This window comes from Dicentrarchus labrax, unplaced genomic scaffold (assembly GCF_905237075.1).
Source record: "Dicentrarchus labrax unplaced genomic scaffold, dlabrax2021, whole genome shotgun sequence".
Classification (NCBI taxonomy): Eukaryota; Metazoa; Chordata; class Actinopteri; family Moronidae; genus Dicentrarchus; species Dicentrarchus labrax.
The window spans coordinates 26466474-26597958 of NW_026136715.1; the positions used below are offsets into that span (position 1 = coordinate 26466474).

Below are 131485 nucleotides of genomic sequence, written 5' to 3' on the forward strand. Positions count from 1 at the left end.
ATAGACTTCTGCAGCGTGAAAGAGAAGCTATTTTTCTTACTTTGAAGTTTTCCCTATCTTTGAAGTTTTCACTTGCAGTTGGAGTCTTTACTTGCTGAGTGCATGTAAAGTACTGTGCCGTGTTGTTTCCTGAAGCATGCGTGTGTTGTCTTGTCATCATCAGAACATCTGCTAGACAACAAAAAGCTTGTCTTCCCTCTGGTCCTTGAAGCTGTCTGATGTTGTGCAAGGTCTGTTTATTAGCCAGGTCACACATTACTCACAAATCTCTAATACTTTGAGAAAAAATTGTCTGTATGGAAGCCCAGAGAGGCCAGTGAGAAAATAGATCACCATCAAGATTTCTTTTTTTTAAGTCTGATCTAAATTTCTCTAAAAAGTTTATTTTAACCTTTCAAATTTGGTCATCATTTCAACATAGAGAAGCCCAGCACATAGCATATCTAAGTAGGCTAAAGGAAAGAAAGAGGATGACCAGTTTCTGACCAGGGCTTGCTGAACTGTTATCGGGGGGCGGGACTTAGGAAGGCTAAATTCTAACAAGCTCTTATTGTTCTTCTAAATACGACATGTCTGTACCTCTGTTGTGAATATAAATGAATAAAGTTAAGTAAAGATTTTACATTTTGCTAACTCTTACAGTTTAATACAACTTTTTGTGTAGTTAGCATTAGCAAGAAAGAGACGTTGACCCCTGGGAAGTGTAGTGTCAAACATTGTAATAAAATACAGTAATCCTCAGAGTGCAACTTCAGAAAACAAAAACACATAGAACAAAACACATGAAAATGTCCCTAATTTTACAACAGCTATATGCAGCATAATGTTACAAATAGAAAAAAAAAAAACAACCAAATACAGAAATGTGAAATGTGCTGAAAATTCACAAAATACAATCAAATATATATATATATATATATAAAAAAAACAACAACAACCAGAAGACTAAAGAAGTCAACCAAATGCATCTGTACATTCTGACATATTACAGTTTTCCACGAATGGCTCAGAGTTCAGATGACACACATTTGTCTTGACAGACTCTCTCATACTTGAGCATCATTGTTGGAGCTCATATAAACAGCTTCTGCAGGACAGTCTCTCAATAGCTCAATCATCCTTCACTCTGCCCCCCCGCTGCCCAAAAAAAAAAATTGCGTGTCATTAATTTCCATTTCTCTGCTACTCTTTCCTCAACCTCTAAATTTTTCTGTCCTTCCCATTCCTGCCTGCTCCAAACCCTCAATTTTCATCACAGTTTTTGTCCTTTCACATACTATTTTTTCAAACATATTTTTTTTTTGGACCACTCGTTTTCCCTCATAACCATCAAGCTCTCCTTCTCTTCTGCCACTCTTAGTCTCGTTTTAGTGTGGCCGGAATACCAAATTATCCCACTCAGACAGAGCTGGTGTTGCTTTGCTGAATAGCAAAATTACTTTGAACTTCAATTTGGTAGCAAGTTGATTACTAGTGGTTGAATAGCATTGCAAGGGAAAGGTGAACACTGGAACTGTCCAAACTGAAGAAAAATAGGAGAAAAGAAGAAGTAGAGATAGAACTAGTGACACTGAAATAAAGAATAGAAGAAAAGGTTCAACTTGTTTTTGAACCTCTGTCGTGTTTTCTTGTTTATCTAACTGTTGTCCGCTTCTGTTTGTACGTCGATGTAATTACGAGGTTTGCAATCATTCGTCAGTTGAGTGCTTCCACCTGGCTGTCAGCACTGGTTAGCTGAATAATGAGCAGACTGACAGGTTTCTCTGCTCGTTCCTTCTCGCTCTTGAGAGACCTTTGTTTCTCATCCCCTCTGGTTTCTAGTTGGTGCCTCGATGCTGTGTCCCCTACACATTTAGTTGCCAGGTATGAAAAGTATCTCTGGTGTTTACATGACAGCTGGAGCACAGAATAAATTAAGGAACAGGCAGGCTCATAGACTCATAAATGTTATGAGTGAGAACTTAACCTGTCCGTGATCATCCAATTTCATGGTTCAGAATTTGTTTGAATTGGTGTGTGGCATCAACTATCAGTATACCAAGAGGTGGTAAAGACCCTGTGATTACCCTCCAGGCAGATTTGATAGTTTTTCTCGATTTACAAAAGGTGAAAGACAATAGACAGAAATGATACGAAGTAGTGAAAATGACAAGAGAAATGGGTTTAAATGTGGATCGAAGCACTCAGGATCCTTCTTGCCTCTTACCATTCCCACCTCTGGATGAACTAAAGGACACAACACCACATTAGCCCACTGTGCTTTTACACACGTTTCTATAGTAATACTCAGTACTACTACTCAGCCATGTAATAAAAGGCTGTGTAAACAATGTAGGCGTTCAAATAACCACAGATGTCAGTGCGATGGGTCTGTAAGTCCTGTGGAAGTCTTGAAGCAGGCTGGTGCAAGGCATGTCTTAAACAATGAGGTGTTAAATATGTTGCATTAGCTGATGCTTTTATCCAAAGCAACTTACAATAAGTGCATTCAACAATTCAGTTCAGTTTTATTTGTACAGTGCCAATTCATAACAAAAGTTTACTTTTTAAATAGAGCAGGTCTAGACTGTACTTTTCTTTACAGAGACCCAACAGTTCCCACCATGAGCAAGCACTTGGCGACAGTGGCAAGAAAATACTCCCTTTTAAGAGACTGAAACCTCAGACAGACCCCGGCTCTAGGTGGTCTGCCTCGGCCAGTTGGGGTTAGAGAGAGAGGGAAAGAGACAAAGGTGCACAGCAACAACAAAAGGGAATACACCTGGCAGAGATAATATAAATACAAAACATTTCTAATTATTTTCACACAAATCGTAACCCAGGTGGCACTGCAGAATTACATCCTGGGTGTATACGTGTATTTATATATGTATATAAACAACTGTACATTGGTTTATGTTATTTTATTTTATTTTATTTTATTTTATGTTATTTTTCCTTTAGTTCTATGAGGTTTGATGCACAAGCCCATTTCCTTAGAGCGGTTTAATTTCATGCAAAATAAGCAAGTGCTGTGCCCTTTATCCCTCGATACTCGCAAAATAACTTTAATTATAAGTGTTTAAAAGGGCTTATTAGCAAAAATACAGAGGGTCAACTTTGAGGTGATGTGTTAGGGAAATATAATATTTGGCTAATGATGTCTCATCGGCCACAGGGAGCTACCTGCCAGGTTATGACAAATCAAACATTTGCAGCAAACTCTCTAAAAGCATTTTCCTTTTTCTACTGCTTAATTTGATAAGGGGATTATTTGCGTTATTAATTGGAAGGAGAGCAGCATTTTGTTCCTTTGAACTTTCGTTCTTTGAGCAGCAGGGTTGTAATTATTTTCTCTTTTTTTACTGCACTCAGGTGTGAACATTGCCCTTCAGCCTGGCCTGCAATGCTCTGTGAAAGTCGTGATAAGCCTTGTAGTAGTGTCCTCTTGGAGAGGCCTTCCTGTGTGCCACTTTAAGTAATTTCACCAGCTGCTAGGAAGAAATAAAAATAAATAACATTCATTTTTGTTGACTGACCAAAGCTGGAAGAAGCACAAAATCAACTAAATGTTTGTGAATTTGTTTCTCCCTCACAGCTCTTACATCCCACTCATTTTTAACAACAACAACAACAACAACAACAACAACAACTTCATGACAGTTCAGCACAGATACATAAATGGTTAGAACCCTATTGATCAGGTAGTGAGTAGTTTCATTGAAAAGAGTCATTAATTTAAATGCAAACCTACTTTGAGGCCTTTTTTCTTTTTATGAGTATAGTTGGACAATGATGACACTGGGGACTCAATATTAAAGTCAGAATCTAAAGACCTTGATTGTATTGTTTAAGTTGTATTGGTTATTTATTTCTCATAGTTCATTTTAGTTGACCCACTTTGACCCAATATTGTTTTAGGATTGTGGGTCTTTGTTGATGCTGGAAAGTGGATGATACTGGAAAATCGAAATAAAGTCATTTTTTAAAAAAAAGGAAGTGTCATTAAGAGGTTTGTGTGCGGCAGTATTGATTTCACAGGTTTCAGCTCAGGGGAATGGAGCCTGACAACCAGTTCCCAACCACATAATAAAAGAATATCCACTTGGAGAGCAAAACTAACAAGTACTTTAACAATGAAAATTGTGCCTTCTTAAAGTGTAAAAAATGGGTAAGGGGTTTCATACAAAGTAAACCAATAAAAAAAAGTAAGCCTGCAGGCAGCAGGTAGGGAAAGGAAACTCTTGCCCAAATGACACTAAAGTCAGGCATGGTTCAAGTACTAAGGCGTTCTATATCCATTCAAGAATCATTTCCAGAATACTTAATCACTTTCAAACTGAATCCAAAAAGAGCAACAGCAAAAAAATCTAAACTGAAGAATTGAAGAAAAGAAAGACAAGAGTTTCTAGCTGGCTTACATCTGCTTAAGTGAGTTCTGGACACCCTGATGGGCTGAGAAGGGAATCACCAAGCTGCTCTCAATCACTGTTAAAGCTCAATGATCCTCTAATCAACCCAGAGGAACGCTGACATTGAGCTAAATCAAGACAAAATTACAAGCACAAGGAGACAGTGAATGCATTTGTTTTTCCCCTAGAAACACTTTGTTTTGTGGATAAGGTTATTCGGTGGTGGTCTGGAGGGGGCTCATAACACAGAGTGGAAGAGAGAATTTTAAAAGGTCACAAGCTGCTGTGTGCAGTGAATCTTCAGAATATAGTAATCCACGCTTCTGCATTCTTGATGATTTGCTCCATGGATTGAACTGGAATTTGAACAGTCATGGCTGGTCACTGTGGTATGCACAGGTGAAGAATTTCCACCATGTGTGGTAGTATCTGTCTGTTAGCCCTATTTATATTTACCAACAAAGATTCTGAATTCAGTCTGAATTAATCCATATAAGACCAAATATTTTTGTCTATCTTGTCTTCATCAGTACAGTACAGGTGTGTCCATCTGAGATAATCACCATGGCATTCTTAGCAGACAAACATTTGCATATGAACTAATAACCTAGTAGGTTGTCAGGTTTAAAAGAGTACTGCACCAACTTAGCATTGTATGGAAGCCCTAAAGGGCCATGCATTCATGCATTTTATTTCCTCCGTTTTAATTTTCTCGAGATCTCGAGATAACAAAACTTTGTTTTCCGGAGATAACGATATAATTAATTCGAAATCTCGAGATAATGACTGTGATATGATAACTGCGGTCAAGCCAGCTGTTACTCCGATCTCCATGGTCAAATCAGCCACACTTAAATTTACAGCGTATTCACTTCCGGTTTTCAAAATAAAGGTATTAAGAACAGTAAGCTATAATTATATATATATAATAAAAGAACCTACATTTAAAATAAAATATGTTACATTAAAGTGTTTCATGCGCCCATGATGAATAAAAAACATACTTAATATCAAGCATTTCTACTGTACCAATGTGAAGAAATGCCAAAACAAAAGTTCCATATTTGTACCTCCAAGTGGCATCTTTTCATGTATTTGAGGTACAGTAAAAACATATTGCTCAATATTTCCTGGCTATGGAAGGTATATTTGACTTCTACACATATAAGAATACAAGTATACCTAATATCAAGCATTTTTACTGCAACAATTTGGAGAATTTCAACAATAAAATTCCATATTTGTACCTGCTTTTACTGTACCTCAAATATATGAAACGATGCCACTTGGAGGTACAAATATGGAACTTTTGTTTTTGTATTTCTTCACATTGGTGCAGTAGAAATGCTTGATATGAAGTATGTTTTTTATTCATCATGGGCGCATGAAACACTTTAATGTAACATATTTTATTTTAAATGTAGCGGAATGGTGGGTACCACATAGTACCTTTTATTTTGGCATTTTGGCATGTAGTCAATATTTAGATATGATGCACAGTTTCATAGTGATGTAGTTAAGTGCTCCCTTGAATCTATGCATTACATACACACATCTCTTGTATCTAGCACATTGCAAATATCCTTTATACTTCATAGTTTGGACTTTCCCTAATACTGTCTCTTTTTATTGTCTTTATTTATATTGTTCTTGTACAATGTTTACTGTTCTGCACCAATACACCAAGGCACACTGCTTGCATGTGAAAACCTGCTTGGCAATAAACCTGATTCTGGTCTTGGTGTACTGTAAACCCCACACGTATTCTTTTATGCAGTGTCTCTACCTTTCTCCTTGGTAAAAAGGTGATGGTTATATGCAAATTGTTGATGGTTTTCTGGAGTGCGGTACCTATTATCTAACCAAGATGCACCTGTGCTCCTGTGTTATTTAAGTCTCCATTGCATAGATTTGATAGTGATGAAGGGGGTTATTTGTTTTTTGTTGTACGGCTGCCTACAAATTTGAGAAAATAGCACAAGAAGAGTCTTGCACCATGTGCCTCTGGACTCAGCAGGTGGGTGATTCAAGGGCAGATCCTTGCAGTTCAATCAGAGCGCCCTCATCGAGATATTAACCTTTTGCTGCATAAACAACACACATTTGAGTTGGCCAGTGTGGCTCTACAGGGGAATCAGAACAATCTGTATCGTCAGACGTGACTGTCTGCAGTTCTTTCTAGCTGTGGCTGCAGCGTCACAGTTTTGATGTTCTGGTGTTTCTGAATTGCTCATTTGCCTTTGTTTTAATATTGTGTAAAGAAAGGAAGATAAATGATTGTGTTTTCACTGATATTAGTGGGTAATAAAATCCTGTTTGCAACTGTAAATGTTGCCTGTTTGTTTAACGGTGTCAATCAATAAGCTAGGTTATGTGTTGATTTATACGACGGTTCAGTGTCTGGATCAATTTTCAATATTGACTGCTAGGTGGGGGTTTTAGGGCAGCCTTCTTATTGACAAGTTTTTAATGCAACAGCAGGATTTTAATATGGACTGGCGGTTCTTCTCAAAAATCACTTTGCTCCATTGCTGATTGATTTACGGTCTCTGCAGTTTGCCTGAAAAGGTTTCTGAAAATAAATGCGTACTCCATCTTTGCTTCACCTGCCAGGAGAAAGCAGAATGTCTCTCAACTGCTTAAGGGGCACCACTTACTGCTTTTTAACTGTGTTGGTCTCATTGTGAGTATTGCCACCCTGTGGGGATTTGTTAGATCTCTCACTTATGTTAGAACATAAAATACCACCTGTAGCATATGCACATCATGACCACCCAGGGTTTCTTAATTTTCTGATGGGACCAGTAGTCTTGTTTTTGTGGTATTATTTCTGTTGGTTAGGTATACATATACATAGTAAATCATGAATATAAACTAAGAAAAGGGTCATTGTTATTTAAATAAAGTATAAGAAAAAATGTGTTTGATGATGCCCATGCCAGAGGGCCTGGAAGGAAATCGGTGTAGTGTCTTTGGGGATCATGGAACTTGTCCCACCAGCTGAGGATGACAAGTTAATTTCCCTGTCCTAAAGAGCCATGATAACCTAAAGTGCCAATAAAGTTTCTATAGGCACCAGAACAGTGCTCCCTGTTCCCCAGGCTCCCTAATGTGGCCTTATACCGTAATGTGGTCCCGTTGCTGCCTGTGAATCCGTATGAAACCTGGGTAGTAGTAGGCTCACACAGTCAGCAGGTTCCTGGCCACCGCATTTCCTCTCCCGGTCTGTAGACATGCCCCTACAAGGACTCCTGGCACTCCAGCAAAAGGTGGGGCACCATGCCTGCGCTGAAGCATCCTGATGGGTGATGAACTCCCTGTGGTCCTCCAGGCTCATCTCTTCTAGAAGCCGCTGAAGAAAGAAAACACAGGAAAAACAAAGGATAGGCTTTATAAGTAGCATGATCTGATATGGCCCAGATAGACATTACAGTAACATTGCTGTACAGTGTTGGTCCTATTATGTAGACCAGAGAGGAACATAATAACGTTACTATTTTATAAATACAAACCTCAGTTACTGCTCATCAGCCTCTTTGGAGGACTTCCATTCTCTCCTCCTCTTCTCTCTCTTCTCTCTTTTTTTATAAATGAATACACAACATGTTGTGCGTCAGGCAAAACAAATGATAATTAATCATCATAATTATAATGTTTTATATACAGAGCGCAGTGCATTTACCATGTTTTGCTGTCATTTATGGGTCCGCTTCTCTGTTTCTCTCCTCCGCAGCACAGAGAGCAGGACACACACAAACACACACACACACACACACCACACACACACACACACACACACACACACACACACACACACACACACACACACACACACACACACACACACAGCAGACAGGCTGTGATGTTGATGACAACTCAGGTACAAAGCAGAAAAAGAATATCTCCACCTGCTTTGTTTGTAGTTGTTGTTACAACCACAATGCACTTGTTAAACTAATAATGACTTAGGAACAAGCTAAAAGAAAAGCTGTATTTAGTCTGTTATATTAATTTGCAACAAATATGACAGGACAAGAGGAAGGACTAATACCTTCACACCATACCAACAGACTGCTCTGCACTGTGTGTTCTGACCCCTTTCTATCAGAACCAGCATTAACTGTTTCAGCAGTTTGAGCTACAGTAGCTCGTCTGTTGGAGCCATGATAACCAGATAATCAGTGTTATTCACTTCACCTGTCAGTGCTTACAGTGTTACGGCTGATCAGTGTATAAATACATTCTAATACATATTTCTTGCTAATGTCTGAGTGTTATGTAGAAAACTACAATCTGTGTGGGTTTTTAAATAAATACTGTAATGATAATAGTCTAAACTTATGTGAAAATGCATAGTTTTTAGTCAAATAAACATTAAGATAGGCCAGCAGCTGCCCTGCGTATTAAATACAATCCAGAAACGTCTCACTTAAGTGCTAGTAACAGCCTGTTGCACAGTCACCAACATACAAAAGAGTTATAATATAATATATAAATAAAATGTAGGCTACATGTGTAATCATGATTGATGCTTTTACATTATTTAAGGTTTTTATACCACACAATGTAAACTTTTAGGTTTAGTATGATTATGTTGACTTATTTAAATTATATATTTGTCCACATACCAATCATAGGTCAAAATATTACAAAATGTGGCTGAATTATAAAAGCCAGAAATGAAGAGCCACTTGAGAGCCAAAGGAGCAGCTGTCATTGCTGATTCCGGATCACTAAAAAGAGCTGGAATTCCCATCACTATTGGCTGCTGTCCCTCATCCAGCCCTGACAGCTCCCCCACTTTTGCCTCTTCCTCTTCCTTTAACCTCAGTTACATTACCAGCTTTTCTGGCTTCCGCAACGATAGTTTAATGCTATCTCTTCACTCAACGTCTACAATAAAATATCTTTTTAATTAACCTCCTGTCATTTGAAAGGCAACTCGTTACAGTTTGGACATTTTCCAGCTTATTCTCTATCTGGTCCTTGGAATCTCTGCAAACAGAGGAAAAACTTCCTGTTAAAAGGCAGAAACCTAGGACAGATCCTTCAGCTCTAGGTAGATGGTCGTCTGCCTCGACCAGTTGGGGTGACAGAGAGAGAGAGAGAGAGAGAGAGAGAGAGAGAGAGAGAGACAGACAGACAGACAGTTGCACAGCAACAACAGTAGCAACAACTACACTAATAGTAGTGACTGATGATGATGAACATGAAATAAATCTGGCACACCGGTCCTTTTAAAGAAGGTCAGGCTGTACATGTGTACCTGGATATCATATCATCTCATCAACTGCTGAGTTTCCCCACCTGACCTCATCACCTGCCTGCACAGCTACTCCCTATTAGTAATCCGCCCCAGTATAAGTAGCAGCCTACTTCCTATTTTGTAGAGGCGTTGGATAATAAAGTGGACGACCCCCATGTCTGCATTAGTTACGGGATATCAGGAACTGCAACGTCTTTTGTTTTACAGAAATCCTGGAATACCGGACAGCGTAATCCAACCAGATGACTCTTTTACCGATCTGACAGGACAGAGGACTGCGTGTGCTTTATGGTGAATACGGATTGGGGTGACAGTGGGGAATGTATAACAAGGCAATGTTCTACCCTTCCCAGTGGATACACCAGGTGGTTCAAGAGTAAGATATGGCTAGCTCAACTACACAGATAACAACCTTTTCTCCTGGCTGTGGTTGCAAAGAAGGCACTGGATACACCAGCCAGCATTGATAGTGTTTTTCCACCAAATAGGTTCTTGGAATCTGTAGTGAACTAGTCTGTAGTGATGGGAATTCCGGCTCTTTTTAGAGAACCGGTTCCTTTGGCTCGGCTCACTAAAAAGAGCCGGCTCTTTCGGCTCCCAAGTGGCTCCTCAGATTTTTTGTTGCTTAAATTAATTTATTACCAAATTATGTGTAAAATGAATATCTAATGCAAATACTTGCATTATATCAAATATTTATTATTTATATGGATTTATTAATTCAAAAAAACAGGTGGCTCTGGCTCAGAGGCAGAGTGGGTCATTCCTTAATCGGAAGGTTGTGGGTTCAATCCCCGGCTCCTGGTGCCACATGTCAAAGTATCCATGAGCAAGATACTGAACCCCAAATTGCTCCTGATGCCATGCATTGGTGTGTGAGTGTGTATGAATTTTAGTTTCTGTTCGATGGACTTTGCCATCTCTGAGTGAATGTGTGTGAAAGGGTGAATGTGGCACGTAGTGTAAAAGCGCTTTGAGTGGTCAGAAGACTAGAAAGGCGCTATACAAGTACAGGTCCATTTACCAATTCAATTAAATTTTATTTGTATAGTGCCAATTCATAACAGAAGTTATCTCATGACACTTTTCAAATAGAGCAGGTCTAGACCGAACTCAGAGACCCAACAGTACCACCATGAGCAAATATATACTTAATATACTCAACATGGAACAGAGTGCTACAAAAATAAATTATAAAATACGAAAACAAAGACCCATCTCAATTAGACAAAAATCTGCTCGATATGAAATGTTTAACTTTGCACAGTCTACACTCTGCCTGTGAACTGTCTATCACATTAAAATGTGTCCAAACTTTACTACATTTTCTGTCACTCATTTTCCTCACCTTTCCAGTGTGTAGTCTCTGTCTATGTAGTGCCTAGTTCTCTCTCTCTCACACAGGTCTCCCTCCCACCTGTTTGTGTGCTCACTGTGCCTGTGTGTCTGTAACCCCTCCCTCCCCCCTCCTGCTCAGTGTAGATACACAGACGCCACCACACATCTTGACCAATCACGCAGCTTTAACAGAAAAAACAGGGGAAAAAAATGTAAAAAAAACAGATCCCTCTCGTCGTTCACTTCAAAGAGCCGGCTCTTAGAGCCGGATCGTTCGCGACCGACCCATCACTACTAGTCCGTGTTTCCACCAGTTTTGAGTGAGCGGAAGCACTTCTACCCTCAGGCCACTATGATCCAAAAGGAGGTCACTGCCTAAGACCTCCTTTGGCAAGGGTACATGTGACAAATGAATTTGAATGTTTCCTCTGTCTCCATTTGAGTCCTACTTCCTCAACCAATATTCAGTTATTACAATATAAATGAATGACAACCTGTTGTTTCCACTCCACTGCCAAAATAAACACACAACAATTATACACCAAGCTGAGAGCAGGCTGTCAGGCACAGTTCGGCTGTTGTGAAGTGTCTGTGGCTGACCTTTGTCGTCAGCTTATACGTTGACAGTAATCGGTCTTTGTAAGTGGACTGGCTGATTTCCTCATAGACAAAAGCTGCTTTTTGGTGTGTTCAAGTGCAGCTTTAACAAAAGAAACCATTTGCTTGCACTAGTTCTTACTAGTCAATCAGTGGTTTTGCTTGCAGGTAGCAGACAAAGTAAATCCAGATAAATAAACTTTGTTGTGAAAAAGGCCAATTGGTCAATGGTGTTAATATGCCAGACATATTGAGTTGGTATTGCAGGAAATAAACACACCAATGAATGTTAATAATTACAGCTGTCCTTTGACACGTCAAAAAGTTTGCTATGAAAAAGACACGTCAAACACCAGTGGCCTGAATTGAACTTAAGTCGCCTGTGATGTGTTTGTAATGGTTTCACTATTTTGTCCTCACACATTCACACATTCACACACTCAGTACATGCATATGTTTTTACATTGTGTAAGTTGCGCACTATACATTTCACAATGTGCACATTTAACTCTTTTTGAGCTCTGTACCCCCTCTAACTTGTCTTAGATGAGTTTTTTTAACTAATATATTTTATTACTAGGCCAGGAAAAATAACAAACAGAAGATTGAAAGAAAGTAGAGCTGTTGATCCTCCCCTAACCTGTACATAGTCCGAAGAAAGCGGCAGCCAGAGATCGAATAACAAGCATAGGCTTCAGCCTCTCTCGCCTCCTTGCTCTTTTTCTCTCTGTGTCCCCTTTAACACTTTGTTTTCCAGATGAATGGAGACCAGCTCATTAACATTTTCTATGCCATGATACACACACATACAGGCATTGTCTACCCTGTATAATTACCTGTGGTTTATACTGCTATAACCTCCTTGCTCCTCTCTGAAATCATCACATTCACCTCGACTGGTTTTGTAATATGAAACTAATGAAAATCTCTATCCTCATTATTACATTATAGATTCATATGACTGTTGCTTTCCATGCTGAATTTTATTGTTGTGACTCTGTGTGTCATGGTCTGGGCGCCAGACGACCCTGCCATGTTGGGCAGAATGTAAACAGACTCATGTTGAATTCAGAGTGTGCAGGCTGACTAATGAAAGGTCAAACACTATATGCCAGAGGAATGATGGAGTGCTGATGGAGTACTGCGTGTGTCTGTGTGTCTGTGTGTGAGTGAAAGAGGGAGATATTCACAGGGAGAGCAACCTAAGGAAATTTGTGACCATGTACAGACTCAGTGAGTGCTCAGCCCAGCTGTGGAGAGAGGCCGCCACAGGCAGACCTGGCTCTCAGAACAAAACTTCTATATCTGCTGGGTGAAATACAGCCATGTGCAAATACGGCAGCAAGGTGTGTGAGAGGTTGTTACCAGAGAAAGGCGTCAAATGGAATACGATCACGATGAAGACGTTCAGTATCCGCTGTACAAATAAAAAAAAGAATTGAAAATTGAATACACCTGCACAGACCACTGCACTGTGCTGATCTTTGTACATAGACACATTCTACGTATAAAAGATGAATGAAGCCAAAATATCCTGGATACCATCTTGTGCTGGTGACATCACAGAGTCTGCACAGTAGTGATCATGGTTATCAAAGTCTCACCCAAGTCTCATCCTCTTTAGGACTCACCTGTCAATCATGACATGAACCTCCTCTTTTTATAGCTTCAAATAAGTCATTAAAACCAAACGTATTATAAATTAAAAATATTATAAATTAACGAAATTAATGAACATACATCAGCATGATAAGAAATACTTCAAGAGACAGAAACCATCTTTGGGAAAAATTTATTTGACGTGATTTTTTTAGTTTGTCCTATGTGTTAACATTTAAGTAGCAGGCTTTATGACCTATACTGCAGTCTGTCACCACAGATGAGATGTTATGTCATCCATCGGTTTACATGTCAATGTACAGAACAAATATCTTTAAATACATTTATTTACATTTATTAACATTTACACAAATAAATGTATACGTGTATATAGTTCTCACAGATTTATATTTATATATTTTTTTATGTTTTACTTATCAGTGTATATACATATATTTATTCTGTTTATGTACTTTTTTTATTTTGCACTTGCTTTGGCAATGTCAACGTGTGTATCCCATGCCAATAAAGCCCCTATGAACTGAGTATTTACTCTCACACTTCTGAGTGAACATGACACTTCTAGTGGTTACTCAACCTCTGACTGAGTCTCTCTACTGCCTTTATGCTCACACACACTCACACATCACACACACACACACACACACACACACACACACACACACACACACACACACACACACACACACACACACACATACACGGGTACAGGCTCCACCATGTCTCACTGGGGTTGCTAGATGCATGGCTCCAGGTGTGGCAAACTGTCAGTCAGTCCACCACTTTGGTCCAGATTGAATTATCTCGACTACTACAAGATGTGTTGACACGTAATTTGGTTCAGTCATTCGTGGATATCTGTGTACCATCAGTTTGGTTTAACCTTGCGGACTAATGACATACTGTGGTGTCTGCAGCTGTCTGTGTGAGCATATGTTTGGGAGTATATTCAGGCCTTTAGTCATTCCTCTTTCATTTGGACATCAGTCATCAAAAGGCACTGTAGCACCTTGAGGATCAAGCTTACAGCCTCAAAATGATCTTTTAATAACAGCAACTCCAAATTAGTTTTTGTGGGCTTTGAAGAGAGCATAGATGAATGTAACCACTTCAGTTCCTCATCAGTAAATCCCCAGAGCAGTCGGTGCGAGACACCATCCCAAGTCAAATTGTCTTTATAATTTGTCCGTTGTCATATAGGACAGGGTGGTGAGACTATGAGTTGTGACGTGACTTCTGTTCTGCACAGTTTAATTACTTGATGCCTTTATTCATGGTGCGAAAGCTCCAAAAAAATCAACCTCGATCTAAAAAAAATGACATTCTGTGTGAAAGCACTGTAAAAACATTTCAAAAAATATTTTGACATGTGAATGGATCGCCTGAATATTAAAACTATTGCACTGTATTTATCAAAGGTAAACTCACTTTAGACAGATGGGGCTGGCAGCAGCAGCATGCGTCTGTTTGGACACCACAGGTTGTGTGAGCTTCAGCAGGTCAGGTCAGCGTGGTCACCATCAAACACAGGTAGAGGTAAACAACGTAGCCCAACTAAGCCCCACTCCTAACCTGGCTGTCTTCATCACCAGCAGCTCTAAGCAGCTGCCAACAACGACTGCAGCGTCTCTAAAACCCAGAGTCTCTCAGACACACTTGTGGTTGGTTCAGTCCATTAGTACCGCAGCCCATTGACATCACACTAGTGTTCAAATTAAGCAGCTTTAAGTGAACTTGTGCTGTATTTAAATGAAATGTTTAAAGAAAAACTCAAATGAAACCATCTCAGGAAAGAAATCTGAGGCACTCAGGAGGGTAGTGATTTAAAAAGCTTTTAATGAAACCATGTTGCCCTTCACATTACTCTAGTTGTTAATGTTTCCAACAAAGAAGTCTGTTTCTTACAGCTTCTAGGAAGAAATAACAGCTTGTGGTCAAAATCCACATACCATGGAAAGAAACTCAGAATTAACAACATGCTGTCTGTGTTTTAAGACTGTCTGGGAAACCATGGCGTATGGTGGAGTATGATTTAGATAGACCTTTTTCCTTTTTGACATGAAATAGTGATACCAATGATGAATGCTCTCTTAGATTTTGCACAATAGCAGCACCCAGACTCTGTTTGACCTGAATGTTTACCCTACTATTGCATTCTATGTTACACTTGTAGAAGTTGCAAACTGCAACAGTATGAAAATCTCATTCTCCCAGTTACACAAAATTTCATGTCTACATGTAATATTCCTGCTAGTATTGCAGTGAAATTCTAGTGTAAATCTGAAACTGTTATTAGTAACTATTTAAAACTAATTAGTTTGACTGATTAAATGGTGATGCTGATGCTGTGGTGTCAGTCTTTCACACTTCCATATATTTATCTGATGCTGCCATCTGGGGCTCTTATAGTGGTATTACTAACTGTCTGTGGTATTACTATGAGAGGGACAGAGTTGCAGTATTATTGAGGGATGACATTTTAAATCTGGAGATGTTTAGGTAAAGTCTTCTAGTACTCTTTCCACTCCTGAGAAAGACAACATTGATGCTGTTTAGGGCAATGTAAATTTGGCTGCGTGTGGTGAATTTTATTAACAGGCAAACATATTGAAAACTATCAGTTTGGTTTTTTAAAGGATCAAGACCAAAGCCAACAACACGTTTGTCCACCTCTCCATCTTGTGTATTTCAGCCTGTGTGTGTGTGTGTGTGTGTGTGTGTGTGTGTGTGTGTGTGTGTGTGTGTGTGTGTGTATAAAAAAAAGAGTGAGAAGAACAATTTCCCCTAGGGGATTAATAAAGTATATATTTTTCTTCTTCTTCTTAAAGCTATAGTTTCTAACATTTTAACTCTAGATTTGAACCGGATGAAGGACATTTTGTCATCGGACATCTGAATCTTAAGATATCAGAGAAACAAGCTGAGCTTACGTTAGCAGCAGCTCAGCTCTTTGTCTGCCCAACAGCGTGGGAGAAGCAGTGATTTTTAAGGTGGAACTGCTTTATTCAGTGTTTTTAGTGGTTTTAATCAGCAGGTCTGTTTGTTTTGGAGAGGAGGAGACCTCTGTGGATCATTGGGCTCCCGGTAGAAACCTCCTGAACCATGAACACTGAAGGAATCCTAACCGGGAGAAGCTGACTGCAATGACGGCAATGACGGTGAAGGAAACATGATCCCATGCTACTTCTGAATGTCATTAAATTTCATCTTTTGTTATTGTTTTGATGTGAGAGACCTCCTAGCAGCAGAAATGACATATTGTACGCTTAAACATCGACAACATAATCCCAGAATGTGTGATTACTGCATATTTCTATTTTGGGACTCTTGCCCTCCCAATAACACATTATGTGTCTCTGTAAGTCAGAGAAAATAAGTATAGACATCAAAGGCATGATATCTAGAAAGGTATAAAGTAAGCAATAGGCATTTATTTATGATAAAATGTTGCAGCCAGAGACTCGGCCACTTGGAAGTGGTTGAACTTATTTTATTTCTTCTTTCAACAATAAAAACAAAGGAGCACATGTCTGTCCTCCAGCTTTCTCTCTGTATTACTAGTGCAAAGAGTAACCACTGAAAAGGAATTGCTCTTACTAATACCACTGCTTTCTCACTACTACTTCTTCTAAACTGGCCAGACTCACTCAAAGGCACCACCTGGTGGCGGATGCCATGCAGCACATTTACAAACACTGTATAAAGTGCTAAATTGTATTGTATTGTAATTGAATTGTAACAAATGAATAATTGCAGCCTAGAAAAACATATTAGACCTGAACATCTGGAATATAAACAAAGACCTACATATAAATAACAAATAATAACAAGGATGTAATTGCAAATTGACCTGTTTGCAAAATAAATTGAATTATACTAAAAACATTGTGTGGTCTCTTGATAAACAATATAAAAATGAAATTTTCATAAAGTTAATCCACCATTCACCATGTTCCTACTGCATCATGAGGCAGTGTTTTATTATTTCTTTATTATTTTTCCTCAGTTAATATTAGGTAGCGCTATACTGACGTGTTTTGTGGTTACTTTGTTTAAATGGTTATGTCTTAGACCCTGTGTGTCTGAATGGCCTAATCTGATCAGCCACTGTATAAATTTGTCCCATGTCTCAGTTAGTAAGCTCAAAGCCTGCAACAGAGCTGTTGTGTGATTGTTGAGAATATTCAAAACAATGAAAATGTAAACCTTGACTTCGTGAGGTGGTGCAGGTCCAACCATCTGCAGCTGAACACCTCCAAGACCAAGGAGATGGTGGTGGACTTCAGCAGGAAGAAACCACATCTCCAACCCGTGTCCATCGAGGGGGTCGATGTGGAGTTGGTCATCACATCTGGTGACAGTGGCAGAGAGAAAGACCCTGGACAAACTGCTGTCCATACTGGACAACGCCCACCACCCTCTGCACCTTCACCAGGCAGAGGAGTGTGTTCAGTGGCAGACTGCTGTCCCAGTCCAGCTCCACCAACAGACTCAAAAACTCTTTCGTCCCCCATCAGACTGTACAACAGCTCCCAGTAAAGGCAGGGAGGACAATAGACAATAGACAATTTCTACCTCCATTTGCACTGTTTTACTTCCATTTGCACTCCATTCCATTTGCACTGTTTAGTGTTTGCACTGTTTACTGTAGCTACTGTGTTATAAGTTAATTTTATTTTATATTATTTTAAATTTTAGTTTAATGTATGTTTAATGTATGTTATGTATGTTTTGTATGCTACTGGATACTTGAATTTCCCTCAGGATAAATAAAGTATCTATCTATCTATCTATCTATCTATCTATCTATCTATCTATCTATGAGGATTTGGTTGGAATATTAAAACAGTAGCAGAACACTGTGGTTTAAATAGGTAATGTTCCTCCATGGATATTTCCAGTACCAAATGTGGATTTGCAACTTGCGGAGCAGAAGAGAGAATAGGTTAAAAATAATGTGGATACTAGGTATTTGTTTCAAGATTATGAGATGAAAAATTTATTATTATTATTATTATTATTATTATTATTATTATTATTATATGGCAATATTGATAAAGATCCAGAAAATGGACTATACGGCTATACATACCTAGGTCTGACATAGTCATATGCAAAAGACTTAATGGTAGATTATTGGTGTTTACAGCAGTAATGACTACAATCATTTTAGGATTACAATGGATAGAAGAGATAAGGCTGGAGAGAGTTGTCATTTGCTCAGACTCTACTGCAGCTCCTAATATTCGGAATTCAAAACAAACAATAAGAGATGACTTATTGATGGAAATAAATACAATAATGCTGAGAATACAAAGAGGGGAACTGATGTACAGGTGTGTTGTGTTCTTGCTAATGTTGGTGTGGAGGGTAATGAGAAAGGAAAAAGTTCATCATTAATAAGGTTTGGAAGGGATTCAAGGGAAGAGCGGAAGATATAGTTTAGGTTTATTTTGTTTGCAGGTTTTTTTATTCTTTTTTTTTCTTTTTTCTTTAATATAATGTAGCCTGAGGTATGTAAAGCCCTGATGTTACACACAGTACAGTATAAATCGAAGAAGAGGTCAGTTTAGTTTTGTAATTTGGTTGTTTCATTTTTTGGTAAATAAAACTCTTCACCTCTGACTCCTCGTGCCTGCCAGCTCGGTCCCTCACACTCCTACTTCACTGTAAAGTCCATTCTCAGTGGATGTGCACTGGTGGCTTCAAGTTTCTACATCACACTGTACAAGTTGATACTGGACCAGCACTGACTTCCAGACTATTTGTGATGTGGCATATCATGCTGGTAGGCCCCGCCCCTTAAAATCTGATTTTCAATGAGCACAGAGAAACTTTCCTCTTTCAGCAGATGAATGTGAAAACGTCCTTCTAGAGTCAAACTGCACAGACAGCATTCAGACAGCACACTGTAGGAACCAGAATAAGACCAAACACTGATTTTAGACTGGAAGGGGACTTTAAGTAAAAGAGGAACAAAAGAATGTAAGTAAACTTTATTTGTACTCCACATTTAGGACACAGTGCTTCACAGTGACAAAAAGGAAACAAAATATATACATATAAATATACAAACATAAATACATACATAACACAGAAAAAACACTACAGCCATGAAGTCAGATCAGCTTTAAGATCACATGACTCCATTTTTTAATTCTGAAAAACAATTTTAATAGTTTTTCCAACTTTAATGTTTCACAATCCAGAAAGCAGATGAGCATTTGCATTGGACTATTCCCTAAAGGTGACAAGTGATACAGTGACACTATACAGGTATTACACCATCTACTACATACTAATCTGTCATTCTGCTAGGTTGATAGACGTTCCCATGGTAACCGACATCCTGAGCTGGTTACATGTGGTGATTGGAGCCAGGCAGCGGGTCAGGGTTGTTGTCCACTGCTGCTCTAAAGCTGGCTGGGTAGAGGGCTGTCGTCTCCTCGCTGGGGCCCGACCCCCAGTCATGGCTGCTGCTCCATCTGAGCTGCTATGCTCAGGCCAGGCACGTCTGTCTCAGGTCGCTGTGGGGTTTGGTTCAGCACTGAGGAGGGGAGGGAGACTGGGGTGGTGGCATTCTCACTGAGGCTCTGAACTGTCACTGATGACTGGCACAGAGAATACATATGAATGTAGATTTATGACATATATATAGGTCACATTAAAGCTGCAGTTTTATAAAATAACCTTTTGTCATATTTGCTAGAACTTTCACTATATCCTGACAGTATTACATGAGACAGATAATCTGTGGAAAAAAATCAGGGTTCTCTGGCTCCTTCTAGTGCTCCTAATGGCATTTCTAAGAATCCACCGGACCTGAACAAAAACAACCAATCAGAGCAGAGAAAGATAAAAAGCTTTGTGTTGGAGGCTTAAGTCTCATTCTCAAGATCTCAAAATGTGCTTCCCTGGTAAAAAGACTCACAATCAACTGTCTTTCTTGGCTCCGATTGGTTGTTTTCGTCCAGGCCCAGTGGATTCTTGTAAATGCCATAAGAGCAACCTGATTGTTTCACAGATTATCTGTTTCATATTCTACTATCAGGATATAGTAAAACTGTCAGCAAATATGCCAAAAAGTTATTTTTTATAAAAATGACCAACTGCAGCTTTAAATTAAACAACACAGTATTTAACTGGTTATGAAGCAGTCTCAATGTAATACTGATGGAATTGTAAAATGTCCAGGTTCCAGGAGATGGCGATCAAGGATCAGGATCAGTGCTAACCTGAAGGCTATACTGTCCCACTCTTTTAGGAGCTAATTTTCCAGGACATGTGGAACCCTGTACTGCAGGTAAACAGTGACAGTAAATAGAGGGAAGAGAGACTGAAGGTAATGGTTTGTTGGCATTAAGATCATAATTATACATAGTCCAAAACACAAAACATATAAATGAAACTTCAAAGTATTTAGAAATTTGAGAATTACAGGGACATAATAAATGAATGTATATATTATATAATGTTATGGACCAGAGTAGTCACAGACATACAGTTGGAAAAATTATGAATATGCAATATGAGGAAGAATAAAGGAAGCCAAAACCAGCTGACAGTGGGGTAATTTCATGCACAGAAAGCGAACAAATTCTAAAATATGGAGAGCAACAGCTATCAGACAGGGACAGTATGACTCCTCTAATGGCAAACACTTGAACCAGTTCAACTCACATTGCCCACAGAGACCTCACTGCCTGCCACCGTCTTCTTCTTCCTGGCCATGTTGGGATTCCAGTGGCAAACCAGACTGTCGTTCTGCACACTGTAGTTCTTATGGCCGATCAGCCAGTATGTGTTCATTTTGCCTTTACCCTGGCAGGGAAGGGAAAGACACGAGAGAGTGACAGTGACTAGCAATCAGAGAGAGTAATGATAATGAGAAATCCAACTAGAATGTTCTGTTCACCTAAAATACAAACAATACCAACAGAACTACAGGTAAGCCATCCAGATAGTTTTGGTTTTATATGTTGAGGTCTCAGAGAAACGCCACCCAATATCATATCTCAAAACCTGGAAGCATAAAACCGTAAGAAGATTACACAGTACTTAGGCAGTGTGGGAAGAGATATTTATGATGATTTGGGAGAACTGACCCCTAAGTTGAAAACCATGACTGAACTTAGTGATTTTACATTCACAGTACGAAGTTTTAGTCTTTTTGTTTTTCTGAGGTTTTCAAAGTAGCAGGCGAGCCTCCCCACGGCGGTTCCAAACTGTTTCAGGTGAGGCTCAGTGAATGGAAGTGAAAAATATGACATTAGTTATCAAAAGGAAATCACAGAGAATAGCAAAAAATTCTGTGATTTGATTAAAGATTTAGTTCACAGATACATACATGTAAAGGATGAACATTACCCAACATAGTTTTGGGGAATGTTATTGTTTTTCCCCTAGTCAGAAACTAATAAATGCCTAATGACATTTTTTATGTATGGTGTACCCTTTATTATGTCAAACAGCAATATTAGACTATCTTGTCTGAATTCTTGAGTGTCTTCTCATGGGCATCCAGGAATTGAGTGAAACTAAATGAAAAAGGGGGGGGGGGCATTTTCCAACCTTACCTGAGGGGAGTCTCACAGTGTCAGAGTTTAAAATCATATTTAAAAACATAATTGGCTTCCACAATATAAAAACAATCTTAACATTTGATTTTCTTTAGAAATCACAACACAGAAAATAAAAGCCATGGCTCTTTTTTACCTTAACCTCAATCTCTCCACGAAGCTGCAGCTCGTAGGCGTTGTCTTTGATCAGAGCCAAGTAGGATTCTGAACTGGTGTGGATTCTCTGAGCTGACACATAAACAACAATAAATACCTTCAAAGTCGAGCTGAGCATGGATCTCAGCACTATCCCTGCTTTATAGATTGAAAGAGGGGTCTGCACTCAACAAGGCTTCAGTATTTAGTTTTAGCCTTTACGTGTATAACGGATGACCAGGCGTCTCTTTTTATGTGGGACTGCACAACATCTTTATCCCTTGACCCACATCTTAAGACGATGTCTCACATTGGCTGTAGTTTTTAAAAGTCAAACAACTGCAGGACATGTGCTTTTTTTATCTAATGGCTGTGAAGAAAGCAGGGAAGGCTGTTCATCACTGTGTTTAGTGTCAGTCAAACTGTGCACATGTGGGTAAGTGCAGGGTAACACCAAAGAGGGAAAGTTGCAAGTCACCAGCCTGGCAGATTTAGGCAGAATATGATGGAAACTACTACAAAGAAAAGGAAATACAGCTACAACAAAGACTGGGAAACCTTCTACCAAGTGAAGCCAGTGGAAGGTAACTATCAATAAGACCATAAGAACTGTAAAGCTTCATTTAATGCTTACTATATTTATTGGGCATGGGTGTTGGGAATGTTGCATTCAAATAAAATATATTTAAGTCTTTCACTTGTAAAGGTCTAACCTGTAACCTAATTGTCTATTGTGCATTGGTAACATGTCCCACATTATCCCACACAAATGCACTCTTTGTCCCACATTTGGTTTTTGGGCTCTGGTCACCCTTTGTGTATAAGTTGTAGAAATGCACTGCCCCAGTATCTTTTCTGGATTCAACTACTGGGAGGCACCACAGTCTGACATTTTCAAAATCTACAAATACAGGCTTAAATACAGTTTGCACTAGAACTGTATTGGTGTGAGCTGCGTAGAAATGCATGCACACAGGTCAATGTGTTCTAGTACTGTGTGTCCAGGTACACATACGCAGGCTGGTGGACTCCATTCTAGAGGCCGTGTTGACTGTATCTCCAAACAGACAGTATCTTGGCATCTTGTAGCCCACTATTCCCGCCACACACGGACCTAGAGAGCGAGGAGTTCAGAACTTAAAATACATCCCACAATGCAACAGGGCTAGATAAAAAGAACAACATGCTGACTATTGGGTTGTTTTGAAAGGCCTACCTGTAAAGTCATTCAAATGTATAGAGTCACACTAGCAGCTCTATGAGGCTGCACAAAGGCACTGCGGTGCTTTGAGCTGAAAGCTAACATCAGCATGCTAACATGTTTTGTTTTTTTAAATATATTTTTTGGGGCTTTTTGCCTTTGGAGAGTGACAGGAAAGGGTTAGGGTTAGAAAGAGAGAAAGAGAGAGGGGATGACATGCGGCAAAGGGCCACAGGTCGGACTCGAACCTATCCACTCAGTCTCTGTACATGGAGCAACATGTTTACGATGACATGCTAACATGCTGATGTTTATTATTGCCATCTTACTTTAGCATGCTAACCATAGCTTATTAGCAGAATATACAATAGTTTTGCAGTAATTTGGTCATAAAAACAAAATTTGAGCAATTTTAACCTGATAAATGGTTAAAGATAAAATGTTAAGAATTCATCAAAGGGTGGTACTTGTGGTACTTGGGCCTAGGCATCCAACTAAGGTATCACTGAACCACATCTCTTGACCGGACCGGCTGCACCTGAGAGCGAGCGCCTCTCACCTGTGTGGATGCCGGCTCGGAGCTGCAGCCTGTGGTTGGGCATGTGAGGGACGGAGACCTGTCTGACAGCCGCCACCAGATCCAGCGCCATCTTGGCGATCTCGTCTGCATGTCTGTCCCCGTTTCTCTCAGGCAGACCGCTCACCACCATGTATGCATCCCCAATCGTCTCCACCTGGTTTGACAGTTTGATAAAAATATTGTTCAAACAAAATTCAAGACCGCAACCAAACACTGAGATCTGATTCATCCCAGGAAGATATGTAGAATGACTTTGATGATGCGTGATAGCTCAGTGGGTAGAGCTGGTGACCCATGTACTGAGGCTGAGTCTTTGCTGCAGCGGCCCAGGGTTCGAATCTGACCTGCAGCCCTTTGCCTCCTGTCTGTCTTCAGCTGTCACTATAATAAAGGCAATAAAAAAATAAAAAATACTACACACTGGACCTTTAAGAACAAAAACAGCACAGTAGGTTTGTCTATTCAGGAGTCAAAAGGGTTCACATTGTTGTCTGAGCAGAGAGAAATGCCAATATTCTACAGCACCTTTCACAAGCTAATTCATTCATGGCTTTTCTTAAGAGCACATTATTAGAAAAAAAGAAATGGGATTCCTTTATAAGGCTTAAAACTGTTTGAAAGTAGATTGAAATTGCTCCCTCTTTCAGCACAGTGTTTTGTTCTATTGTTACACTATGTACTGCGTGCAACTGGGTAAAAAGTGAAACTAATTAGCGTCAATGGTAATAATCCCATGGACAGACGTTCAGATATATCAGGCTGCAGATCAACTCAACAGACTTTCATTTATGTTAATGTGTGCTCCCTATAACAATAAATGCAGTTCTTCAGTGTGGCAGAGAGGAGTGGTTTCAGTGCTGCAGGTGGAGAACCAGGGAGGCTCAGCTGCAGCTTATCAGACTAATTAGCAGTCTGGGAAACGCGCCACTTTGTCTGTGCTGCAGGTTCTGCAGGTTTTAGTAACGCTACAGGCATACACACAACAACGGACACAAAGTTGAACTGGGGACTGAGCTGCACCTTATTCCTGAAATGTTTGCATGAGAATGCTGACTGTTAAAGTCAAGTCAAGAATTTTTTATTTTTTTGTGTTTTCGTGTGTGTTCCATTCTAAAGTTACCTTGTAGACATCATAGGAGTCGATGCGTGTGTCAAAGCACATGTAGAGGTTGTTGAGCATCTCCACCACTTGCAGAGGAGTACAGGACGCAGAGATAGAAGTGAAACCCACAATGTCTGAGAAAAAAATGGTCACCTGGAACAAAATGGATTGTGTAAAATGATCGGTTGTACTGGACCAAACTGGGCAAGATAAAGTTTATGAGGACAACTAAAATGAATGCAGTCTAATGCAGCCGTCCTACTGTATAATGCATACAGTTCAAGATCACCACAAACTACATCCTGTGAAATGATCAGAATTACATTATGACATAATGAGCTGTTGTATTATAGTGCATTGGCACTAGCCCTCTTTCCCCAGTCTTTGTCCAGATCGTCTTTGGGTCAAGTTTTGGGGCGTCATTGGGCAAAAAATCTATTTGAATCTTTCAGCAAATTGTAATCAAGTTTTCTGCATGTGACAGGAGGCTCTGGCCAATCAGGTCATTTTAGAGAGAGCGGGAGTGTTCCCACTGGCTGTTACAAATGCAGATGCACGTACGCGTCCGTTTATATGCTGAAGCGTGATTCAAAGGCGGAAAATCCTGCAACTTGTGATAAAATTCCAATTCCTCCTTAATAATCATATAAATAAAAGTTACAATTGAATACACTTAATAACAAACATTAATGCACAGTCCAAGTTAAACATCAGAGCTCATGAATTGTTTTATGATAGAATAATTTCTGCTACAACACAAAGTAATGCTCTGGTTAATCCTTTTTAACCTGGTATCTACAGTACATGTGGCAGTGTCAGGTCTCCTCATAAATGTGGACCTGGGTTCCAAAGACTTGAGTTTAAGTGTTATTATGTATAATTAATTCCCAGATACAAGAATTTAAGAGACAAAAGCATCAGTGGAACAAGCAAAAAATTGGGCAGGACTCATAAGGTCAAAAAGAAATTTTTTTATCTTTAATTATCTTTTCTTTTTTAAATGATAGAATCCAACATATCTAAATAAATCACTGCATGGAGTCCCAGCCTCAAGTATTTCTCGTCACTTTGTCTTTAACATACAGCTCTCGCCATATTAATTGGCGCGGTTGATAATGAGGATTTTTAGTGATCTGAAGCTCAAAGTCCAGGAACACCTCTGATTTCACATATGGTCAGCCCACAACAGGTGTTACATTTGCTGCCTCAGACAAGCAGTCTTTACCTGACAGCATCTTTCAGGCCTCAGTAAGTCATGTTTTACTTTCCTGTTAGTTTGGGAAAAAGAGAATAATCTGTGGGTCTTACATTTTCTTTCCAGAATACTCCAGACCTCCAAATCAGTTAAAAAATGAGACAACAGTGCTATTCATCCCCACCCCCTGTGCAGAGTGCTTTTGGTACAGCTGCTTCAACCCTCTTCAATAAGCCAGACGCAATTTTCACCCGTATAACTTGTTTTATCTCCTGATGAATATGAAACAGGGCAATTATAGGCAATTACGCCGACAATAGCAACAAAGGCAGCAAACACACAAATTCATTCATTATGTTTGCAGATCTTGCAGAGGTAGCCTCCTCGCAGCAGCGGCCCACAACCCTCGCAATATTATAAGCTCTGAATTTGTTTGGTTTGGTTAAATGTTAAAAGTGAATGGGGAGGAGCACGGAGCTCTGTCTTCCACAGTGTTGTCTGTTTTTACCGTTTGCCTTTAAGGTTTGTAAGTTTTAACACTGACCAGAAGAGACAAACCTCAGACTGAGAATGCTTCAGACTGTTGTCCAACCTGTATTACCAGCAGCTGTTGCCTTTCTGTTGTCTTTTCAAATACTGGCTTTAACAAAAATCATCAACACTAAATAAAGTACCCTTTGGAACTGGACTTTAACTGGACTTAACTACATTATGTTTCATGCTTCTGGGTTCTAGTCTGTCCCTGGTCATTACAGTTAGAAGTAAAATTTGGGTTCTGAGATTGGTCTGAACATTTTTATAGTATAGTACCTCAGTAAAAATGATAAATGGCCACATTTATATAATGCTTTACAATTTGTGCAATTTGGTGTTTATTGAGAGCATCAGGTTCAGTGTCTTGAACATGTTGGGGATCGAATCTCCAACCCTGTGATTAGCAAACTAGTTTGGCTGTCTTTTGGATAACTATTAAACTTTGAAACTTCAATTTTTAAACTGGTTTAGGTATATAGTTGCTGCCTTTTTTGCCAAGGCAAAGACCAATGACAGGGTAATCTGGTGTAAAACCTTTCCTCAACAAATGCCTTCATGAGCCATACTAAACCACAATGATGGAAGCATAAACACACTCTTTGCAATACCACCAACCTTCTCATAGCTCTCAGCCTCGACATGTTTACACTGACGGAGCTGCTTGGCTACTGACTTGGGAAGCATTTGGTGCAGCAGATCCTCAGCCAGTTGTCTCTGGCGCCTCAGGTCCTCGGTTTTCTCCTTCAAGCTCTGAGCGTAGTTCTGTATCCACTCAGTCATCTGCTTGAAAGAGAGCATCACCACCGGGTAGATGAGGCAGGCTATAGCCAGCAGGCAGACCCTCATACTGAGGCCCGAAGACACGGAACGAGACGCCAACCTGAGAGCCGGTACCGCACGATCAAACAAGCACTGTTTAGTGTTTATCAGAGCTTGAACTCCTGTGTGAGACCCAGACAGAAGCTCTGTTCCTGCTCCAGATATCTGCCACAGACTTGTATTAAAAATATAGGACTGTTTTACATGCTGGCTTGAGTTTAACTTGAGGTCTATGTTCTCTAAACAGCAGTCATTCAGTCGTTCTGTCATAATCCTGGCGAAGCCAAGGTAGCTTAGTACGTAACTCCATTTGTATTGGAAGTCAGCTTGAGTTGCAATGTGGTGGAAGTCCATCAACTGATGGTTGAGCTCTATGAATGCTACCAGAAGTCTTGCCGACAGTACATCTCTCCAGTTAAAGTTCTGTCTGACTTTGACCAAAGTCTCTTCGACTGTACCCCAGATGTCAAGAAGTCTTCCGATGACCAGGGAGTAAGCAGAGTAAGTAACATTTTCACTCATGCCGTTTGTATCCAATGAAGCGTTTAGAAATCCTTGAACGCTCCTCCTCAGCTCTTGGCAAAATCCAGCCAGCTCAATGCTACAAGGGAGCCCATGGCCGTTACTGTGACCTGCCATGTCGCCACAGAGATGACCAAACACAGGAAACACAACCTCTGAAAAACTTGCCTCCAATGTCTCATTGCCCATGTCTTTCGTAAATAAATGTCTCATCTTTTGAAGCTTACTGACGAGTTGCAGGATTGCTATAGTCCTGCATGAAGTCAGCTCATCGTAAGCAGCCTCTGTAGTGTGCAGCAAGTCAAAGTTGGAGCTGAGGTCGATGGATACAGAGCCAAGCAGTGCCAGGAAAGAGAGGAGGCAGGCTGTCAGAATCCGACGAACAGTGCGACTACTGCCAGACAGGGAAAATATGGAACACCTGGAAAAACAGGAATACAACTTTACTGAAATTTCTGAAGGAGGCTTAAGGGGTCTGTAACCTTCAGACAAACTACTTGATACAAAGTGTCGTCCAAATATGGCTAAAGGAAAACTGCACACTTCCTCACCTGGCAATCGGCAGAAAGAAGTGTGTATGTTTGTCTCATTACTGGTTTTGGAAAGTTACAAAAGAAAATGTCATATACAGCGCCTCCAATGCCAACAGGGAAAATATGTGTGGGGAGGGGGATTCAGTCACTGTCCGACAAGTACTTAGTTTGAAGCGTATTCGCCAGTATACTGACACCCTTAGTCCAGCAGTATAATACAAACAAAAACGTTTTTTAGAAGTCATCATTATGAAATGAACTGATACAAGAATTACTCATCATTATGCATTTAAGTGAGAATCATATTTTATTAATCAATATTGATATGGTTTCAGATTTAAGTACTTCACTTACATGACACTTTTGGCTCTTATTGACAAAATCACATAAAAAACACAGTCGATCCTAAATTAATTTCAGAGTAAACTAACAATAAAGTTGTATCGTATCATATCGTAAATGTGTGTTTGACACAGTTAATCATGATATTTTGTCAGCCAAATTCAAACACTCAGAAATTAATCTGTTTATAAGGAATAAAGCCAGACTCTACACAACAGTGGTTACAGATGTCTGTGCTTGACAAACAATTATCCAAAGGTTTTATTGTACCCAAGAAAACTAGACTACAAAGAGTGGCATTGGCTCTTTCTTGTCTTCTCTAAACACCAAAATCATGTTAGTTACCAAAAACAAGCATTTCTCTATAAGAAGATACCCAAGGTCTTATAATCTCTCTGTCTGGAGTCTCTAGACAGTCTTAAACCACTCTTACATCATAGAGGGTAATGATCATTCAATCAGTGGAAAGAAATTATGACTTAATTGGAAATGTGATAGCTGATTAATGGTATTATTAGCTTCTCAAATATAAGGATCTGCGGCTCTTTGGAACATTTTTCACTACTTTCTTACCTTTATGTGACTAAACCATAAAACAAAAGGTAATTCACTGCAGCCTGAAATGATAGGCTACATTTGGAAGAAACACACTTTCTCATCCTATTCTAACAGAGTGAAACTAAGTGGGCAAACTGTGATCCGTAAATCGAACATTACAATTAAAATGAATAATTATTAATTAACCCAGTCAGTCATAAAGAACACAGAAGGGGACCCTGACATGAAGGGTCTGTATGAAGCATCCTAACTTTCTGGTAGAGTTCAGTGTGTCTCACCTGCACAGCGGACAGTCACTGTCCGCATCCTGCTGCGCCCTCGGAGCGACCCTCCTCTTCTTTATGAATCTTCTTTTGAGAGAGGCTGAGGACAGGGTCCCAGATGCCAAACACTCTTTTTTCATCAAGTCCAGCGATGACATGAGACTCGAGCTGAAGTCAGGGTTCACTCTCAGACTGCGGCCCCGCAGGACAGAGGCACTGCAGAGGGAGCGCCGCACTGAAGAGATGTCCCGTTATCTGGAGCCATAAGGACCAAGGCGGCAGCAGCATCTTCTCAACTTCCGGTGCATATTTAAAAATAAAAGTTTTATTGTTAATGATTGAAATGAATACATTTCCACACTTCTTTATAAAAATACATGTTTTTGTTTCTTTATGGAACATTATAAAAGGTCATTGTATTTGTGACTGATCCTTGCATAAAAACTCAATAAAAAAGAAAATAATACATGTATTTAGTTTTAAAGGGACAGAGTACCCAGTCAACAGGTGTCCCTCAGGGTACGTTCCCTAAAGGTTTCTGTTTGGTTATATTTTTGCAAATAAGCAGAGAGGGTTATTTTAACCCTGAAGGTTATTCTCTGAACAATCTTATGTTTTATATTTCTATTTTGTGAAGCTTATTTAAGTGTTCAGTGTGGTTAAGATTGAAATGTTTATACACCGATCTGCCATAACACTGTGAGCACTGACAGGTTAGGTGAATAACACTGATTATCTGGTTATCATGGCACCTCTCAGTGGGTGGGAAATATCAGGCAGCAAGTGAACATTTTGTCCTCAAAGTTGATGTTAGAAGGAAAAATGGGCACCGTGAGGATCTGAGTGACTTTGACAAGGGCCACATTGTGATGACTAGACGACTGGGTCAGAGCATCTCCAAACCTGCAGCTCTTGTGGGGTGTTCCCGGTCTGCAGTGGTCAGTACCTATCAAAAGTGCTCCAAGGAAGGAAAAGAACCGGAGACAGGGTCATGGGTGGCCAAGGCTCATTGATGCAGGTGGGGAGAGAAGGCTGACCTGTGTGGTCCGATCCAACAGACGAGCTACTGTAGCTCAAACTGCTGAAACAGTTAATGCTGGTTCTGATAGAAAGGGGTCAGAACACACAGTGTAGAGCAGTCTGTTGATATGGGACTGCAGAACATTGTGACCACCAGGGTGCCCAGACCTTCAGTCTTAAGGAACGATCCAATAATCGTCTTTTTACCAAAAAAGAACATTCTTGCTTGCTGACAGTTTTGCATGGAATAAAACAAATCAATGTTAGATCATTAAACAATTTGTATTAGGGTCCCAACCTCTAATTACAGTGAAGCTGGCAATATTTGTTCTACATTTGTGTGTATTTATTATAAAAGATAGAAAACATAAATGACTGCACACTGTCTAATTCGCAAAATCTTTATTAACAACGCTTCGGTCCTAGACCTTCATCAGGCAAGGGCAAGTGTATTTATTTTGAAAGTAAATTTGCTAGGCAGGAAGTGATTCTTTTCTTTCCCCCCTTTTTTTTTAATAGATTCAAGCACCGGCCCTTGTTGACACTGTATCAGAGATGTGTTGATTCATCTCTAAAATTCATATAGAATGTGAATACATACAACACAAAATTATTTATGCAGTGGAACATCTTCATATGGGTTCACAACATCACATATAATGTATACATTTGACAGCTGTGCCTCAGGTGGTTTTTGTCTGTTCAAAGCTCACTGGCTTTTCTCGTAGCATGTATCATCTTTAAAACACACACACACACACACACACACACACACACACACTATTAAATACTGTTGATTTCTACTTCTACATATATTGGTCAAGTGTTTCATTTGGAAGCTATGCTGAACAGTGTCCTCAGCCTGGATTCCTGGCCTCAGTTCCCACACAGTAGGGTGGCAGTATTAACACTCAATCAGACATGGAGCTGTGTTCAAACTCTGCTGTGACTGGACTGCTGGAAAGTCCACATGCTTCTATTTCCCATTCACTACTATTACTACAAACAGTGTAAAGCCAGCCAGCATGGTGATACCAGAACACGGGGTTCCTTCAGAATAAATGCGTGAATATGGAGGAGCAGGACCTGGCTGCATGGACCAGAGTAAGATGAATAGAGCAAATTTGGGAAATAAACTCAAGGTCCACTTACTACCTTTTCCCGGGGCTTTCAATCACATCTCACAATCTTCCACAGTGGATTGAGTTTGCATGGACCCAGCAAACATTTTTTATCTGAAGGTTAGGGGAATGTTTTCTTAACATTCCTGGATCAATCATTTTGTGGCAAAAAATACACTGGTCACGATCGTTCGGCAAGACTGTAGGTAACCTAACCCGACCAGTTCCCTGAGTGTTCCGCTGTGGTTGTCATGTTTAATGCTTTCTTTGCTACAAAAGTCACTGTTTATTTATAAATAGCCTACTTCCTATATTGAGAACATAATCTGAAGGTTTTTTAAACAGCATTCTGAGAATGATCCAAGAAAGTTCTTTAAAGGTTGCAAAATTATAACGAAACAGTAACCTTTAGGGAACATTCCCTGAAAGTTTACTTGTTTGCTGGACAGTGGGTCTTTTTTGGTCAAACTGTTATTAAGGTCAAAAATAAATGTTTATGCTGAGCAATACCAACATGACGCTCTTAATGATTATAAGATGCTGTATCACATTTTGCAAGAAAAAAACAAATATTCGTAGATTAAATAAATGACATTATATAAATAGATATAGGCTTTAATTTTGAAGGTTGTTGCCGGAAGTCCTTCACGTGAGTCTCCCAGGCTTGGTCACTGGTCGCACACGCACACACCGAGTGGATGGTAGTGTCTGCAGCTCGAGTAAGGAGAAAGTGGAGACATAGCGAGGACATGAATCCGTCGTTAACTTTGCCCGTCCTCCTCGTGTAAGGCGGTGGCTCCGTCCGCGGCTCGGCTGTCCGGTTAAACGTTCGTCGGTGTTACAAGTGGCGGGCGGACGGGCTCCTCGCCGTTGTGGCGGGGGAGTGTGAGTAAATGAAAGCGTTGTTTGGAGCCGTTGAACAAAGAGCTTTTCTTCCCTCTACCATTGTTACTGAGCGGAGCGCCTGTTTTCTAACTCATTTAGAGGAGCTTTCGGGCTGTTCAAGTAAGTTCTGGTAACTCTGAAGTGGTTCTGTTTTTAAAAGAGGGCATGGAAACGTGGGTTTTAATGTTGTGTAGTTTCATTCATTCACATACACAACTAGCAAATCCCTGGGACCACTGGGCTAAATGAAGGCTAGCTATAAGTTTACGCAATATTGATATTGGCACAAAACTAATGCGTTGGAAGGGTTTGCTGTCCATAACCTCCGCTTACACTTTATTTCTGCACTTTAGACAGAAACAATGAAACTGGGGGAAAGCGTCCTTTCGTTGGCGAGTTTAAATGTAACTGCCTTATTAACCCTCTATAAGTTATAAAGCCAGCCAAATCGCTAATAAGCAACTTTTTTAACAGTCAACGTCACCATATAATGTGTATGACAATTATTGAATGAGTTGTTTCTACTTTAATAATCAGAAACTGATATAAAGCCAGTGGGTTTTCACAACAACAATACAACACACAAGTCCACGTTAGCCTAACGGACTGCCCCTGTGTGTAGAGATTGTCACACCAGACTCCATTCAGAAATCTGGCAATTTAAGGTTGTGTCGCTTATCGCAACAAAAATACAATTCATGAAATACCACTCAAAACGGAATTTGGCACATTGGGAGCCACTGTTACATCGGCACAAAGGATATTGATAGTAACACTGTCAACCTTCGTCCAAATATTGGGCAACATTAGACTGCTGTTCCAATGATTTCAGCCTCGCATTCATTTGAACAGCAGCTAGGTCCGAGCTATGGGTGGCCAGCACTTGTTGAGTTTGCTGCTTGTGTTGACAGGTGAGGGGCGGCCATTGCTCCAGTCATGACCTCTGGGAATGGGAACACTGCCAGCAGCCAACACAATGGAGAGAGCAAACCAGCTCAGGCCCTACTCAAGTCCCACATCCTCACCCATCTGATAGAAGGCTTCGTTATCCAGGAGGGGGCTGAGCCTTTCCCTGTGAGTGCTGGAGCTCTGCATGTGTCTGTAAAGTCACTAACACAGAGAATAGAATCAGTATATGTCAGCAACAGAAGGCAGAGACTTGTGAGTCGACTGCCCATAATGGCGAGTTGCTGCCATCATGACAGCTTAAATCTTGAGATGTTACGATACCGACCCCAATACCGGAACTGTGCGTATCAAACAATACCAAGTACAGATTCAATATATATATTATTATTTTTAACAAGCGTATACGACTAAGCCTGTATGATTTCTATCATTGTCCCCAGAGTCAGACTAGGGTGGGCCATTTATTGTGTACTCTGATGTTGGAGTGGATCGGATAAAAGAGCAAATGAGACTCAACACTGCTGAGCGCCTGTCTCCAAAGTGGTTAACCTGCAGAGTGTTAGGTCGTTAGCTTTAGAATATAACCATGGCGAAACAATAATTGAGTCACTGACAATTACAAGAAATGTCCAGCCCACATCTTAACATTGATTGTAGTGGCACCCAGGTGCTTCCTGTCATTCTCTACTGTCATCTATCAGAAAATAAACAACCATCCTACCACCTGTCTATTTTCCATTCTCTAATTCACACAAGGAGTCAGAGCATATTCTGTTCTTCTAATGTTCTGTGATTGATTGCAGTCCTTTGAAGCAGTTTCTGCTGCAGTAATTGAGTACATTTTTCTGTCTGCAGGTGGAACGCCCATCTTTCTCAATTGAGAGCCTAAGGAGACACACAAAGATGGACGGCCTCTCACTAAAGGGTAACGTTCTTTCACAGCATCATTATTTCTTTCTCACAGTGTGGGGAGCTGATGTTTCTCTTCTCCATGTACCAATAGGATACTGTACACAACATTATGTTGTCACACAGCTGCACCTTCTTCCAGTGTCGGCATATTTCACAGTGTCTGGTTGGTTCATCATATGGAATTGCATAATAATAATGTTATAAGGAGTTCAGTCTAGACCTGCTCTATTTGAAAAGTGTCCTGAGATAACTTCTGTTATGAATTGGCGCTAAACAAATAAAATTGAATTGAATTAATATACAGTAGTAACAATGAAGGCTGTCACATTGAACTGCATGACGCATTTCAGGATTCATTCTTGAAGAAATCTCAGCTCATACACAGATCATGTGTAGAGAGCCTGAGATTGTGGCAGAGGGTTTGGAACCAACATCAATCCATCCATACAGTACATTTTCCACTAGATATTTCTGCTTCTACAAACTAGGACCAACCAGGAGCCAGCAGCCACCTCACTGCTTTCCCACCATTAAAGCTAGCTAACAGGGATTATCACTTCCTTTAGCACACCAGCTAAATAGATACAGCCGACAAACTGTTTCCAAATTACCCCAAACCTGGCAGCAGGTCACAAGGCAGCTTCTCTTGGTGATCCTCCTCCTGCAAGGAGTCATAAAATCCATTTTCCAGCAAGACCTCGATTCAAGGGGCGTCTTCCCCGGATTTTAAAGGCTTTCCCTGGCCCGACTGCGTCATCTAGAGGCCACCAAACCGACCTTCCAAAGCCAACCGTTTCCACCATCACAGACAGGGCTTACAATACGGCAGCACTGATGGATGTCAGGTCCAGCACGCACGTTGGTGCTGCATGAGACCTGCAACCTGACCAACTTATCGGATAAAGAGGACAGACGTCTTGGACATCCCACTTGTTCCTGGGGGCATATTCGGCTTTGCTCTCGCATCAATGCAAAAGAGGTGTGTGGCGAAGTAGAAGGCGAATGAAGCTTTACAGCTCTGCCTCCCGGTAGTAAACATAGCTGCAGTGATGACTTCCACCCAGGTGCCCTCAAGAAATGCCCCTTCCCCCCTTAAAATCATCATTATATCAACATTCTTTTTAACATTCATTATTAAACAAAGATAGCGTGCTAGCGTTTACTTTCATATCTCTTAAGGCAAAACAGTTTATACTTGTTCTGACTTGAAGGCCAGGCAAGAAGAGAGACCCAGTGAATATTATAAATGGGGATAAGAGAGCACACTTTCTGTCTCTCCTTGAAAGCATTCATTGCACTCGCCTGTACACGTACAAAGTGACAGAAGCAGTTGTTTGTGGAATGAAAAGATAGCTGAGAGAGAAGTTCAAACCCCACACACTTTTACACCCCCTCAAACCGGTTTCATCACTGTGTGAAGTGGGCCTGACCCAAATGAGAAGCACTTTGTTTGAAGCATATTGGTTCCCTGAGGGTGATCCCAGACACCCTGAGAAGGAAACTCATGTTGGCATCATGATCATTGGTGTGGGTTTGGTCATAAATCAACCAGTACATTTTCCACGACAGTCCTGTGCGATGCCAGCGGAGTGCTACAGGTGGCACTATGTAAGGGTGACAGATTGGATACTGTGTGCCATGTCTCGCACTACTTAGTCCTCGTGTTTTGTGCGGATGTTGTTGGTGATTGTATCTCTGCTGTATTTTCGATGTGTCCAGCTGACTGTGTGCTCACTGTGTCCCTCAGAGTTAAAGACCCAGCAGGAGCCCATGCTGACCTGTGAGCTGTGTGGCAGGGTGGACTTTGCCTTCGTCTTCAAAAGGTCCAAGAGGTTCTGTTCCACAGTGTGTGCCAAACGGTAAGACAAGGCAGAGAAGACTATTCATTTTCTTTATTTCTCCAGTTTACCCTGTGGTAGAAGTTGTTGTGGTCCTGATTAAGTTTTTTGGCCCTGAAGTCATATAGTATACCTGATACTTATATTTAACTGAACGTTGAATATGTATCTGACACATTAACAACTGTGGACTACTAAATCGCGCATAGTTTGTTTCACAGGATATTTAATCCTGTGGTTTCCAACTTTTTTCCTTAAGAGACAACTGTATTATTTTTTTTTCACCAATCATACTTAAAAGGCTTATTACTACTCCACTAGATGCCACTAAACCCCACAAACCTGACCTTTAAGGTTAATTCACAGAAAACATACAAACCTGTGGTTTTGCACTGACAGAGACCCTTCAGAGGCACTGACCTGTGCATAATGTACAATTATGGAGCTTGCAATGTTCCGACTAGAACAAATTATCGAAAATAAAAAATTACCCAGCTAAGATTCATTATCAGGCTGTGCTCATTAAGATTACGTTTCAACTAACCATGTTAACTTTGTTTGTAGCTACAATGTGGGCTGCACAAAGAGAATGGGTCTCTTCCCAAACCGCAAAACCACCCTGGAGAACATGAAGAAACAAAAAGCACTGAATGGAAATCTCAAAAACAGTTTAGAGTCTAAAAAGAAGGTGAGACTGTTGTCAGCTTTTGACTTTTAATGTGTTATTCACCTTAACTGCCTTCTGTGTGTAAATCTATCCAGTATGTCTGACTTATAGCTATCTCTGTTCTACATTAGATCCTCATTAGAGGCAAATATAATTAAAGTCTGATTTTGTTGTTGTATTTAAACCCCTGTGACAGACGGCTCCCTCCGTGCAGAAGCCCGCCGCTGCTGCTCTGTCCACCGGTCACTCTGTCCTCCCGGCGCAGGGAGAGTCCAGCCAATGTTCAGACTTGTCTGGCTACAAAAGATCCTCACCCCCCATGTCGGCCACCCAGCGGGTGCCTGCGGTGCAAGACTCTGAGCTGCCCCTGCTGCCCTACAGCTTCCTACCCAGTGACCCTGGCCAGTGGAACATAGAGGACGTCTACGAGTTCATCTCCTCTCTGCCAGGTGGGTGCTGCTTCAACTGTTTCACTCTTACGTTTGTTTACATCCAAATTTTGTGTAGATTCTTGCTGGCACCTTGATGACTTTAGGTTATCAATTATTATGTGAGATTTCTGGATTTCTCGCTGGTTGGTTGGAAGTGGGACTGAAAAAGGTGATGTTACATACTTCCATGCATGAGTTAGGATTAGAATTTTTGTAAAGGAGAGTTTCTGCAAACAGCCTGTAAAAATACATACACTTGTGATTGTTAGTTGGACTTACAAACAGATGCATGTTATTCTAATACCAACCTTGTAAAGAAAAGTCTGGTGACAAATGAATGTAGTTAAGGTGTCGAGAGAGGTTCGCAGCACTGTGGTGTCAGCTGACTGTTGGTGGTGTGTGGCTGCAGGCTGTCTGGAGATCGCCGAGGAGTTCCGTTCTCAGGAGATCGATGGACAGGCCCTGCTACTGCTGAAGGAGGACCATCTCATGGCAACCATGAACATCAAACTGGGCCCCGCGCTCAAGATCTTTGCCCAGATTAGCATGCTCAAAGACTCGTAGCCCATCTCACCCCTCACACACACAAACAAACACACACAGCTCTCAAAAGCAGTTCTGCTGTGACTGGACAAACACTCAGGATCCCACATGTAGACTGACTGAACTGAGTTCAGGCACCGGGCCAAAATAATTGGGATGTTTAGTCACGGCCTGCTGAACAGGAGGACATCAGCTGGGACTGTTCGACTCAGCTTTTACACTGACAGCTTCACTATGGCACTGCTTCAGGAAGGCTTCACCCCACTGTTTGACAAGAATCATGTGTTAGGTAGGCTCATGGAGAACTTGTTGTTGTTTTCATAATCTATTACTGTACCTTGGTTCACCCCAAAATCCAAATCCATATTTTTCTTTGTACCTGTAGTGCTATTTATCCTTCTAAGATCAAATGTTAAGATTTCCAGGAGAGGGCGATGCAGGACTGTGATATGTAGTATGATAGGACTGGAGGCACTGCTTGCCCAACTCTGTCAGCAGTTGGGAGAAAAGCCGTCCAGCAACTCCAAAGACTGTTTGACTTACCGACCTGTTTTATCTCTGCTTCCAGTCTTTGTGCTGAGCTAGACTAAAGATGTCCTGGATCTGTCTCCACTGGGAACACAAAGAGGAACCCCAGGAAACATCACACATGTTCATTTCCCTAAATGTCAGACTAGTCAGAAAACACCTTGATTGCATGGCCACTTGCTTAATATTAAGAATTTAAGAAACATTGGGCTGAAAACAGATATTGATAGTTTTTACACTCATGTTGCAGAAACACGGTTGTTTCTTCTGTGTCATAGTGTCTCTGTACAGGATACATTAGTCAGCTGACAACTACTAAAATAATCACCAACTATTCTAATGAATGAATTATTTAGTCATTTTTTAAGAAAAAATGCCCAAATTCTGATTTCAGTTTCTCAAATGTGAATATGTTCTGTTTTCTGTGGTCCCCTATGACTGTAAACTGAATGTATTTGGGTTGTGGACAGTATTAGACATTTGAGCCCTCGGGAAACAGTGATCCAAATTTTCTGACATTTAGCAAATCAGTTAACGAAGAAAAAGAACAATAATGAAAATAGCGGTTAGTTGCAGTCCTACTGGACATGACAACGTTCAATTATTTAAATGCAATGTGATCCAGCGTAATTGCATTGATTCAACCCTTCAGTCCTGTTTGAATAGTTTGCGAGGATGTGCTCTGTCAGTATCTGCTTTGTATTTTCTCCTACAGGTTTCTGGTGCTTGTTGATCATGAACAAATTAGCTTTTTTTCATGTAGCCATTTTAATGCAGACACTCTGTTCACCCCCCACTGGTACTGGTATAAGTGAATGAGAATGAATGCAAAACATGAATTTTCTCATGTTCCACACTACCTAATCACTGTAATATCACTGCTGCAACACTACATGGCACAGTCTATGCACACAGGGAATTACTGCCATAAGTGCCCATGGTGACAAGGTGCAGAAGTATAATGGAAGCTGTGGATGGGTTTTTATTTCATTATACTTTTACCAAAGCGAGTATCTCTGCTGAACTGCTGTCACTAGAAATGTGTTAGAGGTACCCAATTGAGCAACAGTAATGATGTTCTGGTTTCTTACTACAGATGCCATAAAATGACCACGCCCTGTTTGTAGGGAAAACAATTACTGATCAGCATTCAAAGGCAGCTTACGATCGTCTTTACAATCCTGTTGTGAGCTATGGTGTCATTTGTTTACTGTATCTTATTCTGGAACAAACCTGGGTTCTTTAGTGGCATTGAAATGCAGTGGTGATTGGGTCATGTGTGTGACATTACAAATCTTTCCTAGCATCCTGAAAAGCATCTGTCACAGTAATGACAGATGGTTAGTGTTACTGGCCTCTGAATGAAAGTATTAATTATTTTTGTCCTTCAAAGTTGTTTTTTAAAAAACCCCAAAATAAAACCATTAGATGTGATCATTTGTGCTGTATTTGTTCATCTATGTTGGATCAATAGATACAGGTGCAGTACACCCTGAGCTTGCATATGATGGATCTATTGGCAGAGATTGAATATGATATTGTTTCATTAGTGTATCACCTGAAAATAACTGTTACCTTAGAATGAGCTGTTTTTATCTACAGAGGGAGCGGGTCCTCTTCTACAGAGTCCGCCATGTTGAACCACCATGTTTCTACAGTAGCCCAGAACGGACAAACCAAACACTGCCTCTAGATAGGGCCTTCTGCAAGTTTTGTAGCCACTGTAGTTTCTCCTTCACACTTAGAAGGTGAGTAGTATCCAAATGGTTGCAATCTGCAACTTCACTTCTAGATGCCACTAAATCGTACACACTGGTCCTTAAGAATGGCTTTTATCTGTTTTTGCAAATGAACTCTCGGTTGTTCCAGTGGTACATCCCAGACTCCATATGCTTCAATGACAAAAACATAATGCTGTTCTAAGAAAATAATAGAAATATATGGAACAAACAGCACAATTCTCAGACAATTTTTCAGTGATTTATTCTCCCCAATGTAAGACAAGATCAAACCTTTAGCTTTTAACTTCCATTTTATATCATCACAAACCATTCAAGTACAATCCAATCCCATTATGGCTATAGCCATTAGCTCAATAAATTAACTTCTTCATTAAGGCACACACAGTAGTTGACATGAAAGAAAGATCGAATACAACCCACAAACAGAATGAAATAGAACAATCCTTAAATACGCTGAGTCACAAAGAATACGTAACTTATACCTATTCCGATTTAATAAAGATCTTAAAATTAGGTTCAAATAAAGTTGATCGACATAAAAAGTTGCATATTTTTTCAAATCTGAGAACTATGAGGAACAGCCAATAAGAACCTCTACACAGAAAGGCTGCCATTAACAATCATTTACCTGTGTGATGTATACATTTAGATGAGTTCACAGTGGCCAGAGTGATCAGGATAGTAAAAGCATGTTATGAAGCACAGTTGTGTATTAAAGGTATGCTGGGCACTGCAGTCCCTACTCAGAAAGTGTATCTTTAAAAATAAAGAAGCATGCACTGACTCATGGGTTAAAACCTTCCAGCGAGTTTTTTCAGTATGCTGTCAGGGGCTAATACCCACTGTGACATCACTGATTAGGGTGTGGTCACAAATGCAGAAATGTGTAGTTTTATTGGTGATCTAATGTTGATTTAGTATTTAAAGAAATACAGATTTTTATGAATGGGTTAGTTTAGTAGCTCTGGTCATCGGCTCCATACCCAGCAAACCGGTAACCTTCAGGAAATGTTCCCAGAAGGTAGTTTAAACGCCCTTTACAGAACCTTTAGAAGGTTCTTCTTTTAAAAGCTTCTATTTTATATTTTGTCAAGCTGAAATGTGAATTCAAACAATAACATTAATAGCAATCAAGGCACAATGGTTAGGTCAGGAGAAGATTCCGCACACTGTATTTTTACCAGAAATGGATGTTCCAAGAATATTAAGAAAACGTTGCTCTATCCTACAGGCAAAATAGTTTCCTCGGTAGGTTACGAGAACGAGAGCACAACATCAAGAAAAACTGTTCCAATGGGGCAAGAAACAGGAGCAGTCAGACAGGTTATGAACAAACCAACAGATCAGCAATACTCGTAATGTAGGCTGCTAGGTCAAAGCTGAACAGTGAGTGGGTCTGTGAACTGTGATGGATGTTTACAACAGATAGTTCAAATTGTATTGTTCGCGTTTGTTTCCAACCTGTCTCTCGCATTGTCCACATATCGAAGAAATGACTAGTGTGCTAAAGTTAAGGCAATCGATAAAACCAATGGCCGACTGTAAGGAGATGAAACCAAAGTTGTAATGAACCATAGTTTTTATTTAAAAACATGGCTGACTGAGCATGTTTGGGCCCAGAACTGCAGCTCTAGGTCAGGCTTGGACAGACATTTCAGAAAAATATATATATTTAATATTTTATTAATAATGCATGCAACTGTAATTGAGCCAATTATTAATGTATTAGTTGTGATGATAACTTATTGTAAAATGTAGTTTACTTTAGCTTGTAATAAACTATTTAAATTATTTGGATTTCAAGCTGAAATCATCTTGGGTGGGGTTAAGATTTATTGATGAATGAAGCAATAGCAGCGAGCAAATTAACAGTAAATATTATACGGTAAACAGGCATGAGAAAAGTACAAAGAATGTGGATGTAAGTAAACAGATGTAAAGAGAAAAAGCTTCAACAGAAAATCAAAAATTCGGAAACATCGAGAGCAGCACAGGAAACGCTTAAATACACTTAAGGAGCAACTGAAGATACAGATGGTGATAAATGAAAGAAAAAACCTGATCTCAACTGAACATCCTGTGCAACTCACATTAAAGCTGCAGTAGGTAATGTTTATAAAATAACTTTACATAAGACAGATAATCCATGAAACGATCAGGTTCCAGGAGCGCTAGGAGGAGCCAGAGGAACCTGATCGTTTCACAGTTTATCTGTCTCATGTACTACTGTCAGGATATAGTGAAAGTTTCAGCAAATAAGACAAAAGAAGGACCGACTGCAGCTTGAAAGCCTTCTGTGTAGGAATTGTTTTTCCTCTACCACCTGGGACCTCTTAAGTCTTCAGTGTGCTTTAAACATGTACTTGTCAGATCAGTTAACAACATTCACAACCTCCTGTCCAATGACTGAATTAGAGGATGCCCGACAATCACAGCCACTTTATGCAGCGATTAGTTCAGTGTGCAGAGGAAAGAAATTAGTAAGGAGGATTTGACCTCAATTCTCTCAACCTCTCTTTGCATTTGAACAACCAACTGCAGCACTATCAAAGCCTTGAAACTGTATCCCCATTGGTATAACTCATCACGCATCGAACCCTCTCTACGATGGCTGGCTGAGTGTGCAGCTAGAGACACTTTTGCCTTCAGCCACTGAAGAAATCCTTTGTCTCAAACCTAACCCTTACGATAAATGGACTGAAAGCAACACACAGACTGCACCAACTGTCGCTCAGATTGTTTATCTGCAAACAAAGAATCGCAAACAAAACTTCCACACAGAGGCTTTCCTCTCAGACCATATCTATCAGTTTAACTGAGCCTTGTTCAGCCAGCCAGAGCTCGAGCCCAAAAGCCACAGTCTGTATCTATGAAATATGACAATGTGGTTTTTACCCTTTCCAGCCACGCTGCCCTGCAGACAGCCCTGTCTGCAGGTTTTTTTTTGTTATTTATTTGCCCTTTTGTGTCATTGAAATAAAGAAATCTACAAAGAGACTGCCTTGTTGCCACTCAGTCAGTCAGTCATCCAAGATGTGAGCTGAATGGCTGCTCACCGTCCGTGCTGCTGCATGGAGCACGTCGCTGTTTGCGTACAATGTGTCAAAATATCCAAGTTGGAAATAATCAACACACCGTTTAGCTAGCACAAAACTGTCTGTCACACCTGTTTAGTTTAGTCAGATTGAAATGTTTTGTTTGAAGATACAGTATACAGGGGGTCCTATAACAGGCTGAGGCTGTCTGGCAAGATTAGTTAAAGGCAAACTCTTTCCAGGTGCTGGGGAGTATTACTGCATATGTGAGTCTTGGAGAACCTTTAGTGTCTCCAGAGGAAGCTGTGTGAAAGCTGATCAATATCCTCAAGTGATGTCACTTGAGGCAGTGCCAGGTGGGGTTGAAGGCTACATGTTTAAAAATGAAAAAAAAATCTGTTTGGGTGCAGTTTCCAGACCACTGTAACCCACGTTGCATTGTGGGTAATTTAGGCGCATGGAATAAAAAAGACGATATCTCTGGTTCTGCTGCATAGAGTTGGATCCTTTTTATAAAAAACAAAACAGCAGCCCATTGTGAGTGAATGTGTTCAGTTTCACTGGTTTTAGTAGGAAAAACCCTCCGTTCATAGTGTTTGGTACATGTTTCCAGTTTGATCAGATTCAAAGTGTAGCCAGTTTAATAGAGAATTATGCTACATGTGAAAACATCTAGTTCAAATTCTTCCTTAAAGGAATTTTTAAGTAAAAGTGAATACTTGTGATATTAAACAGAGTATATTTGAGTTTTGTACTGTTGGTCGGACAAAATGAGATTTAAATATGTAAACTGTGAAAACCTTTTCTAGACCAATCGATTAGAAAAATGAGCAGTTTAATTAATGACAATAATTTTTCAAGCCCAGTTTTACCCTACATGCTTCATCAGCTTCTCACAGCAGGCCTGTGGGTGCTGTCACTCCACAGTAGATGCCATTCAGCACCAGCGCACCCATGCTAATACCTCCCATGTTACCAAAGCTCAAGCAGAACCACTAGCACATGTTGAATGTGGACATAGCACTGTAGTGTTCAAGCAGCATTCCCGTTGTCGCGGCAGCCATCCTCACTTTTGCTGGCAACCTAGTGAAGTCAGAGCGGAAGGTTAGAACGGCTGGGAAACAAACTGCCACCACCCAACCCATCCACACCTACTCCGAGGAGAAATGGAGAGAACAGAGACATGCTGAGGGTGAGAGGTGTGTGACTGAGGCACAGGTCAGTAGTAAAGAGCCAAAGCCAACCCATAGATTTCTTGTTAATTTAATTGAGTAATTCAATATAAAACATCATCAAAATGGAGAGAAAAAAAGGAAAAGCAAGATAAAGACTTCTGGCAAAGTGAGCACACAGTCCATGCTGATCAGAGACGAACATTTAGCCTGCAGCACCACCTTCTCTAAATCCGGCAGGTCGACAACTCTTTTTGTAAAGACATCTGTAAACAGGTAGCCGTTTTACATGACAGCAGACATAATGGACTTTTAGCACCACCGCACCACGCTGTGTTCTAATTTTTAAGCTTCTGTTGTTTGCCCGATAATTTTGTTTTGACAATCATCTCACTTATAGGAGAAACTTGGGTTTTAACTTTCGTGGCTCTGGACACGAGCTGTTGGACGATCAGACAGGTTGGAGGCAAACTGAAAGTGTGCACGCCTGAAATATTGGCAATCATTCCTCATTGAACAGGAAAACTGGGTGCGCACAATTACAACAGACAGTTTGGGTCTTACAGATCCGGTTTGCCTTTGGTCTTTTAGCTTTGTTTACAGCCTGTCCGATCCTCTGTCTTGGAGCTATTTTTCACGATCCTGCTTTGTTCCCATATCTCAGAAATTCATTTGGTGAGTACAATGTTATCCCAGCTGATGACCAGAGCTATGAAAATTAAATTCAAGCTGCAATAATGTTTTATTTTGAAGGGCAATACCAGTGTTATAGCTCATTTACTACAAATCATGTACATGTGACTTAACTGTAAAGCAGTAATGTTTTCTTGGCATGATGGAGTATTTTAGGTTGAGGTTTCTGAATTGTGTATTTTCCCTCCCCTTAAAAAAAGCAATGTGTAGGATTTAGTGGCAGAAACTACAGTGGCCGCCAAATCAGTGAAAAAAACAACTCTAGAACCAGTGTTTGGTTTGTCCTCTCTGGGCTACTGTAGAAACATGGCAGTTCAACATGGCAGACTCGGTAGAAAGCTGCTATTATGTTTGTGAAAGTTAAAGGTTCCCCTATGGGGGTTTCTAGTAAACAACAAAAGTTGTGTTTTACATTCAGTTTCTTAACAAAGCACACTGCATGTATCCTAGAGGTTTTGTTTGTTGGTGCATGACCGCCACTGACTGTGGACCAGTGGAGCGGTGGGAACCATAAGCACGGAGGTGTTGCATCACCGCCGTCTTGCAAACACATCGAGTAGCTGCTCTAAAAAACTAAAAAGATTACTCCACAGCGCTACTAGTGGTCAAATACTCCACAGAGTATCTTTTAATGTTGTGAGTGCAGACAATAACGTAACTTTTACAAAAATAAAAGCAGACATGATGTCCACTGGGATGGATTACTGAACTCAAAGAAGTCTCTGTAAACTGTCTTTTACGCTATGATGAAATGAATGAAGTCTAATGGCTTCCTCAAAGACAGACAAAAAACACAAAGTATACGTGATTTATGATAAATGCAAAAACACTGGTACAGTCCCTTAAGAACAATGTGAATGCCTTATAAATAAAGTAAAAGAAGAATTTGAGAGAAAATAATGACTCTTGTGCTTGTTCTTTTTCAATTTTGATCAACAAATGCTTTACATTCCACAAAGAACATGAAGTGCAGTCGAGCTAAAATGACGCCATAGACCAAATGGTTAATTGTAACTTTAAGGTCTGATCTTTGATGAAGGCTACTCTGAGATCAGATTTTCCATCGCTTATCGTCTCTCAGAGGAAACGGCTGCAGTACAAATTTCATCAACTCCTTCAACACGGATCAAAAACTGTGCAATCAACTTTTGTGAGAGGGGAAAGGGAAGGTGTGTAAGGCTATTATGCCGGCCCACTCCAAACATGTACCACGTGAGGCAGGAAAATAAAGTTCACTCACAGAGAAGGTGAAAGTCACAACTGAGGAACCAACCCACAGAGAGAGAGAGCATCGATAAAGAGAGAGAGATAGGTAATCTTTGCCACCACACACACAAGTCAAAAAAAAATAAACGGAGCAGAGCAGATCAGTTTGCAGTTTGTTTGTTTCCTGTTGTTTTCTTACTACTGTTTATACCTTACTCCGGAAGAGGGGCTTAGCGCCGGGGCCACAGTACTCATTGTATATGAGCTTGAAGAGGAAGAGGTGGAAGAGCGTTATGAGCGAGGCCACGCTGAACCAGAAGAGGAAGGGCAGGCCTGGGTACCTGTTGGCCATGTGCTCCTCATGAGCCAGAATGGCCTTGAGGTGCAGGGTGTGGCGGAGGTCCTGCAGGTGGCGCAGGTCTGTGGAGATGTACAGCAGCGGCGTGATGGGCTGGGTCACCATCACCGGGAAGATGTGACCTTTGATCTCTGATGTCAACTCCACGGGCTCGTTGAGGCAGCCGGCCTCGCATGCGTACAGCTTCACCGGCTTCTCCTGCGGCTTCACCGACACGTGGAGAAAAGGCTTCCCCTCCACGTCCAGCAGCACCGCCAGGTTAATGAGGTCCTGGTTGTAGTGGATCCCTCTCAGGGCGTAGCTGTTGTGCAGCACGTCCGGATCGGCCTGGAACTGAAGGTGGTTCTCGGTGAACTGCAGGCCGCCAAAGCTGAGAACCATACCCTGCATGGCTCCGTGGGCTCCGGCCGCCACCAGCACCTTGCAGCCTCTCTTCTGCAGGGTCAGGGTCCACAGCGTGACCAGCTGCAGGATCTGAGCGGCGCTGCTCACCCGCTCGGGCCACAGGTTCTCTGCGTGCATGGTGGCGTGGCCGCTGAAGCAGTGGTCGGCGTAGTTGAGGCTGGACTCGAGACGAGCTCGCTCCTCGCCACTCAGCCTTCGATCCAGCAGGGGAGCCGTGGTGGAGGACAGGATGTAGTAGAGGGTGGTGTTCACTGTGCGGCTCGACGGCGTGTGGGAGTCTGTGATCTTCCTCATTTCAACACCTGAATGAACAAAGACACACAAGTTCACAAGTTCCACATTATTCCTCACCTTGTCCACCTACTAGCTTTTCCAGAGCTTCAGACTACGATTACTTTATCACAGACTAGGGTTGGGCAATATAAGGCCATATACAAGGTTCAACATGAACTTTTTGGTCTATCTGCCAATGGCTCGCAAACTGAAAAAAATGTAGCCCGACAAAATATTTCTCAGCTGGCCATAAAACTGAACAATGTCTTTAAGAGTTGATGAAAAACAAACCTTAGTTAATGAACTCATGTGTTGTGGTGATGATGTGAAGTAGGCCTATTTCAGCAACCCACCAATGGTGACTGACCCCTTTTATTTTATTTGCTCATGTAGAGTTTTATTCACATTTGGCAAGTACTCATTTTGGACCCTGGTATATATGGTGCAACAGTAGAAATATGTCCACCGGTAGAGATTTGGTAATACCGTCTCCCCTGCAGGAGCTATCCCTTAGTGCAGTGGTTCCTAACCCTTTTCTTTAAAGGGACCCTTTTTCTATCACTGAGTAAACCGATTACCCCTGACTGTGACATATTTTATGGATATTTCATCTAATATAAAATAACAATAACAGTAGAGAACAACTGATTAACTGTACAGTGAACCCAAACAGGGAACACAATAACTGCAGGAAGTTTGTGTAAAACGAGATTATTTCCTGTGAATGAGAGATGAGTTTTCCTGATATTTTTATATTATATTTATATTTACTTCTTTTTTGACAAATGTACTGTTTCCTTCTCATTGTTCTATTAGCTCTTTGGTTATTTTAACTGTGTATTGTTCTCTCTGAATACAGCTTGTGTTCACGTCTGAAAGTTTAAATCTTTGAACTTTAAAAGTAACAATTTCAATCGGTTTTCTTCACAAACAAGAACGAAATGTTGAGATATAGGCCTCCTTTATATACTTTAATATATAATATTTCTTACACCCCTTAAAATCAAGACAGCTGAAGCTTTGGTAACCCCTAGTGGTGGTCCAGACCCCCAGGTTGGGAACCACTGCCTTAGTGTCTCTGCTTATATATATATATATATATATATATATTCGGGGCAGGCAATGAAACAAATAATGTCTGGATTCTCATGTGACTGCAGTAACCTCTAAGCTGGTTGCCAACTGCTGCAGAAGAAGAGAGTGACAAGAAAACAAGGAGGAGGAGGGTGAAAGAGTGAATACAGAGCAGGAGGCATCCCAACCAGCTCAGAATTAGGGAGAAGAAAAAGGGGTGCGAAGTTCTAAATAAAGAAGAAAATAATCCATTGTGATAAGGTACGGTGTGGTGTACCATTTTCATATTTGACTTTACAGACCAATTACTGCATCATGATATATACCGTTACTGTGACATTATAAAATGAATTCTGTGCGTAGCATTTCCACCCAAAAATCCAGAGCTTTTGCTTTTAACTACATTTCAGTCATGTTTCACGTGAAAGGAAATGCACTGCATGTTAAATAAGGTTCAAATTAGTAGCCTATAGTATGCAGCCGGGACCCAGTTTGTGGAAACGTCTGTTAGGAGACTTCCATTCAATGAGTGCAGGGAGTGAAGTAAAAGGACTTGAGAGTTGACCTTCCAGTTTGGCACTGATATGAGGCATTCACAGGGCAGACAGATCAACCAGAGTTCAAGGGATGGTCCATTATCTGAAACACGCTGCATCAGATAATAGCCTGTCACATAAACCGCAGAGTAAGTGGCTAGCTGGGAGACGTGGAGTGATGCTGAAGCTGTTTGTTTCCACACAATAATGTTGTTTTAACCGTCCACTTTATCTAGCCTGTGGCCGCTTTGTAGCTCATTTATCAGCTTGAGTTCAAACTCCATAGTGCATACATTGCCACAGCAAATGACTATATGTTGTTCATTCATAAATGCTGCAATATATACAGTATATATTAGTATATATGAGGATAATATGAGGAAGTAAAGCAAGGGATGGGGAGAGAGGAGACATAGTGGAGGGGAGAAATGGAGAATGCAACAGTGGAGACATATGACAGAAATATGGTGAGAGTGAGTGAGCTCAGGAGTCAGTCTGGAAAGTAGGTTGTTAGTTCTGTCTCGATGAAGTACTGCTCCTAAACGATTTTAAAGGCCCAGTGTGTAATCCTTTTAATTATATGTTTTCTGAAGCTGTTCAAACGTCATTTGCATCAGTTATGTTTGCAGCCAGAATGGTAAAACTGGCAGATCATTTCAGTTCAAAAACTATTTAGTCATGTGGCTTCAAGTCTAAAAACATGGTCTGTTTTGTTGTTTCAGTAGGGGATTGACTGATAATAATCAGTAATAATAATCAGTAATAATCAGTATCTGTAGCAGCCCTGAAAAAGGTACAGTATAGTAATCAAGGCTTAGAATATTTGGAACCGATATACATTTGCAAAAAACGAAAATCTTTGTGTCAAAATTTAGAATAACCAGTGGTGGAGTGTAGACTTACTCAAGTACTGTACGTGAGTACAATTTGGGGTATTTCCATTGAATAACTTTATACTTCTACTCCATTACATTTTGGAGGCAAATATTGCGCATTTTATTGCATTGCATTAGATTAGATTTATTTGATGAGTTTAGTTACTTTGCAGATTCACATTATCAACACAAGATATAAATCATAGATAATCCACCTTTACCAGCTGCAATGTTACAGCGATGAACACATTAATGCATCAACCATTACAATCCAGTAATATATATTATTCTGAACTTTTTACTCTTGGTACTTTAAGTATATTTTGATGCCAATACAGTATTTTTACACGGTGGCACTGCTACTTTCACTTACGCAAAAGTACTTTAGGCATATGTTTTTAAATATAAATGAAATGCTGTGCATAAGGCTGCTTGTGATTAAACATTTTACATTTGAGAATCTTGGCTTTTTTTTCTTAATGGAATCTGGCACCCTGTGGAAAAGCGGAAAACTACCAAAGTAAGGTATGTGCCGTCTAACTATATTTATGTCTTGTGGCTCTATTTAGCTCCTAACAGAGGATATGCACCTAACCTGCTGACAGAACATGTGACCTACAGTAAAATCCCTTCAGAGCTGATGTCTACAGCGCTCAGCTGTTTCACAATATGTGAAGTGATTCAACACAGTTATATCACCGCCTTTGGAATCAATATATCAATCTGAATATTTCAGGCAGCTGTTGGTTTCCCTTCCATAAACAGATTAACCCTAGTGTGTCCCTTTAAAACCCAGAGCCTGCTCCAACCTGAGCTCACCTGAAATAAAGAGGTCCATCCAGGCCTGCTGGTGATCTACAACCAGCTCATCCACGCTGGCCCTCAGCAGCTCCCCCAGCTCCTTTTTGGCTCCATCTCTGAGGGTGCTGAAGGTCTCCTCCAGCTTGGAGGACTCGATGGGCTCCGAGGTCCACACCACTGACAGGATGTTGTCAGTGTACTCGGATTTAGCGGAGACCTGGAACCTGCTGTTCACCTTCTTGGTGACCACCACCACCAGCACCATCCGGTTATTCTCCACAGGCACTCTGCCGGAGAAGAGCACTATCTCTCTGTCCTCCAGTTTCTCCACGCTGGTGGAGAACTTGCTACCGAAGGAGGGATTTTCAGAGGAAACGTCCAAGGAGGCGGCTCTGTCGGACGGGTTGTTGACGTGGATCCGCTGGAGATAGACGTTAGGTCTGCTCCTGTGTGCGATGAACTCCTCTCTGATGGTGACACAGTCCCGGGCTGACTGCAGAGCGGCTGGTGAGGCACAGCGGACTGACAGCACGGCTCCTTTCCGGAACCACAGCATGGCAGCCTGCGCTTCGGCCCGATTCCCCTCGAGATGGACGCCCAGTCTCGGTGAGTATTCAGTCTGGTGGACCGGAGCCGAGCCGGGCTGTGAGGAGGACGCTACCCACAGTTTGTTAGAGTCAATGTCAACCAGAATATGGCCGTTACCTGATACAAAGGGTGTATCCAGTTGTTCCTGAGGTGTGCTGTATATCCCCTCTCCTCGCTCTACGAGAGAGTTCCACCTGTGGATCTCAGCCTGTAGGCACTGTCCCGCCGCCCCGCCGGGCATAGCCGAGCCGCCGAAGAACCTCCATCTGCGCTCCGCTCCCAGGTACCAGTAGAAGATGAGGAAGAGGAGCAGCCCTATGAGGAGTCTTCTCGCCCAGCTGCTCGATAACAAGCCTGGTAGCCCCTTTAGTCTCTGCTGTAGCCACATTGCGTGTGGAAATGACGGAAGCCCAGCGAGGAGTCGGTGTGTGAACACTGCACCCAGGGTGCTTGAGGCTGGAAATGTGAGGCCGTCACATCGAACAGGGCTCGAACTGGCGTCGTTAGCTTCCGGCTCAGTTAGCTTAGCTAGGTGGCTAGCGTTGTGGACGGAGGCTGTGGGAAATGTGCCGTTGTTTCTTGCATCGTGCTTGTTGTCATATCCTCCGACGGGTGTGTATGGCAGCCGTCAGGTGGTCGAGCCTCGGGTCATTTGGTTGTTTGACTGCTTTCAGGTTGAAAACATCAGCTGTCACTAACTGCAGCCAGCGGCTCACACTTCTGGTCTGTCACAACGGTCGGAAAGCAAAACGACACAGCAACGACCGGAAATGTCGTAAAACCAGTGACTGTGTGTATCGATGGTGTGTATTTATTTATTTATTTATTTATTTATTTAGATAAAACTTTAATAAAGTTAAATACATTTTCAGGAAAGATAATGGAAAATAATATAGGATTAAAAACGGATTAATTAATTTAATTAAATGGTATTGGTTACAGTGAAAACATGAGATACATGTAAAATAAATAAATAACAGGTAAATTAAACTAAAATTAAAAAGAATACAAAATAGAAATGATACAAGCATTTGGGGACAAAATAATAATATGTATATAAAAGTGACAGTGGTGCTATTAATAGCAGCAGAGTCAACAACTCTATGTACTGTAAACACCAGGCAAGTAATATATGCTATGAATAAGTAATTGAACCTTGCTTTTGTCTTTATGTATGGCACATTAACAAGGTATAGTATAATATAATATGGTATATATTGATATGGTATGGGATATGAGATGAAGTATAACGTGAAATGTAATAATAATAGTAATAATAATAATACATTATATTTATAGAGCACGTTTCACACAACAATTAATCACACATTAAAAGCAGTTGTGAAAAGATGGATTTTTATTAGTAACGTGGACAGATCAGTACAGTCTCGGATGTGTTTGGGGAGAGAGGTCTAGAGGGAGGGGGCAGTTCTGGAGATATAGTATAGCTATGTAGTGACATAGCATAATACAATATAGTACAGCAAAATAACATTGCTATAACATAATATATAATAAACATAATATGAAGTATAGTGCAGCAATACAACATCAGTTGGAATATAATATGGTAGGCCTATAGTATATTGTAAAATATAACAAAATATATCAACAAATACAGCAAAGTGTATCAATCAGTCCAGCAAACACTGTGGGAAAATGGGTCTGTAAGTGCTGTGTAGTGCTATAGACTGTGTGTGTGCTGTTGTCTGGTGGCAGCGGGTTACAAATGAGTGCCTGAAGCGCCCATTTGCACCTGGGTGGGAGGATTTGGTGGCTGAATGAGCTGCCCGTCTGCCACAGCTCTTCGTAGAGAGGGTGAGAGGTTTTTTTCCAGGGTGGCTTTGATTTTGTCCTTCGTCCTCCTCTCTGCCACTGACTCCAGGTTGTCCAGTTCCTTCCTGACCACACTGCTGGCTTCCCTCACCAGATTGTTGAGTCTGCTGGCCTCACCAGCCCTGAAGCCCCCATCCCAGCCCATCACAGCAAGGAACAGTGCACTGGCTACTACAGACTGATAGAAGATCAGCAGGAGCCTGTGGCACACGCTGACAGATCTAGTCCCTTCCTGAAGAGGGCGTTGGTGTTATGAGACCAGTCCAGTAGTGATGGGAATTCCGGCTCTTTTTAGAGAACCGGTTCCTTTGGCTCGGCTCACTAAAATGAGCCGGCTCTTTCGGCTCCCAAGTGGCTCCTCAGATTTTTTGTTGCTTAAATTAATTTATTACCAAAATGAATATCTAATGTAAATACATACATTATATCAAATGTTTATTATTTTTATGGATTTATTAATATACTCAACATGGAATTTTAAAATACAAAAACAAAGACCCATCTCAATTAGACAAAAAGCTGCTCAATATGAAATTTTTAACTATGCAGTCTACACTCTGCCTTTGAACTGTCTATCACATATATACATATATGTCCAAACTTTACTACATTTTCTGTCACTCATTTTCCTCACCTTTCCAGTGTGTAGTGTCTGTCTATGTAGCAAGTTCTCTCGCTCTGTCACGTCTCCCTCCCACCTGTTCACATGCTCACTGTGCCGTGTGTGTCTGTAACCCCTCCCGCCACCCTCCTGCTCAGTGTAGATACACAGACGCCGCCGCACATCTTGACCAATCACGCAGCTTTAACAGAAAAAAACGAGGAAAAACGGGGAAAAAATCCAGATCTGGCTCCCAATCAGGAGCCGGCTCCCGTCGTTCACTTCAAAGAGCCGGCTCTTAGAGCCGGATCGTTCGGGACCGACCCATCACTACAGTCCAGTTTATTGTTGGCAAAAAATATCATGGCAATGGCAGTGCTTGTAGATGCTCCCTAGAACTTGAATTTGCTGTTTTTTCACCTTCACTGAATTACTGAAGCACGTATTTCTTATGATAAAAAATAAATACATTCTTTTTTTGGGGGGGCTTTTATTGCCTTTAATTGACAGTACAGCTAAAGAGTGACAGGAAGGGGGGGGGGGGAGTCCATGATCCAGGATGCAGCGTCAGTGTACCGTTGCATTGCTGGAAGCCAGAGGAGAGCTTGTGAGTCAGGAAGAGGATGGCATCCTCCAGTCAGATGTTTGGTTGGGATGCAAACTGCAGTGGCTCCAGGTAATCAGTTAGAAGGACCTGAGCTTGAGAAGAGCTACAGGTCTGTTAGTCATTGAGAGCACTGGGGCGTCCTTTCTTTGGCACTGGAACAATGCAGGAGAGCTTCCATAGGTTAAGCGCCTTCCTCAACCTCAGGGAAAGATTGACGAGGTGCTGGACGGCTGCTGCAAGCTGACGAGTGCACACATTGTTAACCCAGGGATAACCTAAGCCTAGGGCTATACAATTGACACTGCACGTCTACCAGCCCTGAGTTAATTATCAGTTGGAATGCATGACTAATGTTTACATCTATGTGTACATTCTGTTTGCTTAAGCCCCGTTTCACACTGGCACCTTTCAGCCCAGCGTTTAGTTGATTTTCAGAGGATAATCCCACAAACTCAGGGCTATCCCTGCAGGGCAAGCTAGCTCTAGGCTAAAGTCGGGGTTAGCCTGCTTTGGAATGAGCCCGGATTGTGTCATTGAAAGCTTTCTTAGCCTGGGCAAAGTGCAGTGTGAAAAGTTATTATTATCTTTTCTTTTGGACAGCGCAGAGCTCCTCGGGTTCCCTTGCCACGAAAGCAGTCTTCTTCCTGTTGAGAAGATGTTTGATCTCCTTATTAGTTTGTTGTTTGGGAAGCCTGTTTGGATGGTACATTGCTGCCCCATAGTCCCCCTGGAACAGTTCCCAATCCATAGACCAAACCTTTATAGTCCCAGTGCTGGCCACCTGTTGCGTCACCAGTCGCTTGTAGGTGGCTACAAGGTGTGTGGATTGTGGTCTGAGGAGCTGTATGCCCACTTTACATACAAGGATTTTATTTTCTCCTATTTCAAACATATTGTTTGGAGTTTGTCAGGGTGGAAGAGAGGAAGACATGACTGAAATGCCCACTGATCCATTATGAGGGTGCTGGGGTGTTGTGTTTGAAGTCCCACCATGATGTTATCTGTGCTCACCACCGCAGCAGCTGGTGGAATTCAAACAATCACAGCAGACTGTATCTGCGAGTGGCAGATACAGTCTCAGTCTCAATCCAACCACCATAAGTTCAAGTTAAGTTAACCTTACTATTTCATATAACAATTGCTTAAATGGACATGATTTTTGTTGACAAAAATCACATTTATTTATGTCTTTATGGTAAAAAGGGATTAAATAGTGGAGGACATCCTATTGTTGGAGACCAAAATATTGACTTAATATCTCAAAATAATGACTTTGTGATACTAAGTCAAAATTATTTCTATGGATTTTACTGAATATTATCAGGGCAAGAACATTTACAAACTGTAACCATTTTTTAACCATTCTCAGTGCTAGAAGATAAGAATACATAAGGTTAAAGTTTATTAGGTACAGACAGGTAAAACTACTGCTCTTCATGGAGGTTTTTCAGTTTTTGTTCAGACTGTTTTAGAACAGTGTTGATTCAGCTGTACGCTCCTTCTGGAGGACGTAGCAGAGTCACTCATTTGAGAAGAGTTTGTGCTGGTGTTGCATTGCATTATACAGTACTTCCAGTGGTGCCTGGAGAAGTGGTAGTATATTTTTAATTTATGCCCAATTTCTTTTTCTTTCTAAAGTGGCTGTCCAGCAAAGGATAAACACCCTGTGTTATAAGCAGTGGCATGTAAGACTGCTTTTGCACATTGTCACTCAACTTCTGCTGCTTGACTTCAGTAAGGATCATAAATGAAGTTAACATTAGCCACAGAGGAGGGGCAGATATTGCAATGAATACTGGCTCACAGATGGGTGAGACAACATTATTATGCATTTTAGTGAAGTATTCTTCATTCCAACTCCAACTGTGTCATACTTTTGCAGTCCTCAATAAAAAAAAACGTCAACTTGCAGAACACTACTGAATAACAGGCATCAGAGGGGATTTATTAGTTGTTATACCCAATGCTGACTTAAATAAGTGGGTATACTCTGTATACCTGCGTATATCCTGCACAACACCATTGAGTATTTCTAATGTTTCATCTAATTTTATATATATATATCCACATTTATTTCACAAATTTGCTCCCCGGGGGCTTCTACTGTAATAAGATATTCAATTTTACGGTCATACACTGAATTTTGACATTTTATAACGACTTCATAAACACAAAGGTTCATTGGTATGGGAAGCACAGGCTACGTGCAACTGCTCATGTCCACAGAACAGCTGGGTCATCACTTTCAAACAGCCTTTTTTTCCCATTTTGGAAGTGGGCGTTCCGAAAGCATGCAGCCTAACGTTAGTTTAACTCAAATCTGAACATGAAATCTGAATGACACAAACATTACACAGGAAAATCCAAACTACTACTGTTTTACTACTCTTTTTCAGATTAAGTACAAGCAGCAGAAGAATACGTTCATCTTCCACTGCAACTCTGTAAATCACAGTCTGTTGTATTGAAAGAGAGAGAGAAAGTGGGAGAGGGAAGAGGGGGGAGAGAGACATAGGCAGACACAGAGGGAGAGAGAGGAGGGGGGGCAGCAGGCGGTGCTGGCGGAGTTAACGCAGTCCTGCGAAGTTCGCTTTCTCGAACCGACTGGAAAAGTTTGCACTTCGGTTTAAACCGGGAGCCGTGAAGAGACTGCAGCTTTAACTTAGCAAAAATGAGACTGTGGTCCTTGCTGTTGTTCCCAGGGCTTTTAGTCTGTGTACTTTTCCCTCTAACAGACTGTGAAGAGCAGCGACTCCCCGACGGTAAGTCAGGAATGTTGTGTGTATTTGCACCCTCAGTATACACTGTGCTGTCTCTACATTTTAAAGCTAATAGCGGCGTTTGAAGGTAAACTGTCTCCCTGTATCAGTGCAGCTTAGGACACCCAGGCTTGGTGTGGGCTGGCGGAGACTCCCCAGCTCATGTGGCGTCCAAAGGAAAACCTCCAAGTTAACAATAAACGGTCGTACCTAACGACACAAAAATGTCCGTTAGAGCATTCTAGAAGTCTGTAGTCCATACACCGTTGTGCTCGAGCCCTCCTTCCTCTGTGAATCAGGTGTTAACTGACGTTAGCTAACTAGCTACCATATAAAGCTACAATATAAATGAAGCTAACCGGTTGGAAAAGCTGATTTTGTTGATACACGCGCTGCTCATGGCGCTTGGTGCATGCCGAATAGTTTAAAACTCACAAAAGACACCAACTACGTTGTCTTATAACTTATCTGTACGTTTTTTCCCATTTAATAATGCAGTTTTAAGAAAGAAATGAATGGAGTTTAACAGTATTTGCCTCCGTTACATGAGAGAGAAAGCTGCACGTAACGTTAGTTAGTGAGGCGCTGACGTGGACGGGGCTGCTGTCAGCGCTGCTATTAATATATGAACGTTAGCTATGGCCCATAGGTATGCTGTAGGTACGAGTCTAGTTTAAAAGTGATGTTAATTAAAGACAGATATGGATCAATAAAGAATAAAAAAAATAATTTTGAAACTTTCTTTCAGTCTTAGCGAGGTATAACAAAATCCACCCCGGTTAAAGGAGGCTGCACTGTCTCATAAGTAGCAAGTATTGAATAATTCATAAAAAATAAACAGTTTTCATAAATAATAGAATTTGTTTCCAGTGCAGTCTCCCTCGGGACTTTCCAGAATTGAATGCAGGGACATTGAATCAGGGCACAATAAAGAGGAAACAGGGCTGCAACAACGCAAAAGACACTTGATAAAAGAAAACTTTGAAACAAGATCCTTTCTCTTGAAAACTGGTGAAACTTTATTTTATTGAAATAATTCTTCAGGACTAAATGAATGGGTGAAGTGTAGATATAGTTTTGTGCCATGTGATTCAACTTCTTTCATCAACAAATCTGACTTCAGTCTCAGCAGTATGTGTGTGGTTTATGGTATACTGATGGTGGTAGACTGTCCTCATACTATAGAAAGGTGCTGTCCTTAACTTCTGAGCTGTAGTTTTATTATGGATAGGGAAAGTTAAGACAGAAAATATCCAGAAATATATTTACAAACCACATCTTTAGAAACCCTCTAACATTATACTTGTAAGGTGACATTTCACAAATGATTTCTTATTACATTGACCAAAAATATTGTAGTGTGTTTGTCACTGCAGTTAATAACCCATGTATTACAACAAGCAAATGATAAAATAAAATAAAATGTTACAGTATTTTTGGGGCCCTGAACAAAAGCTCCATATGTAAGTGCAAATATGAAAGCAATAAAATGTTTGTATTATTACTTAAATAAATGAAATAAAGGCAAAACTGAACAGAGACCTTAACATTTAGTTCCCTCATTTGTGCCCCATGTAGCCTTCGGGGCACAAAGCAATGGGGCCCTATGGCAGTGGTTCTCAAACCTTTTTCCTTAAGGGACCCCTTTTCTATCATTCAGTAAACTGACAACCCCTGACTAAGTGGCCTCTTTTATGGAGATTTCATATTATATTAAGAACTGTACAGTTAAGCCAAATAGTGAACTCACTGCAAGAAGTTTTTGTAAAAGGAGTGATGCATTAATGGATTAATTATAAGCAGATTATTTCCTGTTTAGGAAACTTTATACAATTTTCTGTATTATGTATGTTTTTATCATTCTTAACAAGCACACATATTTAATAGGCTTCTTTTTGGACAAAATCAGAGTCATTGTTCTCTCAGACAATTTACTTTACAGTTACTTTTCTTCACTCAAGTGAACCAAATGCTGAGATAAATTGTATATTTAAGTTTTCTAGAACGCCTTAAAATCAAGAAAGCCTCACGATCCTCAATGAAGCTTTAGCAGCCCCTAGTGGGGGTCCTGACCCCCAGGTTGGGAACCATTGCCCTATGGTGACAATCAGGCTGCAAAATTAGCCTTTTACCTCCAGCCAAATGGTTAGTGAATGTTTCACTGACTTTACCTGTCACTCAACGGAACACCATTATTCATTTTGGCTTGTGAGTGAAGCAAATCTACCAGCCACTGGCATATTTTACCAGCTTTTGGCTTGTGGCTGGAGCTAATTTTGTGCCCTTGTAACAATGTCAAATTCATTTTTAGAAATATATGTATTGGGCCATTTGTTGGATAACGACAATCTAGACATGATAACAGAAATTATTTTACCACTTGTCAATAATCATTTAGCAGCCTGTTGCTTTGCTTTTGGTAATTTGATTAGTTACTTTTCACTCAAGTGAACCAAATGCTGAGATAAATTGTATTACAGGACTTTGTGCTTCTCATGTACAGCACAATATCAACAAAGGTGAACCTGCATTATTATTTCATTTTGTGGGCCTGTCTTTTATTGTGCAGCTGTGGACAATCCAGTTGTGTGATGGGTGTTAAATGAGATGAAGGAACTGATGCTTATGATTTGATGAGTTAAAGCTCACTCTTTATTTCTTCTTGGTTTCTGTATGGTAAGACTCCCATCAATCATGCAGACTCATCAAGACATATATCACAGAAACTGTCAGTAACAGCAGTACCACTGGGTTGCTTCATGCTTAAGGCACAAAAAAGAAAGACGTCTACAGTATCATCTTTCTGAATTCCTCTATAATTTTGTGTCTTCCAGAGAAGCTTCTAGTTGTGACAGTTGCAACCAAAGAGACTGATGGCTTCAGGCGCTTCATGCGGTCGGCCAAACACTTCAACTACACTGTCAAGGTAGGAACCCCTGCGGCAAGATCACAGTTGATTTCCTGCCATCTAGCCATGAAAGCCTCTCTGTCAGTTCTTTAAAAGATAACAAATCCCTATTTTCACATCATAGTTTTGCCTCTGATGCAATATTTTTTACATGTAAGACTTTTTCAGTGCATTTGAGTTTCTGAAATAAACCATTGTAAAAGTGTCAGAGAAGATGAGTATTTGAGGATGAATGTGCATTGATGAATTCCTTTGAATGCAGTAAATGGATGTATGCCTGTTTTAAGGTACTTGGTCGAGGTCAGAAATGGAACGGAGGTGACTACATGTCAGCTCCAGGAGGGGGCCAGAAAGTACGACTCCTTAAAGCAGCTCTGGAGAAGATGAAGACTCAGGACAAAATCATCCTTTTTATTGACAGGTAGAGTTTCCTCCAGGCAGTCGATGGTCTCCATTCACTTCACTTTGCACAAACCTGTCTGCTTTTACTAGTTGTCAGTGTTATTGTACAGCTATGCACTTATATACACAGGTTAAGTCAGCAAGTCTTTGCTGCATTGCAGTAACAACAGAACAGTAAGTGCTTAATTAAACTGGTAGTATCATACGATGCAGCACAAACCTCTCTGAATGTTGACTCTGCTTACATTACAAGGCTAGCTTTTCTGTGTCTCGAGACTGAAATGTGTTGAACTGTTATTAGTTCACTCAGTTCCAGACTGTCTCATGTTTCATTTCACTAGGCTCATAGTCCAGCACAAGCTCCACCTCTACATCTAACTCACAGAGTTCTGGAAGACAACAAAATATGGGGACTACTGGATATCTTTGTTGAACTGTTTAATGAATAATTATTTAGTTATAGCATAAACTCTGGAAGCAGGGGGAAACAGCTAGCCTGGCTTTCACACTAATACCTCTAAAGCTCACTGATTAGTGTGTTTAATCTGTAAACGAGAAGAAATGTAAAAACGATAATATGTTTTATGTTTTAGGGGAGTTATGTGCTGGAACTATTATTTCTATTGTGAGCACAGGTTTTAGTTTTGGTCTCTGTGCAGATGGTACCAAACCTCACAACCTCACTGTAATGCAGTCACTGAACTGTTGTTCACTGAGCTACTGATTTTGTCAGTGCTAGTATGATTCAGTATTGTTGAAAGATGTGTTAAAGATGAATTTGTACATGGACAAAATGAAAGCATATTTCCCAAATTGTTGCACTAAAGCTTTAATGCAGAGTTCAAAGTACTGTAATAATGGTAGTATATGGGAGATGCAGTAAAAAGGCTGAAGTATGCAAACCCAAAATCAACAGAGAGCAAATGTTTTTTTTATTCAAGCAGTTCCTTTTATGCTAGTAAACACAACCACTGGCAGCTTAACTCTCCAAATAAAGAACGCTGGCATCTCATAAAAGCAACCCATTCATTTGTTTTAACTATGTCACTGGCTTCACACACCCCTGAGCCACACAGTAAAGGTTTCTATTTTCACCCCCCGTTTAACACAGCTACGATGTGATTTTCACCTCGGGTCCTGAAGAGCTGTTGAAGAAGTTCCAGCAGGCCAGACACAAGGTGGTGTTCTCCTCTGAGAGCCTGATCTGGCCCGACAGACACCTGGAGGACAAACACCCCCATGTGAGGGAGGGCAACAGGTTCCTAGGCTCAGGGGGTATGTCCTCCTCTCCTCTGCCAGTCTGTGTAAAACCTCCCTCTTTAAATCAAATAGCTTCTTGAAGCTTTGATTAGGGATCAACTTAAAACAGCCAACCACAGATAGTGTGTAACATTCAGGAGGATCTATTAGCATACATGCAATATAATATTCATAGATATGTTTTTATTAGTGTATAATCACCTGAATGTAGGAATCAAGCCAGCACAGACAGTAAAAAGAAGACTGCAAGCTGGTAAACATGGATGTAAACAATATATTATTTACAGTTATCAATACACAGTAAAATTTGCAGTATTTAAAACACTAAATGAATACAAAAAAGTTTTATGAGGAAGAAAATGGAGACCTGAAGGATGCAGACATAGAGTAACACTGAATGTAAACAGAATGTTTGTTTACAAGTAAACTCCACCAGACAGTTTTAACAGGAAGCTCTATCTTGTGCTATCAGAAACAGTTTATGTTGGCCTCTCAGTTGTAATCTCCAAGCATGAGATATCTTTGCATTGATGAACACAGTGATGATGTTAAAATTCAACAGGAAAAATAATTGTTTGGCATCTCTTAACACTGTTGTGTTCACAAGCAGCAGCTGTGGCTGTAGACTTTCAGTCTCGTTTTAATAACAAGCTAGATGTTTGAAGAAAGCAGTATGGTCGTTTCTTTTAATAGCAGAAACAGCAGGTCTTTAGTCAGCAGTCAGCTCCGGTTGAGGCCATTAAAGCTGGCAGTAGTCATTAGTCACGGCAATTTAAAACAGAGGATTTCAGTGTGGACGCTATGTGACAGCGTTCATATACATGAATACAGAAATAACAACAAGTCTAAATTCTGCCATATCTTCTCACTTCCTGTGTGTTTCCTCTGGGTTGGATTCTCTCCTCAGGTTTCGTTGGCTACCTTCCCAACATCAAAGAAATGGTTGCCGACTGGACAGGAGAAGACAATGACAGTGACCAACTGTTCTTCACCAAGATTTACATTGATCCAGCCAAAAGAGTAAGATTTGTTTCACTGCAGTGTTCACTTTATCCATCTGGATTAAACAGTAATAATTGTTTAATTATTTATAATAATAAATAAAGTATAAATGCTTTATTTTTGGATAGGGACAGTGCACATTAATGAACATCGATATTTAAACATCTCTGTAAACATGCCGGATTATAGCAAAGCAGCTAATTTGCATCTGTAGTCCCTAATAAATAAATAGAAAAAATACCAATAGAAGAGACAACACACACAGCACAATACATTACACAATCAGAAGGACACCAGACCCAGACAGGATATAACAATGCACTAAAAAGTATTTTTCATATATTTTAGTTTTCTGATCTGCTCCGGTTTTTATTTGCTGTTAATGCAAACTCAACACTTTCATATTTACCTGTTGTCTTGATACATTCAATATTATGTATATTTTTACAACACTAATTCTGACAATAATTCCTACTGTCAGTAGCTGTGTGTCCATTAACATATTTTGAAGTATCACATTAACAAAGTTTTATAAAAACTGCAAAATAAAAATAAAAACTCCTCAATTTATCCAAAAAGCTTTTACACTCACTTGAGGTGGCGTTATCGTGCTTAATGGGACATGGAAACACTTTCTTAGTGAATATTTAACTGCCATGACTGATGAGCTGTTTCCGCTGTGCCGCTCTCATGGCTCTATAATACGTCCATGATCTCACTCTCCAACACAATTCACTCAAAATTCGTTTGAAATTTGCAAAACATTTGGCTGGAATCACGGCTATTGAGACTCAGCACTTTAAGCACAGATGTTTCCGATTAAAAACCTTCCAGTAGCTCAGTATGCATAATCCCTCCTGTTCAGCCCATTGTTTGTCCTTTCCACATCTGAGGCTGTTGTTTTAGAATCACTATTTTCAAACTGGCTTTTATTTGCAAATGTATGCTATTACATATGATTACAGCAAATACACTGAAAACAATGTATTTCTGTGTTTCAGAAAGCCATAAATATCACACTGGACAGCAAATGCAGATTGTTCCAGAACCTTCATGGAGCCCTCGGTGAGTGCCTTGAATTTAGTTTCTTAGTCCAACCAGTGAATTCATGAAGTAAAAACGTTCCTCCCACACATGCCGCCTGTTTGACTGGCCACAGAGGTCCCTGCTCTGCTAGAAATGTTACCGTGCAGCCTTCCAATAACCCCTTTAAGAAATGTTATGTTTCTCATCATCCAGAAGGCAACAGTCCTTCATGCCATCCACAACATGTGACACTAACCAGCCACTGTCAGTGAACATCCGGCGATCGCCGACATATTCGCTCACACATTTGTGCCGTCCCTGCCATGCTGTGGAGGTAGACCATTAAATTTGCAAAATGAAATGACAAAAATCGGACCAAGAAAAATCAGTGATAGACTCGCCAATAGCCAATAGCTGATAAATCTGTCCACTTGCCCAAACCTAACAAGCACATAAATGTGTTTTCACTGTGGCCACACTAAGCTGTTTGTTTTAAATGTGACAGATAGCCAATCTTGAAAAGTTAAACTCATTCACTGTTTGCTTTTCATTACTTCAGAATTCCCTCGTTTTATATTCAAAATATGTGACCCTATTGCCATAGAGGTAACAGCACTTACAGGAAAGTGGAAGAGGCATTCTAATGATGCAGAATCACAGACATAGTGTAATCTGATTTACATTTACATTGTGTAAGCAAATATCGATACACTTGAGTATCAGAAACACTCAAAACATATAGATTTTTGTGTTTCAAGGTAAAAGTAAACTGAAGGCTATGATGTTGGCTATTACAGCGAAAAACTTTATTGACGTGTTCTTAACACTATGACAGTTTTCCTAAAAGAGATACACTTCATGGGCGCTGGTTTGCCTAGTGAACTAGTGGGTACACAGCCCTGTACTTAAGCAGCAGTAACAGTATTATTGTAGCTGCTTATGTAATGGTATGTCCTCGCATTGCTATGGATGGACAATGACACTAGCTACAACTCTTTCAGAAAACTGTCTGCTTACTGTGTTTCTGCCTCTGTCTGGCCAGAAATGTGGTTAATATACTACCACACTGGTCTACCTTAAAGGTTTGAGGGGTTTACAGTTTCTGTGATTTAGGCGGGGCTGCGTGTTTAGACATGAACTCTTGGCAGTGTGCAGGTTTTTATTTTTTCCCTCTGAGGCTGTGGAAGGAATTTGTGAGTTCTCTGTGAGGCGGATGTGTCAGAGTTCACATAGACGACATCAGGAGTCGAGGGGCAAAAATCCTTACTCTGTAAAGCTCTTATATATTCACTGCTGCTTGCCTCGTCTCTTTACAACTGTGACAGTCATACTGCACATTTTACATTATACAGAAAGATCTATGATTAAATTAAGAACATGATGCAATCAAAGTAGAACCATGTCTTAAATATTAATGTTGGCAATTGTATTACTAAGAAAAATACTTATTGAAACTTGTATTTACACACAGCAAATATATAATCATAAACAAAGATCATAAATGATGAAGCAGTTGTTAGCATTATTAAATAAATTCCTGTCTCTTCCATCCTGATTGACAGGCTTTTTACTGCCCTCCCCCCACCCCTGATATTAATCTGCCCTACAGGGCCATGGCCGGATTAACCTGCTCACTGACCACCCACTCTCACACACAGACACACTTGTTAAAGAATATTCACCAAGTGAGATTTTGACAGAGGAATACAAGATTAGCCAATAAAAAACCCACCTGGTCCGATATTGTACTCAAATTAAAATAAAACCAAATTACCAAAAGTCAAGGGACACACAGCTTGAAAGATACCCATTGTGTCTAAAACAGCAGGAAGCACAGGAATATTACACAGTTAAATTTGCTTGTGGGTGTGTGTGTGTGTGTGTGTGTGTGTGTATTTCCAGATGAGGTGGTGCTGAAGTTTGAGGATAGACGGGTTCGAGCCAGAAATTTGCTGTATGATACCCTGCCTGTCATCATCCATGGGAACGGACCAACCAAGGTACTGACCTATCAAACCATACCAGCCAATGGCACGCTTAAACACAGCAGCCTGATAAATCTAACCACCAGAGTCACTGCAGCTGTCTAAATAATTCCATTACTTCAGTCAGCAGGTCTGTTCACACTGAAAACAATACGACACTTTGATTTTCCTGCATGTGCGTGATTCAAACTAGCAAAATATATGTGAAAAGGCATTCTCAACATCATCATCATCCGGCAGCTGAATCAGGCACTTCTCAGTTTGAGGACTACAAACTCCAGAGAGGAAATAATGAAGGCTTTTAAAGCACAAACAGACTGTCAGTGCGCTTCTGGCCTCTCTGTAAAATATGTTCCAATAACAAGTAAACTCAGCGTTATTACTGTTGTCCTGTGAAAACTTCCAGCAACTGAAATCAGATTGCATATTCTTTCTGCTACATGTCCTGTGCTTTTCTGAGGGAGACATTTTCATTCAGTTAATGTTGTTATGTTGAAATGTTGAAAATCAGTCATTCTCTTCCTTAATTAATATTAGATTGAGATGTGATATTCTACAAGAACACACATTTGTTTTACAGCTCCAGATCAACTACCTGGGTAACTACATTCCCAACACATGGACATTTGAGAATGGATGTACACTGTGTCATGAGGAACTCCGCCCACTCACAGCTCTTAAGGTCTGTTCACAGGCTCTTGGCGATCACACAATTTAATTGTTCAGTCTAAATTAATATAAGCCCTTCCTCCTTGAACTGGAATATGATGCTTGTGTTTTTCCAACAGGAGAGTGAATACCCACTGGTGGTGATTGGTATCTTCATTCAGCAGCCCACCCCCTTTGTCACAGTGTTCTTTGAACGCCTACTGAAGCTCCAGTATCCCAAGAACCGGCTCAAACTGTTTATTTACAACCAGGTAACAGGAGGACATTTAATACATCATCTTTATCCTAAAATCCTTGGAGGCAAGTGTTAATTCATATGAAATCAAGCCTTTATAAAAAAATAGGTACATTTAATGAGACAGTCATAATGTAGTGTAGGAAACAGAAACACTGATTACAAATTAAGAAGACACCAAAATACTTTACAAGGCTGAAAATGAGCTGCACCAAAGAATAATGTTTTGGGTTTTTAGTTTGATTCACAACACAAACCAATAAAGGTTTAAAAAAAGGATGAATAGAAAAAGACAATGAAAAGAGAAGTTAATTAACATATTTAAGCAAATTTTTAATGGCTCCATTTTGCCACATAAAAACACTCAAGAGCTTGTCATGTCAAAAGCTCTTGTTATCTCGCCCAAAAAAAAAAAAACAGTTGACTGTCATCTATAGAAACAGCTACGGGGTGTACAAATATGCACCATAATAATGTGTTAAAAAATCCACCTCAGTAATGCAGATTTGGTGGTGCTCTATGTGTCTGTAGTAACTCAGACTCTATCTGTCCGTGCAGGAAACTCATCACGAGCGTCAGGTCAGCTCTTTCCTAAAGGATCATGGAAGCCTTTATCAGGATGTCAAGTTCATCGGGCCTGAAGAGGAGATGGATGGAGTTGCCTCCCGAAACCTGGGATTGTGAGTTCCACATAACCAGTGGTCGACTGGATGACGTGTCTTTGGGTTAAAATATACGTGGTGTCCTTAGAATACATGATTTAATGTTTAAGGTATTAACATCAGGCCATACGACACACTATTTCCCATACAAAAAACGAGCAGTCTGTAGTGTATTTTTTAGATACAGGGTACGTACAGGGTTGACTGTGCAAATCTTTTAGTATTGTTTGTTTCCTAAAGAAAAAAAAAATTTGAGATGCTAACAAGAAGCGGCCTGCCGCAATTCACTTTAAGTTCATTTTAAGAAGTCATTTAGTAATTGAACAACATCCCTGGAGGAGATCTTTTAATTGAAGTGAAACTGAAATATCTATATAAATGAGAATTACAGGACTAAGCAACAGGTAACAATGTGTTAAAAGAAAGGGAACAAATTCAACTCACACAGAAACTTGTTTTTATTGCTCGCCCACATCAATATTACACCAATCAAATTACAGCACTAACATCCACTGTGGTACCATCAATTCACACCCACTGGAGAACAAATAATTAAAATTCAAATTTCTTCTTTTTTGTAATTACAATTTTGATGAAAATAGGTAAACTAATGAAAACAAAATAATAGATTTTAATTTCAGTTAAAAAATGGTTTGCATTATTAAAATAGCAGCTTTGTACACACAGCAGTGTGACTTCATTTTCAGACCAGTGGTAACCACATCTTCTTCTGTTCACTGAACTGTTTATGAGAATGTGCCAGTGTTGCTCTTTAGCTTCACACAACTGATCTTTCAATGTCTTTGCTTCCTTTCAGTGACATGTGCCGGAAGGACAAGGACTGTGAATATTTCTTCAGCTTGGACATTGAAGTGGTCTTAAAGAACGAGAACACACTCAAAATTCTCATTGAACAAAACCTGCAAGTATTTTTATCTTTTGCTAGCTGATATCTTCGAACTACGAACCGTACATAGAACATCTCTTCATTTCTGTTACACTCATTTATTTGCATTACGTTACAGGTTACGGTTTAACTGACAGCCGGATGGAGAAATATAATAACATTCCTTTGATTGTTTCTCAGCCCTATAGTGGCACCCATGATAACTCGAGCTGGTCGACTGTGGAGCAACTTCTGGGGAGCCCTCAGTGTGGACGGCTACTACGCCAGGTCTGAGGACTATGTGGACATAGTTCAAGGACGCAGAGTGTAAGTTGCTTCAGAGGGACGTTTAGTGACAGAACACTTTTATTGACAGACTAGACTGATGAACCGTGTTGTGTATGTAAGTATGTGTTTCAAATTAAAAGCCCAAAAGGAATGGGAGGCTTTTACTCTTTGAGGCACTGGAACACATTTAAGGTGAACATCTGTACAGGAAGTGTTAACTTTCACTGAACAATTGAAAAAAGGAAAGTAGAAGAAAATAATAATTAGAACAATAATTAGTGAATAAAAACACTATTTGTGTTTAAAACAGAAGAGTTAGAGCAGCAGAGTGTGAGTATGATCTGATATGATACTGATGCAAATATTGCTGTAGAAATGTATCAATCCTACTTATACTATACAGCAGGTGAAGACTGAGAAAGTGATGAAACAGCAAATAAAAACAGAAGATCTGAAAACAGAGAGGCGTCTTACGGGGGATATTAGGAACAAAGTCCTGTCTCTAATAAAGGCCTGGTTCTCTTTAACACTGTCTGTTCCTTACAGTAGATCCTAGCGTTGGTATGTAAATTGTCTAAGACTGTCTTGTTTCTTAGGGGTGTGTGGAATGTCCCATATGTGTCCAGTGTGTACCTGGTGAAGGCGGACCTCCTTCGATCGGAACTCACAGAATACGAGCTCTTTAACTCGCACATCTTAGACCCTGACATGGCATACTGCCACAACATCCGCAGCAAGGTCAGTAAGAGAAGAAAGAGGGATTCCACGTTGGAATGGACTTGCATTAGTATGAGTATATGTATGTACTGCATAGAAACGATGATAAAATAACTACAGCATGTAAAGGATAGTTTCAGTTAGTTTTGACTTTGATTTTATTTGCTCCCTGTGGTTCTTTGTGTCATAAGTGTCTATTTTGTGTAAGCTCTGATGAAAATATATTTATAACTGTAAATAAGATTTTGTCTATAATATCTGACCTGTTGTGAATCTTTCACTCAGGGAATCTTCATGTATGTGACCAACATGCACACATTCGGCCGCATCCTGTCGACAGAAAACTATCAGACCGGCCATCTTCATAATGATCTGTGGCAGATCTTTGAAAACCCAGTGGTGAGACTGAAAAAATGAACTGTGCACGGTTAACATTACTCGCTGTTGTAGCAGGGTCAGTGAGTGGTGCAGGCTTCCTGCCTTGTGGTGATTGTCATTGTCATTGGAAATATGCTGGGGGAGGTGTGTATCAGACCTTCTGAAATGATCCTAAGCTTTGACTTGAAGAGTCAGAGGGAAAAGTAGGACTCAGGAGCTCTGTATACTGGGATTTTTAGTGGCTGCTATAAATCAAGGACTACAATTATGTCTACCCACAATTCCCTCTCTCAAGCACTGGATCAGCCAATAGCCTGCCTCTAAAGGTTACATGTCAGAACTACATCAATCATCCCAGCTTTGTACGCACCATGTCATGATTAAGATTACCCATCATGCATTGTGTCAACAATATAAATGCTTCAATATAGTGATGCATGCAAGAAGAAAGCTTGAATAGAATATTTCCCTTACAGTTATGCTGACAATATCAGATTAGCCATTTGGCGTAATAGCCATATACATAATGTTTGTATGTTAACCACACACACGTTTAAATGTTCAGTGCAAAGTATTTCCTTTAATTGGTTTCTTATTTATTGTTGCTCTTTCACACTCACTAATATTCTTGTATTTTACAACCCAGCAGTAGCAGCAGGACTGGTCACAGTTGTGGTGGTAGTAAAAGCAGTGGTACTGCTAATAGCAGTGTTATAGTGATAGCATTGTAAACATTTGCTGTATGGTGTGTGTTTCTTTCAGGATTGGCAGGACCGCTATATTCATGAGAACTACACTTACATCATGAAAGACAAACTGATAGAAACTGTGAGTTGACCTACAGACAGATGTCATGAGTTGTTTGCATTGTAATGGAGTAAAATGTGGACTAATGTTTTTGAATTGTAAGAAGTGAACTAATTTCAACTTGTGTGTTTCTTATAAATGTTGTCACTGCAGTAGACAGCAGAGTACAGACTAAAAAGTCACTTGTTAAGACTTTATTTTAGAGATTAAGATTATTAATAGAAAGAACAATCCTGACGGTGGATTTGAATAAATGTGTGATTGTATGGAATATTTTATTTCAGTGGTTTAATTGTCTTCTGTCCCCCAGCCTTGTCCTGATGTGTACTGGTTCCCATTGTTCTCTGATGTTGCTAGTAACCATATTGTTGAAGAAATGGAGCACTATGGGAAGTGGTCAGGAGGAGGCAATGTGGTATGTTATCATATGGGTTTGTAATTTTTCCATCTTGTGATTTGCAATAAACATTTCTCCTCATCTGTACTCATTTTAGAATTCAGTATTCATCAGTATCTGTCATAATGATTTGCTGTTGGGTATTTGGCCAGCAGTACCTGGCAAAATTCACAAACTAAGTTAACTAAGTTTTGTCCCTGTTGAGTTGTAGTTTTTTTTTTTCTAAACTGATTTATTATCTTGTTTGTCAGGACAACAGAATCCAAGGTGGCTATGAGAACGTTCCCACAGTCGATATCCACATGAATCAGATCAACTTTGAAAAGGAGTGGCACAAAATGTTACTGGAGTACATAGCACCGATAACAGAGAAAATGTATCCGGGTTACTACACCAAGGTAAGAACCATGAAGTCCAACATTGGTACACATTCTTATGAGATGAAAACCAGTCTGTGTTGAGATGAAATTCAAATAATCTGCTCCCCTTGGTTGAACATGATTAAGAAATGATTGATGTTTGACTGTCCTCATTTATCCTACTTTGTCTCCAGCTTTGTTGCAGAGTGGACATTGCTGTAGTGAGTAGCTGTCAGTCCAATAGAGTAGCAAAGTGGGAGGGCTTTTTTTGGGTACTTGGGTATAAAAGAGCAACATCCTTCTAACACACAAGACATCTGATAAATAAGATGTCCATAACATAAACTTAAAGTGTTATAAATGACCCAGGACACTTCCATCATTCTATTCTCAGACTGCTGAAGAGCCAAGAAAGATAGTTAAATGTTGAGTCTCATTCCCAGGTGGTCAAATATCTATGCTGAGACTCAACAATCAGCTGTCTCCAAGCCACCAACCTAAAGAGTCTTTATATCTTTCTCAGCTCTGATTGGTTGTTTTTGTTCAGCCCTGGTGGAGTCCTATAAATACCATTAGGACCACTAGGAGGAGCCAGAGGAACCTGATTTTTTTTTTTTACAGATCATCTGTCTCGTGTACTACTGTCAGAACAATGAACAGTTCAGCAGTAATGACAAAAGTTGTTTTTATAAAAGTTACCTACTGCAGCTTTATTGTTATAATTAAGATACTGTAAGCTGTGGCCGTACCACACCACCACTATGCTGCTCCATAAGGTCAAACGGGGATAACTGTCCTTGGATTATCTGTTGATGAATGTTTGGACTTTGTGGACCTATGTCTGTTAAGCCATGGTGGCGATCACTGCTAATGCACACTAACCCACGTCTTCTTTGGGGTGGTGTGTCAGAAATTGTGTGTCCCAAGGAATTGTGTTGAAAGGAGTAAATGCTCTTTCCATAAATTCTCAAATAAAAGGTTCAAAGTTGAGCAAGTCTTACATGATAAACCATGGACAACACAAAGTCCAGTTGCAGATAAAGGGTTTATAAAAACTTTGAGGAGGGGTGGAATTAATAGCTCACGTGGTAAATTCAGCATAATTACTAATTACATCCAGTCGGCTCTTGATTGCTAAACTATTGTCAACCATACTGAACACTTAATGATGTTTCAAATTAAAACCCTAAAGCAAAAGGAAAGGGAGGAATTATGCCCTTTGTGGCACTTGAAACATCTGTGTAGAAAGTTTTATGTCATTGACAGTAGCTTAACAACGGTCAAGAAAATGGCAAAGTGAAAGTGACTGGAAACAGTGTATCTGTTGAGAAAGAGGTGAGAAATATACATCATACTGAATGTATCAAGACAACAGGTAAACATGGAGGAGGTGCTGAGTTCAACAGCAAATGAAACAGGAGCAGACTAGTTATGATGTTATGACTTACAGAGCAGGGGGAATTAGAAATAAAGGCTGTCTCTAATGTAAGCCTGTGTCAAGCCGTGGCCTGCTGGAATGGAGACAGATTCCAGTGACTGAAGACAGTGGGTCACTGTGGGTGAGAAAATGTTGGTAAGAGAACATTTACGAACCTGTTTGAAAGACGTGAGGAAGAGGGGGACACATTTTGTTAAGAGGAAAAACATTTGATTGACGTATAAATAGCTAATGATACTTGGTGTTAAATAGGGCTGTGTTGGCAAGAATCTGGCAATACGATACATATCATGGTACAGTCGATATATTGATATACTGTAAGCAAGGCGATATATTACGATTTGTAAAAAAAATAACAAATTTTAGGAAAATCCCCTTTTCATCTTTGAGTTCATTTTACAGAAACCACGAGGACAAAAATATCAAATTATGTTATTTGATAGCCTACTTTTTTCAGGTAATATTCATTAAATAAACAGTTTGATAGTAATTTCCATCTTTGCTAAGCTAGAGTTTTGTGCCAAAGGAATTAAAGGCCTGTTCCAAATAAAGGCAGGTTAAGTTCAAGTTTTACGCTAATCATTTATCAAGTAAATAAATGTGCGGAACAAAGACTGTTTAGTTTAAAGACTGTTAACAGACGATGCATTATATAAATGACTTTAATGGACTAACTGAATAATGTATAATTTGATGTGAAGTCTAATTGAAAATAACCATAACCATCAGTTGCAGCCGCCTCGTTGGTTCTTGTGCTGCTGCTGCTTCCTGTGTACTCTGCTGATCAACATGTCTTCTCTCATCAGTGTGCCAGTCCCTTGAACTTTGTGGTGAGGTACAAACCCGACGAGCAGCCCCTGCTCGCCCCTCACCATGACGCCTCCACATTCACTATTAACATAGCTCTCAACAGCAAAGGCATTGACTACCAGGTAAATGAGGAGGAGCAGCCAGGTAGTAGAAGCTACAGGACATGACGATGCGGGTGATCTTCACCTTTCTAGCGTCTCTGCTACTCTGTTCCAACTCTGGAAGTGAATGCTGGACCGGGGAAACAAGCTGAGGCTTTTCTTTATTGAGCAGAAGGTTGCGAGGGCCGTACACACACTCTGTGTAGCAGTTTCTGTGCGAATGCTTGCATGACTCCTTTCTGTCTGTGTGTTTGCAGGCTCAGTTTGACTTGGCCTTTGTAGTTAGATATAAGCCAGATGAGCAGCCCTCTTTGAGACCACACCATGACGCCTCCACATTCACTATAAACATTGCACTCAATCAAGTGGGCCTTGATTACCAGGTGAGTGTGTTTGGACGTCTGACATTTCCAACAGGTAGCTCATGGTTACTACATGGAAGAACAGTTGGTATAGTAAGCACGAAAACGTATTTACCCAACATCCCATTCCCCACGCAGCTGTTCATATTAAACAACACCTGGCAACCTGAGCTGGTTATGTGCAGTGGTGTAACAATCTGTCAATCTGGACTGACGTATCGACTCAACGATCAAAGATAAAATATCGTCGATGTAAAGTGAAAGATCCACATCAATCATCATCTTTACGATACACCTTTAATTTGAAAGTCTCACTCAGTCTCAGTCTATGTCACCGTTTGCGTCCGAGCACCTCCTTCCTAAACATTCCATCAGTGCAAAGACGATGAGGATGTTTACTCCCCTCTGTGGAATAGATAGAAAGGATGGGTTGACTGACAAAAGTACTACGTATACAACACTGTCACGGGATAAAACACTAAGGAAACACAACCATTTCATATATGCAAATTAAATTAAATGTAATTGTGGGCGTATGATATCGTCTCACATTGATCGCAACCCCCGAATCAGATGGAAATCATATTGTGGCAGACTTTCTGATATCAGCACATATCATATCGTTGTCCAAAGAATGAAAAAAACATATTGTGATGAAGCTGTGCATCAGTTAGTATAAACACAGGAAGCTTTGTCCATAAACTTAGAAATTAAGCATCAGTTCTTGAAGAACTACAGGGGGCGACTGTAGCTCAGGAGGTTGGCGGTTTGATCCCTGGCCCCTCTCGCTGCACGTTGAAGTGTGCTTGAGCAAGATACTGAACCCAACAGCTCCTCATGTATGAATGGATTGGTGTCTGATTGTGGGTATGAATATGGGTGAATGTGGCATGTAGTGTGAAAGCGCTTTGAGACTAGAAAGGTGTTATACAGGTACAGTCCATGTACAATATTATAGAAATATGGTGAATTTGATTTTAAGGTGGGGGTAAAATCTGTTTATGGTTGAAAATACCAACTTTCACATGAACACAGAGGAGGTTTGACAGAGCATGAAATCAGAACCATATCATTGAACATGGAATGCCATCATATTTCTGGCATGTACATCCACACCCTGGTGTTTCAAACTTTTCATTTGTGTCATCTGTGTTTGTGAGTCTTTCTTCTTTGCATGACTCATAAAGCTGAAACTAGGACCCTTGTTTTGTTTGAATTGTTGCATCCATGTTGTTTCCCTGCATCTCCAATGAACTAAACAATTAGTCCAGTCTTATTATCTGCTAAATACAGTTTCTATCATTTGTGAAACTTAAGATTAAACCTAGCAGTTCTTAAGATGTACATTTTTGAAGTAATATATAAATGTATATACATGTAATATGTGATCGTGGATAATTCTTCTAATGACAACCCCAGTGGTTTTACTTGTTATAGGGCATTACCCAATCACAGATATTCTACATTCTCAAATAAAAGCCAGTATTACTGTCCAGCATGAAACATAAATGCAGATTAAAGTCAGTATAATGTCCATTTCCAAAGTGGAAATTAGCCACTATACACAGCCTTTTCTCAATAAAAGCGAGGGATGCACAATATGGATTTTTTTTTCAGCTGACACGATAGCATAGAATTTTTGTATTTTAAAATAACCTGTAGCTTTTACATACTTGCTATCGAGAAAGGCTTAGATGTAGTGAGCTAAGATGAATGCTATGATGTTACATATCTCTGACATCACTGTTAACACAAACAATTCTGACCCTTCAAATGTTTGTTTTTCTAGTACACCAAAAAACCTCAGACATACTTTCATAGAACATAAAGCCTATCAATCATTTGCATGAGAATAAAAAAAATGATCATGGACTAATTTAATTATCCCAATATTTCTCCAAATTTAGTTCCAAGAACTCGTCCCCAAAGCGTGCAGTAGAGCGGAGGAAACAAAAGCATTCTGTTAAGCTCCTGCAGTGGAAGTTTTGTATTAAGTCAGCTTCCCCTTGACACTAATCTAACCACAAGTTCAACTCAAACTCAATTTAAAAACAGGGATGATTTTAACATGTCCTTTCTGTCAGATGATAACGTGTGCTGTGTTGTCACTGCAGGGTGGTGGATGCAGGTTCCTCCGCTACGACTGCTCCATTGAGGCTCCTCGCAAAGGCTGGGCCCTCATGCACCCGGGCCGCCTCACCCACTACCACGAAGGCCTGCCGACCACCGCCGGTGTCCGGTACATCGCAGTGTCCTTTGTGGACCCCTGAACACCCCAAAGACGGCACACATCACCGGCTTGTCCAGACCAAACACGACACACACTGGCCACGTCTTTCTGCACCACAGCTGCTCTTTATTCCTCCGTTCCTTGTTTAAAGTTCAAAATGATATTGCTTCTGTCTCATTTAAAGGATTATACGCAGCTTGTGACTTTGATCAAACTAGGATACATAAGCATGCAATTTGTGCCAGTGCTGGAAAATGAGGGAATTATTTCTCCAGTATCCAAGTTGAAAAGGCGGTTTTAACACTTAGCCAGTGCAAAATTAATGCGACACAAATAAACAGCGGCCACTGATATCAGTGAATCTGGAATAACTCGAGGACTAAATGGACTACTGACCTAACATGAAGTTGGGACACTGTTACCTGTGGGCAAAGACTCCCCTCAGAGGGGCTGTGGGTGGACTGCGTGATCAGTTCAACTACTGCAGTCATCACCACAAGCAGACGGTGGTGATCAATCTGAAGGCTCCGGTTTGGTCTGGGGTGTGTGGTGATCAATAATCCAGTCGGTCCTGTTGTGCCTTGAGCTGGACTTCTCTCAGGAAGTCACCACGAGTTCAGCTTAGATTTTATTTCAAAACAGTTTTTGAAAACCTTTATTGTTGAATATTACTTCACTAACACTATCTGTACATTTCTGTATCCAAAGCAGTTATTGTCTAACTCCATCTTGAACGCTCCAAAGACTGTTAACCCTCTTATTTATTTTTTGTACATTTTATTTGATAAAGCCCAACACTCCACTGATGTAGATCAGCTGAGTTTCTAAAAGTTGTCATTTGTTACAACTCACTGTGCTTTGAACACAACTCCAATAAAACAGTGAACCCAACAGAAGAGTGTCTGAACTGTAACTATAGTCTGTCTGCTGTACCTCAGTTACAGAAAAAGCCTTTAAAAGTTTCTATAAAGTAAAGCAGAAGTCAGGCTTTAGCACAGCACCACATTTAAGTTTAAATCTGATGTTGATTAGTTGTGCGAATTTCTAATGAAAAAGACACATAACCGTTGCTAATATTTTTAGAACATTTAATTGAAAAGGAGAATATACAACACATGGTTAAAATCTAAAAGCTCAACATGGAACAGACATTAAAACAGAGCTCAAGTCAAAATACTCCTCTATTCACAACTTCACAGCCAGTATCCATTTGGAATACATGCATGTTTAAGGGCACCTTGCTAAAAAAAGAAATATTAAACATTTGAAGTAGTAAAATAAGCAGACTTTTACAGAGTGGGTGAGGTGGGCAGATCACAAGCGGAAGCGGTCAGAGAAGTTTGGTGACTGTGGGACTGTGAGAGGAAGTTCACTCTTCTTCAGTGCGACAGGTTTGTAGTGTCTGATGGGCTGAGCCTTGTGAACCTGCAGAGGAGAACACAATCTGTTAGACTGCACTTCATCAGGATCAACTGCACAGTCTGATCAACTGATCACTTTAACAAGTCACACCAGTTAGACTAAATTATATAAAACCTGATTTTGCCTCCCAAGTTTTTTTCTTTTCCAATTTGAAGTCACTACTTGTTACCTACCCAGTTTGAACAACGCTGTTGTAAATACAAAGCTGAAAGAGAAACTAGCCATAAATAGTTTGAGCAGGAATGATTGTTAACAGGTCTCATGTTGCACAATAGTAATGTGTCCGCAGTTGGTACACATGCCTGTAGATGCATTTAATTTATCTGCCGTTGGTCACTCACATGGATCAGGTCCAGCCAAACGTGTGCATTTAAAAGCCATTTGGAATAACAGTGCCGTAGGTCGGATTCTGATGCTGCTGACAGTTAGTTGACCCTCACTTTCCAAATTAAAGAAGCTCACTACCATTTGGTGCCTTCAATACAATGTCTGTTTTTGCTGTAAGAAACAGCTGCATTACATGTTAGAGATGTAGCAACATATTCCCAGTGATACGCCACCAGAAGAAAAACGAGAAAGTTCAGTATTTTGAGAAAAGTGGCATCTGAACAGTCCTACAATATGTCATTTTAAACTGAATGATACGCAATGTAGTCTTGTGGACAGTAAAAAGTATTTTTGGTGGGTAAATTCTCAGTTAACTGTTATTCATAATTTTGGATCTTTCAGGGGACAAACATGCTTATGGCGATTAAAAGTTCCTGCAGACTCACAGCACAGACAAGAGGCCGACAGTAGGGCTGGGTATTGTTAAGAACCTCACGATTCGATATTGATTTAAATGCTTCACTATCGATTCAGTGCCGACTTAAACGAAAAAACTGCTGTCTTTACCTCTGTGTACAGCTTCGGGATGGCAACTTCCACCATGTGTTTGTGTGTTGGTATGGCGTATCGTGGTTCGAGTGTGTATACCATGTTCTTAAAACCCCCGTTTTCCAAGACACTGTACGGTCGTAGGTCTTTACATATGAAGACGGCCATAGACTCCGTTATCTTCTGTGCGCGGGCAGAGTTTGGCGGCAGTTTGTAAAGGAAGGATCTGTCCAGTTGCATCTGTTTTGAATCCACAGGTTTAGCCGCGGGTTGCTGCAGAGCATCTGCATGGTGTCGGCTTAAGTGGTTGGCGCAAATGTGTTGTGTTATTGCAGTATTTGAGTACTGCCTGGCACAGCTTACACACTACCTTACTTTGGTCTATTTCCTGTGTTCCGGGTTTACACCGGAACCTAAAATGACTCCGAATGTCTGCTTTTAAAGTTGAAGGCGCTGGTTCAACACTGCTGCTACCTGCTTCGGATGCCATGTTGTAGTGGTGTGGTCGAGTGCGTACAACGCAAATCACACAAAAGGTGTGGCTATCATGCCAGTCACTGTACACTGATCAGTGTCCCATCACCCCTCACACAGAGGACTCCAGGACACTGGTCATTTATGGAAAATGATGATTATGATGTTAGCAAACCCTATAGGAGTTTTGAGGAGGTGGTGATAAAACAGTTTAAAGCCCTGTACTATAACACTACCATAAAATGCATTCTGCTGTAAACATGTGCCTGAATTTCCTATAGAATAGAATGCATTCATTTTATTTATTTTGATATATTGGCAGCCACACACTGTAAATATAAGCAATTGAAAACCCCACATTGGTTGACCACTAAACACAACCCTACTAGTGGTAGTCAGTGTTCTGCAGTCACCTGTTCTTGCCGCAGCCTGGCAATCTCATCTTTCTCCCTCTGCTCCTCCTCCCGTCTCTGCTCCTCCTCCATTAACGACCTGAGCGACTCCTTCTCGCTGGCCAGCCGCTCGTACTCCTGCCGCTCGCGGGCCCGCCGCTCAGTCGACAGCTCAAAGGCCTCCACAACTGTGGAAGAGCGAATGCCTTCTAAAAGAGTACCATGACAGATGGTGGAAACAGGAACAGCGAGTTACAACACTGAACAATGCCTCAGCCCCGGAGCAGGAAGCTGACGCACTCTTCAGGAGCTTTGAATATATCAGACAGTATTCAATACTCAACACTGCATTTCATCACGTGACTACATTATAACCAGAGCTGGGACATACAGCCACAGTCACTATCAGAAGAATATTTGCACTGTATCGGATTTCTTTACATAAACAGCTGAAATCCTAGTTTATTGTCTCAAAAGAGGACAGAAACAGAGTGTTGTTAATGCAATGTTATCATATCTTCATAGAGTAGTTCAAAATGAAATACTGCCCAGCCCCAGTTATAAATGTGACCAACATGATCTGATGATTTTAGCTCATAGATTGAACAGGCGTTCCAATTATTTTGTCCACCCATTTATATTAGTGAGAGTAGGCTAAATAACACAGACACCTCTGTATTACACAATATAGAACAGATACATAAGCAGGATTTTTGCACTATAAGTCAGTTGATTGTCACCCACGTGTTTTATGTAAGAGGCAACAAACTGCAGGACTGGGACTGAATAAGTCTAAGGTTTGTCAATAGATTTTTCTAGAAAAAATAAATACATTTTAAGTGCACAATTAATGGAAATATGATAAACATAAATATCCTGATTGAGGCCTCAATGGGGCAACAATTCTGCTGTGTTAGGATCAGCAGGGAGATCCCCACAGTGCTCCAACTGCCTAAAAAGCATCAGTGTTGGGTCAGTGTTTTGTGGTGCAGCTCTGGATGGCAGTAGTCTTACCCACTGCAGGCCGGCTCTCCTTTTTGGGCTGGAAAGGCTCTTTGTGTGTGACTGTGTTGGGCCTGGCTTTGAATATTGCCGCTTCCTCCTGTTGCTTCTGCTCTTCTTTCACCTACAAGGGACAGAGGTTGGGTTTGAATTCCAAGGCAAAGATTGTTGAGAAAAAAACAAAAAACACAAAACAATCGTACCATCTGTTCCCAGCGGGTGTTCCTCATAGCTCCCCGTTCATCTAAGAGCAGTCTGAAGGGTTCTGGCTTTGTGAGTTCTAGCTTTTTCTTCTCGGGGAGTAGCACAGTGTCGAAGTCTGGCAGCGGTTGGGCCTTGAACTGTGGTACCTGAAAGGAAACATGACAAGTTGATTTAACAGCTGTGTCTATGCTGGAGGTCAGAGGACACGGGTTCAAAAGGTGCGACTACCTCTTCATTTCGCTTCTCCTCCAGCCTCTTCTCTTTCAGAGCCCTCCGCTCTCGTTCCCTCTCCTCAAAGGAGAAAGGACAAACCTCCACGTGGTGGTTCTCTGGTAGGCGGGGTTGGAAGGGGAGGCCGAAGTGGGGCACTGGGGGGGCCTTGATTGGTGAGGGCTGTTTTACCTGACAAAGAGAAAGGGCCCACCAGGCTCAAGGTTATTTATATATAGGGATGGAGGGGTTGGGTCAATGTGTCTGTTAAAAAGGTCAGAAATGTTAAACACACACACACACACACACACTTTGCATTTAGTGCACTACGTGGCCACCATATTTTCTCCTTTGTACTCTGAAGGGGACAGCGAAGCGACTTGCGGTCCTCAACTACACCGCTAGATGCCACTAAATCCTACACAGTGGACCTTTAAGTGGGTGAGGGGATCAGTGTGTCCTTACTTCCTGGACCTTTGGCTCCATATGGACCCTCTTCTTCAGGGCAAAAGCTGGAGATTCTGGCACAGTTGGAGGCAAAACCTTCTTCTCTGGCAATCCCTGTTGACAGGAAGTCCTTTTTTTAAAACTACATTCATATGGAAATAACCTGAAGCAGCTTCATATTGTCTCAACACAGTAAAAACCAACACCTTGTATTTGACACTGAACTCACCACTACTCCCTCCAGGATCTTTTTGGGTAGAGGATGGGATTTAAAGGTGTGATGCTTCTCTTCACCTTCCTGAGGCTTGGTGGCCTGTCTCTCCTGGAGTCTTTTCTCAATCTGCAGCTCAAAGCCTTCAGGTACAGTGGGCTCCTTCACAGCAGGCTTCTTTAGGCCCTCTACGCTCTCCAAGATTTTCCGGTTCAGCTCCAGGGCCTTGAATTTAAACCTGTGATTAAACAGGTTAAACAGTTAATGGCCCTTATATGATACTAGGGGATGTATTCTGGCAGGGGGACAAATGCACTAGTGACCAATCCAGTGTCACAAGTTTGTTAAATGTTAGTAGACGGTAAATCAGGGATTTATGGTAAACAACATTTTCATAACATCTGCCCACTCAATAGGGAGGACAAATTCCAGTTATATAACAAAGGAACATTTCCAAATTCACCCTTGTGCATACTTTGTGAATCGTAAGACCAGAAAGTTGATTGACAGTCGGTTTAAAAAGGCCCTACAAGGAACTCTCATTTTGTGTTGATTCTGAACACTACTGCTTTTGTCCATTGATTTGAATGGGAAGCCGCCCCAGTGGCAGTGATTAATAGCTACATAGAAATAGCTAATCCTCTCGCTATTGGTCTTGTTTGTTTATGCATGTCATATGGAGGCATCAGTATTAAATAGATCATTTCATAACTAGTTAAAACCTGTTTGTAGTAAGTTTAATAAAGTTATAGTAAGCTGGTGACAAGTGACAGGTAAAGTAAAAAGGTTCTTACTTGTGAAGTTTGTCCACTTCTTCAGCCTCCAGGTCAGCACTGCTTTTAACAGTGGGTGGTCGGCTCCTCTTGAGGGTCATCAGGTGTGGGGTGTGAGGCTGGGTGAGCTTCAGGTGGTCACCCTTCACTGGGGATGGCCCTGACAAACACAATTATAAGCCATGTGATTCAGTTACATGCTTAAAGAAAAATGACAGTGAACACTGTAAACAGTGATGCATACCTCTCTCCTGACACTTGCGACTGCGCAGATGATAGCGGTCAGGGGTTCGTTTCTCAAACTGCTCTATCTGCTGAGCCATGGGCACGTAGCTAGATTGTTCCTCCACTTTTCTCTTGTTGCCTGTCGACAGGTTGAAGGGTTTGGGTACTGTCGCACCTTTCATAGCCTTTGCCTTAAAGAAAAAAAGTAAAGTTAGGTTAAATTACAAAGTGTGTTTTAATATTTACATTTATGTTAACTGGTTTTGCCATCACCTTTATGAAATTATAAAAAGGTCCAGTGTGTAACATTTAGGAGGACCCATTGGCAGAAATGGAACACAATATTCATAGGTATGTTTTAAGTACTGTATAATGCTCACCTGGAAATAAGAATCATTGAGTTTTAATAGTCAACACACTAGATCTTTAATAACTAACATTAATTTTGGAGTTTGTGTTTGTGTCTGTGTTACTGGTGGTTTTTAGATTCCAGCTGCTTGTTGTCAGGGTTTCCACAGTCAAAATCTTAATACGTAATACTTTTATAAAACCACTATAAATGCAAGTTAAGTATGATGGAAAAAGTTTGTATTTGTTCCATGTTCTGTTTGTAGTTATTACATTGATTCACTGACATTTCTAACACTTTCTAGGTGACTATTGTGGTCTTGGTTTATCGTTTGAGCTCCTCAGGCTGCAGTATATACACACACTTAAAGATTGCATACACAAAGTACTCACTGGTGAGGAGGGTCTGCGGAGCCGAGACATAAAGTCCACTTCCTTGTGGGCTGTGTTGGTTGAAGTGGTCGCTTTAACGCGGTTGTTCGTGTTAAAGTGGAATTCTTTAGGCACAGTTGCTGATAGGACCATCTTCTTCAGTGGTGGATCTGAAATAACAGCGAGTTAGATTGTCTTTTGAGCAGTAAAGGCAACCTAAATCCCAACTTTTAGATCTTTTAAATGGTGACAGAACTTGTTAGCCAGCACAAGTACATTTTCGAATGGTTGGAGCTGTACATCAAGTTATATCTTATAATATCTACTCACCGCCAGCCAGAGCAGCTTTGTAGCTGGCCTCGTTCTTCTTGCGATGCAGAGCCACTTCTTTCTGGAGGTTCCTGATGCGCTCCAGCTCCTGTTCTTCAGTGCTACTGGGCCTGTTTGGATACAATCAGCTTTAGCCTGTTTTTCTATCTCATTGTAAATATCATATTGAGGTCATTTAATGCCCCACTTTCATACTGGGGTTTAGAAACTTTGTTCATGAGTAATCTGCTTTTTTAAATGCTTCTGCCACCCCCCACCCCAGTTCCAGAAGGGTGATGTGGAGAAACACTGGTTTCACTAGTAACTGTAGACTCACTCTGTAGTTGCAGTAGTGGAAGCTGATGTACGGGTCTTGGGCACAGTCCTGGAATTGAGCTGCCCATTCTTGCGGACAACGCTGCTGCGTCTTTGGCTTGGTCGGGCAACAGGACTCCTAGAATAAACAGCGTTAGGTGAAAACTAAATGGAACCTGTGTGTTGGTACTTGACATATACAGTGGCTTTTTAGGTCTAGGGGACTTGCTGCTGTAAAGGGCAGGAGAACATATTAAAGATAATGACAGGAAAGCACACTTACTTTCTGTGTTTCTTTGATGGTGGTGCAGGTGGACCGCTGGTTAACCCTTTACGCTTCGAAACCCTAAAAAAGAATAAGTCAAGAGAAAATGATAATCAGATTGAAATTTGAGCAAAATTGCACTACACCATAGAGATGGTGAGGGTATAAGTCAATACCAAGTGTGAACCTATTGTGACGTCACCCATTGGTTTGTGGAGTGCCGTTTTGCCAGTTAGACGGAGCCAGCAGACAGGATGTACTACGAGTTGATCTACGCTCAAAATGAACATCATAATGTATTCAAGATGTGAAACTAGATATTGAGACCATAAACTCATCAGGAAACTTCACTGAGCTCATAAATGAAGTGTTCATTCAAGTGCTCATTCTCCATTAGACTGAATGGGGTCAGTGTGTTATTGCAGCCAATGGAGCTCCCCCTGCTGGCCTTTACGTAGAATGCAGGTTTTAAGACACTAATGCATTGTGCTCACTTTAAGACAGACAATACTTGATCCTGATTTCCCATCATGCAACTCAATAGCAACTTATGTTAAACCCTCCTCAAACTCCTCTCCCTCAGTTTTCTGTTGGAAAGGCTTCAACTCTGATAACCCTAAGCCACAGACACAGGTAATGAAATTATAATCCAATACACTGACTCATCACAGTCGACTAACGTACTGTTCAGCGTGTGGGACACCAACTTGTTATTGTTACGTTAAATGACTTGCCTACAGACATTCGGCATTCACATCAGCTATAGTAGCAGGAGAATACTGCTGTCTGGAGCTTGTGTGCTGACTCTGGGAAACGTTCTGCCTTGCAATCTCTTCCTGTGCACTTTGTAAGTAGGGGTGGGCGATATGGGCAAAAAAAATAATATCAATATTTTTGGGATTTTGGCGATAACGATAATCAGTCGATATCCTTTAAAATGTGATTAGAATTGTCTGAGCTGGACTTGTGTCCACCAAACGCATTTACAGCGCTGAGAGAGAACAGCGCTGAACAGATTTCAACTTGAAGCGCTCTGAGCGCTGCGCTAAAAAAAACCTGTCTCCACTGACATCTTTTTACCGCTGAAGGCGCTTAGCTCTCTGAAGCCCATAGGACCCACATCTCAGCACTAAATCATCTGAAGTACCGGTAGCTTCAGGGACTGGAGGTGCTTGCATTTTCTCTCTACCATCGCAACGCGCTGCTAAACTGTTGCAAAGAGGATGCTAGCAAGAGGTCGCGTGATCACGGCATGTTATCACGTAGGCCCACTAATCGTGTGACTGATTCCTGCCATGCTGTAGAGAGCGCTGCTGCACCTTCATTGATTTTGTTGAAGTAATTTAAATACTCGATAATGGAAATTTGCACATCGTCAAAACAACAATGACGATATTATCGCAAACGATATATATCGCCCACCTCTATTTGTAAGATGGTGTAATACAGTCAGGTGCTTGGTTTGATGCAATAAATAACTCACAGTAAATTGCCAGAAACATTCAAGAACAAGATTGTGTAGCGTCATGAATCTGTACCAGTTTAATTTGATAGTGTTTGCCCCATTGTGGCACACTTGTACTACAGTGTGGAACTGTCTTAGACATAAGAGTAGTCGTAGCAAGGACTGTACCTGCATGGTTGGGCAGGGGGTTGATTAACGGATCTCCTCTTTGGCTGGGCACCAGTCTGAGGGGAACTTCCAGCACCCCATGATGTGACGATGTTTGGAGGTGGAGCTGTGGATGTGGTAGGACCTGGAATATTGATCAGTTCATCTGGGTTTATGATAGCCAAGTCATGAGTACTATTCACAGAATTACAAAATACAGACTAATCTAGGACCATGCAAGAGTTCAGCTTTCAGTAGTGTACACATTACATATTACACACATAAAATTCAATCTTTCCAAATAACATTTAACAGAATAAAGCTGTGACACAGGAAAGTACTACATGCAAGCCTGAAAATGTATTTCATTCACAAACCTTGGTGAACCAGTTTAACATGTCCATTCTGGCAGTACTGATTCACTGATGCCATTGTAACTAGGGGTGGGAAAAATAATCGATTCTTCAATGCATCGCGATTCTGTCAAGAACGATTCTGTCTCGATGCAGATAAGTTAATCAGAATTTTAAAAATTAAATTAGTTAAGAGTGCTGCAACATTCTGTTCCCTGCTGCAGAGCGTTACAGAAAACTCTCCTTTCTGCCTGCCGGTTCTCCGCCAACATGCATGCGCACCAAACACATGTGCGAGTTGTTTACATCCAAAGTTTAGTGGCGACAAACCTATACAGCCTACACAAGCTTCTTTAAAAGCTGCGATATGGCAGCATTTTGGGTTCTATGAGGTTGATGGACAAGGCACAATGTGTTCACATGCAAGCAGCATAAAAGTGTGTAGCATACAGGTTCTTTTGTCTCAGGGATATGCTACTTATTACCAATAACATGAGGATTTTGTGTTTGAAGTCTTATTCTTATAATTGACTAAGAGCAGCTTTTTCTGTAATGACATATTTCCATATAGTGTTAAAATGCAAGCTGCATTGTTCCTAAAGTCATATTTGTGACAAGAAAAGCTTTCTCTAATAAAATATAGAGAAGATAATTCATCTGTTGATTGCCTTTAATGAATATCACAAAAGTAGTAGGAAGTGATAAGCAAACTGAGTAGCAAACTCAGATATACATTTGCATCGATAATCGGTTTAGAATCGAATCGTTGACCTCTGAAACGTGATCGAGTCGTGAGGTGCCAAAGGATTCCCACCCCTAATTGTAACTGCTGTGAATCCAAGTTAACATCATTACTGTCTGCAGAAGGACCAAGCTACTTTTCAGAACCACTACAGGGCTGAGTAATTCTTGTGTCTTAAGGGATCATTTTGAGTGAATCCTTATGATTTTGTTAAAAGACAAAGAAAACTAACCAGAGTCCACATCTTTCTTGACTTGTGGGGTTACGATGGCTCTTGGCAGGTTGAGCGTATCACTCCTCATAAAGGGTTGGTCAGATCTTGAAGGTGTTTTAAGGTGACCACCTGCTTCCGTGGTTTGTTGTTCTGCATGTAAGAGACAAAGATCAGGAAGATGCAGAAACCTTTTGCAGATTTTTGATGGGTAATTTCACCTACATATACCCTTCATCTCCTGAACATCAGTTCATAGGTCAATGTAGGTCAATGCAGGTCTTATTTATACAGCCATTTACATATTGAATTATGCAATTACCGATGTCCACTTAGAAATGTAATAAAATGTTGGTAGGGCTTGGCCGATAGTTAAAATATTTTATCTTGATAAAATTTTTCATTTCAGTCGACATCCATAATTTGTAATTTTACCGTTTAAAAATAAAGACTAGGTAAAACGGTTGAATTTAACCATTTTATGCATCATGGCAATGGGAGCAAAAGCCGACATTAGCTTCACCAAAACGGCTTTTACTGCATAAACTTAACACTTGTATTATTTTAACCATCTGCACTAACTTACGTCCAATGTAACCAGATCAGAGCGGCCTTAATAACTGCCCAAGGAGCCAAAGGAGAGGAATGCAACTTTTCCTGTGGTTAATCTAATTAACGTTACCACATATGATGATGTTGAATTGTTAAAGGATGCTGCGGCCGAAACAGAGTCACCTACTGCTTGCTATAGTCCCGACAGTTCAACATGAGATAAATACCAGCCAGATTAAAATGAATGGAGACTTACCAAACCACTTATCGTCGTATTCGGCATTGTCCAGCTCTTTCAAGTCGACCACTTCAGAAGGGGCGTCAAATTCATAGCGTTCACAGTTATCACCAGAGTCTCTCTCGGCCATATTCTCAAACTGTTATCCGACACCTCACCTAACTAAACAAAAAACAGGACAAATCTTAAATTAAGAAATGCACTTGAAGGAAAGACTGCGTTAAGTCAACCGACCAGGCTAGCGAGTTAACGTTCTTTTAGCGATAACGTTAACGTTACATCAGAGAGAGGTGTTTCGAAAAGGACTGGCTGAATCAAGGTAAACAAACTGGAACAGAAGTGGAAAGCTATCCTGCAGTGGTAATGTAACGTTAAGTTACTGAATGTTGTTTGGGAGTTGTGTTTTCTTTCTATGAGCTGTAACGTTGCGGAGGGGAAACAGCTGGCTAGCTAACATTAGCTAGCGTTAACGTTAAAAACACTCTTCTTAAGCACACACTAGAGAGCACTATATTAATCAAACTATCAGCTATGTATTGTTACATTCATTATTCAGTTTAATACATTTAAACCCACAGGGGAAAAATACTTTTGTAACGTTTGTATTAAATAAGTAAGACGTGTTGAAAAGCTTACCGCAGCCGTGTGTTGTTCCTACAGCGACGGATATGAAACTGCAGTACAAACCGTTAACGTTTAAATTTCATCCTTTTTGAATCAGCCAATGGCTAACGTCGTGTACTTCAGCTTGACGCTTATTGGCTCAAACCAGTCAACTTCCTCTGACCTGACCACGTGATCAACACATATTTGTAAAATAATGTGGACATCTGTGCGCACAGATTGCCAACAGGAATACATACCTTTACCTTAACTCGGTATATGACGTTCAAAAACTCATTATTAGACAAAAACTTTTATTTTTATTTTATTAATAATAATATCATTCTAGTAAACCAATGAATTAGTGGTTATGGACTGGTGTTGATATACTGTACATTTCTTAACACATTCTGCATTTCTGTTACACCAAAGGAGTTTGCCACAGGTAAACATAAAAGGATAAGTTGAAATTAACATGCCAATGCCTCGAACAACGAAGTACAAGACAGAGACTTTTTTTGGATAAATTAAAATGTGCCTGATTGCTCTAGACAAAAAGTCATAGGACTTCACAGTTACAGTTAATCCTGAATGCATTTAGAGTTAAAGTCAGGGGATGACAAATTTGGTTACTTAATCTGGGATCCCTGAATGTCAATGAAAGATTTTGTGCAATTTTGTGTGATATATTTCACAAAATAGCAGAAAAACCTTGGCCTGCTGGTGGTGCTATAGGTTAAAGTCAGGATGCCTTTGTAGCCCATCACAATGAGCCTTGGGCCTTTACTTTTTTTGTATTGTTGCCATTGACATCACCTCAAAGACAATGTAATATGAAATGTAGTGTCCATAATGCAATAATAATGCAACACTATACCAGCCTTTTAAAGGAGCAGTGTGTAGGATTTAGTGGCATCTAGCAGTAAAGTTGCAGATTGCAACTAACTGAACATTGCTGGTGTCTGTAGTTGACGACCTGGGAATGAGAACGGGCTGTAAGAGAAACTACAGTGACCATTTGGTTTGGTCTGGTTCAACATATTAATACAGTCCCCATCCACTGTTTGACATCAGGTGCTGAAATAAAGGAGGAGTTTACCAGAGGTCACTTACTACTAATATTTAGGACATTGTCAGTCAGTTGAGTGCAACATCTTAGTGAAAAGCGTGTAACTTTCCATTAAGTAAAAATCTGGTAAACAACATTTTTGTAAACGCTTCTCCCCAGAATGCACTGTGTGTATCCTTGCGGTCTTACAAACATGTTGAAATAATTTCCTTCCTCATGAAACACTTGCAAAGCCGATTTTTCTTAAAAGCCTGAATTGTGCATTTTTTATTTGTATGTTTGCTTGCAGTCTTCTTTCCTGCTTTTGGTATTGCATTGCTGCATGGCATGTTACCACCATTAGATCAGTAGAACATTATAAACAGTGGCATGAACATGGATCATGTCCCTTATGTGCTTGCACTAGAACAATCAAAACAGAGTCCCACTCATAAAAACATTGCCCTATGATTAGGCATGCCTCGAGGAAACTGTATGAAACTACATGACTACATTCCAGATCTCTTCACAATCATTGTATCTACTATTATAATTCTTATTTAACTGTTGCTCAGAGGTATCTTTGTCTCATTCTGGGTGAACCATTGTACAACCTTTTGTTGTCATGTACAAAATATAATATAAAATACTTTTTTTTTTGCAAACCCTTATACCCATATAAAATGACATCTATTTCTAAAATCTAAAAGCATTAAAGACCATTCAAAGATACAGAGGAGTTCTCTCAGCCATCTAACTGTACCAAATCAAGCTTTTGTTTGTGGCTGGTGTGTATTCTTTCTTTTTCTATAATGTTTTTTTTTAAGTCAAATTAATTATGGCAGCATGTTGATGGTCCTAAATATGTAATACGATTTATATATATAAATAATAATATAGTTGCTTAGAATCTTCTATATACAATCTTAAATTTCAGTATTTCACACAGAAGTTCAACCACAATAATTTGTTTTAACTGTGTTCATGTGTTTATTCTTTAGGAACAGAGCGGCATCCAGCGGTATGAGGAAGAAGATGTAATACAACCATGTTTTATACATGTAGCAGAATTGTTTGTATGTAAACTGAGAGCGAGACATCACTGCTCACACCTTTATCTCGGGTAAAACAAAACTGGGCGATTTTTATATATGTAATATAGTGATTGGCTAAGTTACGAGTCACTCGTGGTTTCGCCGTCTCCCATTGGCTGGAAGTATACGCTTGTGGGCGGGCGCACTCTTCGTGGCAGTGTCGGGGGCGGGACTGTAAGGTCCGACAGGAAAACTAAAGAAAGGCGAGTATTTCTATTAAAACCGTGGAATTACAGTAAAGTTAATACTCATAATAGCTGCTTTGTTGCTTTGTGTGTCGGGGTAGCTGCTAGAATCAAGCAATATATTACGGTGTCCAAATTGTATGTGTCCAGCCGGACACGAGAAAACTAAGCGAAGTTAGCAAGCTAATAGTTAGCTTCCTTAGATGGAATGGAAACTGCTGCTAGCTAGAAGTTAGCTGATAGTCCACTAACGTTAATTCAGTGACAAACATAGACCAAATAAGAATATTAATATGTAATTATGGTAATATTAGGATGGCAAGTTATGTGTAACTTGAAGCAATTCACCGTAGGTTATGTTGACATAGCCATTCGCATTAGAGGTAAGCAGCAGTGAGGAAGTAACGTTAAGTTATAATGCAACTAAACTTGCCAACTTCTCCTCATACAGGCAGCTAAAGCTTTAACGTTCATTATATCTACAGTTAACCTTTGTCAACAGAGTGTAACGCTAACCCAGGTCACTCTCTAAAGCAGTGAATACTTCATATAGGTGGTCATAGAAAGGCTGGCTGTATATAATGCCATCTGAATGTGAATTAGTAGCAGATCCGTTTGTATTTGCGCTGACCGACATTTCTTCAGGCACAGCTTCAGTAAATGGTGAAGAAATATATTTCTTCACCATTTACCTGCTTCGGATTACAAATGGTTAACTTACAACAATAACCTAATTTTATCAGCACATTCATCAGTAGATCGCTTTTTTTAACCAACATATGTTAACATCAATGGTCTTGTATTTTTTAACCAAGATATAATGTTGATTTAGTTTCATTTATAGGAATAAGAATGATTCTGTCAGTTATCATGTTATGCTGTGATTTAATTGTTATGTTTTGTTAATTGAATTGACTATAGGCAACAACCTAAACTAAGCAGGATAATGTCTCATGTATACACTGTCAGTGGTCTCATCCCATATTCTATTGCTTTCAGCCTACATAGAAGTTGGATGATTTGTATTTTGTTGGTTGATCTTTTAATAGTGGAGGGAAAGAAATCAATGTTGGTCTGTCTACCACTTTGGTCAGGATCAGTAGTTCCCAAAACTTTTCTTTAAGGGAGCCCCTTTTCTATCATTGAGTAAACTGAAGGCTGACTAAGTGTGATATTTTATGGATATTTGATATTATATTAATTGCATAACAGTAACAGTAGAGCACAACAGATACACTGTACAATGAACCCAAACAGGGAACGCAATAACTGCAGGAAGTTGAGTGATTTGGACACATTTTAAGCAGATATATTTCCTGTGAATAAAGCATCAGAGATGAGTTTTACTGATATTTTTAGGAATTTTTAACAATCGTGTACTTAATGGGCTTTTTTTGGTCAAATTCAGTGATTTTCTTTGTTTAGTTTGGTTGATTTAACTGCCTACTTGTAATGCAGGACAAGGCTGTTTAGCAGAGAGTGAAGGCTCTATTAATATAGCTTATGTTCAGATCTTCAAAGTTTACGTCTTAAATCTTTATCATAGAAAATGTGTTATTTTCAACTAGGACGGTTGGTTGTGCATAGAACGTTTCATTCATTTCAACCTGTGCAATATATTTTAACACGGAATGCACCTTCTGCCGAGCCGAGTCAGATTTCAGTCATTTAGTGTTTCCCATTACAAAACTGCTCACACCACCACCTGTAGTACGTTGGGGCTCTTCACAAACAAAATAGTTTAACTCTGGTCAAACGTAAGTCATCACTGGGTCATTTACTTCACTGAACTTGCCTGTAAACATCTCTGATATTGTATCCTGCTAAATGTCTTTATTCTGTTCTTTCAGATGGCTGCAATCAGAAAGAAACTAGTGATAGTTGGTGATGGAGCCTGTGGCAAGACCTGTCTCCTCATAGTGTTCAGCAAAGACCAGTTCCCTGAGGTTTATGTGCCCACAGTGTTTGAAAACTATGTGGCAGATATTGAGGTGGATGGTAAACAGGTAAGCTCTTTTTACTGTAGTTCAGGGGTCTTCAACTGCATTTGTCCAAGGGCTAGAATGTTTCTAAGCAGACACTGTAGGGGCTAGACTTTCAAATACATTTAATGTTTTTGATTTATATATTTTATTATTCTATTATTGTTTAATATTTTAACTTTTTTTACAAAAATAGTTATTATTAATATTATATGTTTTTACCCTATACCAGTGTGAACAGAGATGGGAAATAATTTCCTGTCACTACTACTTTATAATAAATGTTAGCTTGTATTATTAAATGCTTTTAATGCAGTAATATTGAAATACTTTGATCAGTGGCCATTCTATGGGCCGGTTGGGAAGCTTTGGCTGAATGTGGCCCACGGGCTGGCAGTTGAAGACCCCCCGCTGTACAGCCTCCTACTGCGGCCTTTGAGCCCATGACATTTAATCCTGATCAGATATACTGATGTACTGCTGTATGTGTGTAGTTAACTAGTCCTGTTGACATGTCCTTTTACAGGTGGAGCTGGCTCTTTGGGACACAGCAGGACAGGAGGACTACGACCGACTCAGGCCCCTCTCCTATCCAGACACAGATGTCATCCTCATGTGTTTCTCCATTGACAGCCCTGACAGTTTGGGTAAGATTTCCTCTTGGGTTTTTTTTTTTTTTACACCAACTTTCTGTTTGCGTCCGCTCTGTGTTCAACATGTGCACCTTGTGTCCAATGCAGAGAACATTCCAGAGAAGTGGACTCCTGAGGTCAAGCACTTCTGTCCCAATGTGCCCATTATTCTCGTGGGAAACAAGAAAGACCTGCGAAATGATGAGCACACACGTCGAGAGTTAGCAAAGATGAAACAGGTCAGTGAGGCCCTTATTTAGATGCTTTGTAAAGGTTTCAGGCCTGTGGGGTTTTGTACATGCAGACTTTTATGCGATTCCTACCAAAGACCGTCAGACTGAAGAAATATAAAATGACAAGACATCATTGTTTTTAAAAAAAGATTCCTTCCACATGTATTAAGAAGATGGAGTGACCAATCAGTCCTTTCCGGGCCCAACGGACACCAACTTCTAGATAGTTTTTAATAAAAATTTTTTAAAAAAAGACGGGAGGAATCAGAGTTACACAACGCTGAGTTTCTGAGATGCCTCACACAGATACCTGTAGTTCTAGGAATATTACATCTATGTACCAATTGCTCAAAAGAGGTAAAGTTGCTATTGGTATAGAGATCATATAATAAAGTGATGCCACATTTTGACCATTGATGGAGTGACATGCAGTGTCTTCCAAGTGTTTTTAAAATGTTTGATCTTTACTGAACTCTAAACCTTTTAAAAAATGATGTCCTGTTTTCTATGACTTGAGCTGATTGTCTTGCATGACTTTGGTTCATCCAAACAGGAACCAGTGAAGTCAGAAGAGGCAAGGGACATGGCTAACCGGATCAACGCCTTTGGTTACTTGGAGTGCTCAGCCAAGACGAAGGACGGCGTGAGGGAGGTGTTCGAGATGGCCACCAGGGCGGCACTACAGGCCAAGAGGCGAGGCAAGAAGGGCGGCTGCATTGTGCTTTAGGGTGTCAGCTCACTGCAGGATTGGGAGGAAGGGGGAAAAAAAACCAAGCCAAGAAAAAAAAACATCCCATCTCTGTGTCTGCTTTGTCACTGAGGTTGGCACAGTTGAATGGGGCGTTATAGGGATGAGGGAGAAAAGTCAAACCAGGCCAAAGGGGAAAAAAGGAAGATTAAATGCAAAGGAAAAAGGGAGAATATACATTTAAGTTCAAGGTTATAGCCTCTATCTTTAAAATAAAAAAAGTACTGTAATCTTGTGTTTAGGATTCAAATTCAGAGAATGTGACGAAAAGGGAACCTCTCTCTGCCATCTTTTTAAAGTGTGGGAGGGTTATTGTATCCAGTTCTGTCTTTAACTGTAGCTCTACAGTTAATAGTTGAAAGCAGCTCCAGAAGAGATTTTGGGGGGGGTGCCCGCTTAACTAACTGTTAACTAACCTCTTCCATGGCTTGCAGTGTGACTGTGCTTGTCTTCAGTTTCTTCATTCTGTAAGTTTTTCTTTCTGCTTTATCCCCCTGAGGAAATATAGACCAACCTAACTTGGTATGGCATTTGTGTTTAATGAATCTGTAGTATTTGATACAACTTTCATTCATTTAAAAATGTGAGAGTTTGATTATTGGCATTTGAGCATAAATACATGACGGTAATGAGACCAACTTATTTGAGTGCTTTATGCTAGCTTTAATGAATGCAACAGTCGGAAAACTGTATGTGATTGAATTGATGTGGACTGTCAGACACACTGTATACAGTCGGGTATTAAAAGGGTTGTCAACATTGTTTTATCCTCTTGACAGCTACTGTAAATTCTCAAGTAGTAGTGGGGCCTTAATTTACCTCAGAGGAACAGACCTTTTATGTAAAACAGGGTTATATTAGAGACCAGCCTTTATTTCTAATTTCCTCTGTTTTAAATTGTTTATGTAAATCTCATCATATTTTAATAAGAAGCTTCCATGTTTTCTGATCTTCCTTCATGTTTAACTGCTGTCTTGATAAATTCGGTATAATGTACATTTCTATAGGGCTATCTCCATCACTACTTCATGTCATGTCACTTCTATTTAGCTGCTTTTTAATTGCTGTTAAGTTACCATCAGTATAAATGCAACACTTAAAGTATGGATTTTACATTTAAAACCTCCCAGCAGCTCATTGACACATTTGCTGTTGTTTCCAGTGGGCTTTTAATTTGAAACATCTGCAGGAAGCGTAGAGTTTTACTTAACAGCAATAAAAGAAACTTGGTAGTGAGTTTGACATGACTCTGAAGTGACGGAATAAGTGCTGCGTAATGTAAGTTATTCTGAATTTTAGCATGTGAGGCATTATAGCATGGTAATTCCATCCCCTCTGTGTTTGTTCGGCTGTTATTTGACAATCTTCCTTTATTTAAATACCAGCTTTTATTTGAAAATATACGGTGTACTGTATGCCAGGGTAATGTCTCCCAACTATTCTTTCTCTGCTTTGTATTCTCTTGTATGTTATTTTAACTTTATGTGATATTCTACTGGCTTACATTGTATTATTTGCACACAACTTTGAAACAAAAGGTCAGTGTGGTACACACTTTGAAAAAGATATGATGTCAAATTATGTAATGCAAAAGGCAAGCACCTCCTAAAGTATTGGGGATTTTTAAGAGAAACATTCTTTTGTATACAAATGTATCCTCACGTTTCTCCAGTCGTCATTTTTAATGTATTCTACAGGAAATAAATTTTAACTGATAAGGACCAAATTCTGCCTCATCCTTTCAGTTATTTGTGTAAATCTGGCTCTTTTCACACATGCATCAGTCATTACAAACGCATGCTATGTAGCCACACTTCTAAATTCTAGTAGAGCTCCCAAAATGAGTCAGGCTGGAATATGGGGAAATGAGCCTAAAATGATAAATATTTTCCATTCCGAATGATGCAATGAATAATTTATAATTTGAATGAATAAACTGATAAAGAACAGTCTCTGTCTCACTGTAACACCATCAGGGTTATTTTCAGACTCAACACAGCTCCTGCAGCGCCACGGAAGATGTGACTGTTTTCTCTGAGCTGTTTACTCTTAATGACACTGAAAATGACCTTAGACCAAAAGGAAAAGAGTTGTTTTTCTTCCGGTCTAATTTAAAGTTGAAGTAGATGGAATATATTACTAAAGAAAATCTAAATCAGTTGCCTTGAAACAAGTTTAATGATCTCATGTACAGTAAATGGTGTATGACAAGATTACTTGGCGAGAGAAAAAGATTTAATCATCCTATAAAGTTAATTCTTGATTATGGGAACCTGGGCCTTCAAAGAAGCGAGGGAGTTCAGGAAATACAGTCTGCAGCTGAAAGCGATTTGAGACTAAATCAGGTCAGGTCAATCAGGGAGGCTGAAGAGAGGATTGATGTGCTGAAACCCGAATACAAGCTACAGAGAAATCTGAGCTTGTGAGCAGACTCACCTGGGGCCTCACATATAACAGTTCTTAGATTTATACTTAAACTTAGTCTTCAGATTATTTCTGATGTCGCGTGCGAGTCCAGAAACTCCCATTGAACCGTTCGCTCTGTAGAGCTCCCTGCTTCTTTTGAGCTGCAGGATTTTTAAGTTGGTAAAGAATCTGACTTTTTTTAAACATTTCCTAAACTAAAATGTGTATCATGGGTTACGTCCTGACCTGGAGCCTTTTCCTCTATATCTTGCCAAACATCAATAGCGTGGCTACTAGTCTTGAGTCTCCCTAGCTAGACTACCTATGGATTCCAAATCCAACAAAAGATAAAAGGAAAATAGAGAATTTAATAGGACGTGGACAGATTTGTCTGCTTTCACCACCAATGCTGCTGGCTTACCAGTAATGTAATTAATATTCTAAGGCTCAGATGTGTTTTGTGGCTCCAGGTTTCTTCAAACTCAAAATCAAAAATGGCCCCTTTGATAGTAAAGATTTCCGACCCCTGGTTTAGTCTGTCTTTGTCGACCAACCATATAAAAATCAGTCCCCAATCCAACAGTTCACCTGAGCTCATGGACTGTTGTCAGTGGATTCTTGGTGTTCTCTCAAAGCAAAAACCGACCACTCAGCACTTGCTTGGCTTCTGCGCGGCTAACATTGCTGGGATAAGCGCGGTATGTGGTATCTTGGCCTCTGACAGTGGCCTCAGTCCTCAGCTTCACTCTAATGTCTGATGGAGTCCCGCCACAAATTCCTGATAGCAAGGCTCTGAAATGAAAACACAAGACTATCTTTACAAAGAGATCTGAAGTAGTCAACTGATTTAATCAATGATCTCAGTGAGCAGTCAGCAGTGGAAGTTTTGTAGATGACCACAAACCTGTGTCTGGCTCAATAAACGAGTGTCTGATGAGGAAGTCTAAGACCACCATGGCACAGTTGGGTTTAAAGTCATCAGTGGCCACCAGTTCCTTTACCTGAAACCGAGATAGAGCGATCACAAAAAGCCCCTCCTGTATTTTGGTTCTTTTAATGTCAGCCCTCAGAATATTGTTATTTCACAGGAATACTTTTCAGAATATGTCAGCCATACTAACCTTATCTATGGGCAGGAGGTAGAAGTCCTGCACCTCTCCATCCCCCACTCTAGGCTTAAAATCCAGAGGAAGTTCCAGATCAAAGGCAAACTGACATTCTGCAAACACTTCGCCTTCATCCACGTAGGTGTAGCTAGAAAACATATTAAAAGTAGTTAGTCATGGAACATAAGGAGGCTTACCTCTTTTAATATTCAAGTCTTTTACTTTATTTTATAATAACAAGGTTCCTGCAGAACAGAGGGACACTGCCCATGAAGGTGGTTTGACGATCTAGCCTCACCAACCGACCACCAGTCCCAGTGCCCCTTTTCATTTTCACCCCCGTCCCCTAAAAGTGCCCTATGGAGTTTTCATGTAAACAAACAAAGTGTTTAAATTCAGTGTTTCTCACCTAAATGCATTGTGTATCCTTGAGGTTGAACATTTTGAAATCTTTACAGCATTTACATCTATGTTTTTCCTGATAGCGGCCATCTTCTTCACTGCCTTAGTTGGCACGTTTCTTGGTGCGTTACCACCACCTGTAGATCAGTGGAGCAGTTTGAGGCTGTTTGTAGGAATGTGTATCATGTTCCCTGCGTGTGCAAGAGAACAATTGCCTCTTCCAATAACAGATAAAACTTAGGAAAAAAAATTCTTCTTTTCTTCTGATTGTCAACAAACCCAGACCAAAACCAACAATGTTCCTTTCTCAATACTTTCTGACTTATGAGTTCTTAGTTCCAAGCCCATTGGCTCCTACTGATGACATTATTCTTTAAAAACAGCTCACAAATGAATAGTTTCATTTATAGTTTCATTTCCTAAAACAGCTGGTCACTGTAGTTTTGATCAAATGTTGCATTTGTTGGGACTATTTTTAGTGGTGGATGTATCCACATTTGGTGCTTTAGTGAGTATTTGTGGTGGCATGAAGGTGTACGTGGCACAGTCAATATAAACTACAGTGTGTGTCCATGGGAATAAAGGAGCATGTCAGCCAGTGTGATACATTTATTGTTGTTGTGAGCCATTTAATCAGATTTGTTGACAACAGGCGTGTCCTTTAACTCCAACAGACTCTTTATTTAGATGAGTTGTGGTATCAACCTCACCTTACTGTGGTTACAGGACGAGCCTTCTCAGCAATGGCAGCTGGGATACAAGCTTCCTCTTCACATTCTTTGACCAGAGTGTGTTTGACGCCAACACCAGCAGCCAGACCACCTGCTGCCTTCCAAGATACAACACATAAGCCTTCTGGATTCATTTGTTTGTTCATTCTGAATCCGAAGTGTTGGCACTATCATCACTGTTTGTATCTACAGTGTCAGTTACAGTTTGTACTCACCACATTGTCCAGTAGTCCCGGGTATGTCTGTTTGGTGGGGGAGCGTCGTGCCAGCCACATGCTGACTTCCCCACTGTCACTAACAGTGTAACCATTGATATGGACCCCATACCGCTTCACCCCAAAAAGACCTGTAGTGTAATATCAGTCAGCCCATACAACACTAACATTGATGACATTATCTGTATATATGGAGCTGCCGCAGTGCACCAAAACTTACTTGTAGCAGCTCTTTCCATCCACATCAAAGGAGGGTCTGAGAATTTTGACATCACACTGTATTTCTGAAAGAGGAGAATACATGCTGTAATAACTGTGCTGTTATTGAGAACATGGAGGGTCATTTTATGTATTAGGATGCAAATTGTTGTTCTGATTTTTACAGTCCAAGGTCCAGTCCAGTATAAGTAAGAAACTGGCATTCAAACTCAGATTTTATGCATATGTTGATGTGACATTTTATGATTTACATCTACCCTGGGGGTAGAAGGCTACAAGTCTGCTTCGACCCTTTGCAGGGTCACTGTGGTTGGCATGACTCCAAAGAGGGCTATCAATACATTTGGGTCCCCTGATAACCCCTGATAGTGTCCCTAACTCTGGAGAGACGGGCACGACCAAAACATATGAATAAGAGAGGCTGGAGCTAGTTTACACCTGTCACAAGCTTAAGGACACTTTGACATGCAGCAGCAGGACCCGGAGATCCAACGGCCAACCTTCTGAGACCACCCAGTCTACCTCCTGAGCACAGCTGTGATATAGTAAATATGTGTGTGTGTGTGTGTGTGTGTGTGTGTAATGTGTGTGTGTGTATGGGTGTGTGTGTGTGTGTATGGGTGTGTGTGTGTGTGTGTGTGTGTGTGTGTGTGTGTGTGTGGTTGTTGTGTGTGTTATGGGTGTGTGTTGTGTGTGTGTGTGTTTGGTGTGTGTGTGTGTGTGTGTGTGTGTGTGTGTGTGTGTGTGTGTGTGTGTGTGTGTGTGTGTGTGTGTGTGTATCACCTCATCCCTCCATCCTCTGAGGCAGGTAAGGGAGCCCTCTTGTCTCAAAGTTTGCAGGACAGCATCCACAGCCTCGGACCTCCTCCCGTATGAGTCCAGACTGTGACACAGCGACACTGCGCCACCGTGTGGCGGACTGAACACATCTGGATACCGGCTCAACAGTGCGGCTACATGGGGAGGAATCCAACCTACTTGAGCCCCGTCTATCTCAAACCTGAAGCAGTTAGCACGACAGGAGCCTGAGGACACAAGACGGAAGTGGTTCCTTTATAACATTTCATAAAGTCGAATACATATTATACTTTAACACTCTGTCAGCCGCCTACCGGGAACATAAAAGTTGTTCATTCGGCGGAGGAGTTGGAGTATTTTTTCTGACCAGACAGAGTTGGCCATTTTAAATTCCAGGATGTCAACAAGCCTCTTCTTCTTCTTCTTCTTCTTCTTACACAGCGGTTGGCATAACAAGCCTTTTCTCAAGAAACTAAAATAAATGTAACTATAATATTCACATAGCGTGACTGGTAGAGAGGGCCTGATAACACAGAAGCTTCTAATATCATATCGGTACAAACAGAAAGCTCCAAACATTCATTAGACAAATCATGCCGGTGCACTAGTGCGCATGTCTTCTTCTTCTTCTTCTTCGTGGGTGACCAAACTGATTGGTTGTGCATTGGGACATTTGTTTCGGCAGGTAGCGTTTCCTAATTCCTAACTAATGCTAATTACCAAAATATCTATCTCTCTTTGAAAAACAGGCCTCCATGTTCATATAATTGTAAAACTATTTTTTAAGTAAAAACAGCACATACCCTTATCTGTGTCGAGTTTATTCAGTTAATGCTGTACTCTTGTTTGTACAGTAGGTGGCGACGTGTACCTTTAATGTTGGTTTACAATCCACATAAACACAAAGAAGAAGAAGAATGACAGCGGACTAACGTTACATTCACATTGCTAACTGTTACATCCCTGATGTAGTCTTGTGAAGATGAGATTAAATGTGTTGTTTAGCGAGGATCATACACCATCAGAGTCATACAGAGCTGGGCGGATGTGCTTTAAAGAGACTCCCGCCCGCAGCTCAATGGAACGGTCCGCTGCGCTCTCCCTTTAGCTAGCTAGCTAGGTTGCTAGCTCAGTGAGTAACGTTACCATCCTCTCGGGATTACAGTCACATACCCTCAGGTTGTCTCTCCAGGACAACAGGAATCAACTGAGGACAGCTTCATTGAGACCAAAAAGGTAAGATTTATCCAACAAGTCAATTGCCTTATGCCTACACCTTCTACGCGGTCGCTTCATCACGTCCCGTTTAGTCCTGTGGGATAAAGAGCGCGCACACCAAAGTCCAGTCAAAACTCTGGCAAGTTTAAATTGATCTTCATGTACAGCCAACACATTTAAAGCCGCCACCATGTAAGGCATTCGGGAGGATGGTATACTCTCAAGTATCTCTACGGCATAAATGTATTACACAGAAGAATCGTTTCAACTCCTCCTCCACGATACTGTTGTTGTTGTGTGCGGTAGCTAACGTTAGCATCCCGTATGCACCGGTTGTTCTCCAGCCCTCATGCTAGTCTGTATAACGAGAGTACGTTATCAGGCATCTTCTCATTACCAACATTTACTATGACTAGTTATTTATTTAGGTCTGAGCAGTGTTGCACAGTGTGTCCCCAGTGTACTTCCATTGACCTCCTGACAGTGTTTCAGTCTGCTGAAAACTTAAAGCCCCCCTCCAGACATTTATGAAGACATATATACAAATAATCTGCTTGGAACAATGATGTGTGTCTGACATAGTTTTCTCTCAAAAAAGTATACATTCTGCATTAAAACAGTATCTACTCATAGCTCATAAAAATTGATATAAAATAAGAAAAAAGTCCAGTTCAGGTTGGCTGTGGTGGTGTGAGTTTAATAAAGCATGCCGGCATCCTGGTGAACATACACAGAGCAGGTCTGAGTCTGTAAGTGGGCCCAGAGCAAATGAAATGAGGTACTTTTATACATAGACCAATACACTAAACAGTGTGGAAGAGGCAGCCATGGATCAGGCAGTCGGTTGACTTAGTATGATTAACATCAGTATGCTAGCGATTGACAGACAAACAGACAAAAGGTAGTGGTCAGACCAAATGTGGTTACCAATGGAAGAAGGGGTGGGTGTGGGGTTTGGTCAAGGGGAAAGGAGACAGTAGGAATACACATTTGAGTATGAAAGGGACCCAACCAGTAGTCTCTGTAAAATGGGAATTTTCTTCCTCAATATCAATAATAATATCATACTGTTTGTTGTGAACTCCATCAGTCCTCAATGGCTTCCTCAGAGGTCAGCATGCAGGAAATGAGCGAGGTGGTGATCGTCACCATACCAGAAGCAACAGGCGAGGACCTGCCCCCCATGGTGGAGGAGGACAAAGCAGTGCTGGTTACTGCAGAGCTGACCCCTCAGCCGGGGTAACTATAGGCCCACACACTTTGTTGCAGACATTTTCCTGTTGTTCAGTTTGCTGTGTTGAAACTTAAAAACGGTGTGGTCTTCCAGGGAGGACATCCTCACAGTAGCACCAGTGGAAGCAGAAGCTGAGGTCAGCACAACAGATTCACTGTCAAAGGAAGAGGCAGTCATTGGTAATGTCACCTGTGGGACTTTATTATTTAAATGTTTGTTCACTTTATTGGGAACTAAAATGAAGAGTTTATCTGTGGTATTCTGTTATTCTATGATTGTGTAAAGTAAATGAAATAAACGTATGCTGTATGTTTCATCAGGTGCAGTCTCTTTGGTTCAACTTACATAATAATCTTTATTTTTTACATCTTCAATTTGTGTGATCAGATGAGACTCGATGGCTGTATGAGGGTGTGTCGGTCTGTGTCTCTGCAGTGAAGTTAACTGAGGAGGTGGACGTGGAGGCTGATGTCTTCTACCCAATCACCTGTGGAGATGCCAAAGCCACGCTGGTCTGGAAGAAATTTGTCTGCCCTGGGATTAATGTAAAATGTGTGCAGGTATGCTCTGTCATTTTGTAAAATCACATTTCTGAACACATGTAAGGTGATACAGTAAACGTGGATCATCAACAGCTCGTGACGGGTTTTCTCTCCTCTCTGGTCAGTTCAATGAGCAGCTCATCAGCCCGAAGGAGTTTGTGTGTTTAGCGGGGAAATCCACTCTGAAGGACTGGAAGAGAGCCATCCGCCTCAACGGCACCATGCTCAGGTCTGCACTCATCAAAACCTTAGTTTATTTTGTTGCAAATTTCAAATCAAACATCTTGGAAAAAAACAGATTTATTACCTGTTTACAGTACTGGTGTCTAGGGGTGTAAGAAAATATCTATACACTGGAGTATCGTGATATTTTGTTTTGTGATATTGTGTTTATTTTTGTGTTTAAACATCTAACCACTAGATAGCAGTGTTGTAAAAGTAAACTGAGGGCTGTGATGTTACAGCGACTGTGATAAATACAGATGTAGATCCCACTGTTCTGGTTGCATAAAAAAAAATCTACAACAAAGAAATCACAATATATGGCCTTGCTTATAGTACCACAATATATCACAATATATTGAATCGTAACCCCTGTATGGTGATGCATATCGTATCCAATACACAGCCAGGACTTCTCAACTGACTTTTGGACCCTTTTTGACTTTAAGGAATTTGGCTTAATCAAAGCTCCCACAAATAAGTTCCCTTCAGTGAATGACTTAACTGCTTTGGCCACTAACTCACTACATTACTTAGAAGGCCTGAACTCTGCTAATGTTGTGTGGACCAGCAGTTTGAGACATCTGCTCTAGAAAATGGTGATAATGGTGAAATGCTGGAAATATGATGATGTGATTCGGTCTTCCTTCCGCTCAGTGGTTGGTGTGCAGTTGACAAATATTCCTTAGGATGGCACTGTTCCATCAGACATGGTGTGTGTCATGCCTCCTAACAGCCACATTTAATTTCACAGGAAGATCATGGACTCAGGTGAACTGGACTTCTACCAGCACACTAAGGTCTGCTCCAACACGTGCCGCAGCACTAAGATAGACCTGGTGGGATCCAAAGTGTCCGTCGGCAGCGATCAGTCTGCTGAACTAGTTCCTGCCACCCCCTCGTCAGCAGATTGTAAGTTCCCCAGCGCCAGCCGGTGTGCTAGTTCATTGTGAGCTCAGTGCTGGATCTGTTACAGGATGCACTGATGTGTTTGCTGATCTGTGATACCACATATTATTAAAACTGAAAGGGGAGTATATAAGGCTGCCCCTTCAACATTAGTTAGTTATTGGACAAGTTAGTCTCAGAATGACACATCTGTCAATGGACACAGAGAATGGGGATGGAGAGGATGTAGGAAGGAGGGTTCAGGGCAGTGCTAACAATGTGGGCTAAAGTAATCCTGATCAAGACCGGATCCAGGGACTTGTTTTACTGCTGTCAGCTGTAATCAGCATTTCAGCAGACAGGGATGTCAATAAAGACCAGAGAACCGTAGCAGTACAACAATAAGGTCAGTGTACTTGGCGGCCAACAGATTTTTGTTTTGAAATGAGAACCAAAATTACCACCATTTATGAATGGGGGAACAAAAAATGGAAAATAACCCATTTTCCAGTTGTTGGTTTAAAAAATAAAAATAAAAACAATAAATGACCCATACTTCCCCTTTTTAATAAATTTAAAAAACAAAACAAAAATCTGTCGGCAGCAGTACACTGACCTTCATTCTTCCTACGTGGAAAGCTGTGTTCAATGTGTCAGGTACTGTTGTCAGAGCAACAAGTCCTTAAATCCCAACCTGCGCAGGCTTATTGACCAACATGTATGTATGAACTAGTTTTTAGATACAAATGGCTCGCTTTCTTAGATTTATAATGAAAGCGTGTTGGTATAATTATGACTTTTAGAAGAGAATGTGCAACTTACAGAGGAATCAATAATATCCGAATTTATAATTCAATCAATACTCAGCCAATAGTTTGAATGCTGATTGTGGTTTCAACTCAGTTTTGTCTATTTCAAAATAAGAGCCCACTGTTTGTTATTCAAGGTTACTTCATCCAGGATGAACAGAGCAGTCTTTACACTGTCTTCAAAGAACCAAATTAGCTGGGGAGGAATTAACAGCCTGATAACAGCATGTTAGCCTGGATTAGTTTGAAGAACAGGGCCAGGGCCTTTAAAAGTGGTAACACAGGGAGAGCAATGAAGAATTCAAATGTTGTCAGGGTAGGAAAGCTTCTGAAGCACCATCAAAGTCTGCACTGTAACCCAGAATGAATACACAAACACATTTCCATAAATCCTCAGAGTGTAGTGATGTTGTTTACCGTGTGTGTCGTAGTGAACGGAGCAGCAGCCTCATTTCCAGAGGTGACGGAGGAAACATCAGAGTGGGTCACAGCCATCGGAGGTGATCAGCGACCTACACACACACACACACACACACACACACACACACACACACACACACACACACACACACAGTCTATACGCTGTACTCTTTATGATGTTGTGTGTGTGTGTGTGTGTGTGTGTGTGTGTGTGTCCAGAGGACTCTGTGGCTTTCTGGCGTACAGTGAAGGAGGCAGGGCTGTTGGAGGAGGTGGTGGAGGACTTTCAGAAAGAGCTGCAGGAGGTGCTGAACGGGCTGCAGGAGAGAGTGTGTGACCCACCACTACAGGTCAAAGGTTAGAAAAACACACACACACACTCACAGGCAGGGGCTGGTTGACCTACCTACAACAAAATAAACCACCACAAAGTCAGAGGGGAGGTAGACATTCTATATGAGGATATGTGATCCTACTGTTAAAGCTGCAGTTGGTAACTTTTATAAAAAGTTTGTAAAACTTTCACTATATCCTGACAGTAGAACATGAGACAGATCATCTGTTCTATAGATGACAGCCTGTGCATACAACTGATTATAACAATATCTCTCTGTATAGCCTCACCAGAATTAACCAGCAAAGAGGACACAACTTTACAATTAAATTAAAATGGCAATAAATAATAAATAAATAAGACTACAGACACCATGGTGGGAGCAACACGCATTATTAAAATATACAAATGAAATATTCTGACACTTGTAGAACCAACAGCAGAATAAAACATCACATCAGGCTGAAGACACACAGATGTATAAACAATATAAACTCCACAGTGACTGCAGCCACACACATTAAAGAAAGGAGAGGGCAGTTTTCACACACACCCACCGCGGACACACACTGCTACGTTGCTACGTGGCGCAGTGGTTGTTGATGTTCTTCCCTGGACAGTGAGTGTTGTATTGTCTTGTGCATCAGTCCAGTCAACTTTTCTGTCCCGTTGCACTCCTTTTTAGTTGTCAAAACCTTTGAGCTGAATGAGTGTCTGCAGTCACAAAAGTTTCTCAGTGGCTGCAGAAGCCATTGTAGCATTCAGGAGGTTAGCCAAACCCAACATGCACCTGTTGTTCATTGGTGCAGTTGGAATGCATTCACTGTAAGTCCCTTTAAACAAAAGTGTTATGATCTTTTTTTATTCCACAATTCTTGTAAAAACCTGCAGGCAGTTTATCAGACTTCACACAGCTCCTTCTGGAGACACTAAAGGTTTTCTACAACTTGTTTTGTTGCTGTTGTTAAGTTGCCGTGTCCCATTGAACATGAATTCTTTGTTTTTTCAGATGCTGTTTTGCTCAACAATATCGTGCAGAACTTTGGGATGTTGGACCTAGTGAAGAAGGTTCTGGCCAGCCATAAGAGCCAGATGGACCGTTACAGAGAGCAGTACACTCGCAGCCTGGCCGGTCAGTGCAGGAGTCCTGAGCACAAATTACCACACTGCATTTGTATTAAAGGTCCAGTGTGTAATATTTAGGAGGATCTGTTGTCAGAAATAGAACATAATATTCCATAGGTATGTTTTCATCAAAATAAGAAAGAAAGTTTTTGTTACCTTTAGAATGAGACGTTTTTAGCTACAGACACGGGGTCGCCTTCCATGAAGTCCGACATGTTGCTACAGTAGCCCAGAACGGACAAACCAAACACTGGCTCTAGATAAGGCCATTCACGTTTTTCACGTTTCGCAGCCACCGTACACACTCCACAGCCCATTCTCGTTACCAGGTCGTCAAATTCGTACGCGAGTGGTGTTCAGTTAGTCGAAATTTGCGACGTCACTGCTAGATGCCTCCACTGGTCCTTTAAGGGGTTGATTGTGTGTCTGATTAATAAAGTCTTGGTGTGTGTTTGTACGTATTGATGATGCATTGTCTCCTGCAGCTCTGGAGCAGCAGTGTGACGAGCACAGGAAGCGAGCCAAGGAGCTGAAGAGCAAATCCCAGCACCTCAACAACGTCCTGATGACCCTCACCCCAGTCCCTGCGCCCCCCGCGCCCAAGCGACCACGGCTGACCCGTGCCGTCTCTGGCCCGGCCTCAGTCAACGCTGCTCCCACCCAGATCACTGTGCCTCTCAACCAGCTGACCAGCCTTCAGCTGGGCAAGGTGCTGACCATGGCAGGAGCCCAGGGCGGGGCCAACCTGGGCGGGTACACCCTCCTGACCTCCTCGCTCTCCGGGTCGGAGCTGGGGGCGACGCCCTCTAACCTGACCGTGCTGTCGGCGGCGGCGGGTCAGGTGGTCGGCCCTCAGTACCAGCTGGTGACGCTGCCGGCCGCGCTGCAGAGCTTGGCCGCCACGCAAGGCGCCACCGTCCAACAGCAGGTCGGCACCATCAGTGTGGTGGAAGCCACGGCAACGGCTGTGGATGATTCACAAGAGGAAGGCCAGGCGGATGGCGAGGATGAAGGTCAGCCAGAGCAGCTTAAAGAGGGCGATGGGGAGCAGCCGGCCAATCAGCAGTGAGACAAAGGACAGCTGTTCTCTCCCCTCGCCCAGCTCATAATTGCCTTCACTCCATCATTACGGGCCCTGGTGGGACGTGCAGTTCCTGTGATGGCTGAGGGCTCGTCCACATTTAGACTTTCACAGACCATTCATGCCCTGTGTTCAGTTGTCATTCGAGCCTTCCTTATAGACGTCCTTCAGATTTCAAGATACCCACATTTATATTAGAGTGGCATCTGGTGTCAGGAGTGTGTACTTCAGTAGGGCTTTCACTGTAAATATGTTTTTGTAACTAATATATTTGATACAGCTGTTTGTGTAGGGATTTATTCCATGTAGGCTGGAGGAGAGGAGAATTGTTCAGTTTGGTAATAAATGCTCAGTTTTCAAGAACAAATTGTGCATCATTACATGTAAATGTCTTCATCAGTGTGTAACTGAGACTGTGAACTTGTGTGTTTTAAGTTTTAACGAGTGTCGAGGAGGATCTGTTGTCAGAAATAGAATGTAATATTCATAGGTATGTTTTCATTAGTGTATAATCACCTGAATATAAGAATTGTTGTATTTTGGTTACCTTAGAATGATCTGTTTTTAAAAGAGGGAGAGAGTCCTCTTCTACAGAGTCCGCTATTTTGAACCACCATGTTTCTACGGTAGCCCAGAATGGACCAACCAAGCACTGGCCGTAGATATTGTATATTGTTTTTTGAGCGTTACATGGCCACTGGTTTTTTGTCCTCAGCCTTGTAAGAAGAAGGAAGGGAGGAGAAAAGGATTTTAAATTTGTATACTTAGTAGCTTTTCCCTGAACCTTCAACCACATGTGTGTCAGCTGTCATCACGTGACAGTTATTGACTTAATAGATAATTTTTTTATTTTGTTGCGTAATTTGTATAGTGACAGTGGAGAGAGACAGTGAAGGCGGGGAGAGAAATGGGATGACTTGCAGGAAAAGGGCCCGGGGCCTAAATTTGTTCGAACCCAGCCTAGGGACTCAACCTTCATATGTGGTACATATGGCTTTCTTATGGCTAACTAAATTTCAAATTCATGAAGATAATAAAAAAGAGGACAATAAAGTACCAGGGTTTTACTTCTTACCTTCACTGATATGGTACGTTCCCTTGAGAAAAATAATATCGACCCTAGAGCATAATTGGTACAAATATTTCCCATGTAGGAAGACCAGAACATTTCTAAATTTGTGCATACTTTATGTATCCTGTTGCATTTAATTACCCATCGGAGCAGCTGCAACCTCCCCCTGTATGGTGTGTCACTTAGTGTGCAGTTTGATTCAAAAGAACATGATTAACATATCAACTAACAAGATAAAGGTATTAAAAAACAGGATACCGGGCAGTGGAGCAGGGGACACTGTTTCTATTGTGCTTTAATGGTAGCTTCCATCTGCTAAACTCATTTGAAGTGTAATTACCACAAGCTAATTGCCACAGTGAAGCTTTCGCCTTTGGGGCCCCTAAAGGTTTGGTTAGTCCGTCAGACCAAGGGGTCCCAATTTTGTTCATGTCAAGGACCCTCGGTTTGAGGAAGAGGAGGTGGCCTAGTTGTTATTTTCAGGTTTGAAGATGATAAGTCTTCATAGTCATCAGGGATTGAATTGGAAACTCAACCCCGCCTCTTGTTCCAACTTCTGGAAATGTGGTAAAATAAATATTGTATTCCTCCTATTGCTGGGGACCCCCCCACCCCAGGTTGAAAGCCACTGAGTCAGACAGTTGTAACAATGCAACAGTTCTTCTCTTTTTGAACAAACAGGAGCAAACGGACTTTATGATCTGTTACTTGCCCACAGGAGGGCGCAACTATATCACTGTTGATTGGTTCACACTTTGTCCAGCTTGTTTGTTTCTCCAGCAGAGTCAGATTGTTCACATTTGAGCCGGATCTCCTGAATCTGTTAGTGGTAATGTTAGAATCTCTGCTCAGTAATGTGTCTGGTTTTAGATAAACAGATTGACACCGACTGTTCATTTTGGCTTTGGATATATCCAATCTATATATACTAATAATAGAAACAACAACATAGTAGTAATAATAATAATAATAATAATAATGAAGTCATGTCATATTCCTTTAAATGATTCTGATAGTTGAAGATTACATTCGTATCTGAATTCTGTTTTAGTCTTGTTCAGCATATAGCTTAACTAAAGGCACCATATTTGAATGCGTTGCAGTCAAGGTCAACCAAATTCCATTAAAAATGTAGGTTATTTAAAAGTTTAAAAAAAAACTTGTGACGAAACTCATATCAGATAAAATGCACGAGTTCAGTTATGAGAACTATTGGTTTTAATTGATGAAGGTGTTTTAGTATATTATTTATTTTAAAATGTCCCCTTTATAGATGCTCCTACAAACTGCTCAGAGGATACAGTTAATGCGAAATCTGGGATGAACGTTGAATGTATTTAAAGTGCCGCTCGTTATTATTGGTGTGTGCCGGGTTTGAGAGCATGTATTGATATTTAATAAAACAAATTTAGCTGAGTCATGTCCAGGTATGAGTCTGTCGATGAGTGAATAAATATAAAATTGGCAAAATTCTGAATGGAGATTGGCTCCATGTAACGGAGCGCACTGAGGCTGAGATCACGCAGGCTATGACTCCTTTGCACTTTTTGACAGACAAGAAGGGTTTTATATTCATGGTTTTATTAAACAAGCATCCTTTATTGAATGACAGACGGTGATGAACACAGAGATGACAGTTGTTACACAGAAGTCAACCCAGTAGCTATAAGCAAGATAGGCAGGCATATGATACTTTTTGGATAAATGGTGGCATTTCAAGTGAACCTGCACAAGGTCTTTGTAGTTTCTCTCTCTGAGCAGGGTTCCTCTATAAGCTCAAGTCATCATAGGAGTAATACGGCTCCTCCACTGAGCGCACAGAGATTTTGAAGTGTCGGCGCAGAAAGCCTCCGTATCGCTTGTCCCACTTCAGGTTGTTCAACTTTGGTCGGATCCTCCTCATGAAGCCCCCGTAGCGCTTCTGCAGCTCCTCGGGCTCCTGGCTCTCCTGCTCCGCGGAGCTACTCCTCTTTGACTTGGGGCCGAATTTGCGTAAAAAGCCGCCGTAACGTTTCGCGTAACTGTGAGGCATCTGGTCCTCCGGAGCTTCATCCGCGTCCTCCGGCGCGTCTATGCCTCTCTCCTCCAGCCTCTTCAACAAGTCCTCGTATTTCTTGGGCAGCGCTGCGCCCTTCAGGATGTAGTTGTCGCGCCACGGAGAGGTGAAGATTTTGTTCTTGTTCTTGTCGATCCTCTTGATGAAACCGCCGTAGCGTTTGACCAGGTCTGCCTGCTGGCTCTCCTCCTCCTCCGCAGCCTCATCCTGGCTAAAGTCCGCCAGCCCCGGAGCCTGGCCGCAGCTCTCCAGCTGCCCCTCACACTCCGCACTGCACGACTGCGGGACACACACATGGAGAAGAGTTTGAAACTTATTTGTGCACACACAACACAGTGAGGTTTGGTACTGGAGGTCAGCTCTACACTTTTTTGTTTGCTGAATGTATTTTGAAGGGTTTGGCGTCAGGTTCACCAAACCAGGCCACTATCTGACCCCCTATTCCCTCCTCACATTTCCCCTTAAAGGAGCTAACATCTCACAATCTGCTTGTCTAAAGCTTTATTTGTACATATGAGTGAAAGATTCAAACCTAAGATTTCATATTTTTACGCAACCCATATTGTATGTTACTCGTTTAGATTTACTCAATTTTCAGCCTGACATATTTGGTATTTTAACTTAAGGATTTAGGAAATTAAAATTATAACAATACAATGAACTCTCCCTAATTCCAATGTAAACTTTTAGTTAAAACGGAAAAAAGAAAAAAAGGCAGCAAAAGCTCAATAAAGTCACCTTCCTCCTTCTGGGTCTGTGATCTTACCAGGCTGCTGAAGGCGACGTCAGCGCTGAGGATCTGCTGCGCGCATTTCTGACACTGTGAAGAGCAATCTGCGTGGATGGAGGGCGGCAAGCTCAGTATCAGCACCAGGACATACCACTCCATTCTTCACCAGATCCCCGACACACACAAACAAACAAAAACAACACAGTAAGTCTGGGTGAGATTGGTTTGATGATTCACAGACTAAAAAAGACTTTAAATCAACTAAAAACCTTCATCTGTACTGATGAAAATTGCATATTTCATTAACATCTTCTTAATTCAGTCTGTTAAACTCAGTTTAAACTCATTAAATCACTATATTACCGATCATGTAGAACTGTGCGCAGTGCGTAATGGTGCGTAAAGGAGTTCCTCACTTTATTTAAAAGCCAGCAGATACACATAACATTAGTTCTAAGTTTCATAGAGACAATAAAGTACAAAGTATAGAGAGAGTACCTCAGGAGTTGGACGGATACTTCCAGCCGTGTTAAAACTCGCAGAGGTGCATCTACCATCAAATGCAAACTCGCTGAACGCACTCCAACACTTGTGTTCCTCCTGCGCGGCTCGTCGCCTTTCTTTTTATCGCCGGAGACTTGGCTGTGTCACCGCAGCGCATCAGAGCAGCTTCTATTGAGGGACCAATGGGAGGGTAATACTCTGCGTACACAATCCCACCGCCTCCCCGCTTCAGGAGTTTTTAACAACGCCCACACAGAGAAGGTATAGGAGCAGCAGCAGCAGCGCAGCTCGTCCCATCAGCACATTACCATCATCATCGTCATCCTCATCATCATCATGCCATCTCTGGGGGGCCTGGATCAAACCCTGGGCTGTAAATCTCACTGACATCTATGAACAAAGTGGCTGAGAGAAAGTAAAACCTACAAAAGGGAATGAGAAATCACTTTGAATTCAGACATGAACCTGAACTGGATAGAAAACGCGGATCCGACTATGAGCATGATGCATTACACTTATGCCTTTAGGGTTGGGTCATTTTAACGAAATTACTCACTCAATAATACCAAGAACTAATTATGTCATTGCTTTAATATCTGGACATATCCTCTTGCCAAAGTTTTTTCCTTTCAGAGGCGGATCTAGAGAAATATTCATGGTGTGGCAGAAATATATGCTGATTGAATCACAAACAATCAGGTATATCCGTATTTGATTGGAAAAGCCTCCAAATGAGGATATTTGAACTCAAAAACATTATTGTGGCACATTAGTGAAGGTGGCTTTAGAAATCAATTGATAATAATAAGACTTAAAATGAGGCCATAACAGTTCATTACATTAATTTCTGTTTTTTAACACGTTATTTTAAAAATCAGCCTAAATTTGATAGCAGTGGGGAGCACTGCTAAACTGGCAATAATTCTAATATTTATTTGGGGGCGGGGGGGCAAGTATGCTCAAATGCTCAGTTCATCCCTTCTAAGTTTGTGTTAGAATGGCAGGACTTGACTCCACAGTCCTAGCCTTGGCTTTCACTGCCTTTAAGATGTTTGATTGTTCAGTCTCATTCCAGGGTGTCAATCACAGATTTGCTTTGGGATCCTGGGAATGACACTGAACAACTATCAAGCCTCTGAACCAAAGCATCTTTCTATCTTTCTTGGCTCTGGTTGTTTTCATTCAAGCCCAGTGGATTCTTACAAATGCCATTAAAAGCACTAGGAGGAGCCAGAGGAGCCTGATCTGACCATTCTCCTGTACTACTGTCAGGTATATAATATATATATTAAACGTTTCAGCAAATATGACGCTTTTTTTCTTTAATAAAACCTACCCACTGCAGCTTTAACAGGACTCATAAATCCATATTTTGCTCTCAAGGTAAATGCAAATGTAAGGTTTTCACAACAGTCACAGCATATGTGTCAGGCACTAATGATTTCTTCACACTCAAGTGGAATATGTCCACTCCTCCCCCGCCTCTCAGCAAATCTACATCTACTGTATGTCATTGTTACATGTCCTCGGTAAATGCCTTCAGGTTGCATTGTGTGTGCGATAAGCAGCAGCTCGGTGCTGTACAGTGGGAGGACCCCGGGAATTTATCCACACACGAGTTGTCGGCCTCATCCAAGGCTGAAACCTTCAGAAGCTTATTGACAGAGCGAGGTTACATTGTTGGTCTTCTTGCCTTTGTTTCAGGGGAAAAATGAAGAGAAACCTTGGACTTGGTAGAGTTCCCAAGTGCACAGTCTGTCTTCTCTCTCATAATCACACTACACTACACTATGTACCACCTGTTGCTATTTGATTCTATTTGCACATTTTATTTCATTTCAGATAAACGTTTATTATTCATTTAAAGACAAAAGTTAATCTCTATAACTACCATGATGATATTTCATCACTTACGTCACACTGAATGCAGTACGAAAAAAGACCTGGGACCATGAAGTAACTCTCATTGATCTGTAACTGAATTATAGCACGTAAAAGAACATAGTTACTATGGTTACCATGGCATACTTTTACACCTGGAAATCCTGGTTCTTCTCTGGATTGTCTTTCTTTTTTTCTTTTTTTTTTAACCCGATACAAGATTATTAAGACCTGGAAAATGTAGCTGTACTTTATCCTGACACAGAGAATAAGCACTAACTCTGTAGTTCCCCACGGCTCTATCAGAGCTTTTTACCTTATCATATTTGCTGATTTAATGACAAACAATCACATATATCAATATTATTTAAATCTTCAGATATTTTTTCAAATATCAGTATATTTGGTACAAACAGAGCGAAAATGGGAGTGAATATTGGACCTTGCATTCATCAGGTGGATACACAACTCCAAATGTACTCCAAATACCTCTCATCCACTCTGTAACACGTTCAAATCAGGTAACCAGTCCCAAACCCAAAATTGTAGGTTATGTAAAATGTTTTAGCATCATCAAGGAAATATAGTAATATAATATAATACACTTTTCAAAATCAAAGTTACACAGTGCATTACAGGGTTGAACCACGACTGAAACATTTCAGGATGGAGGCAAATAAATCAGGCAAATATAAACAATAATACAATATAACAATAATACATACAAAAATGAGGTTAAAACCCAGAAAATAAAGATAAAATCTAATAACAAAACAGATAAGACATGTCTTTGAGCTTAAAGAAGTGTTTCAAAAGATGTCACTGATATGTTGCAGAGTGCTGTCCCGTTCTTATTTATACAGTGTCAGTTCGCTGCAGTCTCTTGCACTCGAGCACTCATCAGGTGTCGTCATGCCTTAAACCCAAGGCCACTAGGGAACCCTATTCAAGCTGCTCTTTGAAGCTAAACAGCCTCGTCCTGCATTAGAAGATTACGCATTTAAAAACAACCAAAAAACTAAGAGAACAATGAGAAGAAAACACTGAATTTGTCAAAAAAAGAAGCATATTAGGTATGTATGATTGTTGAAAATGAAATAAAAAATTTACTATAGCCTGAGAACTGTATAAAAATGCCTTATAAATATCTTGAAAACTCATCTCTGATGCAGTATTCACAGGAAATAATCTGCCCAAAATGTATCCAAATCACTAATTTTATATAAATATCCTGCAGTTATTGTGTTCAGTACTGGGTTCATTGTACAGTTTATCATTTGTTCTGTACTGTTATTGTTATTGTTATGCATTAAATATAATATGAAATATCCATAAAATATGTCAATGCTATAGGATACCGTAGCATGCACACAACACAAAATTGTCCTTGAAAATATGGAAGACCATTAGTAAGTAATGTGAATGGCATCCACCAGGCCTGAACAAAAACAACCAATCAGAGCTGAGAAAGATAGTCTCATTCCCAAGTTGTCAAATACGACACCGATGAGACACAACAATTAACAATCATCTTCAAGCCTCCAACTCAAAGCGTCTTTCCGTCTTTCTCTGCTCTGATTGGTTGTTTTCATTCAGGCCCGGTGGATTCTTGCAAATAGCATTAGGAGCTCCAGGAGGAGCCAGAGGAACCGGATTTTTTCACAGATTATCCGTCTCATGTTCTACTGTCAGGATATAGTGAAAGCTTCAGATAATATTACAAAAAGTTATTTTTTTATAAAAAAAATACCTACTGCAGCTTTAATAGAATCAATGAGGGGTGTGACAGGGCTTGCTAGTTGCTGCTGACCGTATTTAAGGATGTATCATATGCACGGTGACAAAATGTGCTCTGTGTTTCCTTTACTGATATTTAAACAAGATGAAGAAGCTCTGTTGTATGCTATTCATCTTCTCTGCGTCACTCTCCAAGGGCTCGGCTGTTAAGGGTTTGAGCATCAGGTTATCTCATTCTTAATGAGATCTTGTCACTTTGCCAAAAGGTTCCTAAGCAACCTGGAGAGGGATTTCTCTTTGTGTCCCTCCTCTTTTCTGTCGTTTATGTCTTAAACTGATGCTCAGTGTAGTGTTGGATGAAATGAAACAGTGTCACAGTGATGGCTGCTTTGATTTATTGCCTCCTCCTGTCTGAGACTCTTGTATTTCACACTACTGTCTATAATCATCCATTGATCCGGTCAGTATAAATTACCTGTAATATGATGGCAGAGACACAGTTTACCTATATTCTTTAGTGTAGAATTGTCTGTTAGAATGCCTTTACATCACCACTGTAAAGATGGGGTATAGAGGGTGCCAAGGCCAGACTAATTTGTTAAGGGCCCTGGGCTGTTTGTTGTGACCCTCCAACCCCATCCCCACCTGCAGGCACAACCCAGCACGCACTGAGTTTGGTCTGTCACATCCAGTTTCCCAACACACCAAACTGCTGTTCCATTATATACCTACAGACCCAAAAAGTGTGTAGCAGTGCAGCACGTATCCACTTCCATCTCATTAAATATTGCCTTCTGTCACTGACCAAGAGGCATAAAGGGATGGAGATTTTAGATTTTAGAGAATTTATAGTATTAAGACTTTTCACACTACCCTAAGACCCACATTTGCCCAAAGATTACAGCTCTCAAACAGTCATTTCACACTTTTAACTTGGACCCTGGAATATCCTCAGTGTTAAACTGAGCCTAACCCAGGTTAAGTCCTTCCAAATTTTGAGAGAAAGTGACTGTTGCTTTTGAGTTCCCAGAGTTTTAAATTTTTGCCTTGCAGTATTATAACTCAGAACGCAGTGTTTTGACCTTCAAACGATTTATGTATTAGTCAAACTGGACCTTGTGCATTGTATGTCATTTTCACCGGTTCTGCAACACGCCCACATCAGTGCAGCCCCCTGAGTTTCTTAAAGGCAGTGCTATTTTTGGTCTGAACATGGCCTAAACACTTGTGAATCAAGGTCAGAACAAAAGCAAACATTTATTAACTTTAGTTCTCTTGTCTTATGTGCTGTGAGCTGTCTGAAGATTCAACTTTAAATCCTTAACCTTGAGACCACTGACCACTGATGGGCCAGGGTTGACATACAGTAATAAAACTATTAACCTTTGTTCAGATACACATTCGTTAGACTCAAGTTGAGCTGCAGTTTGAGAGTTAGAACTGTGTAGATGTCTTTTATATAAATATAAAGGTGCAGTGTGTAACATTTAGAAGAATCTATTGGCAGAAATGGAATATAATATTCATTGCTATGTTTTCATTAGTGTATAATCACCTGAAGATAAGACTTAATTGTGTTTTCGTTACCTTAGAATGAGACATTTATATCTACAGACGCCGTGGGTCGCCTTCTATGGAGTTCTATGTTGAACTGCCCAGACTGGACAAATCAAACACTGGCTGTAGATAAGGCCTTTTGTGTTTGTTGTTTGTTTCTCCTTCACACTTCCAAGCCGTTCTCATTCCTAGGTCATTAAATACAGACGCTAGCAGTATTCAGTTATTTCGCAATCTGTAACTTTACCACTAGATGCCACTAAATCCTACATACTGGACTTTTAAAGCTGCCCTTATCAATACTCTGTTGAATAAAATGACTATGTACAATGTAAAAAGGGTCTCTCATAGTGAGCTAGTCTCTCTGCCAGGAGGTTGTGAGGCGAACCACATGTGGTGCCTGTTGTCGAGCCTGACACAGATTTCCATTCCTGACCATAACATTTTTCTATATTTTTGGGCCTTTTGCCTTTATTGGACAGGACAGCTGTAGAATAGAGTACAGGAAAGGGGGGGAGAGAGAGAGAGAGGGGACGACAAGCAGCAAAGGGCTAAAGGTCAGATTCAAACCCGTGGTCGCTGCAGCAAGGACTCAACCTCTGTACACGGGTCGCCAGATCTACCAGGTGAGCTATAGAATACCTCCTGATGACCTACGTCTGTGGGCCTACATGATAGACACTTGTCTCTTCACCCAAGCTCTTCATTCAGCGCAAGAAAACCCTCTTCCCTGAAACACAACTTTCATAATCATCAGAAATCTGCAGGGATTGAGCAATTCTTTCCCAAAGAGTAATCAACAAATCAGCAGAATTAATCTCATTTACATGCCAACTCTCTCCTCCTCTGGGATACTGTTAGAATGGTAAAATAAAGTACCACACTGTAAGTATGCACACAGGGAAAAACAATTTCTTTGATATCATGATGATCACATGGTGGCTCTCATCCTTTTTTGGCCAGCCCCATCAATAAAATGTAGGCTAATTGCCTTCCCTGAATATTAATGTTGATTATTATTCTGTGTTATATCATTAAAAAAGCATGTTACTGAATGCTGAATAATATTTAACTTGACAGTTGGAATATCATAATCATTAGTTCCGCAGGAAGCAAAAAAGCCATGTGAATTGAGTTAAACAAATTAGAGATTTGACATTTAAACTATAACTAGCTCTCATTGATCACAAATAGCAGGCAATCTGAAATGCCAAACAAGAGGAAATGGAAAACAAGAGCTGGCTACCAAGGAACTTTTGAAGGAAATAAGTTAAATTGCTTCATAATTAGTGTGAGCTGTAGGCCTGCTGTTGCTCTGCTGGTTTCTTCCCTGCAGGTTGCAGAAAAGTTACTTGTGCGCCTGAGGCCATCAGGTCCAAGTGACTGTGGTACTTGGACTGCATGTGGAGGACCTGGCTGAACCCCATCTCAACTACAGATGTTGTTGGGAAATTAAGAAGAAGCAGCTTGGTCTTCTCCCAGAGAGCGGGTAATGCTGGACATATTTTACCTACAGTACATGCTCCAGGATGCTCCTGGATAGCTGGCCATGTCGTTCTAAAAGGACTGCACCACTCCGACAGGAACATGGAGGTCTGAAGGCCTGAAGCAGATCTCTACTGGCCTCCTTATGTGGTCAGTCTAAACGAGGAGGCGGACATTGGTAAGAGAGAGATAGAGTTGGGTTTGATGTTGTTAAGTGCTATTCCAGACAAGTTAAAGCAAGTAAGTGTTCATTCTTTTCATAGACTCATTAAAGATGTTTAATTAATATCAGAAAAGATCAGAACTAGACAAAACCATTTTCTGATGCTGCGGAGAGAAGCAGCAGCAGTGTCTCAGCTGGAATCAAGCTGTTCGATGGCCTTGCAGTGACTCAGCCTGAGAAACGCTAACATAGAGGAAAGAGGTATTTAACACAGAGGTTATTATTGTTGGGAAGGAAATGATTTGGTACTTCAATTAAATGGATTAAGTGAGAAATACACTGATTGGATTGAGAATAACTGCGGAAGGACTGTGGAAGGAAGCTTTTATCAGATTAAGAATGTAAAGACATTTTGTTGAACACATGAGTCCAGCCATGTGCGAGTTGTGTCCCAGATATTGAACTGAAACCACCAACCTTTAGCTACCGAAAGCATTTTTTAGCAGGATAGCTAGCAAGCTAATACGTTACATGGATTTAAGTCACTGATATTCAAGCTCCTTACCAAGCTGAATATAGTGGTGTGGATATAATAGTGTAAAAATCAATATAAAATCAGAATAACAGTCAAGGTGTACACATTCTTGCTTGTCTGATCTTCCGTTGTTTATCTCGTCGTGAGTTCAGGGGCCACGATGCTGGTGCTGTGGTGCGACAGGTAGCGGGTCTGAGCGTGGTCTATAGCACCTTTAATACAGAGCTGAGGCAGGACATGGTTAGCCTAGCTTAGCATAAAGACTGAAAGCCAGAGGAGACAGCTGAACTGTTTCTGTCTGAAGTAAAAGAAATACTACCCACACCTCTTAAGCTAACTGATTAACATGGTGTATGTGTTTGTTTATTGTGTACTAAAACTTTGAAGAAAATCGAAGAAATTGAAGGCAACTTGTTCCAGTGGGAACACAATGGCACTGCCTGGACATGCTGAGTTTGGTGACGTATGACTCAATGCACAGGAGGTTACAGTGATTGGTCAAATGTGCAGAAAAGTTTTGGTGATTGAATAAAAGCATTGTGCAGAATTTATAAGGGTTGGTTGAATTTGCACAGATTGTTGCCATCACAACATTGCAACTTCCTATAATAAAGGTTATATTAGATTTTTGGGATTATTATTTATTTTTATTTTGTTTATTAATACAGGGAAGATATTTTCTGTTTAGATAAAACCAGCATTGATTGGTGCCTTCCCCGTCCTACAACCCCTTCACTATACAGTAAACTACAGCTGTCTCATTGTGGCTGACTGCACAGCCATAGTCTTCTAGGGTTCTGAACAACACTATTTTATAAGGTTCTTTTCTTAAAATGCTGTTCCCTTAAAGATACACAACAGTAAAGCGAAGGGCTAGCTACCGTCTGCTTTAACACCAAATATAACAGTGTTGTAATTAATAGATTCATATCAGACAAAACGTGAACAGCCTGTTTCCTGGCCTGGATCAAAACAGAGGACAAATTAGAATCAGACGGGGAGATGAAGTTACTGACATTTGTATTCTATGTATATGGTGCAGTCTTTACATTAGGCATTTTGGGCTGGTTTTAGAGATTAACATTAGCCATACCTCTCCATTGTATTTGAAGCAGGTTCTTCAGTGTTTTCTTTCAGTCGGATCATGCAGTGAAGAGGAGGATCTCTGAGCACCAGCCACCTCAAACAGCAGCTTCCGGTCCAGCAAACCAAATAAGACACTGATGTCTCTGCTCATCTCCTGAAGGAAAGAGCTGTGTTTGTTTCTGCTGTTTTTTTCAATAAATGATTAATCCACTCCTTTGGCTTTTCCACACACACACCCCCCCCCCCACACACACACACACACACACACACACACACACACACACACACACACACACACAGGCGTTTGACCGATTACAGTATGCCGATATTTTTATTGATGCAACAGCAGGCCAGATGCATAAAACTCAATATTATTTTATTTTTAGCATATTTAGATGTAAAAAATCTGTGTACGCACAAAACAGGAAAAATAATTATGCAGTCTTTTTGTCAGATTGAGCACACTTTTTGTGTATATGCCTGGCCATTTCAACTGACCCAATTCTATTTCACAAACCTCTGAAATGATCATGGCAGAAAAACAGCACAGACCACATTTAGTGCATCATGGAACGACACTGAACTCACTGAACACCACACCACAGTAATGAAATTCTTCTAGGCGAGTTAGACAGAGTAAGGAAGGTTCCAGTTTTACTGACCGATTCACATAATTAGAGCTAATTAGAGTGATCCTCGTTATCCCTGTATGTACAGTCTGCTGGAAGGCATTCGTGGTGTTGCACTGGGTTAAAAAGTGACAGAAATAATTAACAGTATAATAGTAAAGATTCAAGAATGAACTAGGTAGAAACATAGTATATGGCTTCATGTGAATTCCTAGATATTATATCTTCATCAACTGCAGTTTTATGTAGTGGTCCCAGTAATACTTGTTCTTAAAGTGTACTTAAGTAGCAGATCACAAGACATGGTTAAGCTACTTTATATATAATATATATATAATTATCTATTAAGCCACCCTGCTCTTTCGTTCATGTCTATCTGCGGATGTCTCTCGTTTTCCTATGACTCACTTTGTGTTAAGTGTTTTGTCAGACTGATTGTTATTTGGGGGGCTTTAACTGCGCTCTACCTCATGCTTTTCAGCGCATGGTGTTTTCTCTCCTTCTCTGTTCTCCGATAGACTGTTGCAGTGTGTGACCATTGTCTCCACTTCTCACAGCAGTAGGTTTTACATTGCTTTCCAGTTTCATTCCTTCATGGTATCAGAGACAGGTATCGTGTGCCATCTGTTAACATATGATGTGCTGTGGTGCTATTGTGCTGTGATGCATTGGCAGGTATGGACTGGTTATTGATTTCTCTAAGTGAGGTGGCTGTGTTCGTGCTTTTGGAAGGAGAAGCCTATACGCAACAGAACTCCAGATTCTATAGATGCAGCCCCTAAGGCTATTGCTAGTGGGTTCATCCCTCGCTCGCGCAGCACTTCACTTATAGTCATCTATTCTCTCGGTCTCACCTTGTGTATTCGTTGAGCAATGACAATTGGCTCCCAAAAACAAGTTTTTCTTCAGCTACAGAACCAGTGGGGCACATAGGTTAGAGGTTGGGTTCCCCAAGCCTTTCTATGCCAAGACCCCCCAAACAGCATTACAGAGAGAGAAGTTCAAACTAGGGCTGTGATTCTCTGAGAATTAAATTCTCTCAAAAACGATATATTTATATATGTATTTATATATATATACATGTTTTATTAATAATGCATATAACTGTAATTAATGAGTGAATTTGTTATGTGTTTGTTTTGATAATAATTTGCAGTATATTAAATGCACAATGTAGTTTACTCTAGCTTGTAATAAACTCTTTAATTAATTTATTCATTAATTTAAGCAGAAATCTGACCTTGGGTTGGGCCCAAAATTTCTTCCGTGGTTCAGGCTCAGGTCAGTTGGGATTATTTTTTTCAACCTCAGCAACCACGGCAAGCTAACCATTTAGTGATTTGTAACCTTTTTGGAAAGCACAGATAAAGATGCGTTCCTCCTGATAGGGCGGTCAGATCTAAACCCTTCTTGTGAGCAAGGTGATGCTTCATTTGTGTTGTCAGTTCTCCTCTGAACATTAATAATGCACAAATTCAGGGGCTAGGTTCCTCCACAGAGCAGTTAACAGCATGTGTGGCTGCAGTGTTGGACCAAAAAGGCTGATAGAGTCGATGTTTCTAAAGTATAGAGAGAGTTCTCCATTTTTCATTGAGTTCATAATAAATCCAAGAAGCAATGAAAATCTCTTTTTCCATACCATACCATACCGTAAATAGCCAGGAACATTATTTCTTGTTTTTTTACAGGCTATGGGAACAACGTGCAGCAGTGATTTTGTTCCTCATATCGTGCAAGATGCAAAACTGGCAAGACAGCGGGGGGAGAGATGTTCTCCTGATTCGTTTGCGTTGAGTTTAAAAGAGAGACTGATATAAACAATATAAAAAGTAACCACCTAACACTGTCCTTGTGAAAAACCTTTAACTTTTAAACCAGTTTGGTTAGTCTTTTCACCATGACCACAGTGGGTCTTTGCAACTGAAAAAGGTTCACTGTTTTCAGACTGACTCCTTACAAACAAACCAAGAAGAGTACAGGTATCATCAGTAAAACATCAAAATAAAAAATCTGGTTGCTGAATCTGATGTCACTCGTGTCTCAAAATTATGGGCATTATTATTATTATTATTATTATTAGTACAATCATGAACAGGCAGAAAGAGACGTCTTGTGTCTTATTACTATGAGAGGACACTTACTGTGTTGTCACTATGTTTCACTCAAACTGCAAAAATACACAACCCTGGTCTTTGCTTTACTGCTTTACACCTTCTGATGTATCAGGGAAAATCCTGCTCTTCTGTGTTGATGTAAATACATGTTACCATAGTAACCAAATGATCATGTAAAATTACACACATTGCTTTTACAGATTACTTGAGAGTTGACGATCAGCAGATGGATTTAATTGTAGCTTTTCTGTGGGGCAGCCCGGTAGCTCGCCTGGTAGAACTGGTTCCCCATATACTGTCACTGAGCCCTTTAGTGGGCATGGGTTCGAATCCCAACTGTGGCCCTTTGCTGTGTGTCATATTCTCTCTTTCTCCCGTTTCCTGTCCATCTTGTGGTATCCCATCTATTAAAGGCAAAAAGTAAAATCATTTTTTTGATCTGTCTAGTTTATCTGTAACACAGTTGTGAGCAGTTACTAAAGAATGAGTGAAGAACGAATTAAACAACTTTATAATTATTGAATCGTTAATAAGTAGTTCCTGAATAACTGACTAATAATACTTGTTCTATTCTAAGTGTTTACTTCACAATTAGTTCCTTAATAACAAGAGACAGCAGCATATACGCCATATGAGACTACACGTATATTTATATTTACATTATGTCATACTCTACAGCATTAGTGAGGCTGTCGACATAAAATGTGATACACACATTATGTACTGGTGTAAGTAAGCATGAAGGTTTGAGGCCACCGTAGGAAAGGCAATAATTATAAACACAAAAGTGTTTACATATTTACAAAATGCATCAACGTTTAGCAAAATAATAAATAGTCTAACAATAAATTGGAACTCATAGAGAAATTCAAAAAACATCAACAGGAATAGTTGTTCAGTGAAGGGGAAATGTACTGACAATTATTTTATATTAGACAACGACAACTTGTCATAAATGCCTGGCTACACTTCATTCATTAGATCTTAAGGAATTTACCTTTGTATTCTGGTGCACAACAATAAACATAATAAGAGAAAGGAAAAAATGTACGAGTAAAGCAAAAGTCAAGAACCATAAATATAAAATAGAAAAATAAAGAAAATATGTTTGAAATGAAGAGAATGGAATTTGTAAGTTCACAGTATAAAGTATGTAATAAAAATGTCATTGAAAATGAAATAACACTGCAGTAGGTAATTTAAAAAAACATTTTTTTTGTCAGATTTGCTGAAACTATTTCCGGAGACAGATAAAAAAAATGAAAGGATAAAGTGAAAGTTGCAGCAAATATGACAAAAAGTTGTTTATATATAAGTTACCTACTGCAGCTTTAACTGAGCAACCAGCTCCACACATCTGAAGTGAAGTGTATTTACTATTTGACATTAAACATGTCCAATCGGCTTGAGGTTTTGAGTGCTGTGCAATAGCAATCTGTGATCTGCAGCAGTGATCAACTTTGCTTTAATCTTTCTAGGTGAAAAGAGTATTTACCTGCTTACTGTGAGCTAACACCAGGAATGATACACACGCTAGCTAGTTAATATTGTTAAAAGCTTCAGGTCCACCACTCAGAAACCTTCATGGATAATTACTATAAAAGCAGATGCATAAATAATACATTTTAGTGTGCAGCCTTTGGGGACTTTTCATGAACGTTAGCAGAATTAAATAGTGTGGAACTGTTGCTGGAACGACTGTTGATGTTGAGGCCACACGTATCCCCTGTTGTTTTCCTTGGTCCTGTTTCAGGTGTTAGGCTTTCTGTGTTGGTGAAATCAAGGAGGGAGGACTGACTGAAGGACCCACAGCTCCCCATGGTATCACTGATGTATTTGCACAGGACGATCCACATCCCAACCCTCACCTATGGCCATGAGCTCTGAGAATGAGAAGAATACGGATACAGGCAGCTGAAATGCGTTCCCTCAATAGGGTAGATGGTTCAAGCCTTTGAGGGTGAGGAGCTGGGACATTCAGAAGGACCTTGGGGTAGAGCCACTGCTCCTTTGCCTCAAAAGGAACCACCTGAAGTGTTTCAGGCATCTGTTTAGGATGTCTCCTGGGCACCTTCCTTTGGAGGTTTTCCAGGCACGTCCAAATGGGAGGAGACCCTGATGTAGATCCAGAATACACTGGAAAGATTATAAATCCCATCTGGCCTGGGAATGGCTCAGGATCCACCAGGAAGGTGTTGCTGGGGACGTCTGGAGTGCCCTGTTTGACCTGCTGCAACAGCGAACAGACCCCAGTAAGTGGACAATAATGGATTGGTAGATGGACTCATTCAAATCTTGTGATTGGTCTGGTCTGCTTTCATAAACCACACCAAAGTCACTGGGGCAGCTGTGGCCCAGGAGGTAGAGCGGGTCATCCAGTAATGAGAAGGTTGGTGGTCTGATCCCCAGCTCCTCCTGCTGCATGTCAAAGTGTCCTTGAGCAAGATACTGAACCCCAAATCGATCCTGATGCTGTGTCATCGGTGTGTGAATGTGTGTGTGAGTGTGGCATGTAGTGTAAAAGCGCTTTGAGTGGTCGGAAGACTAGAATGGCACGAGTCAAGTACAGTCCATTTACCTTTTATTTGAAAGTCGACTAGAGGTGATCTCACACGTCCAACTGGGAGGAGACCAGAACACACTGCAGGGATTATATATCTCATCTGTCCTGGGATCAACTTGGGATACCTCAGGAGGAGCTAGAAGGTGTTTCTGGGGACGTCTGGAGTGCCCTGCTCGACCTGCTGCCACCGCGACCAGACCCCGTTAAGTGGACGATAATGGATGAGTGGACGGACTTTCAAAACTCATGCGGTTGGTCTGTTCTGCTTTAACAAATCACACTGGAGTCACTTGAAATCCGACTAAGCCCTATTGTTTGATCCGCAGCTCGCACCAACGAACCCGAACCAAACAGGCAAACACACCGCAATATTTTGAACCGAGCCAAACCGGCTTGGTGTGAAAGCACCCTGAGGGGTCCTGAAACAGTCCCAAACCATCATGTGTAATGGAATATGAAAAACAAACAACCTCGACAAGAAGAGATCTCAGCATGTGGTATTCATTTAAATGATTGGTAACTGATCAACAACAAAATGTACTAAAAAACATTGGCCATTTATCGGCCAATGAAGTATCGCTCTCACACACACCCACATACACTCAATGATGTGTGTAGCCTTGGGTTTCATAAACGCTCCCCCTTCCTCTGTTTGAGCAGCCCTGTTTGCATTTACATTCCCCAGTAACCTGGAGACACCTGCATCTCACATAGAACACAAGCTTACTACTCCCACATGCTTTTTGACACACACACACACACACACACACACACACACACACACACACACACACACACTATAAAGCCTGGTGTTATCTTATGTGTCATGATTTACAGCAAAATTACACAGATACACAGATAGTAACCTTGTATTGTTTGTATATGCTCAATGACCATGAAATAATAAACGTCTTCACTGTTTTTCCATTTCCTGGCTCTCATACAGTGACATGCTCCCGTATGTCTAGAAACACACAACCGCATCATGACAGAGTGGCTGACAAAGTGCTTGATGGGTGTAAGCTCTCCTAAGGCTTTTCCATGCATCATCATCATCACATAGGCTAACACAGCTCCCCTCCGTCCCCCCACCTACTGACTCCTTGGTGACGCCTTACACCTCCACCAATGAAAAAGATCTGTTATGAGACAAAAGTGAGGTGAGTGCACAAGCGACAACAACACCGCCAACCTGAGCTCTACACCATATCTGGTGTGAAGGTAACCATAGCAGCCGTTAAGAAAAGCTGCCATCACCACCATAAATAAACCTTCTTGATGGGTGGAGGATCACTTTCTACATTTTCACCTCGTTGAATAGAGAGACAAAGTGAATCACAAGGCAGCGGTGATGCTGATAGACTGCAGAAATCTCTTTCCGTCTTAATAAAAGAGCATGTAACTTTATCACTGACGTCATTTCCCACTTGTACATGGCTACTGACAACATGAAACAGAGTTTTTCAAGTTGTCACAGTTTATACTGTAGAGCCAGGGAGCAAGCATGAGGTAGAATAGTTCAGCTAAGTTGTGCAGATCTGAAAAGTAGGCCTCCGTATGCCTGAATCAAAGGCAACTCAAAGCAATGGTGCTTCAAACCAAGCCCTGAATGGAATTGAAAATGGAACTGCTCTCTAACAAACAAAAGCATGTGAAAAGGCAGCCTTGACGCTGACTGAAATGACGCTGGCGGCAGTGGACAGGAACAGACTCCTTGTGCAATATTACTGATATGAACAATATGCTGTCCTCAAAAACATGATTTATTGAAGAAATACTGCCCTTAAAAATGAAATTTGAAAGCGCTGCACTCAAAATGAGCTCTATTACAGGTACTATACTGGCTTGAGAAATACATTTTGAAATTAATCTGACCTAAAAACAGGTGACTTGTACACAGAAAGTAAAACAGTTGGCTACTAATTTTTTGTGTGTGCCCCTTGTAAACGTCCAGACTGTAAGACATAAACCTGTTAGAAAGCAAGTACTGTACATGAAAATGTCTCTGAAAATTGTAGAAACAGAAAAGACTTCACTTTGTTCCTGCTGACGATGATAATGATGATGCTGAGGATGATACTTAGGGGTGGGGGGGGGGTCGCCCAATGTGCAAGATAAAATCATAACGTGTCCTCTGAGGTGCCCTAAAAATGGAGAAAACATGATGCAGTGGCCGCACTTCATGCTAGAAAAACAATTTGGCCTCTTTGTGCCAGTGACAGTTTTGGAACTTTTGTGACTTGAGCATGTACTCAGCTGAAACAAGTATCTGGTACAGCTAATGTACTTTTCACTGGCACCGGTCTAAAGAAAACTTGTTCTGTTAATCATTCTCTTGTGATCAAAACACTGCTCTGACACTAAATTCTGTAAATATTTCTTTTATAACCTCTGATTAACACATATCAATTTCAGGCTAAATTAACATAGAGTTAGCCCTGCCCATTTTGAATTTAAGCACGACCCACTTCCGGTCTAAGCCCCACCTATTCCGAGAATGGATTGGTATTAGGTTGGAGGTGGAGCAACCGCACAACTTAAGAAAAGATCTTCATTGGGTAAAACGGAGCACTGTAAGATCACAGAACTTGAACAACAACTAGAACATCAACTTTTCATAACGGCACCCACCCACTTCAAACCAGCAAGAAGAGCACAGAGAAAGGAGTTAATAATTAAAATGAAATCAAAAGCTATGTAGTGAGAAGTATGTCAGGTGTGGCCTTAGAAATAAAATCTAGTGGTATGTCCTTTGTAAAGGTGTGAAAGGGAAATGGAAGGCTTTCACTGCACATTTGTGAATAGTTTAAATAGACGATAGCTTCCCTTCAAAATGATTTCCTGAGTATTTTTAATTTAACTTGATTAAATGTTGATTGAATTCCCTAGATTTGAAGGGGGTACAGTGCACACATACATTCAAATCCTTAGTTACCAAGAGACATTCTTTTCTTCTTTCTTTCTTTGCAGTTTAAGGTCACAGCAAGGTTGGGAATGTGAGCCTCCTGAGTCAGACATTGAAGAAATAATGAATGGTTTACAATAGCACAGCTTCAGTGTTTAGAACTAAATGTCCAAGTAAGTTGATAGTTCAATGTGACCAGTCAGTCCCATATCACTCCAGACCTCCTGTATGGATCATTTCTGCTGATAAATTATAACACTACTCCAGGAAAGGTGACCCATTGAGCTATTCCTAATCTTCTTACCATTCATTTCTATGTGGAACGGTGCTTCAGGTTGGGAATAAACCCGAGAGAAGGTGGGACAGAACAAAAACATTTTTGTCACGGCACCCCAAATCACAGAAAACCTGCTGCTCTGCAGTTTTACAGGTCAATGCCTTATAAACAATTAATAATAGTAATAATAATATATAGTAATCATATAATTTGTTAAAAAAAAAAAGTTTTTCATTTTCTTCTAAGATTATATTTAAAGATCTAGTGTTTAACATTCTGTGGTATCTAGCAGTGAAGTTGCAGATTGCAACCAGCTGAATATCACTTGCCTTCCAAGCCATCAAAAGTCACAAAAAAGTTTGGTTGGTCTCTTCTGGGCTACTGTAGAAACATGGTGGCTCGTGAATAAAATTTGTCCTCTGCATTTGATCCATCCTATATACTGGAGTAATACTATTACAGTTACTCCCACAAAAAATAACTAGTAACGACTTTACTTTTGTTCTCACCCCTCTACTGATTTGAAATCCAACCACCCAATCACATCCTTGGATTCATTTTTGTAATGGTGCATGTCACCAAGCAGGAAGTTAGCTTAAAAGATGAAAACGCAGCTGGAAATTTTCACATTACTTTAATTTTAAAAGCTTGTGGCTGATATGTGGTGGATGAAATGTTGGACTCTCTGTCTTTCAGACAGATCCTTGGAAAAATACTGGTTTCAGGCAACAGAAGACCTCGTAGGCTGCGCTTGCCTGGTGATTACTCTGACATTAACACAGAGGCAAACATGTAAAGTCTAAATTTTGGGGGGAAAGGACACAATTATCAATTTTGTGGGATATAGCATAAAGGTAATTACTGTTTTGGTGCGTTTCGTGGCCACCATGGTTTCACCTTCACGCTTGGAAGGGGAGGGTGAAGTAAAGGAGTTGCTGCAACTACACTGCTAGATGCCACTAAATCATACGCGACTGCAGTAACATTTCAAAGTAACCCTTAAATGCAACTCCCAACTTTATTCTTGGCTTCCAGGACTTCATATTCAAAATCTCATTGCTTAAAGAAGCCACAAGTTCTTGAGTTCAGCAGGCTACGTTCATTCTTTGAAAGGCTGAGGTGTCTTCAGTCCAGTGAATGATGGCAACTTAATAATGATCACAGAAGGCTTTATGAAGATAAAAATGCTCCTTTATTTCAAACATAACACTGATGCCACTCGCTACTATAAAGACAATTCACTTTCTAATTCTCCTCCAGCACAGTGGCTGACACATGGTGGAAATCCCTTTTTGGAATCCGCCTCTCCTGTTTATCCTGCTGTATGTTTGAGGAAGATAACAGTGACTTTCCATTGTTGTGAGACCCGCTAATAAATGATGCATCAGACAGTCACCTGCTTGACTTCCCACGTTTCCTTTGTGTGGTGCTGACGCAGCGTGTCATTCAGACGTCCTGCAAGGCACCTAAAAGCATTTTGCCATTTCCTCTCCTGCAACATGGACTACCTTTCCTTGCACGCTCAATCCCAACAAGATCACACAGAAATCCCTGCCGGATGCTGAGCAGCAGGACTTCGCTTCTGCTGCATGCTATGCTGGCTATTTCAGTGTGTGACCCCACACGACAAAGGTCACTGTCAAACACATTCTAACCTATTAAAGTGACATGTTATTGATGCTGGAGTCACTGGTATCATCTTCCACGTTGTTCCCCTAACATTCTCAGGTAACAGGTCATAGTTGACTACTTCAACTCACGATTCGATACAATTCATGATACTGGGTTCACAATATATGTTTGTTTTTTTTACAGACAAATTCTGACTGTAAAAGATTTCTTTATCTCTTAGACAAAAATCTACAAAATATATTTTCTTTATCAAATTAATGAATGCTTTGAGTAGGGATAGGAATCGAGAACCGGTTCTTCTTCAGAACCCAGTGAATCGATTCCTTGGAACCGTTAGCGTGCCTGCTTACGATTCCGCTCGTTGAAAATGCGTCATGACGTCACACACGCGCTGCGTTGTTTTGGTTCAGAACGCAGCGAACATGGCGTCGAGGCAGAGCCACTCTAAAGTTTGGTTATATTTCACGCGAAAAGACGACAATACGGTCACTTGCAACACTGTAAAGTTTCCATTTCGTCAAAGGGGGAACTACCTCCAATAATCAGAAACATTTGGCCACACAGCATCAATTCATTTACAGGACTATAAATGAATTGAAAAAACAGATATTTATTATGAGCTATGTGGTATGTGTATGCACCTTTATGTAATCTGCTGGAAAAACATTCAAATTTAAAACTGGATCATACCAAACAAATATCTGCTTGCGTGTCCCCGTGTATGCAGAGTGTCCTCCTGTTTGATGTGAAGGAAATGGCCACCCTATTTCAGTCTGTGTTTTTAGTTTTTATGGCACATAATGGCAGTTGGACTTAAAA

At 40.6% G+C, this 131485-nt stretch overlaps 9 protein-coding genes and 1 long non-coding RNA gene across 14 annotated transcripts; 4 read left to right on the plus strand and 6 right to left on the minus strand.

The window, feature by feature from the left end:
- Positions 1-5829: 5829 nt before the first annotated feature.
- On the minus strand, positions 5830-9178 carry LOC127377315 (uncharacterized). Its single transcript, XR_007887665.1, has 3 exons — positions 8074-9178; positions 7904-7969; positions 5830-7743 (listed from the first exon to the last, which is right to left on the minus strand). It is a non-coding gene; the product is annotated as an uncharacterized LOC127377315 (long non-coding RNA).
- Positions 9179-19336: 10158 nt separating this feature from the next.
- LOC127377890 (soluble guanylate cyclase gcy-37) lies at positions 19337-29803 on the minus strand. Its single transcript, XM_051426173.1, has 8 exons — positions 29591-29803; positions 27154-28300; positions 24828-24962; positions 23687-23861; positions 22942-23040; positions 21928-22019; positions 20893-21033; positions 19337-19823 (listed from the first exon to the last, which is right to left on the minus strand). The coding sequence occupies exons 1-8, from the start codon at positions 29731-29733 to the stop codon at positions 19680-19682; spliced, it is 2076 nt and encodes a 691-aa protein (XP_051282133.1). The 5' UTR covers positions 29734-29803; the 3' UTR covers positions 19337-19679.
- A 2562-nt stretch (positions 29804-32365) lies between these two features.
- Positions 32366-39863, plus strand: LOC127376900 (polyhomeotic-like protein 2). The gene is made up of 7 exons (XM_051424286.1): positions 32366-32721; positions 33513-33675; positions 34366-34435; positions 36170-36281; positions 36825-36948; positions 37124-37376; positions 37768-39863. The coding sequence occupies exons 2-7, from the start codon at positions 33538-33540 to the stop codon at positions 37920-37922; spliced, it is 852 nt and encodes a 283-aa protein (XP_051280246.1). The 5' UTR covers positions 32366-32721; positions 33513-33537; the 3' UTR covers positions 37923-39863.
- A 532-nt stretch (positions 39864-40395) lies between these two features.
- Positions 40396-51938, minus strand: kiaa2013 (KIAA2013 ortholog). Its single transcript, XM_051424284.1, has 3 exons — positions 50618-51938; positions 46489-47342; positions 40396-44289 (listed from the first exon to the last, which is right to left on the minus strand). The coding sequence occupies exons 1-3, from the start codon at positions 51573-51575 to the stop codon at positions 44239-44241; spliced, it is 1863 nt and encodes a 620-aa protein (XP_051280244.1). The 5' UTR covers positions 51576-51938; the 3' UTR covers positions 40396-44238.
- Positions 51939-56755: 4817 nt separating this feature from the next.
- On the plus strand, positions 56756-76808 carry plod1a (procollagen-lysine, 2-oxoglutarate 5-dioxygenase 1a). Of its 2 annotated transcripts, none has more exons than XM_051426373.1 (19): positions 56756-56993; positions 59825-59916; positions 60186-60319; positions 61412-61575; positions 62468-62580; positions 63564-63627; positions 65491-65588; positions 66154-66255; positions 66362-66493; positions 67036-67157; positions 67957-68061; positions 68227-68352; positions 68910-69051; positions 69316-69429; positions 70171-70236; positions 70526-70630; positions 70864-71010; positions 73578-73703; positions 75797-76808. In XM_051426373.1, the coding sequence occupies exons 1-19, from the start codon at positions 56903-56905 to the stop codon at positions 75950-75952; spliced, it is 2199 nt and encodes a 732-aa protein (XP_051282333.1). In that variant the 5' UTR covers positions 56756-56902; the 3' UTR covers positions 75953-76808. The 2 variants fall into 2 exon arrangements, with proteins under 2 accessions (XP_051282333.1, XP_051282334.1); XM_051426374.1 differs by lacking the exon at positions 73578-73703 and adding an exon at positions 73216-73341 and having other exon boundaries at positions 56757-56993.
- A 175-nt stretch (positions 76809-76983) lies between these two features.
- Positions 76984-88166, minus strand: tpx2 (TPX2 microtubule nucleation factor). 2 transcript variants are annotated; one of them, XM_051426378.1, is made up of 17 exons: positions 88102-88166; positions 87484-87627; positions 86697-86828; positions 85391-85514; positions 83776-83838; positions 83515-83631; positions 83199-83308; positions 82890-83038; positions 82168-82339; positions 81945-82083; positions 81169-81388; positions 80958-81053; positions 80511-80684; positions 80282-80428; positions 80091-80202; positions 79098-79264; positions 76984-77337 (listed from the first exon to the last, which is right to left on the minus strand). In XM_051426378.1, exons 2-17 carry the CDS (start codon positions 87593-87595, stop codon positions 77227-77229), a joined length of 2145 nt encoding a protein of 714 aa, XP_051282338.1. In that variant the 5' UTR covers positions 87596-87627; positions 88102-88166; the 3' UTR covers positions 76984-77226. The 2 variants fall into 2 exon arrangements, with proteins under 2 accessions (XP_051282338.1, XP_051282337.1); XM_051426377.1 differs by having other exon boundaries at positions 79098-79285.
- Positions 88167-90261: 2095 nt separating this feature from the next.
- Positions 90262-95716, plus strand: LOC127378015 (rho-related GTP-binding protein RhoA-C). The gene is made up of 5 exons (XM_051426462.1): positions 90262-90413; positions 92246-92401; positions 92904-93024; positions 93118-93248; positions 93796-95716. The coding sequence occupies exons 2-5, from the start codon at positions 92246-92248 to the stop codon at positions 93967-93969; spliced, it is 582 nt and encodes a 193-aa protein (XP_051282422.1). The 5' UTR covers positions 90262-90413; the 3' UTR covers positions 93970-95716.
- A 433-nt stretch (positions 95717-96149) lies between these two features.
- On the minus strand, positions 96150-100488 carry tpk2 (thiamin pyrophosphokinase 2). Its single transcript, XM_051426399.1, has 8 exons — positions 100182-100488; positions 99853-100094; positions 99071-99134; positions 98851-98981; positions 98615-98733; positions 97518-97650; positions 97301-97397; positions 96150-97188 (listed from the first exon to the last, which is right to left on the minus strand). The coding sequence occupies exons 1-8, from the start codon at positions 100444-100446 to the stop codon at positions 97139-97141; spliced, it is 1101 nt and encodes a 366-aa protein (XP_051282359.1). The 5' UTR covers positions 100447-100488; the 3' UTR covers positions 96150-97138.
- A 169-nt stretch (positions 100489-100657) lies between these two features.
- gmeb2 (glucocorticoid modulatory element binding protein 2) lies at positions 100658-108796 on the plus strand. Of its 3 annotated transcripts, none has more exons than XM_051426390.1 (10): positions 100658-101100; positions 102174-102324; positions 102413-102498; positions 102707-102879; positions 102987-103090; positions 103838-103995; positions 105212-105280; positions 105420-105557; positions 106544-106666; positions 107145-108796. In XM_051426390.1, the coding sequence occupies exons 2-10, from the start codon at positions 102182-102184 to the stop codon at positions 107726-107728; spliced, it is 1578 nt and encodes a 525-aa protein (XP_051282350.1). In that variant the 5' UTR covers positions 100658-101100; positions 102174-102181; the 3' UTR covers positions 107729-108796. The 3 variants fall into 3 exon arrangements, with proteins under 3 accessions (XP_051282350.1, XP_051282349.1, XP_051282351.1); XM_051426389.1 differs by having other exon boundaries at positions 100664-101103; positions 102176-102324; positions 107145-108107; XM_051426391.1 differs by having other exon boundaries at positions 100686-101103; positions 102176-102324; positions 102755-102879; positions 107145-108107.
- Positions 108797-110390: 1594 nt separating this feature from the next.
- On the minus strand, positions 110391-112274 carry pdyn (prodynorphin). Its single transcript, XM_051426455.1, has 3 exons — positions 112097-112274; positions 111635-111758; positions 110391-111147 (listed from the first exon to the last, which is right to left on the minus strand). Exons 1-3 carry the CDS (start codon positions 112153-112155, stop codon positions 110581-110583), a joined length of 750 nt encoding a protein of 249 aa, XP_051282415.1. The 5' UTR covers positions 112156-112274; the 3' UTR covers positions 110391-110580.
- Positions 112275-131485: the final 19211 nt, after the last annotated feature.

Bases quoted from the DNA above. Each gene is read 5' to 3' on its own strand.
- LOC127378015 (XM_051426462.1), top strand. From the start codon at position 92,246: ATGGCTGCAATCAGAAAGAAACTAGTGATAGTTGGTGATGGAGCCTGT. The intron at 92,402-92,903 runs GTAAGCTCTTTT...GTCCTTTTACAG, and splicing joins TTGAGGTGGATGGTAAACAG to GTGGAGCTGGCTCTTTGGGA. The intron at 93,025-93,117 runs GTAAGATTTCCT...TGTCCAATGCAG, and splicing joins TGACAGCCCTGACAGTTTGG to AGAACATTCCAGAGAAGTGG.
- gmeb2 (XM_051426390.1), top strand. From the start codon at position 102,182: ATGGCTTCCTCAGAGGTCAGCATGCAGGAAATGAGCGAGGTGGTGATC. The intron at 102,325-102,412 runs GTAACTATAGGC...GTGGTCTTCCAG, and splicing joins GAGCTGACCCCTCAGCCGGG to GGAGGACATCCTCACAGTAG. The intron at 102,880-102,986 runs GTATGCTCTGTC...CTCTCTGGTCAG, and splicing joins TTAATGTAAAATGTGTGCAG to TTCAATGAGCAGCTCATCAG.
- tpk2 (XM_051426399.1), bottom strand. From the start codon at position 100,446: ATGTTTGGAGCTTTCTGTTTGTACCGATATGATATTAGAAGCTTCTGT. The intron at 99,135-99,852 runs GTGATACACACA...CTCCTCTTTCAG, and splicing joins TCAGAGGATGGAGGGATGAG to AAATACAGTGTGATGTCAAA. The intron at 98,982-99,070 runs GTAAGTTTTGGT...ATTACACTACAG, and splicing joins GATGGAAAGAGCTGCTACAA to GTCTTTTTGGGGTGAAGCGG.
- LOC127376900 (XM_051424286.1), top strand. From the start codon at position 33,538: ATGACCTCTGGGAATGGGAACACTGCCAGCAGCCAACACAATGGAGAG. The intron at 36,282-36,824 runs GTAAGACAAGGC...CTTTGTTTGTAG, and splicing joins TCCACAGTGTGTGCCAAACG to CTACAATGTGGGCTGCACAA. The intron at 36,949-37,123 runs GTGAGACTGTTG...CCCCTGTGACAG, and splicing joins GTTTAGAGTCTAAAAAGAAG to ACGGCTCCCTCCGTGCAGAA.
- pdyn (XM_051426455.1), bottom strand. From the start codon at position 112,155: ATGGTAGATGCACCTCTGCGAGTTTTAACACGGCTGGAAGTATCCGTC. The intron at 111,759-112,096 runs GTACTCTCTCTA...GATCTGGTGAAG, and splicing joins GTATCCGTCCAACTCCTGAG to AATGGAGTGGTATGTCCTGG. The intron at 111,148-111,634 runs GTAAGATCACAG...TGTGTCCCGCAG, and splicing joins ACGTCGCCTTCAGCAGCCTG to TCGTGCAGTGCGGAGTGTGA.
- LOC127377890 (XM_051426173.1), bottom strand. From the start codon at position 29,733: ATGTCATCGCTGGACTTGATGAAAAAAGAGTGTTTGGCATCTGGGACC. The intron at 28,301-29,590 runs GTGAGACACACT...CTGTTTTTCCAG, and splicing joins AGTGACTGTCCGCTGTGCAG to GTGTTCCATATTTTCCCTGT. The intron at 23,862-24,827 runs GTAACTTTAGAA...CTGTCAAACCAG, and splicing joins ACTCCTATGATGTCTACAAG to GTGGAGACGATTGGGGATGC.
- kiaa2013 (XM_051424284.1), bottom strand. From the start codon at position 51,575: ATGTGGCTACAGCAGAGACTAAAGGGGCTACCAGGCTTGTTATCGAGC. The intron at 47,343-50,617 runs GTGAGCTCAGGT...TTGTTCATTCAG, and splicing joins GATGGACCTCTTTATTTCAG to GTGTTGAAATGAGGAAGATC. The intron at 44,290-46,488 runs GTATAAACAGTA...TGACTTCACTAG, and splicing joins AGCCCCTCTTCCGGAGTAAG to GTTGCCAGCAAAAGTGAGGA.
- plod1a (XM_051426373.1), top strand. From the start codon at position 56,903: ATGAGACTGTGGTCCTTGCTGTTGTTCCCAGGGCTTTTAGTCTGTGTA. The intron at 68,353-68,909 runs GTAAGTTGCTTC...CTTGTTTCTTAG, and splicing joins ATAGTTCAAGGACGCAGAGT to GGGTGTGTGGAATGTCCCAT. The intron at 70,631-70,863 runs GTATGTTATCAT...CTTGTTTGTCAG, and splicing joins GGTCAGGAGGAGGCAATGTG to GACAACAGAATCCAAGGTGG.
- tpx2 (XM_051426377.1), bottom strand. From the start codon at position 87,595: ATGGCCGAGAGAGACTCTGGTGATAACTGTGAACGCTATGAATTTGAC. The intron at 83,309-83,514 runs GTGAGTCTACAG...GTATCCAAACAG, and splicing joins TCCACTACTGCAACTACAGA to GCCCAGTAGCACTGAAGAAC. The intron at 80,203-80,281 runs GTACGATTGTTT...TGTCCCTTGTAG, and splicing joins ACACCCGCTGGGAACAGATG to GTGAAAGAAGAGCAGAAGCA.